Consider the following 142,982-nt stretch of genomic DNA (forward strand, 5'->3'; position numbering starts at 1 on the left):
TGAGGGTCCAGGCAAACCTCTAAGCCGCGGGAGGCATCGCCTTCTCTCAAAGGGCGCGACTCCCACAGGGCGGGGGCTGCCTGCCCGGGTCCCGGGAGACCCAGGGGACTCTCGGGCCAGCAAGGTGGGCGCTGGTCCCCAGGCCAGGCCCTCAGGAAGCCTCTGAGGAGAGTCCAAGACAGGCTTCGGGTGTGGAAAAGTGACTGCTTGCGGCTGTGGACGCAGGAGCGTGGCGGATGCTTCCTGGGGGAGGCTGCAGCCTGGGGAGGGCCTTTCCGACTCCTCACCTGGTGGCCCGACGGCCCAGACCCCGGGGTTGCTCAGCACCAACAGGAAGTGCAGAGTGAGCAAAGCAGAAAACGTGAAATGCATGATGTAGAATTGCTGCTTTCACACTAAACTGTTGTATCAAGCATGAGAGATGTGTGTTTAACGTTGGCAAAGGAATTTTAAGAGTAACAAAAAGCTTTGTGTCCTTGTTTCGGCTGTCGACAGAACCTCCATCTTCCTGTCTTTCTTTGCCCCGCTTTCTCCCTCCCCCCATCCCTCCCCCACCGCATCCACTTTCTGTTGGGAGCTGTTGGCATTTGGTGGCAGCTCTTGGTCCCGTCGGTGTTCACGTTCCGCTGGAAACACGGAGGAGGGAAGTGGGGGGAAGGTATGCAACTTTTTTCTAATTTTTGTATTGGTATCCCAAGCGTTTGTATTTTTTGAATTGCAGACACTGTGTCTTCTGGTCCTTGGGGGTTGGTTGAACTTCGTGTATTGCCTTTTGGAAAACCTGAGTTTTACCACAGTCTTAAGCAGATTTGAAATAAATTCTTTTGACACTGCCAACAGCTGAAAGACAAGGTATGGTCTGTGATTACTGCTCAGCGGCAAGGTCTGCCTCTCTCCAAAGCGGCCTAAATGCCAGCTGGATGGGGCAGAGACTGTGGGGCGGGGTGGAGGGACCCCAAGGTCAATGTGCTTCTGCGGCGTGCGCCCGGGAAATCGTGAAGTGATCACATTTGACTCTCTTCTATAAGGTACCATCTCAAGCAGTCCATGGAATTCATTTTTGCAAGAGGTAATAAGGCTGGAAATTGATAACAGTTAACATATGGTTAAAGATAAATTCACATATGAAAAATCGATCATGGGCTACAGTGGAAGGTTAGACTTGGGGGAAACGTCCTAAGTGACCTGGGAGCATGAAGGAGACTGACCGGCCCCTTCACCCAGACCGAGCCTGGTGTCTGACTGAAAACTCTGTGCCCCCTTCACTTCCCTCAAATTATGCTCCCCAAGAGCAGCCATCTCCAGCGCCCCCCCCAGCCCAGGACCTGGCCTCAGCCCTCAATCACCTGCCAGACCACCGAGTGGTTCAGCAGGGTCGGGGGCAGTCGCAGACTCTGAGAGCAGCGGGCAGGACGTCCCTTAGAGAGAGCTCTTGGCATCAACACAAAGAGAAGGAAGCAGAATCAGGCCAAGGGAGACTCAGCGAGGGCCTCACACCTCAACTGGAGTCATCCAGAGCTGGGATGACAAGTCCCTCACATCAGGACTTCCCCGGTGGCCCAGTGGCTAGGACTCTGCGCTCCCAATGCAGGGGAGCCCGGTTCAATCCCTGGTCGGGGAACTAGATCCCACAGGCATGCCGCAACTAGGAGTCTGCATGCCGCGACGAAGACCCCGTGCAGCCAAATAAATAAAAACTAAATATTTAAAAATAAGAAAAAATAATACCCTCAGGTCAATTATCGCTGCCTGTGGCCAGCACGGGAAGGGGGCGGGCAGTCCCCGAAAAGCGCTGGCCGCTGAAGGCTGTGTGCTTAGCGCTCTCGGCAGCAGAGGGACCAAGTCCTTATTCCCGACGGGGGATCTGCGAGGGACATCGCAGGGCCCACCGGTCCACCCCCGTGCCACGCATCTGTGCCTCCCTGAGGTTTGGGGAGAAGCTCTTCCAGAGTCCCAGTGAGGGGAGCTGAGCTGAGGAAGGCTCGCTGGGCCTGGCGCTGCCCAGACACTCACCATTAGCGCCCTTTCCTCCTTACCCTAGACTCCCTCCACCGTCACCCAGCACCTGATTCAAACCCTCATCTCCTGCGGGCTGGCGGGTGGGGAGGATCCGAGCCTCAGCTCCCCAGGCCCTTCGCAGTCCAGGGTTCCGGCACTTGTGTGTTTGCCACCCACACTGGGGACAGGGAGTACGAGAGACACCTGGGTGACCACCTGGGCGCAGACAGACCCCTCCCTGGCCCCTGGGTGCCGGCAGCCCCACCGGCTCTTGCTGGTCAGGCTCAATCACCCCTGCGGGGTGGTGTCTCTTCTCATGCAGGCAACAGCCTCGGTTCAGTGGGACACAGCTGTGCTCTCTGCTTCCCTCTTTGCAAAGTAGGGGCGCTAGGTCCACAAGGCCAAGAGTTTTGGGGATGGGAACCTCGAGTTCCCTAAGCGGGTCACCGGGAGCAAGGGCAGGTGGGAGTGTCGCGTGGCACCAGGACCGATCCACGCGATGTGTCCACGACCGGGGAGATGCTCTGCGACGGGGGTAGGGCGGTGAGTATGGAAGAGACCGCGAGGAAGCTCTTACCCAGCGCACCCAGGCCAGGGCTCCTCCCTCTGTGGCTGCTGCCAGACGACCCTTGTCTTCCATGAAGAACCGTTTTCCATTGTCACTTCTCTCTGCTGCTAACCTTGCTGGAAGGAGCCTCACCAACAGGGAGATAAAAGCACAGTCTTATGCGTGATCATCAGTCCTTACCGTGCACGTTGCTTGTAGCCTCTAGACCTCTGAGTGGTTCCAGAGCACCCAGTGGTCACAAAACTGCTCTGTAAGTATTTAAGAAGTGAAACAAAAACAAGGTAAGCAATTTATACTAGGAATTTGCATGCTTTTCCAGAATTGACTAGCCTGGGGCTATGGTTCTGAGTCGGGCCAAGTGCTCAGTTATCTGAGCCACTGAAGCTCATGGGCGGTGAGGTGAGGTGGAGCCACTAGGTTTCCCGGCTCCCTGCAGAGAAAGAGAGGGCGTTAAACTGGGCCGGTGCCCACTCCACTAGGTTATTTCCAGCACCTGACATTTTTCCTAGGGCTTCTGCCATATTTGGGATCTTCTACACCTTCTTAAAAAGTCCCTCTTGGGCTTCCCTGGTGGCGCAGTGGTTAAGAATCCGCCTGCCAATGCAGAGGACACGGGTTCGAGCCCCGGTCCGGGAAGATCCCACATGCCGCGGAGCAACTAGGCCCTGAGCCACAACTACTGAGCCTGCGCGTCTGGAGCCTCTGCTCTGCAACAAGAGAGGCCGCGATAGTGAGAGGCCCGCGTACCACGATGAAGAGGGGCCCCCGCTTGCCACAACTAGAGAAAGCCCTCGCACAGAAACGAAGACCCAACACGGCAAAAATAAATATACATAAATTTAAAAAAAAAGTCCCTCTTAAAAACTGCCAGAATATACACCCTAACGAACACTGCCTTTCAAAGTGAACCTGAAAAATAAAAGTTAGTGTTTTCACTTAATAAAACATTTCCAATCTTGCTTCAATTCAAAGCATATTTTGAACAATGGCAATGCCTTCAGAGTCAATGTATGAGTCGCTTAAGAAAGTCAGCCAGCAGTGAAAAGTACCCCTCTGTTTTCACCAAAACTTTATTATTTGTTAGGCTTGGATCTCAATTTTTGTCACTGAAAACAAAAAAAATTGAAGACCTTTTTTTTTTAAAGTTCCACAAGCTTTGAGAAGTTCCGGACACTTTCAACAAGGGCAATATTATTTTAAAATATATGTATGATTACCCCAGGTGATGACTTAGAAGGAGATAACATTTGCTTAACTCATCTGTTGTGTTATTTAAGAGTCATGGTCATTTTTACCACAAAAGTTGTATTTTATTTATACAAGTTCTTACAAAGTAGAGTTTATACACTTTGGCTGAAAATCGAAAATGCTTTTCCCACAAAACAACTGACAAATGATCACATTCTTAGTTCTTTCATGATATAGTAACATTAAATCATTTTTAGAAAATTAAAAAGCAATTTTAAGCTAATTATTAGCATCTACAAATCCGTAAAATTATGAAATATCTACAAGCAAATGCACAAAACACCAGTGAAAGTGAAACTCGAGTGAACCTCGATGGAGAATATTAAAACATTCTTCTCAATTAGTTTTGAAACAGCAGGGAAGGGGGCAGGGCACAACCTTTGAAAGAATGACATAGCCCGAGGACACGACATAAACCGATTAGAACCAAATGGGTCCAAGATGGCGGACGAGTCGACTTCCACTAGACCTTGAGCCCCAGTATACGCTCACTGTAACACATCAGCAAGCTAAATGACACACCCACAGGCGCCATGACAGTTCCAAGAGCGACCACAAGGGTCAAGAAGAGGGCGGTGGCCCAGTTCCTGGAAATCCCCGCCCCTTCCCCCAAACAGCTGGAATACTCTCACCACTCATTAGACTGTGCAATGACCCACCCCTATTAAAACGGACAACCCCAGACCCTGGTGCCGCTCTCGCCTTCTGAGATGGCCCACGCTGTCTGTGGAGTGTGTGTCTCTGAATAAATCCACTTCTTACCTATCTATCACTTTGTCTCTCGCTGAATTCTTTCTGCGATGAGACATCAAGAACCTGAGCTTCATGAAGTCCTGAGACCAGGTGTGTGACCTCAGCTGGAAGCCTGTGGGTTCAAGTCCCAGTCTGAGTTACACGGTTTCAGTTTTACTTCAGATCCACATTGCAGCTGTGGCCCAACATGGTTATCACCAAAAAAAAAAAAAAATCAGACACTTCAGCAGATAGAAATTTTATTATTTCAATTTGATTTTGTTCCCTAAAATAAAAGAGCAGTCTATGAAATATGAAATAAATAAGAATAACCTGGAAGTCTTGTAGGGGTCCAGTTTCAGTACACTGGCACTTTCCCATTTCTCTCTTTATTTTATAAAGTACTTCATTTAGCCACTCTGGAAGAATTTATTTTTTTGATATCAACTTGGCTCAGAATCAGTGTCCCATTTTTGAATTTTCCAACCTGTCCAATCCGTCCACTTGACAAAATACTGGGAGCCGATTTCTTCTTTTTGGATTTCCTACATTTAAAGTGAGAGGAAGGTACTACAGTTAAGCTTATACAAAAGGATTTCAGCACCACCAACCAGGCCACGGAGGTCTGGCCCTGCAACCTCCTGGCCCCTCCCATGCAAGGCTCCCGCCCCACTGCAGCACCACTAGCTTCCTGCGTCCCTGAACATGCCAACTGCCTGCTGCCCCAGGGCCTTTGCACTGGTTTCTTCCACGTTGAATACTCTGCTACCAGATCTTTCCGGATCTTCCCCACTCAGTTCTCGACTCAGATGTGGCCTCCTTAGAACGACATACCAGCCCACCCTCAGTGACGTTCTCTCACGATGCACTATTTCAACCTCCTCACAAAACCTGCCAGGACCTGACATGCCCTTACTTATCTGTTTAGATGTTTTGGTGTTTCCCTCCCTAAAATATAAGCTCCTCCAGGGCGGGGACTCTCAGTGTGATCATGGCTGTACGCCCAACACGTAGACACCTACGTGCCCGGCGCACAGTGGGCCCTTGACAGACCACACAACCAGAAGAGGTGACCACCTTCCAGTATGTGCAAGCTCACTAGGGGTCCAAGAAAAAGCTCAAGACAAAAGTAGATTTTGAAACAGTAATTTGAGGAGAGAGAAAAAGGTACTTGAACAAAAGCTAAGAAGCAAGCAGAACAGCACAAAATCAATGCTCCATTACTCAAGCCACGGCGCTCTGCCTCGTGAGGTCGCGCAAGTGCAGGCAGCGCAGCCTCTCAGGAGGGGACAGAGGTCTTGTTGGAAATGTCAGCCTCAGCTTTTCCACTAGTCACTGCACATGTCTGGTCTTTGAAAATGGGAGACTGGTTCCTAGTTCAATCCTGAGGGAGCTGTCTGATCTTGGACAATTTACTGAATCCTGTCTCCCCCCTCCAGGGCTTGACTTAGGACCAGGACAGACAGTGCACCACTGTATCAGGCTAGAAACACCACATCAATTTAAGGTATTATGTTCAGAACTAACCAATGGATTTATCCAAATCATTCCACCTGAGTACCTGATGGTATCACTCACCTGTCTTCCTGTCCTTTCCTCTTCTTTTTCTTGAAAATATCTGTGTCCTGGGCCTGATTTCACAATTAAAGAAAACATATGTATCAGTAATGGATAATGGAGATTCCAAAAAAAGGCAAGAGGTTTGTGACCAAAAGCCACAGAGGTATCATTTATTTTTAATATTTTTTTCAAGTAGCATGTTAATTATACAAAGTTTCATCCTAAAACCCTTTCAAGACTGTGAAAGGCCATTCAGAGAAAACAGACAGGAGAAATGTCAAATCTTCCACTTTAGGCGAAAGGGAGGGAGCGTAACATCTATTCCCCTTGTGGTTTTTCAGAAGCCCGTGTGTTCTATACAATGTAAAAGGCAAAAAAAAAAAAAAATGACTGCATATAGGGAAAAGGTCAAAGTAGCTCCCAGTACCTGAACAGGAGTTTGCTATTTCAAAGCAAACCTTTCAGGTGAATAAGTCAGATTATGTGGCTGGTATCACAAAATGTAGCTGACTTGAAGAGAGGGTAAGAACAGTCATCTAACTCTAGATTTGTTGCTGTCTAGACTGCTTTCCAAGCAGCAGGGTCCAGCAAATTGCAACCACCTTTCTGTTCTAGTTTAAGAAAAGGCTATCACACCTACCGTTCTCTTTACTTTTTCCTTCGCAGACTTTTTTTCTTTGATTTGCTCCTGCAAAACCTTGTAATTCACATAACTATTTTTGGGAGGCTGAAATGAGAAAGGACACCAAGCATCATTTCTGACTTTGCCTTTGCCCCCGCCCTGCCCTGCCCGGGGCGCCCCCCTTTGCTGCGCCCCATCTGCGGGTGGGAGGCCGAAGCAGCCCTCACCTTAGCGCCCAGCATAATGGCGCGTCCCTGCTCCAGGACTCTCTCCTTTCCTTTTCCATAACCTGTGATCCCAAACCGGTGCACTTCCAAACGAGCCTGCAGACACAAAGCACAGTCAGGCCCAAATGCCTTCCAGAAACTCCACAGAGGAAACACAGCCCTAGGAGTGCTGCCTGCCAGACACGATGGGCTACCTGCCCAGCACTTTTACGGAGGACCTGCAGGGGCTACACCTGGCAAGAGTGCCGTCACGGTGTGGCTTAAGCAGCTTTGTGGAGTCGCTCACAGAGGTCCATAGCCTCCCCACGCCATTCTCCCACACCGCATGCAGGCGTCGAAGCAAAGACTTATCTCCACACAAATCAGTGACAAAACGAGGGTGACCCGCAGAGCTCTGCCGTACTTTAGGATGTGCCCTAAAACAAGCTACTACCCATAAAGGCAACAACTAAAAGTACCTTCCCAAATACATCTACTCACACGTGGAAACCCTTTATCACAGCAGCTTCAAACACAGGTCCACGTTCTTTCTTTAAAAACATATTGTAGAAGAGAAAATGTCACCAATACCCACTCTTGGCAGCTGAATTACTTCCTGTCTTTTTTCTCACACATTATCTTTAAATTTTTTTTTATTATTATTTATTTATTTATGTATTATTTTGGCTGCGCCAGGTCTTAGTTGCGGCCCGTGGGACCTTCATTGCGGCACGTGGGACTCACTGCAGCACATGGACTCTTAGTTGTGAAATGCATGTGGGATCTAGTTCCCCAACCAGGGATCGAACCCGGGCTCCCTGCATTGGGAGGGTGGAGTCTTAACCACTGGACCACCAGGGAAGTCTCTCTCACACATTTTTAAAACCTAGTTACAACCACAGAACACACACATCCTTGCTTTTCCTACTTACCATTGTATCATTGACACTGTAGTCACAAAACCGACATGTTTTAAACGACTGCACAATGTTCAATCAAGTAAATGTAGTGTGATCTGCTTCACCATTTCCCCAACCATTGGACAACATGTAAACATATGCATTTTTGTTACAAAGCTGAAAAAAATAAGAATTTCAAAGCACGTACCTTTTCTAAGTTAAATTCTTGTACATCCACATCTTTCTCGAGGATACTAGTTTTGGTCTGAAAAGGAAAAGAAAACATTCTTATTAAGGTCATCTGTTCCTTATAACATCCATCACACCAAGAGCATACTCATGTTTTTAAAAGCCTTGAAACTGGCCCAGATGCCTAAATAACAAACAATAATACATGCTTGTTGCACAGAAGCCTAATTAACAGCTAATGGAAGACAAATGGAGAAAATAAATTCAAGGTTTCAAAGTTTAAGAAAAGACTGACGAGAAACTGAAAAAGAAAAGAGAGTAAGAGAGAGACCAATGTCTGTATCTCACACACCAAATGTGGGAAACTCTGTATGGTGGGGGGTTTAGAAAAGGATAACTGAGCAGAATTTTAGAGGGTAAAAAGGTCATATTTAAATAATTCTCAGGAATTCCCTGGCGGTCCAGTGGTTAGGACTTGGCGCTTTCACTGCCGTGGCCCAGGTTCAATCCCTGGTCGGGGAACTAAGATCCCACAAGCCGGGAGGGGGGGGGAAGGAAGGAAGGAAGGAAGGAAGGGAGGGAGGGAGGGAGGGAGGGAGGGAGAGAAAAAGAATTCCCTCTTTTCTTCCCTCCTATCCAGCCATTGGAATGATGGCTAACTCTCTTAAACTCTCTTGAGTTGAAAATTTCTTTCAGGAACATCAGATTTCTAGAAATGATGGAGACTGGGTTTATAATTCCCCACAGAAAATAATGATACTGGAAATGCCATCAAAATATGTGACTCTTTACATCAATATATCCCCTGGCTGTGGTTACCAATCCATAGAATTGACCAGAAGTTTGAGACTTCAAGGAAACTATTGTCAAATCTGGCCAAGGACAGCGGTCTCTACTCAACCTCAGGCCATCCCAGCCGTGCAGCATCTAGAAAAGCAGTCCTGGCCTCTGGCTCAGCGGGGCAGGGTCTGTGCGGAGAGCAACGGGCAGGAGAATAGCTTGTTAAAACCCTTCTGCTTGTAACCTGCCTTCACTGGTCAAGCTCGCTTTAGTTATTTTGTTCTTTCCTTTCCCCTCTCTTTAACTGCATACCTACCCAGCTTCTCGTAGCCCAGTTGTTTTGCAGGAATTTGGAGTCAGCTCCTGCCCCGTGCGAGCTGGCTAAGGCTGGCCGGGTCATCAGCCCTAAAACTAGGTCTGCGCAGGTGTCCGAGGAAGGGCCTTTTGAGGTCAGGGGCCAGAAAGCTCTGATCATGCTGAGCACCTCCATTCTGAACACAGACGCCTGTAACCCAGATACGCCTGCACAAAGCACCGATTACCTCACCTCTTCCCCTTCCTCCAATCACCCTTCCCCACTCCTAAGACCACCGTGCTTATCCCATAAAGACCTCAGCCCCCTCGCTGTTGCGAGGCGGATCTCAGGCTTGTTCTCCTATCTCCTCACTTGGCTGCCTCGTGAATAAACTGTAAACCTCGGCACCTTGGCGTCTGGCTTGCTGCTCGTCGGGCAAATGGACCTGGTTCGGTAACAGATCCTTCTTTATAGAGAAAAATTCTTGGCTAATTATCCTGATGCTGAGTCTATTAGCATGATCCCCACCACTACCTTAACTTTAATTTCTACTTTTAGCTTTAAAACCACTTTAGTACATTATTCACAATGCAGCACCTGCATTTAGAAATAATCAGTGGTCTCCCCTGTCTTCTTTCCCCTACCCTCACTGTGGTAGGGGCACTACTGCCTACAGGCAATACTGGGTCCTCCTCCACTTCTAGGCTCACAGGAGAACTGGGCTTTGCTGCCTACCTGAAGTTTGGCACGGCTACATGACTTGTTTTGGACAAAGTGTGAGCACAGGGAAGCATGCCCCTTCCACATGAAACCTCTAAGAGCCTTCATCGGGACTTCCCTGGTGGCGCAGTGGTTAACAATCTGCCTGCCACTGCAGGGGACACAGGTTCGAGCCCTGGTCCAGGAAGATCCCACATGCTACGGAGCAACTAAGCCCGTGCACCACAACTACTGAGCCTGCGCTCTAGAGCCTGTGAGCCACAACTACTGAAGCCCACGTGCCTAGAGCCCATGCTCCACAACAAGAGAAACCACTGTACTGAGAAGCCCACGCACCGCAACAAAGAGTAGCCCCCGCTCACCGCAACTAGAGAAAGCCCACGCGCATCAACAAAGACCCAACACAGCCAAAAAATAAAAAATAAATTAAAAAAAAAAAAAGGCTTCATCAACTCCCCTTCTCCACCAAATGGTGGAGCCCCTATCACCCTGGGTCCCTAGATTAGGATGGCGTGGATCACAGCCATCTGCCCTGACAATCCTGATGAACACGTAACATGAGAACAAGGTTAACTTTTGCCTTTAAACCACTGAGATGTAGGGACTACTTGTTATGCAACCACTGTCTCACCTGTCTTGACTGATAAAGCCTCACTGTCCTACACACGAGAGAGAGAAACATTTGGAGATTGTGAGAACTTGTCTGTTAGGTAGTGAAGAAGAAAGCAAGCTATAAGAAGCAGACTCAGACTGAGTATCAGACTCAGTGAACTTTCTCATGGGCTGACTTGCTGACCAAAAGTATTTTCTCCTGCACTGGTAAGATTTTTCTTCTATTAGTTACCCTGTCCAAACTTTGTCCAATTAGAGAAGAGTTGGGTAAATAAACATTCTCTTTTTAATTATGCCAGCAGTTCTGGGAATATTGAGAAATTTTTTCATATCTTCTTGAGCGTAAATTATTTCAATTAGATTACTTTCTTCTTAATACCTATCTGACACTGGATGTACTAAAGAGTAGGGGACATGGTACAGCTAAAGGGTGATGGACTTCAGGGCAGCCCTGGGGTAGTGCAGAGATTATGAGGGCAGTAAGAACCTGGGGCAAGGACTTCCCTGACAGTCCAGCAGTTAACACTCCATGCTTCCAACGCAGAGGGCGCAGGCTGGATCCCTGGTCGGGGAACTAAGATCCCATGTGCCATGGGGCGTGGCCAAAAATAAATAAATAAATAATAAAAAATAAAATAAACATTAAAAAACAAAAAGAACCTGGGGCAATAACTTGACAGAATGTCTTTATGTCTAGTGAAGCTTCTGGTGCAGTACACTTGTGTTCCTCAAGAGACAAACAGCCTAACTAACCTACATTCCCTCTCGCTTGTGTAGTAGTTGGGCACACAGCTTTCAAGCCAGAAAGCCTGGGGTCTGAACCCGAGCTCTAGCACTTATTTCACATCCACAGTCCTTTATCTGGAATCCTGAGACAATTCAGATGGTGATACTGTGAATATACTGAATACTGTCCAAGACAGCAACCCGTAATTAAGCACATTCACGTTTCTACAGCAATGCCTATGAATATTCACGCCCAATGGAACCAACAGAAATAACTCTTAAGCCCCACTTCAGTTCAGGTCGGGTTTTACTGCCAAATAAATTTGCGCCAAACTTAAAAAAACAACCTAGCTTGTGCTCTCCAAAGCTCTGGGGTTTTGGAACTGCAGATATGGGATGGTGGGGTACCTGCTTAAATGCAGGCAAATAGCTCAACCTCTCTAGGCATCAACCTCTTCTGCGAAATGAAGACAGGTCACGCTGTGAAGACCTAATGAGATACTGAACTAGTTAATGAATGTAAATAATCACGGTTAGTACACAGTAAGCACTCAGGAAATACTGGTAAATCTTTACTCAGCAATTCCTTACATGTTCAGAAGCAGTGTATGTGTACCTCAGTCCAGGCCACAGGATCCAGGCGTCCCTTCTGACCTACAGTACACTGTTCTATTATTTCTACTATATCTTTCTTGTCTCTTTTCTGTGGAGGCCATAAGGTTCATGAGATGGACCAGTGTTAGGGGTGGAAAAATCACATTGATCAGACACACCTCTGAAGGCCAGACAATACTTGGATCATTTTAAGCTACACGTGACCCTTTCATTTCTTAAGAGCATAGGAATTTTCTTCCTTACAGGCAGCCTTGCACTCATTAAAGAGTGAGTTCATCCACTCAATCCTCAAATCACAAGTCCAGGCCACCCCGTTTTGAACCTGGACCCCTGCAGTAATCGTCACTCGGTCCCCTCATGCCTCTGGCTACTGCTCACCTATAATCCATTTACCACGCAGGGGCCAGAGCCATCTTTTTAAAATATAAATCAGATCACTTCATGCCCTTGCTTAAATTCTTTGGTGGCTTTCCATGTGCTTTAAACTAACTCCAAAGGCCCCATGTCTCCGGGGCCTGGTGCGGGCTGGCCTCAGCCTGTCTCTCCAACAGCCCACATCTTCCCCCCTCCGTCCCCCTCCCCCTTGTCTTCTGGCTCCTGGAACCCGGAAGGCCTCTCTACAGCTCAGGGCATTTGCAAGGCAGCTTCCCTCCGCCTGCATTACTCTGCTCCCTCCTTTCCCAGCATCCTGCAACAGAGCATCAGCCTCAAGTCACCTCCTCCGACACCTCTGACCACTGGCTCTAAAGGAAGTTCTGCCTGTTACTCTCAGGACCCTGTATCTTTCCTTCAGAGGGTTTATAGCTCTTTTTAAGTATATTATTGATATTAATTTATCCAGGGTTTGCCCAACCCACCAGTAAACCATACACTCCATGAGAGCAGAGGACTGTACCTTGTTTACTGTGGGATCTCCTGGGCCTGGCAAAGAGTAAGCACCCAATTATTTGTGGAATAAATGAATGAATAAGATTTCTGGGCAGACTACATCTACAGAGCTTTACAAATGGGACATGATCAGGAAGTTCACTTGTAGGTCAGCTATCTGGAATGGGTAAAATATTAAACAAATGGTGACCAAGTTCCCAGATAAGTCCATTAAAAGGGGTTCTGGTCACCAACTCCGATGCAGGGGGAAGGGTTTCCCACACATGGGAGCAACGGTCCCACACAGTCAGGTGTTCTACAGTTCAGTGCTACTCTGACACTATCTACCAGAGACGGCACAGGTTCCGCAGGTGAAGGGGCTCAGTCCTACGATACCGTCCCCACTTCAGAGGCCAAATGCAAGCCCAGGTTGTTACCTATAGTACTTCTAACAGACCGCCTACAGACCGGAAGTTCTATGACCCCCTCTTTGGGTTCAACTAATTTGCTAGAGTGGATCATAGAACTCAAGAAACCCGTTTACTTCCTAGATCACCAGCTTATTCTAAAAGGACATAACTCAGGGACAACCAGATGGAGGAGACGCAGAGGGCAAGGCTCGTGGGAAGGGGCGAGGAACTTCCACACCCTCTCCAGGCTCCACCACTCTCCCAACCTGGAAGCTCTCCAAACCGAACCCCGTCCTTCTGGAGTCGCAGAGGTTTCATCACACAGGCATAATTGAGTAAATCATTGGCCACTGGCAACTAGCCCTTTTGCCCTCCCCAGAAGTCAGGGCATAGGTTCTCTAATCACAAGGTTGGTTCTCCTGGCAACCAGTCCCCATTCAAGGACGCTTTCCAAGTCATTTCACTAACACAACAAAAGACACCTTTACTGTTCTCATCTCTTAAGAAATTCCAAGGGTTTTAGGAGCTCTGTGCCAGAAACAGGGACAAATATTTAATATTTCTTATTATAAATCGTCATATCACACCCATGAAAATGTTTCAATACACTATGTAGTTTAACCATTGTTTATTACACAAGCCTAAATTCTGGAAAAAGAAGGTCATTTACTTGCCAGTACCTCTTCTGTTCTCGAGAATACTTCAGACAACAGAGGGCAACAGGAACTCACATGGAGACTCGACTAGTGGGGGGAGCCACATAAATGGAGAAATAAAAGGAAAACAGAAATAAAAAGAAAACTTCAAAGATGGCCAGCTGATTGCACGACTGGTCAATGGAGGCTATCATTATTTGATCACGTATTTTTGCGGACCCCATGTCTGTCTGCACTGTCCTACGGTGACTTGTAAGTCTTCAGAGAGCAGGGGCCACATGCACCTGTTCCCATGTTGCACAAACTCTCAGCAGAGCACTATGTGTCTTAATTACTCCAATGGTCTATCCTTTGCCTGGCATGCCCTATACCCAGGATATGCCACAACAACTAGCTCTATATTAATTTGCAGTTATTTATATGTTGCAATGTCAACATTCTAAAGTCTTTTTATGGGCGTATGTGTTTTTACTGTGTTCACATATACTGTCTCCTTAGCCAGACACATTCACATTTTCAGAAGATAAACTTTAAAAAGGAGAAAAGGGTCAAGATGGCGTACTAGGAGGACGCGGGGTTTGTGTCTCCGCACAACTAGGGCACCTACCAGGCACCGGTGGGGGACCACAGACACCTAAGGGGACAGGAGGAACTCCCAGCAACCGGGTAGAACGTGGGGCATGCGGGGAAGTGAAGGGGGAGGAGAAGTGGAGGCGGGACCAGACTCTGGAGGGGCGGCTGGGGGAGGGGAAGGGATCCCACGCCCGGAGTGGGAAAGGGGAGGGACGGTTGGGTGGGCAGAGGATCAAAAGGGAGCGTGGCCAGGTTTCCCCTGTCCACTTGGGCCCCGAGAAGCCAGCTGAGATCCCGGGCCTGATCCTCTGCCCACCGAGGCCCCCTCCAGCCGCGCGGGTCCTGAGGGAGTTGGTGGGGGGTAGGGGGAGCAGAAGCAAAGGCCGGACCTCCAGGACCAGCACCCCTGAGGGGAAGCTGGAGGAGGGAAGGAGTTCACATACCTTCTCCCCTCCCCCCCTCCACGGAGCGCACCCACAGTTAGGGGTTCAGCAGCGACAGGGGAGACCCTCAGGGGAGCGGAGGAACAGAAGGGAGCGCGGCCAGCGCTCTCCCCACTCACTCGGGCGCCAGGGAGCCTGTTGGGCTCCGGGTCCTAAACCCCCGCCCTCCGAGGCTCCCTCGGCAGCACAGAGCCCAAACCCCGCCCCTGCCCCCCACCCGGGGCCCCGCCTCTACACCCACTCCAAGACGCCCTCCAGCTATGCTGAGCCTAAGCGCCACCCACACACCCTCACCGAGGGCCCGACCTCCAAACCCCGGAACTGCACACTCCGGAGGCCCCCTAGGGCCACGCTGCCTCTCCCCCAGCAGAGTTCAGGTGCGAAGCCTGAGGCCCCGCCCCACCCTAAACCCCTTCCCCACCTAAGGTCCACCTCCCACCACCCCTCCCCCCCAAGCTCTGCCCCCCCATAGCCAAGGCCCTTCCCCGGCCTTTCTGTTTTTCCTCTTTGTTTTTTCTTTTTTCTCTTGTGGTTCTGTTTTACCTTGTTGTAGCTGTTTCAATTCTATTTTTATTTTTCCTAATGTATTTTTTATCTTTCTAATTTTATTTTTTATGCTTTGTTATTGTACCACTCCTTTTTTTTTTCTTTTCTTTTGCCGTGCCACACAGCTTGCAGGATCTTGGTTCCCAGGCTGGGGGTCAGGCCTGAGTTCCTGTGGTGGGAGGGCCGAGTCCAAACTGCTGGACTAATGGAGAACCTCAGACCCCAGGGAATATTAATTGGAGTAAAGCCTCCCGGAGACGGGAGGTCCTCGTCTCGGCACCAACCAAGACCCAGCTCTACCCAACTACCTGCAAACTCCAGTGCTGGACGCCTCAGGCAAAACAACCAGTAAGACAGGAACACAGCCCCACCCATCAATAAAAATGAGACAACAAAAACTATGTTACAGATGAAGGCGCAAGGTAAGAACCTACAAGACCAAATAAATGAAGAGGAAATAGGTTACCTATCTGAAAAAGAATACAGAGTAATGATAGTAAAGATGATCCAAAATCTCGGAAACAGAATGGAGAAAATACAAGAAACTTTTAACAAGGACCCAGAAGAACTAAAGAGCAAACAAACAGTGATGAACAGCAAAATAACTGAAATTTAAAATACTCTAGAAGGAATCAATAGCAGAATAACTGAGGCAGAAGAACAGTTAAGTGAGCTGGAAGATAAAATGGTGGAAATAACCGCCATGGAGCAGAACAAAGAAAAAAGAATGAAAAGAATTGAGGACAGTCTCGGAGACTCTGGGACAACGTTAAACACACCAACATTCGCATTACAGGCGTCCCAGAAGAAGAAGAGAAAGAGAAAGGGTCTGAGAAAATATCTGAAGAGATTATAGTCAAAAACTTCCCTAACATGGGAAACGAAATAGTCACCCAAGTCCAGGAAGCACAGAGGGTTGCATACAAGGATAAACCCTAGGAGAAACACACATATTAAGCAAATAAACAAAAATTAAATTCAAAGAAAAAATATTACAGCAGCAACGAAAAGCAACAAATAACATACAAGGGAATCCCCATAAGGTTATCAGCTGATTTCACAGCAGAAACTCTGCAGGCCAGAAGGGGGTGGCAGGATATATTTACAGTGATGAAAGGGAAAAACCTACAACCAAGACTACTCTACCCAGCAAGGATCTCATTCAGATTTCACAGAGAACTCAAAAGCTTTACAAACGAGCAAAAGCTATGAGAATTCAACACCAAACCGGCTTAACAGCAAATGCTAAAGGGACTTCTCTAAGCAGGAAACACAAGAGAAGAAAAAGACCCACAAAAACAAACCCAAATCAATTAAGAAAATGGTCATAGGAACATACATATCGATAATCACCTTGAATGTAAATGGATTAAATGCTCCAACCAAAAGACACAGACTGGCTGAACGGATACAAAAACAAGACCCACATATATGCTGTCTACAAGAAACCCACTTCAGACTTAGGGACACATACAGACTGAAAGTGAGGGGATGGAAAAAGATATTCCATGCAAATGGAAATCACAAGAAAGCTGGAGTAGCAATACTCATATCAGGTAAAATAGACTTTAAAATAAAGACTGTTACAAGAGATAAGGAAGGATACTACATAATGATCAAGGGATCAATGCAAGAAGAAAACATAACAATTATATATATTTATGCACCGAACATAGGAGCACCTCAATACATAAGGTAAATGCTAACAACCATAATAGGAGAAATCAACAGTAACAAAGTAATAGTGGGGAGACTTTAACACCCCACTTACACCAATAGACAGATCATCCAGACAGAAAATAAATAAGGAAACACAAGCTTTAAATGACACAAGAGACCAGATAGACTTAATTGATACTTATAGGATATTCCACCCAAAAGCAGAAGAATACACTTTCTTCTCAAGTGCACACCGAACGTTCTCCAGAATAGATCACATCTTGGGTCACAAATCAAGCCTTGGAAAATTTAAGAAAACTGAAATCATATCAACCATCTTTTCCGACGAACTCTACGAGATCAGAAATCAGTTACAGGAAAAAAACTGTAAAAAACACAAACACATGGAAGCTAAACACTGCGCTGCTAAATAACCAAGAAATCACAGAAGAAATCAAAGGAGAAATTTAAAAATACCTAGAAACAAATGACAATGAGCACACGACGATCCAAAATCTATGGGAGGCAGCAAAAGCAGTTCTAAGAGGGAAGCTTATAGCAATTCAAGCTCACGTCAAGAAACAAGAAAAATCTCAAATAAACAATCTAACCTTACATCTAAAACCCAAAGTTCGTAGAAGGAAAGAAATCATAAAGATCAGAGCAGAAATAAATGAAATAGAAATGAAGAAAATAGCAAAGATCAATGAAACTAAAAGTTGGTTCTTTGAGAAGATAAACAAAATTGATAAACCTTTAGCCAGACTCATCAAGAAAAAAAAGGAAGAGGACTCAAATCAATAAAATTAGAAATGAGAAAGGAGAGATTACAACTGACACCGCAGAACTACAAAGGATCATAAGAGACTACTACAAGCAACTCTATGCCAATAAAATGGACGATCTGGAAGAAATGGACAAATTCTTGGAAGGTACAACTTTCCAAGACTGAACCAGGAAGAATTAGAAAATATAAACAGACCAATGAACAGGTAATGAAATTGAAACTGTAATTAAAAATCTTCCAACAAACAAAAGTCAGGACCAGATGGTTTCACCGGTGAATTGTATCAAACATTTACAGAAGAGTTAACACCTATGCTTCTCAATCTCTTCCAAAAAACTGCAGAGGGAGGAACATTCCCAAACTCGTTCTACAAGGCCACCATCACCCTGATACCAAAACCAGGCAAAGATATCACAAAAAAGAAAATTACAGACCAATATTACTGACGAACATAGATGCAAGAATCCTCAACAAAGTACTAGCAAACAGAATCCAACAACACATTAAAAGGATCATACACCATGATCAAGTGGGATTTATCCCAGGGATGGAAGGATTCTTCAATATACGCAAATCAATCAGTGTGATACAGCATATAACAAACTGAAGAATAAAAACCATATGATCATCTCCATGATGCAAAAAAAGCTTTTGAAAAAATTCAACACCAATTTATGATAAAAAACTCTCCAGAAAATGGGGACAGAGGGAACCTACCTCAACATAATAAAGGCCATATACGACAAACCCACAGCAAACATCATTCTCAATGGTGAAAAACTGAAAGCATTTCCTCTAAGATCAGGAACAAGACAAGGATGTCCACTCTCGCCACTATTATTCAAGATGGTATTGGAAATCCTAGCCATGGCAATCAGAGAAGAAAAAGAAATAAAAAGAATACAAATTGGAAAAGAAGAAGTAAAACTGTCACTGTTTGAAGATGACATGATACTATACATAGAGAATCCTAAAGATGCCACCAAAAAACTACTAGAACAATCAATGAATCTCGTAAGGTTGCAGGATACAAAATTAATGTACAGAAATCTCTTGCATTCCTATACACTAACAACGAAACATGAGAAAGAGAAATTAAGGAAACAATCCCATTTATCATCACAACAAAAAGAATGAAATATCTAAGAATAAACTTACCTAAGGAGGCAAAAGACCTGTACTCAGAAAACTATAAAACAATGATGAAAGAAATCAAAGATGACACAAATAGATGGAGAGATATACCATGCCCCTGGATTGGAAGAATTGAGACTGTGAAAATGACTATACTACCCAAAGCAGTCTACAGGTTCAATGCAATCCCTATCAAATTACCAATGGCATTTTTCACAGAATCACAACAAAAAATTATACAATTTGTGTGGCAACACAAAAGACCCCCAACAGCCAAAGCAATGTTGAGAAAGAAAAACAGAGCTGGAAAAATCAAGCTCCCCAACTTCAGACTATACTACAAAGCTACAGTAATCAAGACAGTATGGTACTGGCACAAAAACAGAAATATAGATCAATGGTACAGGACAGAAGGCCCAGAGATAAACCCACACACCTATGGTCACCTAATCTATGACAAAGGGATATACAATGGAGACAAGACAGTCTCTTCAATAAATGGTGCTGGGAAAACTGAACAACTACATGTAAAAGAATGAAATTAGAACACTCCCTAACACCATACACAAAAATAAACTCAAAATGGATTAAAGACCTAAATGTAAGACTGGACACTATGAAACTCTTAGAGGAAAACATAGGAAACACACTCTTTGACATAAATCACAGCAAGATCTTTTATGACCCACCTCCTAGAGTACTGAAAATAAAAACAAAAATAAGCAAATGGGACCTAATTAAACTTAAAAGCTTTTGCACAGCAAAGGAAACCATAAACAAGATGAAAAGACAACCCATGGAATGGGAGAAAATATTTGCAAATCAAGCAACAGACAAAGGATTAATCTCCAAAATATACAAACAGCTCATGCAGCTCAATATCAAAGAACCCAATCAAAAAATGGGTGGAAGATCTAAATAAACATTTCAGCAAAGAAGACATACAGATGGTCAAGAGGCACATGAAAAGATGCTCAACATCCCTAATTATTAGAGAAATGCAAATCAAAACTACAATGAGGTATCACCTCACACCGGTCAGAAGGACCATCATCAAGAAATATACAAGCAACAAATGCTGGAGAGGGTGTGGAGAAAAGGGAACCCTCTTGCACTGTTGGGAATGTAAATTGATACAGCCACTGTGGAGAACAGTATAGAGGTTCCTTAAGAAACTAAAAATAGAACTAGCATATGACCTAGCAATCCCACTACTGAGAAACCGTAATTCAAAGAGACACATGTAGGGGCTTCCCTGGTGGCGCGGTGGTTGGGAGTCCACCTGCCGATGTGGGCGACAAGGGTTCGTGCCCCGGTCCGGGAAGATCCCACATGCCGCGGCACGGCTGGGCCCGTGAGCCATGGCCGCTGAGCCTGTGCTCCGCAATGGGAGAGGCCACAACAGTGAGAGGCCCGCGTACCGCAAAAAAAAAAAAAAAAAAAAGACACATGTACCCCCATGTTCACTGCAGCACTATTTACAACAGCCAGGACATGGAAACAACCTAAGTGTCCATCGACAGATGAATGGATAAAGAAGATGTGGTACATGTATACAATGGAATATTACTCAGCCATAAAAAGAAATGAAATTGGGTCATTTGTAGAGATGTGTCTGTGGACCTAGTGTCTGTCATACAGAGTGAAGTTAAGTCAGAAAGAGAAAAACAAATACCATATATTAATGCATATATGTGGAATCTAGAAAAATGGTACAGATGAGCCTAGTTGCAGGGCAGGAATAAAAAGGGAGACATAGAGAATGGACATGTGGACATATGGGGGGAAAGAGACGGTGGGACGAATTGGGAGATTAGGTTTGACAATAAATACACTACCACGTGTAAAATAGCTAGCTAGTGGGAACCTGCTCTAAGGCCCTGGGAGCTCAGACCGGTGCTCTGTGATGGCCTAGCGCGGTGGGATGGCTGGGGGGAGGAGGTCCAAGAGGCAGGGGATGTGTGTATGCGTATGGCTGATTCACTTGGCTGAGCAGCAGAAACTAACACAACATTGTAAAGCAATCACACTCCAATTAAAAAAAAAAAAAGAAAGAAAGAAAGAAAAGGGGAGAACCACCAAGGAAGCTAAAAATTTCATCAAGTTGAGGAAGTCCAAAATGTAAAACGAGTTGAGGTTCCTGAGAAAAGCCAACTACAATGAAAAGGGGTTCTTTGGAGCAGAAAGAAGAATAACAGCCTGCTACACATGTTCCATTATTAAGAGACAGGGAGATGCAGACTCATTCAATGCCAACTTTTTTGTCCTTTCTATTAGAAAGAAAACTCTCTATTCCAGAAAGATGAACACGAGTGAGTCTAAGAAGAAACTGAAGACCGACACCTTTGAGGAAACAAGGGAGGGTGCCTAGATGCTTTATGTCAGTTAAATTCTCCAAACACATAATTGTATTGCACAACAGTGCTTTCCAACCTTCTTCACATCATGGCACACAGAGAAAATACTAATATACGTTTGGCTCACTGCGGTACTCTGTGGTAATACCAGTCTTTTTGGAAGCTCCCTGGCTGGCCGGCTTGGGGGCTCTGGCCGCAAGGGCCAAAGGAATCCATTTCTTGGTCTGCCTGTAACAGTTCCCGTTGCCCCAGTATTTGGATACTATAAGAACTGGAAAGCTGACCTAGAATCCTAAAATAAAGGTAGATATGGTTACAGAATGCATTAATAATCTTTGAGAAAGAGATGCTGGTGAGCTTGACATAAAGTACTAACTAAATTCTAGAAAAGATGTGGTAAACACCAGTCACTAGCACGTGTTCATCAAGAATACGCAAGCCTAACTGTCTTTGTAGTGGGTTGAATCGTGGTCTCCAAAAAGAAATGTCCATGCACTAATCCCCAGGAATCTGCAAATGTGACCTTATTTGGAAAAAGCATCTTTGGAGTGTAATTAAGTTAAGGATCTCACGATAAGATCCATCCTAGATTTAGGGTGGCCCTAAATCCAATGACGGGTGTCCTTCTAAGAGAAAGGCAGGAGAGTTGAGACTCAGACACCAGGAAGAAGTCCATGTGAAGACAGAGGAAGAGCCTAGAGCTCTGCAGCCGCCAGAAGCTGGAAGAAGCAAGGAAGGACCCTCCCCCAGCAGAGGGAGCGTGGCCCAGCCAACATGATTTGGACTTCTGGCCTCCAGAACTGTGAAAGAATGCATTTCTGTACAGCAGCCCCAGGAAACTAAGACAATCCTCTTTCTTTTTATGACAGACAAAAGTGTACAGGACATGGGGAAAGCAACAGATATGTGACGTCTGGATTTTTGCAATGAATTGGACAAAAACTTGTGAAAAAAGTTTGGATAAGCACCCATGCCTCTCATAGACTGAATTCTGAGTCAGACTTACAAATTCAGCCTGAGATTGCTGCTCAGCAAAGTCACACTGCTTTCCATCAGAATGTAAGTTCCTTGAGAGAAAGCAGTTTTTGCCTCTTGTTCCCAGGGCCTAGAACAGTGGCAGGACAACATCAGGGTTTTCACTACAAAAGCCAGTTCATTACCTTTGTGTTCTCGTCTTGATCGGGCTTCTGTTTTCTTTTTCTACTTCTGCTGTGAAATTCCACCACTTCTACTGGTTCCCTGTCGTTCCTCAGGGGAGAGGGGGCTACTGCAGAACTAGAGACTACAGGTCCTGAAGGGAAACCACTAGGGGTCACGGCGGGAACACGCTGCAGCTCTTCCTGGAGTTTCTGGAAGAAGCTGGAAGCACTCTTCCTCTGGCCTCTGACAAGAGATCCAGGTTGGAGATCTGGCTCTGCAACCAAGGCCCCTGGGGTCCCCATATCTCTTTTCTTCTCTCTTTTCTTTCTGATCCTTTTCTGCTCTGCTTCATCTTCCGTCTCTCCTGTTTGTTCAAACACAAAAGGAAAAATAAACATTTTGTGTTTTAGCTATCACTAATACCAAATCACGCGAATGCACGTGTACATGTGCCACAGCTATAAACATGCAGAAATACACACAAAGACAAAAACTATTTTTCTTCCAAGAGGGTCGTATTTGCACAATTTATAGAATCCAAAGTGCACAGTCATCTTTTCCCAGGTAACTATATTTACGTCTTTGACTCTTACTAGAACAATTACTTTAGTCCTCACCTTGGTCCTGACTGTAAGTGTCATCATCGCAATACCCCAGAAACTGGTAATCCCCGTTGGCTCACACTTTGTAATAAAAATGTTAGTACATCTGCCACTGCAGCCAGTGTTTCTTTTTTCTTTTTTTGCGGTACGCGGGCCTGTCACTGTTGTGGCCTCTCCCGTTGCGGAGCACAGGCTCTGGACGCGCAGGCTCAGCGGCCATGGCTCACAGGCCCAGCCGCTCCGCGGCATGTGGGATCTTCCCAGACCGGGGCACAAACCCGTGTCCCCTGCGTCGGCAGGCGGACTCTCAACCACTGCGCCACCAGGGAAGCCCCAGTGTTTCTTTTTAACACTTTCTAGGGTTACAGGTGGGGACCACGGTCTTCCTATTTCCTTTCACGGTTATGAATTAAGATGAACCTAAGACAACTGGCTTAATTTGAATGCCTTTATTTTCAACTAAATCTCCACACCTCCCCTTTGTTTCAGCTGCTCAAACTCTGACCAGTCACCTGAAGGTTCTGACAAGAACTCTAGGCCTAACGACTCACCGACAGTATGACTATTACAGAGCTCTCCAAACATTAGCTATTTATGTTTGCTTCTATTTTCTGTCTTTTATTCAGTAAATATGTATTAAGAGTCGACTAACCTTTGGCATTAGGCATATACAAATGAGTAGATACAGCCCATGCCTTCAGAGCTCCAAGCATAATTTCCAGGCTGTGTTAACACGAACTATATTTAGGATTTTGCAGAATAGTCCTTTCCTCTAGGACTTCTCAAGGTCAGAGGCTAAGTCTTCTCTGTCTTCCGACATTCCCAAGGGCACAGAGATGCCCTGTCCACAGTTCAAGTCGATAACAAGTGCAGGGGTTGGAGCCAGAGAGTGTAGGGCTTGGAACCCAAGTTCTGAAAATTACTAACTGGGTGAACTTCAAGTTTTTTAACCTTTAGTGCTTGTTTCTACAATAACGGGATCTGCCTTGTAATAATGGTATTAATGACAACATCTATTTCATAGGATTGTTGTGAAAATTAAACGAGTATATACCTGTAAAGCATGGAGTGTATGGTAAGTTCTCAATATGATTTTAGCTATTATTTTTACTGTGTAATGAGCTTAGAATTTTGAGCAATGGCTCCAAAATAAAATAGCAACATCACGCTACAAATTTAAGAAATACGTTTGGCCTTTAAAGGCACTAATGCCTAACGATTATCTTTGGTGCATGAACAAAGGATGTCATCTTCCCTGGGGCAAATTCTTCAGAGTGTGTGTAACGGTCTCCCTACTGAAGTGCCAGGAGTTGCCAATCTTTAACGATAAGCTCTTTTATCTTCCTCTTCCCCAGTCAAGATAAAGGAAGGAGAACATAAGTCAGCCAACTTAGGGATGACAGGTCATGAAGAGCTTCCTGTGAAACCGCCCCCCGAAGTCCTTGGCAGGGGACACACTGAAGGATGAGATCCCCACATGACAAGATGGTACCAATGCCCGAGAGTCAGGCGGGTCTGGGGGGTGCGTGGGGAAAGGGGGCTTCCCGGAGGAAAGCGATTCGGGGAAAAGGGGTGCTATTTCGAGAGCCCGAGGTCCTGCGAACACCTCCCCGGTAAGTCTGAAAGCCTTGTTGCTTCCGACACGCAAGCCGGTCCCCACCGAGGGACGAGCTAGGAGGTTTAATTCATAAAAAACGCTCAACAGACTCCGGTCGCGGGGGAGGGTGATCTCCGACAGAAGCGAGTGGGGGACCCACTGTCAGAACCGGGTCGGACGAGCTGAGAGGTGCTCGACGTTCAAGAACCTTTAGCCGCGGAGGCCGGCCCAGTTCCGGGCTGCTCAAGTCCGCTCTCCACGTGGGCTCCGAAGGCCCGTACTCACCAAAGTCGTAGAGGTTCTGGAGCAGAACGTCCAGAAGGGCCTGAGAACCGGGAGGCGCGGAGGCGGCTAGCGCTGGCTCCTGCGCCATCGTGGAGCCCGTCCGGTCGTGGCGGGACAGCGAAAAGCGCGCGGGACTCCGGAGGCCCGGCGCCCGCTTCCGGGTTCCGATATGCTGCGCACGCGCGCGCTGCAGGTCCCCGCGCGGCTTCCGTCCTGGTTAAGATGGCGACGCCCGGGGTCCTGCGGAGGGGCCGCAGAGGGTGCTGCCGCCCTAGGCGAGGTCGGGCCGCCCCGCGCGGAAGAACCGCCCCCAGCAGCACCCCAACCACCGCTTAGCTAAGAATTCCAGGCCACGCCCGGGACAGCGGCCGCAGCATGGATTCTTCCAGTTCGTCTAGCTCTTGCTTCTCCGTCGGCTCCACCAGTCCCGGCGCTGTCGTGCTCCTCTACTCGGTATGCGCCCGGGGGAGCGAGGCCGGGGCGGGGCCGCGGGAGAGGACCCCCTTCTCCTGGTCCCGGCTTCCTCCGGGCCGCGACCCAGGGCCCAGAAGAGTGGGTCCGAGCCTCCTCCCCACCCCCGCAGGAGGGATTAGGTGCTTGATTTGGTTTCTAGGGCAACGGTGTATAGCTGCGTGTGGGAATGTCCGTGTGCTTTTAGAAGTTTCTCCTGGTGATGGTTCCGCTGGTTCCCTCCCGCTCGCTCCTTCCCTTCCCCTCCACCAGGCGTTGGGCCTTCAGAACGCCCCTGACACGGGAACGAGGCGGGGAGAATTGGAGTCTCTCCATCTCTTGCGAGGCGTGTCGGGCTACCTTTCGGTCGAACCCGAGGAACCTGCGGGTCTGACTCAGCTTGATGTAGCCCGTGGCTCCCCACCCCGCTCTTTTGCAGCTGTGATATTCCCGAGAAAAAAAGTATTTGGCTTGTCTGTGGGCATTGAGTTTCTAAGACTTTACGTTTTTCATCTAAGAAGATTTGGAGTTCCGGAAATTTGTATTGTGTTTCTGTCCTCTGCCCATCATTGTACTTTTTCCACAAGTCATTTTGGAAGAGAGCTAATGCCCCCCGGCCTCTCTCCAGTTCACCCCCCAACCGCCTCTTCTGATTTTAACCGGTCTTTTTGGCCGACGGAATGTTGGTCACTCAGAATTGTCATGAAGAAATTACGAGGTGGAAGCTTTGTAGCTCTCAGTATTTCACAACCCTGGGGCAATTGACTTTTTTTTTTTTTTAAACCAAATTAAGTTTTATCCACCTTAGGAGGAAATAAAAGAATGCATTTTAAAGTCATGTTACCAGTGTTCTGGCTTAAATATACTGTTAATTTATGTAGGAGGGTCATAACAGGGAAACACAAGAGCAAGATAAACAAAAAGTTCAGTTTCAGAAAAGAATGTATATACCTATGGCTACCTTCAAATTGGGAGACCAGTGGAGCATGGGGAAACTTCTGTTCCCTTGCTGTCAAGAGCTCTGGGCTTATGATGGCTGCTAATTGCCCACTTTCCCAAGGTTTATCACTTGGACCTCTCTCTTCGTTGACCTCACCGCACAGTGCAGTGGTGAAATAGTTCAACCTCAAAACGTGGGGAAAGAGGGTTGCTGTGTAGCTCTGACTTCCCATGGGTAGTTTTTTTCAGCCCTCAAGTGGTTTGTGAATTACAGCAATTTTCCACGTGTGTATTAAAGGAAAGAGTTGGTTTTTTATTGCCCCATTCACCAATGATAAGACTTTGGTCACCTTTTTCACGTGAAAAACTAAAGCAGTTAATTGCATGTAAGCCGTTACTGCTTCTGAAGCTGGACAGCCGCCCTCACTCCTCTTGTGATGGCAGTCTTTTAACTTTCATGTTAACCTGAACTTTTTCTTACTGTTTCAGACTGTCCTTATTTCATTCCTCGGCCACACTCTTATTGTGCAATACTCTAATCTAGTCTTGGAGATATTTAAGATACTGCTGATTGCAGGTACTTACAGTGTTCAGTAGTCAGTATTCTCAGTGTGTAAGATATGGAGGTTAAAGATCCAGCCCTTGCCTTTAAGGACCTCAAAGGATGTCATGAGAATAAAGGAGTAATCGCAGCTAAGTGAGATAAGCCCAGTGATTGAAGCGTACACAGTATATTGTGGGAGGGCTGAGAAGGAGCGCCTGACCTGTCTGGGGACTTGGAGAAGGCTTCTCAGAGAATGTGACACCTGAGTTGAGATTTTGAGGTATGAATGGGAGGTGAGGGAGAGGAAGACTGTCGTAGGCATCAGTGTAAGAAGACCACTCCTTGGCACGTGTGGGGGAACCAAGATAGGGAAGCGTAGAATAAAGGGGACGTGAGAAACGAAACTAAGGAAGTAGGCAGGGGATATTTCCTAAAGCAATTTTATATGTTTAAACGCCCTTCAGGATAAAATCTTCATTCTATGGGACACCATTTAAGGATGATCGGATTTGTATTTTTGAAAGTCTAAGAAGACTACTAGGTTTCTGGCATGATTATGTGGGTAACCTCTATTATTGATACTTAAGCAGAGGCTGTAGAAAGGGAATTCGTTGGAGAAAGGAATCTGATACCGGAGGAATCTGAAGCGTGGAGGTCAGTTAGGACGCTGTTGCAGTAATCCAGGGAGGTGACGAAAGCCTGCAGTGAGGCAGTGGCCGTGAGTCTGGGGAGGAGGGAGACGGGTGAGTTTGTGTGGTATTCAGGACAGTTGAATGTGGTAGCTAAGGAAGAGGCCGCAGTCTGAAGTTGACTCCCGTCTCTGCGATCTGGCAACTGGGCGGATGCCTTTCACTGATAAAGAGGAAGAGGAGGGGCTTCCCTGGTGGCGCAGTGGTTGAGAGTCCGCCTGCCGATGCAGGGGACGCGGGTTCGTGCCCCGGTCCGGGAGGATACCACGTGCCGCGGAGCGGCTGGGCCCCTGAGCCATGGCCGCTGAGCCTGCGCGTTCGGAGCCTGTGCTCCGCAACGGGAGAGGCCACAACAGTGAGAGGCCTGCGTACCGCAAAAAAAAAAAAAAAAAAAAGAATACTCAGAACTCAGCACTTCCTAATTATTTTACTAAATTTTCCTGTTATCCATGCTCTTGAAGTTATTTCCATCTGTCACGCTGTAAGGTGGAAATCCTAGAGAACGGTGGCTCCTTGCATCTCCTCCCAGCTCCACATTCAGTGAGGTCGTATTGGTAGCTTGAAATCTGCCACGGTGGGAGCGTGTATACCCCAGAAACTGGCAGATGCTATAAATCAGGGCTCTCCCATAGTTGCACATTACCGGCATGCTACTGGTGGCATCCCTAAGTGAACTTACCTTGTTTATTTGTTGTCCATCTTTCCTTCAGCTCCCTCAGGGTTCCTTGTCCACCTTGTTCATGCTGTGTTCTTAGCCTGTAGAATAGTGCCTGGTACGTTTGGGGCTGTCAGTAACTGTTGAATGAATGGATCCACCAGAGCAGTTGAAAGGGAGGTACAAGGAGAGGCCTGTTTAACTAGCAATAAGGAGAGGCCCACTCTGCAAAGTAAGATAGGGGGAAAATCCTTCACGTCATTCTTCTCACTTGGCCTCCTCATTGTATCGTGCTCCTGGGTGAGTATTTATTTTATGATGGTAAATACTTCTCCAGCATGGCGTAGGGAATGCCAGTTAATGAGCAGTAACGCTCAACCCTGGCTGCATGTAGGAATCACTTAGAGTACTTTCAAAAGTACTTTTGATAACCCAGGTACCACTCCCAGACCAAATTAATCAAGAATCTTTAGGGGGGCCCGGGCATCAATATTTTAAGTTCCCCGAGTTATTTTAATGTGAAGCCTGGGTTAAAAACCACTGGATTAGACATTGAGTTAGACCAGATTGGGAGAAGTTTGAGCTTTAGACTGTGAATATTGGAGAGCTGTCATCAACAGGGCTGAAGAAGTGGCTTCATTTAGTAATTTATTTTTTCATTCCACAAACAATGATTGAAGGACTGGGAATACAAAAATGTGTAAGATACATGACAGGAAGCTCACAATCTTGTAGGGGAGAATTGAAGTATTCTAGATGAAAATGTAATGAGGATTCCCTGAAGACTTAGCGGAGAAGATGACCGTTTTGGTCCTGCGTTAAAGGGAGAATCTGGACATGGTACACAGAGGAGGTGTACAGAAGCTGTGGTTGATGGCCGAGGGTCTTCCAGGTGAACGGTGGCGAACGGCCATTTGTAAGTGCCCTGTCTCAACAACTGGTACCACCATGCACAGGGTTACGGACAAAAGAGGCTGTGTCTGTCTTGGTTAGACAAGGCACATCCCCAACATATACCACAATAGCATGCATATAACAGATGCTCCGGTGTTTGATAGGAATGCCATTCTTAGAGGTGACTTGAACGAAGCTGCGGGAGCCGTGAGATGTCATAGCTTGTTGAGGCAACTAGGTCTTTGTATAGCTGGCTCGTGTGTTAAGAAGTGTGGGCTCGATCGTGCAGTTAACAGAACCGTGGAAGGATTGCAGATGGTCACAGCTGGTGAGGTTTTCAGAGGTCACATACGTGCTGTTCTGCCTCGCAGGTTCTTGTTCTGAGGACGCCCTCCCTCCCCTCTCCCCCTTTCCTCTTTCCTCCCCTTCTGCTCTCTCTTTCTCTCCCCCCGCACCCCCTCCACACCACAGACACCTCCCCAGCTGATTCTGATCCTTTTCTGTTCCCACACCCAGGACGGCTAAATGGGAAGTCTCTGAAATCTTTTTTGTCCCTAAAATTATATCATTTATAATGGTAATTTGTGGCATTCTACCAAGTCTGAGCCTGTGTAACTTACGCTATTACTTCATTAATGAGAACTGTGAAATTTGAGGTTCTTCAGCCTTATAAGCAGGAGTATGCGATATGTTACAGCGACTGCAGTTTTACACCAGAATTCCAAGCTCGAATATTTTCTCCTCATATATTCTCTATACTTATATATGTAGGCATAAAAATGTTCATGTTTGCGTATTTCACACGTTTTACATGCTACCCTTTTATACTTAAGCTCCTTAAAAATGTCCTTTGCTTCTATCTGTATTCTCGTTGTGCCCTAATGGTGGCCTCAGTTTTCCTGGGTTTTTTTATTACCTTAACATGTAGTCCATCAGTTATTGATCAATTGTGCTATATTCCAAACACAGCTAGATGATGGAAATACAAAGAGGACACAAACCGTCCTGCCCTCAAGGTAATTGCATTTTAGTAGGGAGACAGACATGCAAACGATTACATGTTATGGGACACATACCACAATAGACGTATGTAGAAGGTAACGAAGTCCTGATGAGGAAGGGAGAGTAATTCCATCAGGGGAACTCAAGGAGAGCTGTCCCAGCAGAGTGATGCCAAGGCAAGGGTGACAGGAACAGAAGGGCATTCCAGGCAGAGATGGACACGTGCAAAGGCCCAAAGGCATATCAACGAGGGACTGTGTTGGGGAAATCAAATCACTCACTGTTGAGTGGACCATGAGTGTGGTGGGAAGGAAAAGCCAGGTCATAGAGGTTCTCATATGACACCAGAGTGGCTTAGGTCTTGTTCTGAAGGAGGTGAGGGGTATCATGTAAATATTTTAAGCCAGAATTGTGTTTTAAAAAGGGCACATGGTGGCATGGAAGACTGATTCAAAGGGACAAAACATAGGCAAGGAGACCAGTGAGGAGGCTGTCGTGATAAAGAGCACAGGCTGGACATGTGAACGAGGAGTAGACGTGATGGATCCTTAAAGGCCGTGTTAGCAGGATGGAACGGATGGCATGTAAGGGGTGAGGGAGGAAAGGTCTAGAATGATGTAAACACAGGGATGTAGATGGTGTGGGGTTATTGATTGAGATTTCAGGAAAGTAATCAGCTTGTAGGATTGTGCAGAGGAGAGATGAGTTCAGTTTTGGGAAAGCTGGATGCGAGAGGAGGACAGGGCAAGGGATTCAGAAGCCTAAATATTTGAAACCAGTTGAGCAGGTGAGAGTACTCAGCACTGTGTGGAGTGAAGAAAGGAGGGATGGAGATGTTAACATATACTAAAGGAAGTGGGAGGAAGGAAGACGTATTTGTAATTGGGGGAGGAAAATTTCCCCCAGGTTGAGAATCTCTGGATTAGAGAAATGAGGTGGGCTTTTTGCTGTGACGGAGTCATGAATTAAAAACCACAGTAGGAACATTTCAGAATAGTTGTAGGTAATGAAAGGAGGGAGTGCTTGAGAACGGTGTCCCACGGTGTGGAGGTCTAGGAGGAACGAAGACTTGAAAGAGGCCATGGTCTAATGATTAGATTTGAAAGAAATATTAATGTCTGTTACACTTTTTATAGTAGCAATGAATGAAAAAAAGAGTCCAAACATCCAACATTAAAAGTAATATCATGGGAGAAACTTAAATGGAGGAGTGTTTATAACATTAAGTAAAAAGAAAATCAGGAGACAAATCAAAATGTACGTGTGGTGAGGGAGGGACTTTTCACAGGCACAGAAAAAAGCATTCACTGAAATGGTCTCTGGCTCATTGGGAGACAGTTGATTTTAATTTTCTTCTTTGTGCTTTTCTGTATCTCCTCAATTTTTATAATGAACATGTATCACTTTGGTAATTAAAACATTACATTAAGCAATTAGGGAATACAAAGGTGACGGTGCAGCCACTAAAATATTTTAAAACAATATTTAATATAGGGAAGTTTTCAGAATACAGTTGATAAGGCAAGATAAACTATGTTTCGTAGGGTCCATGTTTTAAATTAAAAAATATGTATTTTTATATCTATGAATGGAAAAAATAAGGGAACTGGTAAGTGTTAAGAGTAGTTATTCCCAGGGTGTAACACTGGGGGCAGTTTATCTTTGCTTGTATGTTTCCACGTTTCCAAATCTTCCATAATTAGCATGCTGAGTAGTATAGGGTAGTGGTTAGGGACAGAGTCTGTGAAGCGATAAGGCTTCAGCTTGAATCATGTCTCTGTCCTCTGAGAGCTGTGGGACCTTGGCTGAGTTATTTCACTTCTCTGTGCCCTGGTCTCCCCACTGTGAAACGTGGTAGTGATGATAACTCCCTCACAGGTTTGTTGTGAGGATTGCCCCTGCGTATAGGTAAAGTTCTTAGGACAGTGCCTGACGCTTAGGAAGCAACGACGCATGTTAGCTGTACTTATTATTACTACTATTACTTTTATCATCAGAAAAGCAAACTTTTAAGAATTCAGAAGTCGTTGGTAGCCTAATAACGAGCAGTTTTAGGGGGCTGGTTGGATAGAAGCTGAATTTCAGTCGGTTGAAAGGAGAAAAGAAAGTAACACAGCAAAATACAGACTGCACCATAGTAGCTTATATGGGAGCACTTTGGTCTTGAGTTTGCACCCATGTCGTTTTATTTGATTTGACATAATCTTGACTCTGACGTACTCTTTAATTTTTAAAACTAAGTGAGAGAGGCAGACAGAACAAGTTTATTGGTGCGATTGACGAAATCTGTAAAGTTGATCAGATTACTCTAGAGCCTAATGTCCCACCTTTGCTCTGTTTGTTAACTTTCATAAAGGGGCACTGGCTTTATAAAGATAGCAATCAGAAATATGATAATAAAATATTATAATTCAACAGCAATTCATTGATCCTAATAATAGCTACATTTCTTTTTCTTTTTGGTAATTCTATTCTTTTTCTTTTAATTTTTATTTTTGGCTGCGTTGGGTCTTTGTTGCTGCGCACGGGCTCTCTCTAGTTGTGGCGAGTGGCAGGCTCCTCTTCGTTGCGGTGCGCGTGCTTCTCATTGCGGTGGCTTCTCTTGTTGCGGAGCACGGGCTCTAGAGCGCAGCCTCAGTAGTTGTGGCGCGCGGGCTTAGTTGCTCCGTGGCATGTGAGATCTTCCCAGACCAGGGATCGAACCCGTGTCCCCTGCATTGGCAGGCAGATTCTCAACCACCGGGGAAATCCAATAGCTACATTTCTTTTTCTTGCTATGTGAAAACCTAACATCAGAACACTCTGCTCTTGTTCTATGTCATAAAATAAAAATTTTGGCTAAGATGAAACCTTACCAACGTAGTTTTACAGCATGTGCATTACTTTCTTTCATTTGCCTCATCCACAGAAGGAACTCAAAAAGTGGGATCAGTTTGAAGATGTTTTGGAGGAGAGGAGGCATGTCAGTGACCTGAAATTTGCCATGAAATGCTACACACCTCTTGTCTACAAGGGAATTACTCCTTGCAAGCCAAGTGAGATTAAATGTAGTGTTCTCAATTCTGAAGAGATTCATTATGTCATTAAACAGGTAAGTGATTCCCTCTTCAGCCATAGCCAGATTTGTTCATTGTCAGCAAGTTCTCTTCTTGATTCTATGAATTTATTTTGCTATTTTTAATGTATCTTTTTAGATTTTGCTATATTCAGCACATTCATCAAATGTTTATTGTACCCATAATGCATCTTAGCCCCTTTGCTAGACATGCTGCCTAATAGCTAGTTGAGCAGTGTTCTTGACCTCATAAGTGTATAGTCTAATAGGGAATGATGACAGTTGTGCCGGCAATTACAGTGAAATATGATACAAGACATGCTAATGGGAGGCCAGTGTACAGGGGCATTAATTAGTTATAAGAGCAACTAATTTTGTGTAGGGAGTTAGAGAAGTGATTTTATAAATGAGGCCTGAAAGATGTTTGGGGGTTTTCCAGGTGAAGTGGGTGAAGAAGAGTGTTTCTAGCAGGGCAAATAACTTTTTCCCTGTGGTTTTCAAACCTCGTGGCACATTAAAATTATTCGGGGAGGGGCTTCCCTGGTGGCACAGTGGTTAAGAATCCGCCTGCCAATGCAGGGGACACGGGTTCGAGCCCTGGTCTGGGAAGATCCCACATGCCGCGGAGCAGCTGGGCCCGTGCACTACAGCTAGTGAGCCTGCGAGCCACAACTACTGAGCCCGCGTGCCACAACTACTGAAGCCCGCGCACCTAGAGCCCGTGCTCCACAACAAGAGAAGCCACCGCAATGAGACGCCCGTGCACCGCAGCGAAGAGTAGCCCCCACTCACCGCAACTAGAGAAAGCCCGCGCACAGCAATGAAAACCCAACACAGCCAAAAATAAAAAAATAAAATAAATAAATTTTTTTAAAAAAAATTATTCTGGGAGCTTTTAAAAATCTCTGTGCCTACGTCTCACCCTCATACCAATTAAATCATAATGTCAGGAGTGAGAAACCAGGCATCCGAAGTTTTTTAAAAGCCCAGTCAATTCCAAAGTGTGGTGAGATTTGGGAACCACCAGCTTATTTTAAGGCGAAGAGCGCATGTGTGTTCGTGGTATTGAGAGGTGTTCAGTGGAACCAAGACTGAAGAGAGCAGAGGAGGGTGATGACAGGAACTGGGCTGGAGAGGAGAGCAGGCCACGTCGCGAAGGGCTTTGTGAACCGTCTGAAGGAATTGGATTTATCCTACACACAGTGCAAAGCCATGGAAGGGGTTCAGGTTGCAGTGTGGCGTGATCAGTTTATGTTTTAGAAACACCGTTGTGCTGAAGGAGACGGGAAGGCTGTGTGTGGTGCTCCTGCAGCAATCCCTTTGTAGGATCGTAGCTCCCTGGACTGGTAAGTGGTTATAGAAACAGAGAAATGGTCAGATTTAAGAAATGACCAGTTGGGTGAATGAAGTGAAGGAAAGGAAGAATCAAGGCTGATAGAGCCATTCACTGAGATAGGGACTTAGAAGAGGGCTTAGGAGAGAAGCTGTGCTCTGTTTTGCACACGTCATTTGAGGACATCCAGATAGAGGTCCTTGGCAGGCATGATCGGAGCTCCCCGACGGCGGGCTCTTCTATCGTGTCGTGCTCCTGTGCCTTGAGGTTCACAGAGAGATCCTGCTTCTTTGACTTTTCACTGGAGGTTAGTCAGGTTTGTGGCCTTGGAAAGATTCTTCATTTTGCAGCGGCACTGGGGTTGGGGGCTGCGTCACACGGCTTGCGGGATATTAGTTCCCTGACCAGGGATGGAACCCAGGCCCAGACAGTGACAGCACGGTGTCCTAGCCCCTGGACAGGGATGGAACCCGGGCCCAGACAGTGACAGCGCGGTGTCCTAGCCCCTGGACGGGGATGGAACCCGGGCCCAGACACTGACAGCGCGGTGTCCTAGCCACTGGACCAGGGATGGAACCCGGGCCCTGGACAGTGATAGCACCGTATCCTAGCCACTGGACCAGGGATGGAACCCGGGCCCAGACACTGACAGCGCGGTGTCCTAGCCACTGGACCAGGGACGGAACCCGGGCCCCAGACAGTGACAGCGCGGTGTCCTAGCCACTGGACAGGGATGGAACCCAGGCCCAGACATTGACAGCACGGAGGGAGCCCTGGCCACTGGACCAGGGATGGAACCCGGGCCCAGACATTGACAGCACGGAGGGAGCCCTAGCCACTGGACCAGGGATGGAACCCGGGCCCAGACACTGACAGCGTGGTGTCCTAGCCACTGGACCAGGGACGGAACCCGGGCCCAGACACTGACAGTGCGGAGCGCTAGCCACTGGACCACCGGGGAGCTCCCAGGAAAATTATGTGTTATCTTTATTATTTGCTGTCTCTTTTATTCTGATTCGGACATATGACCTATGCTCTTAATCGTATTGTTGTGATCTATCTTGGGGAATCTATTAACCTTGTCTGACTGAACTTATTTAATAAGTGAAGTCAAGTTCTCTCTCTTTCTTTTTTAAATTGCTGTATTTCTGGTGCCTAGCACATAGTACACATTTAATAAATATTTCTTGAATTAATGAATGGAAAAAAAATACTTTGGTCCTATCCCCAGAGATTCTGGTGTAATTGGTCTAGGTTAGGACCCAGGCATTTCTCTTTTCTTCTTCTTTTTTTTTTAAGTTTCCCCATGTAATTCTAATGCACAGCCAGGTTAAGTGTGACTGATTTAAGCCAGTGTTTTTCAGACTTGAACGTACTGCTGAGAAAAATCATATAATCGAGGTAGATTGGAATTATTATAAATTCTTGATTACGCAGCACACTTGGGCCCTCTTTGTTACCCAGTCATTGATTGTTTCCCTAGGAAACTCTCTCCCTTTCTCCAAAATGGCAGTTTCAGTTGCCCCATTCTCCTTGAACCTCCAACCCTACCTTCTCCGCTTACTCTGGACAGATGACTTTTCTTCCTACTTCACAAAGAAAATTTAAGCCATTATATAAGTGAGAGCTGTTTCAGCTCTCTGAGATCAGGCTCCTAATTTACCTGCATCTAACACCCGTGATTTTCTTCTTCCCTCCTACTAGAATGGAACAGGGATCCCCTTCTGTTCGAGTTTAATCCCTACCCTACTCCTTTGCTCCGAATTCCACCTCCCCCCTCCTCCTCGGGAACTTTGCTTGTCGTCTGTCCCCTCAGTTGTCTCAACTTCTTCCTGTTATCAGCTCTTTACCATCAGCATTTAACATGCTCACTTCTCTTCCAACTTAATTAGACTTGCTTTGACCACATTCCTTCTCTACTTACTACGCATCTCTTCCTTTCCCACTTCTGCTCTGCTCTTTGAAGAAGTTGGCTGTGTTTTCTATGCTTGTTGCCCTACTTTCTCACCCTTCATGTACCGCTCAGCTCACTGGAATCTGATTTCCAACCCCCTGTAGGAGCTCTTCCCAAGATGGTGAATGACCTCCTTCTTCCTCGTGGCAAAAATCAGCCTCATTCAAATCCTGGATAGCTTTTGGTACATGCTCTCTCCTTTCCAGGACACCACACTCTCCCACTTACCCACCACATCTTTTTGATTATTTCCCAGTTGTCTTTATGGGCTTCTCTTCCTTTGCCTGTCTCTTTAAATGCTGCAGTTCCTCAAGATTTTGTTCTAGCCCCTTCTTATCTACCCACTCACTGGGAGTTTTATTTATTGCCAGAATTTTAAGTACCTTCCTTATGCTAATATCTCCGTATTATAATATTACTATATAAAAATAATATATTATCATAAGTAATATAGATAATTAGTATCTATTGCTTCAGCCCAGATCTCTTTTGAGTTTCATACATATATTTTTACAGTTTATTGGGTATCCACTTGGAAATTCCAGAAGCACTCCGAAAGCATTCAAGATGTCTACATCAAAGTCTTGGATCCACTGCACCCCTGTACTGTGTGTATTCCCCCCTCCCACCCAGATTGTCCTGTCTCTAAGAATGCCCCCCCGACATATGCTAGTTGCTCAAACCAAAAATCTGGATGCCGTCTTCAGCTTCTTACTTTCCTCTCACACGCTCCCAGGCACTAAGAGCTGCTGATGTGCTCTGCTGAAAATGATGTACCCTCCTAAAAATAGCGCTGGTCTACCTCCGTCCATCCCTGCTGCCATTTCTCCAGCTGAGGCTGCCTTTATCTTGCAGAGTGCAGTAGCAGCCATTGAAGGGGCTTTAGCCAAGGAAGGATGTGATGACTTCTGCGTTTAAGAGACTGCTCAGGCTTGTGACATGGAGAAGAGACTGAAGAGGGACATCACTGGGGACAAGGAGTTGTAAGACCGCTGCTTCTCTCAGGTTTCCAGGGAGAGGGGTCTGTAGGGACAGCAATCAGTCGGGCAAATGAGAAGCCCAGGTGCACAGAATAAGAGGCCAGGCCATTGTCTTCTTCTCTGCTTTCCTCCAGTGCCTTCTGAACAAACCAGCCTTTTCACCTGTGTTCTTCACCTGTCCAAGTCCTTCCTGTCCCCAGGGGTCTTGGCTTTCCCACTCCCCAGCCTTCTCAACCGGCTCCAACTGGCATGAGCATTTTCTGTCTCGAGGAAGGTCCTCTCCTGGCAATGTATTCTTTCTTTTTAATGCTCCAGTTCTCTCTTTCCCTTCTGATCCTGATTCCTCAGATGTGTAGGCTGTGCGACTTCCCTGGTGGTGCAGTGGTGAAGAATCTGCCTGCCAATGCAGGGGACACAGGTTTGATCCCTGCTCAGAGAAGATCCCACATGCCGCAGAGCAACTAAGCCTGTGCGCCACAACTACTGAGCCTGCACCGTGGACCCCGCAAGCCACAACTACTGAGCCTGCGTGCCTAGAGCCCATGCTCCGCAACAAGAGAAGCCACCGCAATGAGAAGCCCGTGCACCGCAAGAAAGAGCAGCCCCCGCTCGCCACAACTAGAGAAAGCCCGCGTGCAGCAACGAAGACCCAACGCGCCAAAAATCAATCAGTCAAATAAATAAATTTTAAAAAAAACAGCTGCAACAATGTACTGAAAGTAACTACTAAGTGTATGCTCTCAGACACTAGATCTTGAGCAACAACTTATTTTAGAGAATTTGGATGTAAGCTTAAACTATATCAATTTAAATTAAGAAGAGAACATACCATTTTGAGTTATATAATAACATTGGTCCATTTGGAACTGGTCCTACTGATTTGAGCAAAAAGAATTTTGACTTTTTTTTTTTTCCAGGAATTTATCCCTGCTTTCCCTTTTCTTGTAGCTTTCCAGGGAATCCCTTCAATCTGCCGAGGTCCTGCGAGAGGAAGCCTGTGGCATCCTGGATGAAATGAACCACAAACTGCGTCTGGGAGCCATTCGGTTCTGTGCCTTTGCCCTGAGCAAAATATTTAAACAAATTTTCTCGAAAGTGTGTGTAAATGAAGAAGGTATTCAGAAAGTGAGTATTGCTTGTAGAAAAGCAATCTCTTCTTCAATCCCTCACAATTTATTCAACTCAAAGGCATCCCGCTTTGCACTAGATGAGCAGGCCCTGGTTAGCAGGTGGCATCCAGCCTGAGCAGAAAAGACTCCGCCTCTCTGCAGGGTGTTTTTTCCTTTTACCTTCAGATCTGCAGGCTTCAGACAAACTAACTTAGTCACTTAGTTACAGACTTTACAGACTAACCTAATGTCAGATGTTCATAGAGTTACAGAAGTCGTACAAAGAAGTTCTATATATTCTTCACCAAGATTCCCCTACAACATGTTCTCTTTCCTTTCCTCACACACCTTTCTGGTGTGTTTTCCCTATAAACAAGGACATTCTCTTATGGTGTAATTATCAAAATAAGCAAATTAACATTGACACAGTGCTGGTAATACAGATCTTATTCATGTTTCACCAGCTGTCCCAGCTGTGTCCTGTATAGGCAAAAGAAAGTCCTGCATCGTGTGTTACAGTCAGCTCCCATATCTCTTTAGACTCTTTTAATCTAGAACAATTACTTAGGCCTTGTTTGTGTTTCATGATATTACTTTTGAAGAAATCAGGCCAGTTATATTCTAGTGTCCCTTGATTTGGGTTTGAGATGTTTTCTCGATTAGGCTCAGGTTGTGTCCTTGTCAGTGTATCAGCCCAGAAGCATGTGGCCTCCGTTTGCCTGTTCCTGGTGATGGTCACGTTCGTCACTTGGCTACCGTGCTCTTCGCCAGGCTCTTCGCCCCTGTAGAGTTACTCTTTGTGCCCCTGTAATTAATAAGTATCTTGGGACAAGAGACTTGAAGGATGCTTCAGTACCCTGTTTTTCATCATACTTTCCTCCATGCGTTTTTACAGCCACTGATGTTTTTTGCTTGAATCAGTTATTACTCTTATGATTGCCAAATGATTTTTCTAATTCTGTCACTCCTGTCATTTAATTGTTTACTTTTTTCTGAAAGTAAGAGCTTTCCCTCTGAAGATTATTTTTATTCATTTGTTTTTAATACCTTTTTTCTCTTACTAGGAAGCTCTTACCTTCACCGGCCTTCCTCCTCATACCTTTTAATGCTTTGTTTTTATTCAGTCATTTACTTTGCTTCCAAGTATTTCTTCCTGCTGTGACTGATTTCTAGATTGCTGACTTGCGTCTGCATCTCTGTCGGAGAACGTTTGATACAGTGTTGGGAACGGGGGATGTTGCTGGCTATGTCTTGTTTGTCGGTAGGTTATGTATTTAGATTTCAGGAAAACAGACACACGTTGACACAGTGGGTATTTTTGAGACTGACAGCCCGAGGAATGGATCGGGAAGCTCGGATGCATCCCTCCCTGCTACAAGGCGCCCACTCTCCCTGACAGTGAACCTAGTGCATAAATAGAGAAATACCATTCCTTTCCTTGGTCCTAACAATTTGTAATTTTTTTAAATCTCCCTGAGAGAAGTTTTGTTTTCTCTTCCTACAAACTACCAGTCAGTCTAGCGCAGTGGCTGACAGTTGACTTTTTAATTCAGACTGACAGATCCAGTTCTAGCTCCACCGTGTATTAGAGGCATGACTATGTCACAAACGAGGAAGTTAAGGCTTAGGCCTTATGTACAAATACGTGGTATTAAACAATGCATGTAAAATGCTTAATATTGCTTCTCAACTAATACCTGTTAGTGATCATCACCATTATTATTATGATCCGTAAAATTTATTTTTGCTGTCCTTGCGTTATGGGAGATTATTTAACTAGAACTCTGAAATAAGTTTTGTGCACGTGGTCGGGAGACAGAAAAGCATTACTCGTATTCCCTCTGTGCATACGCACATTCTTCCGTTTTCTGATTTAAGATACGATTTTAATAATATGAAAGCTGAAATTATTCAAAGTGTAACATTTGTTTTAAAGCTACAGCGAGCCATCCAGGAGCATCCTGTTGTTCTGTTGCCCAGTCATCGAAGTTACATTGACTTTCTGATGCTGTCTTTTCTTTTATACAACTACGACTTACCTGTGCCGGTCATAGCAGCAGGAATGGGTATGCATTGGTTTTCTCCCTTTTTTTAATTGTAAAAATTAAGGCATTCACGGGAATGATTTTAACAGTGCCGAGGTTATTTGAGGAAAATGATGAGAATAGCTTCTCCCTCCTTTCTTTCTTTCTTTCTTTCTTTTATTTATTTATTTATTTATTTATTTATTTTTGGCTGTGCTGGGTCTTGGTTGCTGCGCGCGGGCTTTCTCTAGTTGGGGTGAGTGGGGGCTGCTCTTTGTTGCGGTGCGCAGGCTTCTCATGGCGGTGGCTTCTCTTGTTGCAGGGCACAGGCTCTAGGCACGCGAGCTTCAGTAGTTGTGGCACGCAGGCTCAGTAGTTGTGGCGCACGGGCTTAGCTGCTCCGCAGCACGTGGGATCTTCCCAGACAAGGGCTCCAACCCGTGCCCCTGCATTGGCAGGTGGATTCCCGACCACTGTGCCACCAGGGAAGTCCCTCTCCCTTCTTTCTACAAGTCCCAGTGTTTAATAGGTTGGATTCTGTCCTCTGCACGGTGCTTTACTGTGCCTACCCAGACATCAGCAAGCATATATGCACATAGGGTTTTTGGTTCAGGTTGAAAAATGAGATTATACGACCTCGATGTATTACCTGCTGTTGTTATTTTTATTTGGTAATATATCAGTGGCTATCTCTGTAGGTCAATAAATAGATCTAAATTCTTTTAACATGTTTTTCAATTGTGGTAAAATGCACAAAACATAAAATTTACCATCTTCAGCAGTTTTAAGTGCACATTCAGTAGAATTAAGTTCACATTGTTGTACTGTCATCCATCCACAGAAGTCTTTTCACCTTGCAAAACTGAAATTCTGTCCCCATTAAACACTTAACTCCTCATTCTGTTCTCCCTCCAGCCCCTGGCACCCAGCACTCTCCTTTCTATTTCTGTGAATCTGACGGCTCCAGATACCTCCTGTAGATGGAGTCAAACAGGATTTGTCCTTCTGTTGCTGGCTTATTTCACTCAGCGTAACGTCCTCAGGGTTCATCCATATTGTAGTGTCTGTCGGAATTTTCCCTTTTTTAAGGCTGAATAATAGTCCACTGTATGTATATACCGTAGTTTGTTGATGCATTGATCCATCCCTGGACACTTGGGTTGCTTCCACTTTTTGGCTTTTGTGATTAGTGCTGCAGTGAGCATAGGTGAACAAATACCTGTTTGAGTCTCTGCTTTCAGTTCTTCCAGGTATACACCCAGAAGTAGAATTGCTGGGTTAGATGGTAATTTTATTTTTAATTTTTTGAGGAACTGCCATACTGTTTTCCACACGCAGTCACTGCACCATGTTACACTCCCACCAGCAGGGCACAAGGGTTCAGTTTCTCCACATCCTCTCCAACACTTGTTATTTTCTGTTTTTTTAGGTTTTTTGTTTTTCTGTTTTTAATAATAGCCACCCTAATGGGTGTGAAGTGGCAGCTCATCGTGCGCTTGATTTGCATTTCCCTGGTGATTAGTGGTGTTGAGCATCTTTTCATGTGCTTGTTGGCCAATTCTATATCTCCTTCAGAGGAGTATTCAAGTCCTTTTGGTTGTTTGTTTTCTTTGTCGTTGAATTGAAGGAGTTCTTTATATGTTCTGGATATTAACCCCTTATCAGATATGTGATTTGTAAATATTGTCTCCCACTTCACTCTGTTGATTGTATCATTTGATGAGCAGAAGTTTTTAATTTTGGTATACAGTAGGCCCTCTGTATCCACGGGTTCCGCATCCATGGATTCAAGCAACCATTGATCAAAAACATTCAGGAAAAAAAACTCCAGAAAGTTCCAAAAAGCAATACTTGAATTTGCCATTCACAGGAAACTATTTACATAGCAGTTACATTGTATTTACAACTGTTTACATAGCACTTGTATTATAAGTAATCTGGAGATGATTTAAAGTGTATGAGGATGTGCTAGGTGATATACAAATACTCTGCCCTTTTATATAAAGGACTCGAACATCCAGGTGTTTTGGTATCCATGGAGAGTCCTGGAACTAATGCTCCACAGACTCCCCCCAACCCCAGGGACAGCTGTAGTCCAGTTTATCTGTTGTTTCTTTTATCTTCTGTGCTTTTGGTGTCATATCCAAGAAATTATTGCCAAATCCAGTGTCATGAAGTTTTTCCCCTATATTTTCTTCTAAGAGTTTTATTGTCTTGGGTCTTATATTTAGGTCCTTGATCCATTTTGAGTTAATCTTTGTATGTGGTGTGATTTTTTTTGGTAAGGTTCCAACTTCATGTCTAACATTTTTACTGCTATATAATATTCAGGAGTGTATATCATAATGTGGTAGTTTTGCTGTTACAAACAAGCTTTCAATATATTTTCATATTAGTGCTTTTATTTCTGTAGGATTGATTCCAAAAAAGTAGGATTGCTAAGGCAAATAAATTGTTCATCATCTCCTTTATAAGCTAGCCAGGAAAGCTGGGGTTCAAGCCTGCACCTTTGCTAATGGATACAGTAAACAGTAAAGTAGAAACTGCCGGGACCTTAAGCACTTTGAAAGCATTTCCATCTATATAGACGCGTGAGGAAGTTATTTGAAAATTAGGGAAAAATGGAAAGAACTGTTTTAAAACAGATGGTAGAACTCTTTCTCTCATTCTGGACTTGCTTTTCTTTTCTAATCTGTGCCACTAAAAGAAGAGTGGTATTTTCACCTGATGGTTAAAAAGGAAAGGTGAGAGCTAGTTTGGCCTGACTGTGCAGAGCAGGGAGGATATATGTTGATCTGTCACTGAGGTCAGCGGCACTGCTGACTAAGGAAGTTGGCATGGTGGCATAGTTGAGGCTGTCCCATTGCCTGCTGCTGCCCCACCTCTAGCTGGTCTGGTTGTAAATGCAGAGGTGCATGGGGAGTGGGGTGCACAAGGTAGCCTCCCAGCCAGCACCTGCCGACAGAGTCCCTTCTTTCCTTAATTCCATTAGATGCTTCTTCTTAAGATTAGGGGTGTCTTACATACATGAAATCTATCTTAATAGAATCTGAGTTGAGATATTCATAGAAAGCTTCAAGGTCTGCAAATCAACATTAACCGTTGTTTCTTTCATAGACTTCCTAGGAATGAAGATGGTTGGTGAGCTGCTGCGAATGTCGGGGGCGTTCTTCATGCGGCGGACCTTCGGTGGCGATCAGCTCTACTGGGCGGTGTTCTCTGAATATGTGAAAACTATGTTACGGGTAATGCAAATAATTACCGACTACTTGCAAGCTGTGTTTTCTTTTCACTGAAGTTTGCTCTAAGATCTTACTTAAATTCGTGACTTTTTCTTCTTTTTTGTTTTTTCTTTTGTTGCAATAGAGACTTTTTTAATATAAATTTATTTAGTTAGTTATTTTGGGCTGCGTTGGGTTTTCGTTGCTGCGCCTGGGCCTTCTTTTTAGTTGCGGCGGGCGGGGGCTGCTCTTCGTTGCGGTGCGCGGGCTTCTCGTTGCAGTGGCTTCTCTCATCGCAGAGCACGGGCTGTAGGCGTGCGGGCTTCAGTAGTTGTGGCTCACGGGCTGTAGAGCGCAGGCTCAGTAGTTACAGCACACGGGCTTAGTTGCTGCGTGGCATGTGGGATCTTCCCGGACCAGGGCTCGAACCTGTGTCCCCTGCATTGGCAGGCGGATTCTTATCCACGGCCCCACCAGGGGAGCCCTAAATTCGTAACTTCTGAATGGACTGCTTAGCTGGTTTCTCCCCCTCGAGGAATGTGCATAACCTCCGCAATCTGTTTCCTCTGTGTGACTCTCTTGTCTAAGTTTCACTGTGAGCGGTGTTTGCTCGGAGGGCTGGGGAGGGAACTCAGGAAAAGGAATCAAAAGAAGCATTTATCACTTTGAGAGTAGGCAATGGGTTTTGTGTTTGTTTTGTTGGTTTGTGTTTTCTCTTTACAGAATGGTTATGCTCCTGTTGAATTTTTCCTCGAAGGGACAAGAAGCCGCTCCGCCAAGACACTGACTCCAAAATTTGGTAGGTTCCTTACAGACTGAAGGAAAAACACAAACCCAGAGGCTTCAGGCGTGGTGTCATCGTAGCTGCTAAATAGAACTTGACACGTTTTTTGCAAGATGTTCTTTACTTCATAAGTGTAACTGTTTCTTTAAGGTCAACTGTTTATATTTATGGGCTTGGTGTATAATGTATACTTCTGGTATCTTCCTGCAGCCTTGTTTGCTTTCCCTTTCAATGTTTGAACAGTCATTTCTCCGCACGTTTACAGGTCTTCTGAATATTGTGATGGAACCGTTTTTTAAAAGAGAAGTTTTTGATACCTACCTTGTTCCGATCAGCATCAGTTACGATAGGATATTGGAAGAAACTCTGTATGCTTATGAGCTCCTAGGGGTTCCTAAGCCGAAAGAATCTACAACTGTACGTAAAGGCTAGCCAAGCTTGATCGTACTGGAATTTAAAGAAATTAAACTTCTTTAAATTTATATTTATTTATGATGTACTTTATACACCAACTGATTTCTGAATGTATTCCTGTTTTCTTTTCCCCTGTTGTGATACTCTCAGGGATTGTTGAAAGCCAGGAGGATTCTCTCTGAAAAGTTTGGAAACATTCATGTGTACTTCGGAGACCCTGTGTCACTTCGATCTCTGGCAGCTGGGAGGATGGGTCGGAGCCCATATAACTTGGTTCCAAGGTGCAAGGCCTGTGTTTTCATAACTGACATAGAAACAGGGATGAATATCTGAAAGTGTAAACTGTGATTCTTGAGTTGGCCACTTCTAGCACTGAAACTTGGTTATCTGAGATCACACCCCGGAGAAGCAGAAAGCTTCAATTAATATGTTCGCCGGACACTTAACTGCAGGCTGTATACATTAAACATGCAAAGCCAGACAGTGCTCAAACAAACAAAACAAAACACAGAACCCATTGCCTGCTCTCAAAGTAACAGATGCTTCTTTTGATTCCTTCTCCCCAGGCTCCCTCCCTAGTACCCTACTGACTTAAAAGTGTGAAGAAATAAGCCGTTGTTAACAAGTGCATGTATGGGAATTGTTGAGCACTATTGGTAGGCCAGCCAAAGTATCTACTAAGTATTGTTTTTGATCCTAGAAAGGATTGTTTAATAATAGTGAATGGGAGTGAGTCCCTGTTCTCAAGAAGGTTATAGTTTTGTGGGCAAGGAAATGTGTTAGCCTCTTTCAGCATGCAGGTACAGATACACATTTGGGTTTTCTTAATGTAGAGAAATACACCCGCAGGAGTAAAGGAGACGAATCGCCTGCCCAGCCAGGCTTCCGTGACTGCAGCATCATTCATAATTTATCTGTAGCGCCAGTGGTCCCACGGCAGCTGGCAGCCTCGCTCGCAGCTTCATCAGCTGTCAGAGGCAGATGTTAGCTTTCTGCAGCCACAAGCTTTCACTTGGTCCATCTCAAATTGGCCAGTTGTATCCATTACCAGGGAGTCCTCATTGGCTACAGCTTTCACGCTAAGCCACCTTATGTGCCTGCTGTTAGGTCCTATGCATGTATCCTTGCTCCAGCCAGCTCTGGGTAGGTTCTGGATATCATCTGACTCAACGCTGGGTGATCCACGCATGAGGACTCTGTCAGGCAAGGACCGAGACAGTGCCTAGCAGGTGCCCTGAAGCTTCTCAGAAGGGCGGTGTAGCAGTCAGGCCAACGGTACAGCCTGTCGGTACAGGCATGAGCAGTTGCCATACATATCATATCATCACCTGTTAGGTGCGTTCTACAAGAGACATGTTCAAAGTCCTGTGGATTCTCAGGAGACAGAGCAGTTCAGTCCGCGGGAAGAGGCATCGGTTTTCACAGAAGAAGTGATATAGCCCACTGACAAAGCAGCAGCAAGTGTTTTTTGTCTGTTTGCTTTGGCCTGGAACCAGGGATAATAGAACCAACCCTCTTGCCTTGAGTATTTTTAATCACCTCAGAGCATAGCCCGGAGACGAATGGACAGATCCCACTCTAGTAAAGTGAAAGTATATTTTTGCAGCGTGACCTGAGAGAGTTCAGTTGGCAGAAAGTATGAGAAACCTTCTAAAGGGTCTGTCTTCTCCCATTCCCTTCTCCACTCACATTGTCTAAGTAGCAGAACTGTAATTGGTTGTTCTGTATTCTTCCTTTTAGATATATTCCTCAGAAACAGTCGGAGGACATGCATGCCTTTGTCACTGAAGTTGCCTACAAAATGCAACTCCTGCAAATTCAAAACCTGGTTCTGAGCCCGTGGCCACTAATAGTTACTGTTCTGCTTCAGAACCGGCCATCCATGGACTTTGATGCCCTATTGGAAAAGACCTTATGGCTGAAAGGCTTAGCCCAGGCCTTCGGGGGGTTTCTCACTTGGCCTGGTATGTATGTGGGACATATGTGGTGATAATGCTTGCTTTTTTTATTTCTTAATTTGGAAAAGTTGTAGCCTAGACGTGAAAAAAAACCCATATAGGACTTTAAGCAAAGCATTGCTCAGGGAAAGCAAGCCTAATCTGTTTTTATCACTCTAGGACATTGAACGTAGCATATCAATTATTTGAGAATAATTGTTTACACGTCATTTCTCCCTAGGAGGCTCTGAGTAGACAGAGGACCAGAACACCCTCCCTTGCTTCCTAGCAGAGTGGAGAATAAATAATGACTCTCTGTGCTCCACATATTCTTCCCTCTACACCCACCTCTTTCTTTTTTTTCTTTTAAAATTTTTTATTTATTTATTTTATTTTTGGCTGCGTTGGGTCTTCGTTGCTGCACGCGGGCTTTCTCTAGTTGCGGCGAGCGGAGGCTACCCTTCGTTGTGTGTGGGCTTCTCATTCTGGTGGCTTCTCTTGTTGCGGAGCACGGGCTCTAAACTCGCGGGCTTTAGAGTGCAGGCTTGGTAGTTGTGGCGCACGGGCTTAGTCACTCCACGGCATGTGGGATCTTCCCGGACCAAGGCTCAAACCTGTGTCCCCTGCATTGGCAGGTGGATTCTCAACCACTGTGCCACCAGGGAAGCCCCTACACCCACCTCTTTCTACCACATTATATTTGCAACCCATTTGCCTCACTGGATTATAAGGATTAAAGGGCTGGTCTTGGAGAACTGTATACAATTCTCTGATAATAACAACTTTGTAGAAACCTCATTGGAGTTATGAAGACTATGCCGGGAGTTTGGGATGTATATGACAATAGTCAGCTTAAGTTGTTTTCAATCTCTGATTTAAAATTGTAGAGACTACAATTGGAAATGCAGTCTTTTTAAGACCGGATAATTATTTATAGTCAGGTATTTACTGTCCACTCATTAAACCCATACTGAGTACCTAGTGGGTGCTGGGAACTCCCAGGGGTACAAAGATGAACTAGATGCAACCCTTGTTCTGGAGGTTCTGCTGGTGTTTAGAAGACAGGGTGGGTAGTAATGTGTAAACTAGTAGAGAGGGCTCAGTGACTTAAAGACAAAGAGCTACGGACAGATTGCTGGGGCTTACTGAGACTTCTGTGTAGGAAAGGGCCCACACGCAGGGAAGATTTCATAGAAGTTACTTGAGCCCATCTTGGTGGGACGGTAGGAGCTCTTCAGGAAGACAGATGGAGAGGAGCGTTGTTAATGTAAGGATCAGGAAACATGCGATGGTGGGTGTGACAGCCCCGGGCATCCCTTGAGCTGCTGGCGGTTGGTAACATTAGAACATTGGCTCTGGGAAGGGAGTGATGTAGGTGGAGATGTGGACAGGGGCTGGATCATAGAGGCCCGCTCCCTGGGGATCTAGACTGGAGTCTGTAGGTCACAGGACGCAGACGTGCGTTTTAGGCAGGGAAGTGTGAGGGATTGGCCTTTAGCAAGCAGCCCGGTGTCACGTTTGTTTTTTTTTTTTTTATAGGGTGGTATGTTTTTGTTCTTTTATTTTGGCTGCACTGAGTCTTAGTTGCGGCATGCAGGGTCTTAGTTGCGGCTCCCGTGCTCGGTAGTTGTGGCGCACGGGCTTAGTTGCCCTGTGGCATGCGGGATCTGGTTCCCCGACCGGGAATCGGACCCAGGGCCCCTGCATTGGGAGCATGGAGTTTTACCCACTGGACCCCCAGGGAAGCCCCCTGATGTCAGTTTTAAAGATGGACCACAGTGGGGAGAAACTGGAGGCAGGGAGACAATCGAGCAGGTTGCCGTGCGTAGATAAGAACTCAGGAAGCCGAGGCAGGCAGCGGCAGAGGGCGGTGTGGCTGAGAGAGGCCGGGAGGAATTGCCAACAGGAGTGCCGGCCAGTTGAGTGTTGGTCACCGGGAGGGAAGTAAAGATGAATCCGAATCCCAGTATTGTTAACGGTCTGATGGGAAGCAAAGGACATGTGGACTGCAATACAAGGCAGAAAGTCGTGAAAGACGAATGTTTGGCCCAGAACCGTGTGAAAGCAGAGGCACCTGTCTTTCTAAGGTGTTGCTTTTTCAAGAGGGGATAAATATGTGGCCAGTTCACAGCGAAAAGTACCTGTGCAGCTGCCACGACAACTCCAGTCGTTACAAAGTGAGAGCCGCTTGGTATCCAAGTACCAGAAGTCATGTAGTTATCAAACACTATTCCTAATCTAGCACATGGTATGTATATTCGGTTCCTTTTTGCTTTTTTACCCAGATTATCCCATATATTCTTTAGCATTCTGTCTAGGCCTTTTTATGATATACATATCATTATATTGTACGTGTAAGACAAATCATCTTGTGTTATATGTATGATGTCATGTGCTGCACCCTTACCTCGAGCAAGCTGAGACAAGGCAGATTAGCCCAGAGCGGATGTGATGAGTCCGCGAGGAGAACCGCACCTCCCCCTTGCCCCTTCCGTGACACTCGAGCAGCGCCCCTGCCTGACACACCTGTCAGCCAGCTCTTTGGCTCGGGCGAACAATAAAAGTATTTCCCTTATCGAGAATGTTGTTAAATATCACCGTCTCTTTATTAGACTTGTCATTCTAACTCCTTGGCTATCTCTAGGCCAGTGTAGTGTCAGGTGATGACTTACCGGGAACTGTTACGAGCCTGCCTCTTCAGTTATCTTGGATGTAGGAAAACCAGAAAAATCTCCTCAGCGTCCCTCTGTGCTCAGAGAGACCTGAAGCTAGGAGAGTGCCTCTCTCGGCTGCCCTCGGGTTTACCTGCAAAGTTGTAAAGTGATATCCTTGCCGTCTCAGAATTGGTCTAAGCGAGGTGTGTGTATGTGTGTATGAAGCATGTCTTCTTGTCTTAGTATTCTTAAATTCCCATATATGTGAATTTCTTGTCCTGTAACTTGCAATTACAAAACCTTGGTTCCTGAGGAAGTGTTGATTTTCAGAGTGGGAATTGATGTGCATTTCAGAATGGCTGACAGGTTGGGGGTAGATAAGAAAGCATGTTACATGTCCTCAGAGAGAGTTGATTTATGAAAGAGTGCTTTTAAAATATCCTTCACATATGGTATCATTAGCCGAATTGGTGGAGCCTAAAACTCGTACCTGGCACTTGAAAATAAACGTGCCGGGTCACTAGCGTTGATTCATACTGAGCCTAAGACTCCCAGCAGTAACCATCCCATTTCTTTGCCATTTGCCTGAATGAATTGTCTGTGTATGTGTGTAGATAATGAACTTGCTGAAGAAGTGGTCCAGTCCAGCCTTCTTCTGCATTCCAACATCGTCAGCCTCGTCAAAGACCGGGTGACTCTGAAAGTGGACTCTGGAGGCCCAGAAGTGGTCGATGGGCTTGTTTTCCAGCACATCACTCTCCTCGTGTGCTCGGCTTACAGGAACCAGCTGCTCAACATTTTTGTCCGTCCTTCCTTAGTAGCTGTGGCATTGCAGATGACGCCTGGGTTCAGGAAAGGTAACTTTCGGGAAGGTGGCCTTGAGTCTTGGAAGAGACCTGGCCGTTGAGTTCCATATAGAGAGCAACGTTTGAAGCCTTCTGTTATAATGCTCTGCCGCCCACACACCAGCAAGGGATGGACCTCTTCTCAGAGCTCATTAGGTTTTTTTTCCCCTACATACCTGGCCATAGAATTTGGGAATTGCAAGGGACCTAAGAAATCATCTCATCTCAACCTCTCCTTTTATAAATAAGGAAAATGAGGCCAGAGATTCCTGATCCTTTAAGGATCTGGGACTAGAGCACAGCTCCCCATTTGCTGGTCTGATGCTCTTTTTCTGACGTCACTTCCCTCTGACAGAAGCAGACAGGGCGGGTAAACGGTCCAGCGGTGTGTGAGTGCTCAGCACACGGTAGCATTCTGGTCGCACCGAGGAGTATAATAATGAGTAAAACTGTTTTTTTCACAGAAACCTGTAGTCAAGACCGGGGTTTTCTACCCGGGCTGCACCTTAGAATTTTTGGAGGCTGAGTCCCATCCCCAAAGGTTTCTGATGCAACTGGCTGGGGTGTGGGCCAGAAATCGATGTTTTTGTTTTTGGCTTTTCAAAGCTCTGTAGATAATTATAAGGAAAAGCCAGAGTAGAGAAACACTGAGCTCAGCCACAGACCTTTAGCCTTGGAAGGAACCTCAGAGGTCTGGCGTTCATGCCCTCATTTTGTGAATGAGGAAACTGGGTCCCAGAGAGGTCAGACAGCTTAGTTCAGGACACAGAAAACTCAAAGCTTGATCTTAGTTCTGTCTGAGGCTTCTTACGTTGGGATTTGTCCACAACTGTGGGGCACATGCGTGGTCTTCTAGAGTGTTTCAGTGTGAACACCCTGAAATTGGAGGCAACCGTTTGTGTCCATATGGATGTATATTTTTCTAATGAGAAAATTCACGTCAGAAAGATGGTCTATAGGCAGACCTCCATGCCCGAGGGATAAGACAGTAGTCTCTATGATTGTGTGCCAGTGTGTCCTAGCGCTAAAGGTACAGTAGAGACATCAGCAGATATGAGCGTGGAAGGGAATGAAGGAAGCCATTCCTTTCCTTCTCTGCTAGGGAACCACGTACAGGGGAAATGAAGTGCCCTGGCTTCTGCAGAATGTGGCCTCTCGCTCGTTACCAGACTGACTGGTTAGAGGCCTGGTTGTAATTCAGTCTCAACCATTGAAACTATGCTAGCCTGTAGTTTCTCTGTAGGTAAAATTTGGATTGGTTATAGCTTCCTTTGGGGGCCTTAATTCTTGTCCCTGGTATATGAATAATATGCCTTTAAAATACTGCATTTTGGAGTATCATGGACTTCTTGGTACTCCCTGAATGTTTAAAAAGCAGAGTTGTAATTTTATGTAATGAATTTATTTCCAGAGGATGTCTACAGTTGCTTTCGCTTCCTATGCAGTGTTTTTTCAGATGAGTTCATCTTTCTTCCAGGAAATGCGCTAAAGGTAAATCCTTCCTGCCAAAGAGCAGGTGTGTTTGCGGTATGAGTTCTGGAAACGTTAGGCTTGGATTCACGGGGGTGTCTTCCCTGCCTTCAAGGCTACGTGCAGCAGAACAAAAGAGAAACATGGACACTCACAGTTCAACAAACTCTGTTTTAACTCTTGGTCAGGTTTAATCAATAATTTAGGGATTATTTGGTGAGAGGAACCAAATCTTTGAACCATTAGCGCAGCCACTGTAAATAAACCAACTCTATTTTGTTAGAAAATTTAGCAACCAGCACACATTTTCCAGCACCACTTGTTAGAATGAGTAGGGCCTTTTGCTTTGCGATTAGAGAACAGTGGTCCTGCCTGGTGGTGTAGACAGCAAGGGAAGGATCGGGCTCCCAGAGCTGGACTTCTGGCTTGCTGGGCTGGGGGCAGTGCCAGCACTGACAAGTGGGTTAAGTGTCTGTCCGTTAGGCCGAGGGCCACAGGTTTTATTCAGTAGGAAATGAGGGCAGCCGTTCTCAGCATAACATGATTCTCAGGACTTTTTGGACTTGCTACATGCACTTCTATTCAAGAGCAAGGAGCATGGCTCGTCAGTGCGAAGCGAAGGAAAATCTGTGGCCCAGGTGATGACTTCTGAGGCTCATCAGCTTTTGGTGTCTGCTGTACTCGAGGTTCAGCGTTGTGAGTGTTGGAACACCGCTGCTCTGGCTCCTGTCTGGCGGCCACAGCAGTCCGGGAAGGCCTGCAGAATTAGCTGGTGTTTCCCTTGTTCCGAGGGCACAGGGCTGCACATGCTGAGCCCAGCAGTGCATCGTTGACCTAAGCTATAAATTAGAGGGTGCGTTCTGTCTTCTCCCCTCCCCTTGCAGGACTTTGAAGAAGGCTGTTACCTGCTTTGTAAAAGTGAGGCCACACAGGTGACAACAAGGGACATCCTAGTTACAGAAAAAGGAAATACAGTGCTAGAGTTTTTAATAGGACTCTTTAAACCTTTTGTGGAATCTTACCAGGTGTGTAAATCTTTCGCAAGTTCTCTTTCATCCTCCCATAGCAAATATAACTAAGACTTTCCTACCCTGTACTTGTTTCTGGTCTGAAGAGCAAGTGTCTTCCCCAGGTGAAAGGTAGAACTTTTTTTGGTGGGGATCAGGGGGAGGTCTTAATTCTGCTCTAATATAAAGTATCGTTCTGTTAAGAGCGGCAGGTGTAAAGTTATTTACTCTTCTCCGGTATTTGGCTGCTCTGTTTCACTTTCTGTTCCTCTCATCCTCCCTCTTAAAAATCAGATAATTTGCAAATACCTCTTGAACGAAGAAGAAGGCTACTTCACTGAGAAACAGTACTTGGTGAACGTTAGAAAATTCACAGGTCAGCTTCTCCATCAAGGTGAGTCACACCTCTGTGGGTGGTAACTTCTGTTAGTTGAGCACAGAAAGTAAGCCACTAACTCTCCCTTTCCCTCTCTTTTAGGTGCCTCACAGTGTTACGATGTATTATCCTCCGATGTACAAAAAAATGCCTTAGCAGCTTTTGTGAAGCTCGGTGTGGTGGAGAAGAAGAAGGTGTAAGTAACTGTGCACGATGCCCAGGGTGAGCTCAGGGGGCAGCGACAGCTCAGAACAGTTGAGCACCAAGTCGGGAGAGAGACGTGGAAATGCAGGATCTAGGAAACATTACATCATGCTTCACTTATCCATGTCCTGATTAGCTAAGTCACTCTGAGTTACCATGCGAATTTTATTGTGGGTGTGAATAAAAACCATATCGAAGCAAAGAAAGAAAGTGCTTTAGGCCAGCATTTTAGCTTCGACCTAATATGGAAATTTATAGGTTAATTATAAGAAAAATTGGGGGGGCGGGGCATGTTGTGTGTGTGTGTGTGTGTGTGTGTGTATTCTTACATATGTATACACACAACTTTCAACTATTTAAAACTAGCCCTGAGGAAGACTGTTTAAAAGTAGTCTTACTATATAAATAACGAATGTTGTCTTTTCCTCCTGGTTTATGCAATAAGAAAGCTTGTTACTTTTCCTCCTAGAAATAATGATTATATATTTACTGTGAATGAACCTGCCGCAACAAAGTTAGAAGAAATGCTTGGTAAGTGCTGCTTAATAAAAATGTGATGGGTTTGCACATTGCATTTATCGACATATAGTAAAACAAGAAAGCATGGCACTAAATGCTTTATCAAAGTGAACAGCAGTAGAGTTTTAGTATACGCAGAGAACTATTTCTGTCATCTAGAATTTTCTCAAGGACACTAAGGAGAAAAGTAACAGAGAAGACACAGCAGGCATAAAATAGGCGGTCTTATACAACATAAAAATGATCAGCTCCTGACATAACTCATCAGGGTCCAAGATCTAGACCTTTCCATCTAGTCCTAGTGAGCATCAAGAAAATTCCTCTCGTTTTGGTCCTTGGATTCACTTGCTCCCTCTCCACCCTCAGATCTCTTCTTTCCCGTGTGAGGGTCGGGATCAATGTCCACATCATATATAGACTCTGAACTTGAAATTGGGGGCTGATAGCACATCCTTAGGAGAATAATCCAATCCAGACTCTCCTGCAGATCCTATCAGCTTATAAAGAAATAGTCCAGTCCCAAAAGGCGAGGCCATTTGTTTATGGTATACAGTAAGAGTCAAGACTTTTGATATAAACAGATTTGCAAGGTCAGAGGAGGTAGAGAACACTTCTCATAGGAATGATGGGGTGACTTTAGAAGGGGAGGGTGTTAGCTTTTGAAAAAACTAATTGCTGATTATATTGAAAAAGCACTAGCTCACTGAGTGGATATTCTTACAAGTAGTATTTTTGTACCTAATCGTAACTCAGTACACTTGTCAAACCTGTATAGAAGAGCTTTAGATAGATGTCTGCTGGGATTAGGGGAAAACCAGGGCAGGCGTATGGTTAAAGGAGAGTCATTGAAGAAAAAAGTATAGAGGGCAAAGGTATGGTTGACAGAGAGAGGGAAGGTGAAAATGCTAATTTCTTGTTGAAGAAAATACGTAGGTTGAAATCCCAGTCTTTTTTCTTTTTTTTGGCCGCGCCGCGACTTGCAAGATCTTAGCTCCTTGACCAGGGAATGAACCTGGGCCCTCGGCAGTGAAAGCGCAGAGTCCTAACCACTGGACCTCCAGGGAGTTTCCCCCCAGTCTTCTATTTATAGTATGTCTGAACTTTCAGAATACGTGACCCTGAAACTCGATTTTGAATTTGGTGAGAGGGGCATAAACTAAAACAAACCCCGAAGCCCTCATCATGAGGACGACAGGATTGAGTTCTTCCTCTCAGAAGGCAGATACGTGAGTGTGAACGTACTAGACCACGCTAGACGTGAAGTTCAGGAAACATGGCTGTGGGGCTGGCCATGCCCATCGCCTCTGAGACACCACTGCTTCTCCAGCGAAGGGCGCTGCTGTCTCCATTGGTGCTTTGTCAGTCTGTAAAACTCTGCACAAGTGGCATGTGTTTCACTTTTGCCAGTGCCTAAACAGTTGTACAAGGAAGGGCAAACTCAATATCATTTCATGAGCCGTCTCTGTCTTTCTCCCTTAGGTGGTAAGACACCAGTAGGAAAACCGGCAACTGCAAAGCTTTAATGATTGCCAAACGGTTATGGAAAAATTGGTCATATAATTACTGTCATCCAAGGACTCGTATTACAACAAAGAGGGAAGCAAAGGAAGAGACCCATCTTCTCGTCCTTCATAAGGCGTCAAGAACGGCAGGCTCGGAAGAGACCCATCTTCTCGTCCTTCATAAGGCGTCAAGAACGGCGGGCTCAGTAGAGAGGAAGAGTGACCAATTTAAGCAATCCGTGAAATCTCCACGTTGGTTAAAAAGGCATTTGTGTCCAACTCCGTGTGTGTTTTAAAATAAAACAGGCTTTCAGAAACATGTTTGGAAAAACAAAACCCAGCTCCTATTTCACTAATACTTTTTAACTTACTACATGTATTAAACTGTTACGTTGACTTCTGAATTAAAGTGCAGCATCGAGTCTAAAGGCTCTGGCTATCAAAAGAAAACTACTAGAAAGAGCATATCTGAGACTTCTCCTGGCTTTCTTTAATTAAAGTTGCCTCAAACAAGTGCACATTTGACAGAGATCTGTAATATGGTAGCTAGCTTACAGTAAATTTTGTCACCCAAGGGCCTTAATCAATAAAACTGAATTAGAGAAAGTACATGGAACAAAGAGAAGTTAGGAGAAGTATCATAAATAGGCTTAACAATTCAAGGGAAGAAAAGTTTGAAATAAGGTGGGTGAACGGCAAAAACCTTGACAGCTAGCCACTACTGGAAGTGACATTTAAGCTGAGAATTAGGGTGAGAGGAGCCAGTCCTCGAAGTGTGGGGTTGAGGTGACAGGAGGTACGGGGGTGGGTGTGCAGAAAGAATAGTGATGGAAAGGTCTCGGGATTGGTTCCAAAGGACCTGAAATGTGGCTGAAACAAGAGTCATGGGAAGTGAAATTAAAAAGAAAGGCAGGTGTATTCGTCTGCTTGGGCTGCCATGTGAAATACTACAGAGTGGGCGGCTTAAACAGCAGAAATCTGTTTTCTCACCGTCTGGAGGCTGGAAGTCCAAGACCAAGGTGCCAGCAAGGTAGGTTTCATTATGAAGCCTCTGTTCTGGGCTTGTAGGAGGCCACCGCCTTGCTGTGTGTTCACATTACCTCTTTGTGCACCTGGAGACAGAACAGTCTTCTCTGCTGTCTATTCTTAGAAGGGCACTAACCCTGTCAGATGAGGGCCGCACCCCCATTTACCCCATCTAGCCCTAATTTCTTCCCAAAGGCTCATCTCCAGATACTGTCACACTGGGGATTAGGGCTTCAATATCTGAATTTGGGGGCCACCATTGAGTCCATAGCAGCAGGGCTCAACATCTTTAGTGGCTTAGAGACTCTTGTAAAACATTTGAACAGGAATATAAGTGCCATGGGAAATGCTGAAAAGTTTCTCGACATGTGGTTGTAGGACTATCTGTATGCAAATTCCTGGAATGTGCGTTTGTTCCCCAGAGGCCAAACTGTTTCTGCTGCTCATTCAGATTGGAGAGCCATTGCTCTAGTCCGTGTGGGGCGGGCAGAGGGGCCCTCCGTGTGGCTCTGCTTGTTTCGGGAGCCAGAGAAGACTGGCGTGTGTTGAGGCTGCATAAGAGCTGAGGAGTCATTTGGGCTGTTCCTGGCTGAGGGCTGTATGGCACGCCAGCCGAATGGCACCGAGCTGCTGCCCTCCAGGGAGACCAGAGCAGTGGGGAGGCGGGGTCCTGGCCAATCCTAGCTGCGTAGGCATGCCTTAGAAAGAATCCCTGTACACCCGGTTTGGTTACTTGTTCTCTTCTCATGCCATGAATATATGTGTTGAAGACTAAGGTGACTTTTATCTACTTTGAGACCTGTTTGTAATGCATTTCAGGTTTGGGGACAAAGACCTTGGAGTTTGGGGTGCACGTGGCTATAGACTTGTCTCCTGGCCAGCTCTGGCATCAGAACCACACAAGCAAGCAGACAGGAGAGGTAGGAAAACGGGGTGCAGCCCAAAGCAAATGAGGCCTTGCAGCAGAGGGAGACAGCTGTGGGAGGTGGCAGGGGGCACTTTTCCCCTCTCAGTCTCCTCAGACCCTCCCAAGTCACCCAAGTCGACCGAAAGTCTTAGTCAAAGAACAGCACGCTTCATATGCTGTCAGAGCTTCAAAGCGTGTATCCTGTACCCTGCCGCACACGAGCTCCTGCACACACCGCAGTTACAAGCCACACTGCTGTCCCTAAGGCCTTCCCCTCCACACCCCGCCCGACCTATAAATTCTGGAGCTGCCCCTGCTTTGAAGTAAGTAAAAAGAAAGACCCTTAGCATCTGGTTTTCCAGGACAGTCTCCCATCCAAACAGTATAATGTAGCAGCTAAGAATGCAGGGTCCAAAGCCCAACTGGCTATGAAATCCAACTCTGCCGTGCAGTAGCCCTGTGTTATGTGTGATTTGCTTAAGCTCTCAGAGCCCCGGTTTCCTTATGCATAAAATGGGGATGATGCTAATACCTCTTGAGTTGTGAGAAACGTGTGTCAGTGAAATGTTTCAAAGAGTCCTTGGCAGTAAGTGTAACCTGTTATTACTGCTACTCCTGACTGGGACAAGCCCTCCTTGGCTTCTCAGAGTAAATGAGATTGGGTGCTTCTGGAGTGGTCATTATGGCCATAGGCACTCGCATCCCTGACTTAGAGCAGGTCTCAGCCCAGCTGTTCAGCCCAACAGCATTATGGGGTGGTGCATTGCTCCATCTCTCTCTCTCTCTCTCTCCTCTCTCTCTCTCTCTCCTCTCTCTCTCTCCTCTCTCTCTCTCTCTCTCTCCTCTCTCTCTCTCCCCTCTCTCTCTCCTCTCTCTCCTCTCTCTCTCTCTCTCCCCTCTCTCTCTCTCCCCTCTCTCCTCTCTCTCTCTTTCTCTCTCTCCTCTCTCTCCTCTCTCTCTCTCTCTCTCTGTGTCTCTCTCTCTCCTCTCTCTCTCTCTCTCTCTCTCTCTCTCTCGTTCTTTATTTAAAATGACCATCCTGGTGAGACCCAGTATATATATGTGCTATATACACATGTGGTTGAATATTTCTCGATGTTTTAGTTTTTCTCCTTACGTGTTTTTCTTTTCCTTTTTCACCGCTCAAATAATCAAGCTTCATTTTCCTTGTCTTGGGGGAAGTTAGCAGCAGGGTGGAAGGCAAAAACATCACCCACAAAATGTCTCCCTCTTAGGCTTTTTGGCTTTTGTTTTCACTGATTTAAACCCAAGGCAGAAAATGGGATTTTCAGGAAGAGGCAGGGCCCCAGGAAAGGAGCAGGGGGGAGAGATGCCTGCTTCCTGCCCACTGCCTCTCGCCTCCTGCACCTGGCCCTGAAGTTCTTCAGAAAGAAAGAAGGTCTTGGGGCCGGGGGAGTTGGGAGCGGTTTGTCCTGCGGGACTCCATCTACTGTTGAGTCCAGAAATCGACGCTGGGTAGGGGCGAGGGCGGCAGGCGAGGTAGGGTGGGGAGAGCCAGCATGGAGAACCCAGCCCCTGGGGTGTGCCCGAGGGCCACCTTCATAGTGACAACAAGGAAACCACATATTCTTAATAGCCTCCACGCGATAAAAGATACTCTGTAAAGGGGACAGTCAGACAAAAAGAGAGCTCAGGGAAAATAAACATGAAAACAGGAAATGAAAAACTCAGTAGAAGGTTGGAAGATGAAGACATTTCTCACAAATTAGGGCAAAAATAGATGCTGAGATTCATTTGATAATTCAACATGCATTCCTGACCTAAAAAACTTAAAACCACAACTCTTAGTTAACTGGAAGAGATGATCACTTCCTTAACATAATGATCAAAAGCCAACATCAGGCTCTGAGGGAAAAAAAACAGGAAAAACACTTCTAGTAGATACATATCTGGTATAATTTCTAACTCCTTGATATTAATATCAAGCAAAATCTATGATTTAACATAGTTTTGGATGTTCAACTTAATATAGGATATTAAGAGAACTCCATAAGATGTATAAAAATTTAAGAGGCAAAATTATCCTTATTTGGGTGATGTGATTATATACTGGAAAACTCTTAAAGATTTCATTCACAAAAGCATTACAGATGAAGTACCAAGGAATAAACTCACCAAGAAACGTGCAAGATCTACCTGAAGAAAATTTGAAAATGCTGCTGAAATATGAAAGTACACTTGCATAAATAAATAAGATTCAAAATTATAAAGATGTCAAATTTCCTTAAATTAATCTACATTCGATATGATTTCAATCAAAATGCCAACTCTTTTGGAGGATGGTAAGGAGTGTCATTAAATTATTCAAAAGGCAATTTGAATAATAAACATGTAAGAATACTTAGGAAAAAACTGAAACAGCAGAAGAATGAGACCAGTCCTACCAGTTATTAAATTATAAATCTACAATTAAAACAGGTTGATAATGGCACCGAAATCAAAATATCGGTGAAACAGAACATAGAGCCAAAAATGCACCCAGATACACATCTAGTACAACTATAATAAATTATTAAAATGGCATTTCAAGTAGGGGGGGAAAGAAGGATGATTCAAAATTACTACAGCAATTTGCTAATTATTGATAGTTGTGGGAAAATGGGATATTTACATCATTCTTTAAAACAAATTACAGACGGAGCAAAATTTCAAATACTACAATATACTAAATTGCTAGAAAAAAGCATGAATGTTTTTGGAATCAGAAAGTGAGTAAGGCCTTTCAAAGTCTGACCGAAAACATAGGAATCACACAGAAAAAACTCAGATAAGTCTGGCTTCATAACAGATTAACATATACTGTACTCCAAAAATAAATAAATAAATAGATAAATGACAAACGAGGGGGAAAATATCTGTAACACTTAGTACACATGAAAAATTAATTTCCTAAATATACTATAAACTACAAAATCATAAGACCAAGATCATCTAAGAAAAGAATGGCAAAGGACAGATGTAGGGGAGCTTAATAAAAAAAGAAATACAAGGTTGCTGAATGTCACGCATAAAAATTACAAGCAAAACTTGGTAAGTTTTTTTCACAGATGAGTAAATCTTATCACAATCGGAATACTCTGGAGGCCGCAGGCCCGGTCCTGGGTCCTGGCTTCGGGCCCAGCGCCACCATGAGGACGCTCGCTGAACTGCTGGCCGCCCTCCCGGCCACGGCCTCAGGCTACGTCGTCAGCATCGGCGGGCATGCCAAGGAGTGCTTCTTCCAGCGGGTCACCTCGGGCACCGAGATGGGCCTCATCTTGGAGGTGGCCAAGGGCAGCTTCCTGGACATCGACGTGGAGAGTACAGGGCCTGATAATACAGGAATTTATAAAGGAGACCGGGAGTCCAGTGGGGAAATACACATTTGCTGCTCACATGGATGGAACATAGTAAGTTTTGTTTTAGCAATAGGATGTCCACTATGACCCCCAAGACAAAGTGACATTCACAGTGATAGTGGGGAGGCTCCAAAAGGACAGGACATGGAAACAGAAGCTCAACAGAACAAGGTAGACGAAATGATTAATGAGCTCACAGTGGCGATGATAGCTGTAAAGCGTGAACAGGAATACGTGGAAGTTTGGGAGAGAATACACAGAGCGATCAATGACAACACAGAGAGCAGAGTGGTCCTTTGGTCCCTCTTTGAAGTTCTTGTTCTAGTTGCTATGACAGTGGGACAGATCTACTACCTGAAGAGATTTTCTGAAGTCCAGAGGGTTGTTTAAAAAGCCTTTTCCTGAAGATCCCAAATTCATAATTCACTGTTTACCAAACATCCTGGTCATAATAATGTCATTAGTTTCTCCATTTTTATTTTCTGAACTGTACATTCACAGCTTCTGTTTCTTTGTGATTAACAGATATTGGGGGAAAACGCTTTTTTGGGAAAGTTATAGTGAAAATTTGACATGTGATTGGCATGATTTCACATTTGAATTCTTCCTTCATTATACAGGTCCTTCCAGAACTCAAACGCTGTGAGTGGAATATAGGTGTATAGTCTTTACTATATCTTCTTTCCTTTTGTTTTCATCATAAAATGCAGTTTGTTCAGGATAGTACTTTACTGATAGCACTTTACTAAAAATGACTACATTCTTGGGATCCCTTTTATCCTGCAGTTCAAGTCATTAAAGATTCCTTTTGTTGAGTCCTTACCAGAAACAACAATCTGAATCTTGACATTTTCTATCCAGCCTAACCTTTTTCCCCTTTAAAGTTTTACTTTGAACCTTAGAACTCAATCACCTCCACTTAAAATTGTTGACACAAGCAGCTAATAACCATTTTTTGGTTTCTGCCTAACCTTGTGAGAAGTCTCTGTTAAAGCCAATTCTCTGGGTGGTGCAGTGAACGGTGGTTCTTTTTCTTTCTATGCCGGCACATACACTTTCTCTATTCTTGGCACGTAGGAGGTATGCATTCACATAATTGGAAAAATCTGGATTTCTGATGCCAAAGGGTTAAAAGCCTCTTGGATTTCTTTGCAGTGATATACGGCCACTATTTTATTTTTGATCGGTGGCATTTTGGCCACTAATTAGTGTACTGAACGTTACTGTCAGTACTAGGGGTTTTGTTTCTGTTTCTGTTTTTTTTTTTCTTTTTCGGCACATGTGAATTTTGTTTTGTATAAAACGAAATGATGTTCTCTTGGTCTCTGATGATGGGTTTAAAATTAAAGGAGCACCCAGTTTTGGTGTGGGGTGATCCAGGACCATGTTGTGACTGATGTATATTAGTTATTTGGGCATTTTCTTTTTGGATCTTTGCAAGGGAAAAACTACAAGTAACGAGTTTTATATAATTAATTTAAATTTGTTACAGGTTTTCACGTTCAGGATAAACAATTTTTCAACCTTGGGTGAAAATACTTGCAACAGTTTTAAGGTGACTGTGTTTTACATTGGGACAACTGTTGCATGCCAATTTGTGTGCGTGTGTGCGTGTGTGTGTGTGTGAAAACACTTCAAAATTGAGTTAAGATGTAAATTATTTGCTCCGAGGCATGTGGGATCTTCCTGGACCAGGGCTCTAACCCGTGACCCCTGCATTGGCAGGCAGATTCTTAACCACTGCACCACCAGGGAAGTCCCATTTACCTAAATTTAAAATGTACGGTTTGGCCGAGCAATTTCTAGAAATGTGTCCTAAGACACAGTCGCACAGCTAAGCAAAGATACATGCACAGAGAGCTTTTTTCAGGATTTTTGGCAATCCTGAAAAAAACCTGAAGACAGCAAAGTAATTGGAAAGCGCGCAATCCTGACAGATCCATTCATTGTGATTGAGTGCTGTTCAATCACAGAAAAATCCAGCCCGGTGAGGTACTGATGTGAGCAGTTCTGAGAAATATTGAACTGGTGGCACTCGAGTAGGAGCAAGAGGCTCAACAGTAGGTGCCGTACAGTCCAATTTCTGGGGAAAAGATGTATGAGAAACTCTTACAAGTGGCACCTATGCTGAGGGGAGTCACCGGGGGCTCGGGCAGGATGACGTGGACTTTTTACCTCCTACCCTCTGCATGATGGAAGCTTCCTTAGTAGGGATGAGTTACAGACACAGCGTTCCTCTCCTCAAATCTCTAGCACACCTGCGACGGCGCTGTGACAGTGACATTACTTCACAAGACTGTCCCAAGCACGCACGCGCTCCTGCTGCATGTCTTTGCTCACACTTGCACGCCCATCTTCCTTGCACACCTAAATCTCGTCCCCTCTTCCAGGACCTGCTCCAAGGCCAACAATTCCACGAGGCCTTTCCAAACTCCTCAGAATAACACTGCTCTCATCCTTCTCAGCATTCCCATGGCACTTAAACTGCGACACGCAGGTTTTTTGGTCTTGTTTTTTTTTTTCCCAACACGGTTTGCAATTATTCAATTATTTATTGATAAACGAATTAATTTTGCCGAATTTAATTTGCAACAGTTTTGCCTTTAATTTGCTAATTTATTTTTCCAAGTTTTTCTCTATTTTCACCAATTTTTAAGCATATTAAGTGAAAGCATGCTTAACTTTATTTTGTCCTCCCCACCCGCATTTTAGTCAATGTGAGGCATAGCATTCGTTAAATACTGTTAAATCAATTATACGTGATCGTTCCCGCAATATCCACGTATTATTTAAAAAAAAAAAAGGAGATCCTTGTCATTTATGATCCTAGTTCCTAGGTCATATAGCCCACATTATATTTTCTTCAGTTAAAGATGTGCAGATGGTATGAAACCCACTTTTTATATTTATATTTTTACTTATTTATTTTTGGCTGAGCCCCGTGGCATGCGGGATCTCAGTTCCTTGACCAGGGATCAAACCCACGCCCCCCGCATTGGAAGCGTGGAGTCTTAACCACTGGACCGCCAGGGAAGTCCCTAACACCCAGTTTTTAGAGTAAATTCACATTTTGTACATCTGAAATCTCCCGCTCTAGGGAATCCTAAAAAGTTGCCATCTGACTTAATTCACTTAATTCTGATAGTAGCATAACACTTACTTAAATAAGCTAACAGTTTTGTACCTATTACTCCTCATATAGAAAAACAAAGACTAGAAAACAACCTAGACTTTTAAAACATTTCAGTAACATGAACATAACAATATTAAATCCTCACTAAAGAAAATAAATATAACATTGTAATATCAATCGATTTTATCCAGTGTAAGAAAAATTTTCAGCTTTATTTTGGTAAAACATTTCAGATTCCCTCAGATCACAGCATACCAATAAGCAAAATGTACACATACTGATTTTATAGTACACGTCAAGTCCCGAATTCCCAATCCCAGGAAAGCAAGTTGCAAAGTACAAGTGCTGATGACAATGATAGGTAGTGTTTTAAACAAAAATAAGTGAGCTTTCAGCACTTAAGTGAAACGAGGCTTTTATCAAAAACAGACTTAATTCCACAGGGCATCTTTCTTCAACACTAATTAATTCAATCAAGTCTGATTTCAAGCTCAAGTGACAGTGTTATCTTCAAAGCAACCGAGACAAGGCAATCAACACTTAAGTGGTATAATACCGTATGTACGATATTTTGGGGCAATCTCTAACCGCATTCCATTTTCAGACCTTGTTTTGGTGTCTAACTAAACAGAACTAGAGAGAAGAGCTCTGACCCCACTTGGAGGAAATGCAGCGAAATGCTCTGTCCTGGCACAAAGGCACGTTGCAACATCGATGGTCTTTAATCAACTTCCCACACGAACTGATTCACCAACAGCTTAATTCCTCCCGCTACAACTTTAAGGAACACACAACTTTTAACAGAAGAAAGTTCTGTACTTCCAGTTTTTAAAAGCAGACAGTTCTGTGAAAAGGCTACCATTTAAATAGCATCTGAGAGCATACGCACTGAGGTTTTTAACACTTCATGCCGTAAGAGAAGTTTTCATTTCAGAAGTATCATTTCATGGACCCAGCATCAAATATTGACACAATACATGTTTCATACAATATAATTTTGGAAACTTTAAGTGGCACAAAATAATCATAAAATTTTTATCAAATTCAAGTTTCCAGTGATCTTAAAAAACAAAAAGGCAGATTATACCTGTTTTTGTTCAACTGAGATATCCAGTTACGGTTATTATCTAGCAAATGCTAAAGTTATGTGAAAAAAAGGTCAAAGAAAATCTTTAACTTTGATAATTTTCAACCTTTTAGATATGCATAGCTAAATATAAAATGAGAGGCTCGTCTGGCATATGAGTAATTAAGTCAAGGAGCTTTACAACCCTAGCCTGCTATTAGAAGCTATTTTAGGTTTTACATAATTCCCACAGTCTTAATACCACTATTTTCCTTCAGATAAAAGAAACGACCTTTTGAAGTCATCGGCATCAGAAATGACACTTAGGGACAAGAATCACAACCAGAGTTAGGGGAAAAATGGGTCTTAGCAGTTTCTCTCCAAGTATGAGGAAGGCCAGATAATCAAGATACAATGGATGCAAGTTTAGAAACCTAGGGAAGCTCAAATTTCTTTAGTTATTTTTGTTTACTAAACAATCTGAAGTAAGCATTATATTCAGTTTGAAAAACAAATAAAATTTAAAAATAAAACAAGAAAAATGCAGCCCGGAGCATTTTAGGAGTCACCAAAGGTTTTTCCCCTCCTTCCTTTGGGCACACTGTCTCACTTTTCTGTGAGATGAAAAAACACTTACCCTTAGCCATGAAAAGCTATCCACTTAGCCACGAAAAAACAAAAACAAATCTCTGCTCAAAGCAGTCATACTTAAGAACACCGTGGGGTCTGCATAGGATTTTCCCTAATTTCCCACCCACCCAGACCCTGAATTCTGAAAACTTTTCTTCCACTTGCATGAAGTCTGAGCCACTATGTGTAACCCACACCAAAAGCGCTGTCAGGTTCTTCAATGTATCTTTTTATTTTTTTTAATATGATAAAAGGGAACTTCAGACAACTCAGAAATATGTTAAAAAAAATTTGCTGATAGTTCTTAAGATTTTCAAGTAAATGCTCCCAAATCAAGTGTTATCAAGCTGCTAATTGGCAGCTAAAAATGCTGAATCATTTAAATTACTTTGGAACTGTGTTTATGATGGCTTCCTCTTGTGCTCTATAAGGATTGGAGTACTCAAGTCCACACACTAGCTACCTTCATGAAGGAATTCTTTTGACCAAAGTTTATCCTAAAACCAATTTTCTCAACTCCTCTCTTTCCCCCAAATTGTTCAAACACATGTTAAGGTGTGTAAGTATAGGGCACAGGGTGTTTTATATGGCACAGTACCCTTTAAGAAACCTAACATTTTTGTGAACAGGGAGACATTCACAACATACTTAAACTCTGTATTTACAGAAACTGTTTATTGGCGCTGCATAACCTGCACTGTGAGAACGTGTGTCGTGAGTCAAAGGATAAGCTGAAATGCTATAGTGTGACGATATATGCATTAGAGAGCTGCATAATTTAAAAGGAAAGCATATTATATATTTTAATAATTCCAATGTTTTTGTCATATGGCCTTAATTTAACATTTTTTTTCTTTCTCCTTGTGATTTTGCACTTCTATCCGAGAGGGCATCTTTTATTTTTAAGACATGTTTGAGACTATAAAGAATATGCTACTGCAACTTAATATAAATAATCCATAAGCAATATACACGGATACACATAAACAGGTCCAGGCATCAGACCACTGACGTTGTACTTTCGGGATTCACACGCATCAGTCTCGATGCATTTCTCAGGTCCTGGAGTTGTTTGGCGGGTTTCCCCACACCCTCCTCAAACCTTTTCTCCACCACGGGGAGGACAGTTTCATACAGAAAGGATGCATTCTGCCTGATAAAAGCCTTCTTCTCTGGATCCTGCTCACATCGAAGACTGTAATCCACGTGCTGAACAGCAACCAAAATGATTTCCACCAGGCTCTCCAAAAGCACCATGTGCAGCTCCGGGAAATACAGCTTCAGTGCCTCTTCCAAGAAGCCCATGGTCTGTTTGGTGAAAGCAACCACCGTGTAACTGAGGTTCACCCAGCAGTCATCCCCCGTGTACTGCTCGAAGTTACCCACTCCACAGCTCTTCATCTCCTCTTTGAGTTTCCCCAGGGCCTCTGGAGTCATCAAGTTCATCCTCCTCCACATCTCCTCGGAGTTGCGATGCTTCGTGGCTTCGATGATGATTTCTTTGTAACTGTGTAGGGCCCCTTGGATGTCTTTCACCAGGAGGGCGTGGATGATGAAGGTGAGGTCTAGTCCGATGTCGCCCAGCTGCTGACAATGCTCCTTTGCCACTTTTACACACTCAGCCGCCGTGGAGAGGCTCTCCTTACTATCAAACACCTGCTTGCTAAAAGCATCCACAAACATGCCCATGGCTGACCTCGCCCAGACCACAAAGGCAGAGTAGCAGCCGCTGTCGGTGCCCGCAAAGTCCGTCTCAAATTCCCTGGCGGTCTCCAGAAGGCTGGTAAAGAAGACGTGGCAGAGCTTATGAATGTAGAGTAAAGTGGCACCTTCAATGCGAAGCTGGCGTATTGCAGTATGCACAGCTGCTGCCCTGTTTCTCAAAAACAGCTCACAAGCCTTCGTGCACTGGCCAAGCCGGATTAGCTGAGAAACCGCCCGGCGGGTAGCCTTGGGACCACCTCTCAGGGACCGATCCGGGGAGAGTTCAAACACTAGCACCTCAGTGAGCTGGCGGACACGCTCATCCACTCTGGCCCTTAGTTCTTTCACAGGAGGTGGGCTGGGCTTATCTTCCAGGTAACGGTTCAATTTATCCAGCAGGTCGACGGCCCCTTCAAAGTCCCTCTGGGCAATACAGACATCCAGGTCTTCAGGCAATTCCTGGATCCATTCCACTGAGAGGTCCACCTTCTCTTCTTCTGCCTCGGGAACAGCTGGTTCGCCGTCGTCTTCGTCCTCAAATGGGTTGCCAGCCTTGGAAGTCACCTGGGGTGGCCCTCGAGGGGCAGCTGCCTCCTCCTGCCCCCTGCGTCTTTTTTCACTGAGGGCCCTCTTGGTTTCCTCCAGCACTTCCAGCCACTCTCGTTTGATTTTTGCGTTTTCCGCTTGAAAAATACGGCTCTCGGGAAACATGAGCAGCTTGAACATGTCCTTCATGGGCGGGTTGTCCTTGACATTGACCACGGCCAAACCATCCAGGGGATAGAGGGCGTTGTAGCGATACATCCCCCGCCGCTGTGGCAGCCAGGTGGCCACCAGCAAACAGTCGTTCATGAGAAAGCCGTGCACCCGCTGCAGCTGGGCCATGTGGTCCGCCTCGTATTCCACCAGGTCCCCGTTGTACACCAGGTACTGTCCCGGCGTCTCCAGCAGGTGCCTGCAGCCTTCCACCTTCTCAAGCAGGGTGGTGAGAGTGCGCTGCTTTCCTTCCTCGCCTGGCCCAGAACTGTCGCGGGAGGCGCCCCCGGGGCTGGGGAAAAAGCCAGCCTGGCCCCGGAGGTGGTCGCGGACCCCCGCGCCGCCTCCCCCCTCCTCCCCTCCGGAGGCGGCGGCGGCCCCCGCGGCGGCGGCAGCTGGCAGCAGCGTAAGCGGGATGCTCTCCAGGCTGCTCTTCTGCTCGGTCAGCAGGTGACTGAGCTGATACATCTCGCTCTCCAGGTAGGAGATCTCGCGGGCCGTCTCTATGAACTGCCGGTAGTTCTGGTAGACGTTGCGCTTCAGGTTCTGCGCCGTCTCCTCCGCCAGCGCCTGGATGCGCTGCCGGTGCTCCTGCAGGTCTCGGTCTCCGTCCGACTGCTGCGAGAGCTGCTTCACGTACAGCCGCGCCTCGAAGCCGCCCGACTCCAGCTGCCGCCGCAGGCGGCTCGCCCCGCTGTCTGACATCGCCATCGCCATTTCCGTCCGGACTCACGCAGTCCCTGTCACTATCGCCGTCGCCCGTGCTGCCGCTGTCTAGGCCCACCCAAGCCGGGTCCAACTCCAGGGCTGCGGAAGCAGGCTGGAAGAGAGACGAGTACGCCTGCGCCCGGGTATGAACTTCAGGCACTGCGCCTACGCAAGAGGCCGGGCGCAGGCGGTGCGCCTGCGCAACAGCGCCAGCGGCCTAGGGCGCATGCGCCGGAGAAGCTTTTGCGGAAGCGAGTGGAGGGCGGGGCAGAGAGACGTAGGTACTGCGCCAGAACCGAGCGTGACGTTGGTGTTTGACGTTACTCGCGAACCGAGAAGGCGGTAACCAGATTTCTGAAACCTGCTTCCGGCTCAAGCCCTGGGAAACGAAGTTTTGAGCCCACTGGGAGGTGCTGTCATGGTGAGTTCTTTTTTTTTTGAGCCCCAGAAGCTTTACTTCGGCGTCTGGGACAAGTTCCGTTCTCGTTGTCGAGGCAGTTTGTCTGAGTCTCGCGAGATCGGTGGGCTGACCCGTGGGCCGGTATCTCCTAGGAGGAGTTCGACCCGGCCGTCCGAGGCTCCGGTACGTGGAGTCCCCCGGCAGCCATGGATGAGGACCTGGTTTTGGCGCTGCGGCTTCAGGAGGAGTGGAACTTGCAGGTCTCGGAGCGCGATCCGGCCCAGGAGCCCCTGTCTCTGGTGGACGCGTCCTGGGAGCTGGTGGACCCCACCCCCGATTTGCAGGCCCTGTTTATGCTGTTCAACGACCGTTTCTTCTGGGGCCATCTGGAGGCGGTCGAGGTGAAGTGGAGCATGCGAATGACGCTGTGAGTCCCGAGCCGCGCCGCGGGCGGGGGGCGCCGGCGGCCTCAGCCCGGGCTCTGGAGCTGGGGGCAGGCGGCTCCTCGGTCCTGTGTCCCTTCCCTGCCCTTCTCTGTCCCGCCCAGCGTCAGGGGAGCCCTGTGGCCCACCCCGCGGCGGTTTGGCTGGTAAGGGGACGTTCCTTGGCGTTAGAACGATGAGCTGACCGTTTTCTGATGGGGCTTACGGGAGCGCTTTAGGACCCAGGCGGGAGAAGCAGCCGGAAGCTGACCCCGAGAAAGGAGGCCGGGGCCGCGGCTTGCTTTCTTCCCCGGGACGCGTGCAGTCCCTGCCGGGCTCGGCGGGTACCGCCGTTGGGCCGCGAGCTCGCGGGTCAGGGTGGGGAAGGGGCGGCGTTTCCCTACTTCTGGGTCCAGGGGATCTTCGGGGGGGGGCGGCGGGGTGCGTCTCAAAGCAGCCCTTTCCGGCACGCCGAGTCCGGGAAATGCCGGCTCCAGGTAACCTGCTGCTGCGTACGAACGGAGTTGAGAAGTTGACAGTGCGGTTCGAGACCACCGCGCTTGCTCTTGGATGGAGGCGAAGCGCCCTGAAGTAAGAGATGAAGGTACGACACGGAAGTGTGTTTCTAGTGCCATGCTGCTGCGTGTGTGGGTTTCCTCGACACTTCTGGACACAGGCTGCTGGAGACCTGGCCGTTACCGCCACCGACGACTGACCGACAGTGGCGTGTAGGGAGGAGGCAGGGAGCGGCAGAACGGGACGGCCTTCTTCGAGCTCTTACGGCCCGGCTGGCGTTCAGGGAGTCCCTGCTGCTCACGTGCCTCCCTAACTGGCGCGAAAGGCAGGGGCCGCCCCCCGAGCGGCTGCGCGTGCGCTCTCGAGAGAGAGCCCCTCCCCCCCGCCCCAGAGCCCTCTCAGTCTGGACCGTTGGAGAAGGAACCGGCGGTTGCCCTTTCCCGTCCGCTTCCCTTTCGCGTATCTTTGCTAAGCGACCGTTTTGTGGTGGTTGTTTTCCAGGTGCGCTGGGATATGCAGCTACGAAGGCAGGGGCGGAATGTGTTCCATCCGCCTCAGTGAACCCCTCTTAAAGTTGAGACCAAGAAAGGATCTGGTGGAGGTATTCTTTGCGTGAACCCGATGCTTAGCTCAGTAATTTAGAAACGCTTGTTTCTGGTTTAGACTGCTGTAAATTAATTTGTGCACGTGAAGAAGAAAAAACCCGTTTTCCCTCACTGCGAACTTTTATTGTGGGGTAAATAATAGTGATTACCTTATATTCTTATCGTGTTTCGAAAATAGAGGCTTTCAGGTAAGTCACCCAGTGTGATATTTACGGTAATCCTGTTTATGTTCACGGTGTGTTCTCATTTTTATAAATGAGATAATCAAGGTTCAGAGAGGCAAAGTGGTTGGTTTAGAAGCAGAGAAAAACTTAGGATCCAGATCTTTGTATTGAGACACACAGATTCTCCTGTGTTCAGCCACCATGGTGTCCTCCCAGGACGTGTAGCTGAGCTGGCAGAACAAAGCAGCGTGAGGGCACACTGCGTATCTAGAGCTAGTGGTCACTCCTGCTAGCAAAACGGAGCCGTGGGAGCTGTCAGAGTATGTTTAGTGGAGTCGAATAGTTGCCTGAAGATCTCCAAGATACAGCCAGTGTGAGTGGTCTTGCCGCAATTATATCACCTGCAACATACGCACTAGAGAGCATAGGTGGTAGAGAAATACCACCTATGGTATAGGTGGATGGGAAATAAGTTAAAACGTGCTTGGGAATATGTTTTTAAGGGTAATAAAAGGTAATGGGTTTTACAACAATGTGAATGTACTTAGCACTACTGAACCGTACACTTAAAATGGTTAAGGTGGTAAATTTTATGTTACTTTTTTTTTTTTTACCAGAGTTTTAAAAAGGTAAATAGCCACTAAATGTAAAATGGTACAACAGAAATAACCGAATTAATAAGAAAGAAAGGAATAAAGGAACAAAGCCCAGATCAAATAAAGAGAAAGGTGGACATAAAAACAGCAGTTATTACGTTAAATGTAAATGGACTAAACACTCCAGTTAAAAACGTGAAATGACATCCTAGATTAACAGAGACATGCTTAAGATAAAGACACACATGTTAAATATAAAAGGATGAGAAAAAGCATATCATCTAAATACTAGACAACAGAAAGCTGCTATGGATTTATTAGTATTAGTTTAAAGATTTTAAGGGAGGGAGTTTTACTAGAAAAAAGGGAGACATTTTATAATGATAAAATAATCTATTAAATAAAAACACATAATGACCCTAAAAGTAATAACATAGCTTTAAACGACATGAAGCATCAATTAGCAGAAACAAAAAGAGAAATAATCCACATAGTTGCAGGTGTTAACACAACTCCGTTGGTAATTAAATGAATAAGCAGAAAAAAAGATAGTAAAAATGAAAAAACAAAAGTTGAACAATATGATTAACCAGATCAACCTTACCAGGAGCCCTAGTTGGAACAGCCCTAACTGAAAACTGCTTAATGAATATTTGTTGCATAAATGATTAAATTAACACGTGAACAGTTTTTATCTTCTTAAGGTAATGGGCAAGAAGAAAATGGGAAATAGGTGCTAATGCTTCAAGTGAGCATCTGCTGTTGGCAGAAAGTTCTAACATCAGATCAGGAAGGTGGACAGAGGAAGAATAGGGGGACTGTGGCCTGTATTGAAAGTAGCTGCCTAAATTATAATCAGTAGGACTCAGAAAAGGAAAAGACTTAAACTGGTTGAGGAGGTCAAGAAAAGCTTCAGAGATGTGGATTTTATTACTAGTAACATCACCACGCCTACTGCGTGCCGGACTACCCTGGTTATTGTAGTGTTTGCCTTTACCAAAGCCCTGCAAGATTAGGGTATCTCCATTTTAAGGGTGAGGGGCAAGTTGTAACTTGTGCAGGGTCACGTGGATCATGAATACCAGATCCTCGCTTTAGGCTCTGGTTTCCCTGGCCCTAAAGCTCTTGTCCTGTCCCCTTAGGACTGTTATAACCACTGCAAACTAAAACATGGGTGTGAGCCTGACGGGACAGATTGGATTCTCTCACGTACACACGGTAGAGGAGACTATCTTGACAGAAGGAACGGGAGGACTGTGAACAGAAGCGAGGCCACTAAACTTACGGCATGTTTAGGAGCAGAAGTACTTGTTTTTGGCCAGATGTAGAACAGTGGTGGGAAATAGAGGTATTTGGGGACCATGTTGTGTAGAGCCTAAATGTGGAAAATGGTAGATATATAAAAATAGAAGTGTTCAGTACAATGCCATGTCCCATTTTCGAGATGTGTTTAAATTGGACCAAAAATCAGGAACCTAAGTAGTTTCTCCTTTCTGAGAATGGTTGTCGTTATTTTAGAATGTTGAGAGACATCTGAAATGTAGAATGGCCTTTGACTCTAAGTCTCAGTAGAGTGGCATTTTCTTGAAAAGATAGAGTTGATAATTTTAAAAGGGATGGTTTCATAATGACCAAGTTAAAATGTTTGATTCTCCCATTTTGCTGTTCAGCATAATTTTGTAAGACTAAAGTTCATTAATGCCAGTCTACTTCTTCTGATGGAAATTATTTTTTTCACAAAACTATGGAGGATTATGAAAAAGGTATGCTTTTGAAGACCTTTATGATTTTCACTTTTTGTATTCACTTTTTTTTAGAATAAAGTATGAAATAGCAGCCTTAAGTGCTTTTGTTAACTTTGCACCTAAACTGCTGCATCCTTGGTGTGGAATGAGCAGGTTTTACTGTTTGTTTTAAATTTTTACATGATTCAGAATCCCAAAACTATAGAAAGCTGTACACAAAGAAATCTTGATCTCCCCCATTCCTCTATTCTGAACTCTCTACCTACTAAAGGATACTGTTATTAGTTTCTTTTTTCTATCGTTGTTCTGTTTTGCCAATATTTATATCCACTCTTACGCCCTCCCCACCACATAGCATACTTCTTATACAAAATTCTGTGTATACTCTTCTGTACTTTGCCTTTTTTCATTACAATGATACAGTCTGTAGCATCCTCCAAATCATTTCATAGAGAAATTTTTCTTTCTTTTTTATGGCTGCATGAAATTCCATTATGTGGCTCTTCTTTCAGCAAGGCCCCTATGGCTAAACACTGCTCTCACTCTTTTGCTTCTGTAAGCAGTGCCACCGAGAAAGTACCTCATATGTACGGCCTTTCATTTTAGTCTGGGTATTGCTGAGTCCAACGATAAATGGATTTGTAATTTCGTTAGACGTTATCAAATTCTCCTCCCCAGGGAGAGGAGAATTTGTACCATTTTGCACTCCTACCAGTGATATATGGGAGTGCTTATTTTCCCTTAGCTTTACTAATGGTGTCAAACTTTAGGAGTTTTACCAGTCTTGATAAGCAAGAAGTGGTATACTAATGTATTAGTTTGCATTTCTGTTTTTATAAATGACGTTGAACGTTTTTCACATGTTTATGGATCATATATGTTTCATTTTCTCTGACCTGTCCGTGACATTTGCCTATTTTAAAATTGTATTGTTGGTCATTTCCCTGTGGACTTTTAGGAGTTCTTTATATTTTAGGAATTAATAGGCTGTGAGGTGGTTGCACATATATTTTTCTGAGTTTCTTTTTTCGCTTTACTTATAAAATTTTTTCTCCATACAGAATTTTTAAATTTTCATGTAGTTGGATTTGTCAGTCTTTTCTACTGGATTTTGATTAATAATTAAAAAGGCTTTCTTGGAACAAGAGTTCTTAGCCTGGGACCTACAGAGCTTTGGATATTATAGAGGCAAAGTTTTGTGAATGTGTGCTTATGTAAGTTTTCTAGAAAGATCGTTCATGACTTTGTTCAGTATCTGAACGGAGCCTGTGATCCAAAGAAGGTTAAGACCCCAGGTAGAGTAAGAAAATGCATTTTTATTTTCAAAAGCACCATAACAAATTAATTTGACTGTTCTCTGTTTCAGACCCTCTTGCATGAAATGATACATGCCTATTTATTTGTCACGAATAACGATAAAGATCGGGAAGGGCACGGCCCAGAGTTTTGTAAACATATGCATCGCATCAATCGCCTGACGGGAGCCAATATAACGGTATATAAAGCCACACACATTTATGATATTCAGCAGTTATTTATTCAGTACTTCCTGAAAATAGAGAACTGGGTAGAAACGAATACTATGTTTGAGGATTTTCCACAGCAAGTGAGAGGCCCAGAGAAGCTGCCTGGCCTGTCGAGGACCACGTAGGCGAAGGGCGGCCGCACCAGCGGTACCCTGGTGCCTCCAGCCACGAGGGCAGCACGTTGCACAGGGTTACTGCAGGCCTGCGTACCTCTCTTCTGGACTACTACAGTCCGCTCCTAATTTTGTTGCCTCGTCGTGTCCTCCTCCAGTCTGTCCCATATTCTGCCACCATTTCATATGTCATTCCCTTCTTCAGAAGTCTTTGATTCGTGTTTCTGCATGATATTGTAGGAGATGGCAGAGCCTGGGGTCAAAAAAGCAGGAAGAGTCAGGTTGCTTGCGTCCAGACGCTGGCGCCACTGATTCACTGTGGGACCCGCTGATTTCTTCTGCGCTTCAGTTTACTCACGTGAAAGGAGGGTAATGACGGCACCTACCTGTTGGGTCCTGTGAGGCTTAGAGGAAGTACGTGCAAAACGTTTTAGCACAGTTTGAGTACTCATTAAATGTTAGTTGTTTTTGTTATTACTGATTCATTTTTTCAGATAACCTTGCTCTTCCCTTTCTCTTACCTTCTGCAGCCCCCCTGCTTATGTCTTAACGTTTCTAACTGGACTTTGCACCTCCGTGCCTGTCCTCATATACCCTCTTCCTAAAATATGCCACTTCTCCTATTTTCTGTCAAAACGACCTCCATCTTTACAGTGAGATACAGCTTCTCCCTCCTGGAACCTGCTCGGCAGCTGTTTAACCTTTTACGCTATTTTATTCTGCTTTCATACCTCTCACGGGGCGGCTCTTGTCTGTCCTTACATACCTCTGCATGAGATGTGTAGTGCAGTGTCTCTACAGGCGCTTAGCAAATATGGAATTGAATGGAACCAAACAGAAATATTAATTCCTACAAAGATTAAATGCCTTGGTGTGTTTAGATATTTCCTTCCTTTAAAAGGCAACAAAGGCCAGTGTGATGGAAAGCGAGAAGTGCTGACCCTCTGTGTATTATTCTCTAGCCGTCAGTTTAATTTTCTAGAGAGCTCATTTAATTACCGGACAGAGTTCCTTCAGCATCAGGGAAGTGGCTTGCATTAACACAATCACATAAAATCCAGAGTAGCACAAGAATTATGGAGTTGCTAGTGGAAAAGACTTAGTTTCTTCATCAGAATTCACACTTTAAGCAAAGTCCTAGTATACTTCCTGTTGTTCAGTTGGAAGAGGATATGCCCTTCTATCTTGGATGTCTGTGTGTTTTCATCTAGGAGGCTTTATCAGGTGGACACCCCTTGCTTTCACGGGTTCCATCACGTTATAGCACACTCCACAGGGCATCCACATTGAGAACAATTTTATTTTAGTGACTACAGGGTTAAAAAGTTACATCCCCAGGCTATAGGAATTACAGAAGCTGGAAGCAAAACAGATGCAGTTCGCTGTGGTCTTTGCCGCTGAATTGTTAAGCGGAGTGTTGTCAACACGAGAGCGCGGGCAGGGTCTCGCAGGCCTCCTCGCTCCCAGACCCTCTCTCCTCCAGCCTCTTCTGCACCTACCATAATTGGCGTCGTTGGCGTGCTTGCCAAACAATAGAGTTTGTTTGCTTCTGATGGAGAGATGGTGATTACGAAACTATTTATCTGTAGAGTTATGGAAAGCTTAGCATTCTTTCCCACAAGGGGACTTTACTAAAGAGTTAAATGCCTTGGTTTAAACAAAACAAAACTCATATGCTGTGCTCCTTATATAAACAGTAACGTTTCACTGAGAGGACAGGAGGAGAAGGTGCTCAGTCCTTCAGGAGTATCCGTTTCAGATGGTGCCCTGCCGTCCTCAGTACTCTCGAGGTGGGGGGGGTCTATAGCCGTCCTGTCTGTCTCCTGCTTAGGCTCTAAGTAAGATTTCATCTAGAGGGTGAAACAGACGGATCCTGTTGAAGGACTGAAAAGCACATTTACAGAGAATTTTATTTGACTCGAAGCTTTTCACTCAGTCATCAAACACTGAGCACCTTCCCTGTGCCAGGCCGGTAATAGCCACTAGGGGTACAGGCTGAGAACCTTCAAGTCCTGGAGAGCTTTTCACCTATGATCAGATAAAATGATAGCCCGAAGCCTTATTATGAAGAAATGGGCGGAGCCGGGCGCATGTGCGGGGCGGGTTTGACAGATGCTGCACGAGGTTTGGGTCCAGCATTTACAGGAAACAGTCCTCAGGACCCTTTGTTTACTTACAGGGGAAGATTTCAGCTTGGCAGTGGGAACAATTCTTATTTATTACAGCATTATATAAAGTCTTGTCTTTATCCTAGTTTTTCATCGTTTAGAAATAGGGTTTCTAAAACTTTTAGCATTTATAGAAGCTTTTTGGTTTTTTTATTTTTAATTTTCTTGTCTTCTAGTCTCACCTTTTTCTATCTTTACACAGTTTATGAAGCACTAAGTTAAGTGCTGCTGTTTCCCATTAAAATGAACTTTTGAAGAGAAGCTAAATATCGTTACTGTCTTTCCCAAAACACAACTTCAGAAAGCTCTGGGAAACTGGAAAGTTGAAAAAGGGGGCGGGGGGCTGCTTATATATTGCTTGTATATTCATTCTCTTACACTTGTTAACCTGCATGCTTAACGCTGACAACTTCGTCTCGACCCAGGTGTACCATACTTTCCACGACGAGGTGGATGAGTACCGGCGACACTGGTGGCGCTGCAATGGGCCGTGTCAGTACAAGAAGCCATATTACGGCTACGTGAAACGCGCCACCAACAGGGCACCCTCTGCCCATGACTACTGGTGGGCTGAGCACCAGAAAACCTGTGGAGGCGCCTACATAAAAATCAAGGAGCCAGAGAGCTGCTCAAAAAAAGGCAAAGGAAAGACAAAACTAGGAAAGCAGCCAGTGTCAGAAGCAGAAAAGAAAGGTAACTCTGCTTATATTCTCCCAACTTTTCCACGGCTGTGGCTGTAACGTAGACAGTACTGTCCATCAGGGAACTGGCATTAGGTAAGCTTAAGGATTGTTTCTAGTGTAGACGGTTTCAAGTGTGGACTCAAGGGAAAAAAAAAATCCCGTTGTCCATGAAATGGGGGTAGAAAACTACCCTCTGCTGTACACACATGTGAGTAGAAGTAGAAGTAGTTCCCACTGCTGAAATTCCAGGGCGACCCCTTTCCCTGTCCTGACTCACTGCGTCATTAGGAGAGAAACAGAAGGCAAAGACTGTCCGAATGAAAACAGTAATTCAGATAACAATGCCCGGAATGGAAGTCCTAGCTACACCCCTTCCTATCAGTTGGAGTCTATCCAGGTGACTTCTGTTGATGTATGTATTTTCACTGGGAGAATGGGAAAAGGATGTGACATGTATTACGCTAGTACTTCATCTTCAGGATTTATCCCTTTCCTGTGCAGTTCACAGTTACTGCCTTTTTTTTTTAACTTTTTTTAGCTCTGTAATCTCACTTTTTTTTTTAAAGTCTTTATTGAATTTGTTACAATATTGTTTCTGTTTTGTTTTGGTTTTTTGACCTGGAGGCATGTGGGATGTTAGCTCCTTGACCAGGGATCGAACCTGCACCTCTTGCATTGGAAGGCGAAGTCTTAACCACTGGACTGCCAGGGAAGCCCCTAGAGTAACTGCCTTTTGAAGGGGTAACAAGGTTACTAAAGTTAATGCTTGGGAAGTTGTGGATTTGATGTGATAAGGACTCACAGACATAAGCCATATTTCTCGTATCTGAAGTGTTTATTAGTAAGTTGAGAAGCTATAGAAGAACTTATGTGGAGAGATTTTATGCCCTCAGTTTTGTGAGTTGGGAAGATAATGTGGTAGCAGATTTTTCGCTTCTGGAATGACACTTAAGAATACTAAAAGCAATTTTCAAGGTAAAAGTTACTTTGCTATTGATGTTTGTGTGATAGAACTGCTTATCTAAATATGAGAGGGTGTTTTTGTCCTTTATGTTTTCTCAGTACCGCAGCTTTCGGACTGCTGGGGATTGTCCGTCTCCCGTCAGTAGATAATTACAACATAGTTCTAATGCAGAACAGAAGTAGTATTTCTTCATTTGGAAAAGCTATCCATTAGCTTAATATTTGTTATGGTATTGATTTTGAGCCAAGGAAGAATCTTATTTGCTTGTTTTGCAGGTAAACCGAACAGAGGGGAGACACAGTTGTTAATCCCTTTCAGTGGGAAAGGGTATGTTCTAGGGGGAACCAGCAATTCGCCTTCATCTGGGAAATGTCTCACTTCACATGCTGTTAAAACCCAGGATGTTTTAAATCAGGACCATTCAGCAAATGCCTTAAGACCCAATTCGAAACCTGAGGTGACATTTGAACAGAACGGCTCAAGTGGGAAAACTTCCTCAGTCTCCGCTGCTCTCGGTTCCAGTCACCAGAGTGTTTTAAGCAACTACTTCTCTGGAGTATCGGTCTCCAGGCACAAGGCTTTCAGCAGTGTGAGTGGGTCTCCGATGAAAAGCCTCACGGTTGGTGACATCGCTAAAAACTCGGTCTCTTCTAGTTCTCAAAGGAGGGTGACATCTTCTAAGATATCCCTGAGAAATCCTCTAAAAGCAGTGGAATCGACATCTGTGACTGCACCCCAGGTTGCAGGTGGGCCTGAAGATCGATTCCCAAGTAAACGCCCCAGGCTCGAAGACAGGACTGTTTTCGACAACTTTTTTATCGCGAAAGAGCAAACACAGAGTGGTGGTAACGATCCAAAGTGTGGTTCACGCCCTATAGCTGCAACGCAGAACGCCAGCAGTTCATCTAGTCAGAGCAAAATGGTTCACTGTCCTGTTTGTCAGAGTGAAGTTTTGGAGCCTCAGATTAATGAGCACTTGGACTGGTGCCTTGCAGGTGATAGCCTCTAAGTCAAAAGCTGAAAGAAATCTCTGAAAAATGAATGGGTCTCACATGTCCCACCCGTATTACCTCATAGCACAGTGTCAGCCGCTCAGGAATTCCTGGTTAGTGCTAAGATTTGCAGATTATAACCTAGTTCACCCATATTAAATGTTCTATTTTATATATACATATATGAGATTGTAACTTAAACTATTTTATGTCTGAAGGTGCTATATTCACTCGTAGGTGTACTGTAGCCCAGAGTTGCTTCTGGGTGCATACACGTATAATTTTTAGATACTTTTGTTCTTTCTTTTAAAAGTATTTAAATCTGTTAATCTTTTTAACTTGCATATTTTCCTTAAAATAGTCAGTGAGGAATCCTGTCAGGTGTTTGGTTAAATTCCTTTATTAATATTAAAACTCATTCCCAGAACTGGTAATATTCATAGTATCGGACATATTGACCAAAAATACAACCTAGTTGTTTTCCGGTACTCAAGGCTTTTGGTTTTTCTTCAAAATTTTAACAGGAAATACATTTCCTATATTATAAAATTTTATAAAATTATAAAGATTTTTATTTCTCTGTGGCAGCAGGTTTGAGGTTAAAGTAGATAAGCAGAGTAAAATAAATTCCTTTTGGAATATTGCTGGTAACAAATAGCCACTGTAATTCTGTAGGCCAGGGTTGAGCTGTTCTCTCAGCGCTTTAGCAAAATGACTGGTTAAAACTCAGTACTAAGTAACCGGCATATATAACATAACCAAGTTGCCTAGTTTATGTACAAGTGGACCATCACCTGGAAACAGTATTATGAACCTTAAGCCAAAGTTGAAACCATTTAGGAATACCATTTGTGTATGTAAAAAATTATATTTCTTTTAAAAAACATTCTTTTCCACGTCCCAGCAAAGGGACAGAGATAGTTTGGTCAGTTTACTTTGTCTCATGGCTCTACCGCCAGTGTGTTGGCATATTTTCAGGGCCTTAGTTCACAGGTTTTCTTTTTCTTAACTTTGTTGCAACACGCCTTTACATCCGTAAGGTGCAGCTGGGTTCCCCGCTGAGTCACCACTACGCAGGTGCAGTTAGAGAGCATTTCAGTTGCCATGAAGTGTCCTTATGGGCAACTCTTGCCAGCCAACACCCACCACCCCAGAGTAACCAATGTTTTCATCTGTCACCACGGTTAGTTTAGCTTGTTTTTAAACACTATGAAGTAGTACCTTTGTTGCTATGGGTAGCAGAAGTTCAGTCTTTTCATTGCTCTGTAGTATTTGTATGAATATGCCCGAGTTTATCATTCTGATATTAATGGACATTGGAATTATCTCCAGTTTGGGGCTGGCCATTCTGAATAACGCTGCTAAGAACATTCTTACTCATTTCTGCTGAGCATATCCCCAGTCTGGAATGCAGGGTCACCAGGTGCATTTATGTTTAGCTTTAGTAGATGCTGCCAGTTTACAGTCCTGCCAGCAGTGTATGAGAGCTTGTCGCTCAGCAGTCTTAACGCTGTTGTCAGTCCTTTTCATTTTAGCCTGTCTGGTTGAGTGTTTACAAGTTTTGATATTTCTTAAGCATGAAGTTAAACAATAGTATTTAATAAACATTTATAGATAAATGACTTAAAATGTGTATTATGTTGAATATATACCGTTACACTTTCATAGAGGATCATTTTCTCTACTTCAATTTAACAAATTTTGTGCAGTTTAACACTTTTTGGGGGCGGAGGGGTGCAAAACCGTGCAAGGTTCTGGGGCTCTGAAGTAAGTAAGAGCCCGAGTCCTCAAGGAGCTTTACAGCCTAGTCGGGGAGTGAGACAAGCAGAGTGGTTTCAGCGCAGTAAGTGCTATGAAGGGCTTCTGCCGGGCTGCCCGGCGCTGCGGGAACTTAAAAGACAATCAGCAGAATAGCGCAGGGCTTCAGGGGACGGAGGGACAAGTTCTACATCCGGCTGAGTCTCCTAGGGCCAGTCAGGGTCGCCTGGGGTCGGGGTGGGGGATAGAAAGGGCCTTGCAGAGAAGGAACACGAAGGCTTGGAAACAGACTGTGGCACGTTCGACTGGGAGAACTAAGCTGTTCCAGGTGGACGGAGTATATGTAAGATGTGAGGGGTAAGATGGCAGGAGAAGGACTGCAGACAGGACAGGTGTACGCAGACCCTGAGGGCAGAAAGACCCATCCGTCCGTCACGTTCTGTGCTTTACATCCAGTTTGTATGGCCCCTGTTCATAACACATCTGCTGATTCAGGTGGGGCTGGTGCAGTGAGGGTTGGGAAGGCTTGTAAGCCAGCCAAGAACATTCGAGAAGTGTTTTGACCAGTTCTCCGGGGGCAACAGAGACAGGAGGAAGAAAGGGGGGCAGTGGCAGGGAAGGAGAGAGGATGGGTTTGAGAAATACTCAGGTTGTAAAATCAAGAGCTGGTCAGTTTTAAGGGATGATGGGAATGTTAGTTGGCAAGAAAACAAGTTAATTTTAAATTTGGGATTAAATGAGCCTTCGCGTCAATCGCTCAGAATTCTGATACTCCCCAATCATCTGTCATTTATATTAGAAAAATAGTTTTCTGTTTTGTTGGTTTGTTTTTCCCTTTTAAAGCAAGTTTCCTATCCTGATAACAGTAATTTGGGGGTCAACCTTTAAATGTTGTTGCCCTTCATGTTGGAGATGGGGTGGGAGAAGGGGAGCAGACTTGACTTCTATAAAAATTCGGTGTTTTTTAAAGTCAAGATTATACAATATCTAGCAAAGCAACTTTAGACTTAGAAAGTATAGTAGATTTTCACAGTAGACTATAAATGCGTATCCTAACTGGAAATTCTAAGGTGGGTGGGAAAATGGGACAGAAATCTCGCAGAGTATCCCGTTGTCCTAAAGCTCTGAGCTTGTAGTTTTGTTGTTTTTTTCCCCAAAGCTTAGAGGAGTTCTAAGTAAATTAGAATGTCAAAGTGAAAGAGGCGCTGCATCTTCCTGCAGATTCAGTACCCAGCTGGGATCCCGTGCCTGGGGCACACGCGGTATCTCCTCTCACTGGGCTGCTTGGTGAAAAAGCGGAGCTCTTTGCAGTTAGTCCTTATTGAGGGGCAGTGGGTTCCTGTGGTTCTTTGTCTCAATTTTTTGTCCTTGAGGCTATTGGTGCCTTCTTAGCAATTTGTTGTGTTTGTTGTTGACTAAGTAGCATATCCGCCAAATGAAGTGAGACTATCGGACAATTATTATTACCGATTGAATTGCCTGGGGAGTTGAAATGAACAGAAAAGGATGCAATGTGGAGATCAGCTCTGGTTTTCCTTTATTTTTCTAACATTCCACTAGAATGTCAGAAGTTATATAATTCCGTACACATCATCACACACCTTTTGATATGAAAAGTGAAAGACCTGATCTTCTTAAGTGACTCAGGAATCATCTCAATATTAAAATTTACACCGTTGTAGACTGTAAAGAAACAAGCCGCTGTTTGCTTTCTTCAGTTCTGGTGCTAATAAACCTACCAAAAGATTTATACCCTCTGGCTTAACTGAACACCAGATGGCGCTCTGAGTAAATTAAATTTCTCTGAAAAACCGAAGGCAAAAAGCAAAGCCAAAAGGATATAAGGGAGAAACTTCAACGGGCATAGTAATTGCTAATTCTGACTCATAAAGGGAAACGGTAGGTTAGGATCTCAAGTCCTGAGAGAGGAGGGGACACAGCATGGCCAAGAGTGTGTGCTTGTTCAAACAAACGAGGACTGATCTACAGGGCACCGTAATCTCCCTAGACTTGTTTTCATTTCACCTTCCACTCTTAACACTTAACAAACATATGGCAAAACATGGTACTCCCCAACAGAATGTCTTCCAGACACGGTAGGACCTATACTTTCTACTGCTTTCAAAATCACAGTACTCTTCCTTTGAATGTCTGGCACTTCTTATTTTGTTGTGTATCATCTAGGTTAGTCTGAAAGCTTCCTAGGACATAATGTCCTTTGCCCCTGTATCAGAGGTCTAGAAGAAAGAAGAGGGGCCTGTTGTTAAATTCTTGGCGTTTCTCAACTTCCACTGTTACCTGCTTTTGCAAAAACATCTTAATGTAACACTGACTCTTCCCCATACTTCCCTGAAGAACCCAAGTTTGTATTTTCAAGATAGGATATTCTTAAGACCCAAATCATTCCGGGTTATAAGCATGCCTTGCAAACTAAATACATGAAAATCTGCATCTGCATGAAAGGAACCTGGATTTTTTTTAACAAAAGATTCCTCACAGGATTCCTTTATGTATTTGTATACATTTAAAATAATTCCATAGGTAAGGTAAGATGCACCCAGACACCTGTTCAGTTGCATTCTTAACATCAGATACTCAGATAGCCACCTCCATAGGATCCCCGAGGGGAGGATGCAGTCTAGCTTCTTGGCATGTCTGTGAGAGCCACCGTGGTTGTTATTTGTAGACTGTACATTCTCATTGGTATAGCAGGCGTGTATGTGTCCATCCTGCTTTCCAACTCTTTGTGCCTATTTTATTTTGTACTTTGGGCTGCTTTCCTACTTTTTTTTTTTAATGACCTTCATTATATATTCAGTTGAATCTATTCTTCCTGGGGTACCTCACAATTTAATCTTTTTAATTTTGTCATTTTCAATTTCTCTACTGAGTTACATCAGCTCTTGTTTCACAGCTTCCTGAGGAGTCTTTTGGACCATTTTTGTTCTGAGATTTTGAATTTCGAATTTCAGGTGTTAATTTTTATTTCCTGCCAAGTTCTGTTGGAGGATATTTAATTCACACCGAATATTGTTGCAGTTTTCTGCCTTACGGTTGAGGGGAGAATTTTCAGCAGCTATACTTCTCGTCTTCTTTCTTCTTATAGATAGTAGTGTTTGTAGATATTTTCTTCCCTTTTCGGCTCATTTTGAAAGGTATCCTTTTCCTTAACTTGCAGAAACAGTTGGTTCGATGTAGGCAAGGATGAGGGGTTTCTGATTCAAGAGTGTTTTCTTCTGTTGGAACAGTGAAATACGGTATTTCTCAGAGATGACACTTTTCTTTGTGAGGTGGTAGGGGCTTGGAGTCTCACCTGATTCTGTAATTTTACTTTTCTAAGACCCTTACTTCCTTCTTTCATTTTATCATCAAGCCTCCAGGAGACATCTCCCCCTGTCCCAGACACGGTACATTCCTCACCCAGCCCCCTTCAATCTCATTCAGACTTCCCCTTGATGATCCCGTGGGCAGCGCTGCGACGCACTGGGGTGAGGCGTCAGTATCCCCATCACTCGTGCTGGGGGCCCTGTGTTCTTGCCCTGTGTACTGCCACAGCTAGGCCCCCTGCCCTTGTCCCTTTACCATATAGTTTCCACCTGACTCTGCCTTCATAGGAATTCTGATGCCGGCTCTAGTTTCCCATGAGCTGAACTTTTTTCTGTGTTTCACGGTTATGCTGCAGGTACAGGTTACAGGTGACTTTGTTGGGAAGATAGTGAAAGAGATTCAGATTTAGGCAGCAACTACTATTCCTTGGAAAACCAGAAGCTCAAGTACTCCCCCCCTTAAATATGAACACACAAGCAAGAACTATCAGACCTGGGAGGAAAGCTTCTAACCTGACAGACAAAAATGAAATCAAACAGAAAACAACGTTCAATACTGTGTCTGTTCAACAGAATAGGTTTTTCTATACTTTAAAAATTTAGAGAACATAAAAGAGAGCTCTTGAAAATTAAAAACGTGAGAGCAGACATGAAACCCTTGCGGGCAGAACTGAAAAAGACACGTCTCCTCGGTAAAGGACAAAGACGCAGAGGAAGCAGACGACAGCAGCTGGCTCAAACCTGAGGTGCACTGTCTGAATGACACGGGTTCAGAAAGAGCAGAGAGGGTGGAGGGGAGAAACAATTTAAGAAAATGTCCCCGAATGTACGGCACGAATTTACAGTTTGCATACCCAGCGTATTGGTGGAGAACGGGTGACTGTAAAACGGTGGAGCCCTGGGGACAAAGAATTATTCCGTGAGCGTCCACAGAGGAAAAGCAGATGACATGTAAAGAATTAGAAACAGGAACGGCTTCAGATTTCTCAGCATCCACACTGCAACTTAGAACCTGGACAGTGCCTTCAAAATTCTGAAGGATAATTATTTCCAAGCTAGATTTCTAAACTCAGGCAAGTTACCAATTAAATGTGAGGGTCAAAAAAAAAAGACAAGACATTGGTCTCAGGGAACTGAGCTCTCACATACTCTTTCACAGAACGCGTTGAAGCCCAGGCCCACCAGATTGAGGAAGTAAACCAAGACGGAGGAAGACATGGGACCCAGGAAATGGGAGACCCAAAGGAGAGTGGTGATAGGATCTCCAGAACAAGGTGGAAGGAGGTCTAGGGAAGGCAGCTGTGCGCCAGGCACAAAGGGCAACCACTCCGGGTTCCTGCAGGTTAGACGCCACAGGGGAAAACAAAAGATCAAGCAAGACATAAAGAAAAAAGTAAACTGGGAAAGTCATCATGGTTTATTCTGCGTCTCACCTTTGAATTAGCACAAATATATATATATATATTCCCCCCCCCCCGGCTGCGCCACGCGGCATGCAGGATCCTAGTTCCCCAACCAGGCATCGAACCCGTGCCCCCTGCAGTGGAAGCGCAGAGTCCTAACCACTGGATCACCAGGGAAGGACCGCCAGGGAAGTCCCAGATAGTCTAACATTAATGTGACCTAAGTTACAATGTAATTATGTAAGAAGATCGGGGAGGTGTGGCAGGGGCAGTGGAAGAGGGCTGGAGAGACACCTGTATTCTTACCTTCCATGTGGGGAAGTTAGGAGATAAATGTCGGGCAATGAAGAATCAAGAATGTAGCGACGCGGGCTTCCCTGACGGCGCAGTGGTTGAGAGTCCGCCTGCCAATGCAGGGGACACGGGTTCGTGCCCCGGTCCGTGAAGATCCCACATGCCGCGGAGCGGCTGGGCCCGTGAGCCATGGCCGCTGAGCCTGCGCGTCCGGAGCCTGTGCTCCACAACGGGAGAGGCTGCAACAGTGAGAGGCCCGCGTACCGCAAAAAAAAAAAAAACAAGAATGTAGCGACGCAACTGTATTAAGAACCGGGCACACACCCAAAGAATCACTTAGAAGAGGTGAAATCTTTTCTCAGGAGGACACAAGGGGCTGTTTTCCTTAACAACCCCTACAGAACAAGCTGACTTAGCTACGTGTGCATTTATACCTTTGACTTAGTAAACTGTAAAGGCATTTTATAGAAAAGCATAGAAACGTAACAATTTTGGCAGAAAAAGGCCTAATCTCAATGAAAGAGAGGTCTCATCCAGTAACTCCCTATCCAGTAACCCCTACACCACCTGTTCAGAGCGCAGAAATTATCCATTCGGTAAGAAGAGCTTTAGCCGCCTGCAGCTGTGTAGGCTCTCCCTGTCTTATGAACTGGTTTATATTTAAGTGTTTTCTACTTGTAAAACTCTTCCCGGCTCATGAGGCCCTGCCCTTTATACATATCATTGGTCCAATGGTCCGTCCTTGAGCACTGCCATGTTTCAGGTGAAATTTACTTGCTGGTCAACATCATGAGAAGACTCTGCCTTAAAATCAACGGCAGAATCTGGAGAACGCATTCCTGGCATTAAGATGTCTGAAAACCTATTCTTGAAGCAGTGGAGACTGGGTACTTCTGAAAGTCCATGTACAATTATATTATCAAATATATGGTATAGATACATGTAATTGCCATCCACAACCGAGATACGCTCTCATCCTTGAACCCTGTCTTGGGAATAAATGTGTGTTTCATTTAGGTCGCACACGACTCTTAAGATTGGAGCTACTGTGCTTGTTTTCAGATGAAAAGGGCTCCGAAGGTCACGCAACTAAGTGGCTGAGCCAGAACTAAACAGATTTGTCAATCCTGGCTGTGCTCTTTTACCACACTACCAAATCTAATTAAGTCTTCGTCCCTAGCTCATCTGCCCTCTCCTTTAATCCACGCAGCTATATTTCAGCACAACTGTCCAAATGCCCTAGGATAGGTTGGGATATAACAAAAACACCATACCGAAAAATATTTTAAGTAAGAGATAAATGAACTTGCATATTGACCTCGTATTGTGAGAGCTCTTCAGTTTCTTGCATACACACATAGGACACCTGTGACGGTCAGCGATAGAACCTAGTGGCCCTTCCTTTTTGCAGCAGAGGGGCGACACAGATATGCTCGACAGCGTAAAAATCCTAGTAAAAGGGCAAGAATCCAAATGTTGAGAATCCAGCCAGAGGTCATGGAGCCCGTGGACCCAGTTCAGCTACTCCCAGGATGTTGCTGAAATTGTCGGACGCCCATGTTTTACTGTTCTCTCTCTTCCCCCCGTTATCATTTATAAAAAGCAATACCAAACGCTCTGGACTGAACCAGAGACGTGTGATAGAAAAGCACATTATCTGACGGAAGGGCCCATTAAGAAAGTCAGTGTATGATAAAGGATTAAAAAAAAAAACAAGACAGGCGGAAATAAGCATAATTTTTTCAAGAACATTTATACATCTTTTTAATTAGATTAGCTTTACAAGCATCTTGAGAGCTTTTTCATAATGAAACGCCGCTTCTCAAATTACATGACTTTATAGTCTATCTGTAGATGAATCCTCAAATTCTTTGCCTGCTGTGGATAAAGGTCTGTGTTTTACGGCTGGTTAATATGGTGAATGAAAACAGCATTAGAAGCTTTATCTTTAACCAGGATTAAACACATATAGGCCACAAAAAGTTTTAAGTTTTGTTTTATATAGAGTCCTGCTTGGTGACAAGTTAACGGTCCCACTAACATGAAATGAACAGATTTTAAATGGATATTAAAGGAATGGCTATCCCGATTTCTCAATCCTTTCACAACAATCTCCAAGAACTTATATAAACTTTTCCAAAAACAAAAAACAAAAAAAAACACAAAAAACCAAAACTTAAAACCTGTCTGGTGAGCAAAACCCACAGGTAGTAGAATCTGACACTTTGCACAACTGCAGAGAAACACATCTGAATGACACAGGGGCTCCCAGATTAAAAGGCTGTTGCTGTACACCTTCACAGACAAGCCTCCCATCCACATCATACCATTTCTACTAGACCTAAAAACAACAGCGCGTTTTGAGCTGTGGCCTCAGGCAGCGCACTGCACCGCAGGCCAGGTGGCAAAGACCACTTGCGCTCGGGGAGTGTGGAGGGCAGGGGGCAGAGGCACTTACTGTCGAGACGCTCCGCTGTATTCTATGGAACTAGGAGAGGAAGCGGAACGAAACTGCACGCGGGCGAGGAAAAACAACAGTCAACTGTAATTGTCTCCTGCAAGTTCTCCGGAAGTGAGATCACAATACTGAATATTCAATCCCACCCTAAGTCCACACTGTCAGTTCACTAAACAATTTTTTTTTCATGTTTTACATGAACAATAGCAATCTTTTAATAAAAATTACTGAGCTTTCCATAGAAAAGGTCTCTAATTGAGTACAAACTATACAGATGCTAAAACTGTCATAGGTTGAAATATACAGAAATATTTCTGTACACTCACATTATTTTGGCAAAGAAGATTAAGGATAGAGATAGAAAACTGAAGTGGGCAAAGGTCTGTGTTACACCCATAATTCACGCAAAATACAGATACCACCCTTAGGGCTTTGCTGAAGAGCCTAGGAAACTGAAGTCTGAGACACCCATCCTAATTCAGGTGTTAAATAACAGAAGTCTGGGAGGCCTTGTGTGATTTTGTAGTATTCCCTCTTTTTTTTCCTGAAAAGTGAAAAAGCAAACTCATGAAACATAAAAGTATCTGTTTTTCTGCTTTGTGTTTTGTGTTTGTAAGCTAAACATCCATCTTTCGGTACTGACGAAGAGCGTCATGTCTGGGGAGTGTGTCAGCAGTGGTCTGAGGCGTCACTCACGTTAAGTCTCTACCAACACCGTTCAGTCTGAATGCGCACAGTCTCCCCTTGACGCTACCCAACAGGAACGAGGTGCTGATCTGCTGACCAGATGGGCACAGGAGTAGGAAGAAAACGTTAACAGCAAAATTGAAAGTACAATCAACTTGACGGGAAGCAAAAGGAAAAGTCTTAGGAAAGGGGACAGTATCTTCTACATCTATAGGATATATATACCTGAAAGCATAAGAAAGCCCTTTATCTTGGGAACTTGATGCTGAGGATAACCTCAAGTTCATTTAGTGCCAGTCACTTTAGTTTTTTTTAAACGTAACTTAAAAGATAAAACCTTTTTACTGTGTATTTTTTCTTATAAAGCATAAACTAAAAGTTATTGGTAGTAAACGGTGATGGTTTTACTGTTATGTTTCACTACTAACAATGTCAGGAAAACAACAGCAGCAACTTTTAAGAGTCCAAATTAGTGTAAGACAGGACACAAAACAATCGGATTTTTCAGCTGGTGATTAAAGTGCTCCTTTTCTTATTTTAAGTAAAAAGAAAATTAAAGTAATCATTAGTCACTGGCAACAATCATTATAAGAGGCCTCTTAGGGCAAAATTTAATAGTACGAAGAGGTTTACAAAAATAGATGGATGCTATTTTGGGGAATAATACTGTAATTTTTTTCTCAATTCAGTTTTGATAAATTGTACCTGATCATATAAAAATTACTTCAAATTCAAACTTGACTATATAAAAAAGGGAGAGATGAAATGAAGTCAGCTAGATGAGAGATCTGGCAAAATATAAGAATGAAAAAATTCTACCTAGGGCACTTATTTCATGTCCAGATGTAAATACCACTTTCAGCTGATAACTTATATTCCTCCCATCACAGGTTTGGAGTCAATCATGCAGTACAAAGCCACACAGTCAAAATCTTCGTTTTGATGCAACACAAAAAAGTTGTTTGTTTCCTTAAATTGCCAACTGGTGGTCTATTTTCTTTGTCCCATTTATTCGTATTCACAAGTTAACAAACAGCGTCAATAATTACTGTAGATGAAGTGGGGTATTGCTGGATCAAAGGCTCTATAAGACGTCTTTACTGATTGAATCAGAAGGTTTATTGAGTTCAACCCTCACACCTTTTTCACCTGCAAGGTAAAAAAAAAAAATTCATTCATTCAGTAAGCACCAGAGTACTGCTTCCCACTAAGTTCCTAACAGTACGCACAGCGTTTCAGCTTTGCAAACACACATCATCTGAAAATGATCACGCTTGCACTTCCAAAAGTTACCCTCGGGACTGTATTACGAGGCATGCACAGACGCTGAACTAGTAAACCCTCCAAGGGAAAAATCATTCTCTACACAGAGAGAATGATTTTTGTCTCCTTTTATTTGAAAAGCAAATCAAACTGCTGTAAGAGCACAGTGTGTTCAGCGTCACTGAAAGCACACTACTAGGCTTCTGTCACAAATAAACTTTAAAAATACACAGAAAATGCGTGAACATTCAACTTTTATAGTTTTATAAAAGGCTGATGTGGGATTATCAACGGGCTCATGAATATACAGCTAGTTAGATCAGTAATATGAACGAACTTGAGCAGGTTTGTGGAGATACAGGGTAGGGTTAAAGACAAGACAGGTCAGTGGTCCATCCGATGGAAACCTCAGACCCAACCGCTCCGGGAGATAACCCGTAACTGGGGGTGACCTATGGACGCCACTGGCAGACGTGGACTCCACATGCCTGTCTGCTTTACTGATTTCAGCATGTCAATTCATCCCCTTTGTATTAATTTTCTTCATGTCCACATTTTACATGGCAGACCTGGAGTACTCTTCAGAGCACGTACATCTAACACGGAAAGGATATTATTACCTTTCCTCTGCGGGGAGAATGAGAGGAAGCCAGCCTGTGACTGAAAAGGATTATCACAGAAAAACTCAGCTTGGACTCAAATGATTTTCCCAGACTTCTTTGTCTCAAACTTTCCTCATCTTTGGGCAATTGTGACGGTTCAAGATAACAATGAAGATGACTTAAGAGCAGCCCTCTTAAATAGGGGAATTAAGAATCAGACGGAAACAAGGAGCCAGTCTTCTGGCTCACGGAAAGCCCTGCCTGGCTGCGGGGTCTCTTCCTTCCGCTGTACCCTGGCCCCAGATGTTTACCTGTTAGATATTTTACTTTAGCTCGTGCTCTCTCATCTGCATCAAAATACCAAACAGTTATTGCGTACCTAAAAGAAAATTCAGAATAGGGTAAGAATGATCACACTGGGGAAAACAAAGCGTATTCTGTTGCAAAGGTCTACTAAAACTTGTAACGCCAAAATAATGCCTAACTTGGGGTGACATCAGGTGATAAGGGAGCGGAGCAACAACCCACTCACTTAACCAGTAGTCCCAGTGCTCAGGAGTATGGCAGAGAGCCAGGAGTCGCTAAAATTTATGTTGCAGAGTTGATGAGTTTTTATGACTTTCTTAACACCTACTTAGCCTACTTGATTATCTGTTTTGCAAGCCCACAGCAGATCAGAAACAGACAGTAAGAAGGTAAGAGTGGCTGTTACAGAAAAAGCACGCTATCAATAGCACAAGTTCTAAAAGAAAAGCAGAGAAACAGAGAAGGACTCAAGGCCAGGGGCCCTGTAGAGCAAGGGAGGGCTAAGTCTCCACCACTTCTGAGGACATCACTACACACATACCGGCAAAGAATCGTGATGGGGGTTTACAATTTTACAACCTGGAGTCATCAAGAAACTTAAATTATGCTAAGAATGTTTTAGGATTTTTATCAAAGCAATTTTACTATGTTTTGTTTCATTTTTCTGAAAATTTCATCACTCACTTGGAGTATCTCATTTCACAAATACTGAAGAATCTCTGGTTTATTAAATACCACTTAGTTACAGCTTTCGGTACCAATAACGTGGGAAATGTGCACACACCACAGGACGTGGAAGCACGCTGCACATGACCAGCGCCTGAGTAGAACGCAGCCATCGGTCAGAGTGTCCTGCGGCTTCTGGCCAGTGTTCGCTGGGGGCAAAGCGACACTGATCAAATGAGGAGCCAGCAAGCGTGGCAGAACTAAATCCTGTAACGCGGCGGAAGCAACGAGTCAAAGGCAGAGGAGAGTGGAGGCTGGGAGTCTGGGCAGCGGGGGAGGCCGAAGCCCCAGGCCACTCAGCTGCAAAGAGGCAGAGCTGAGCTCCAGGTCTGGCCTCCCGGCTTCCAGAGCTCCAGCCCCTCCCCTACCACGCAGCCTCTTCTGTCCTGTCGGCGGCCGTGGCAACAGGGAAGGTGCACAGACAAACACTTTGGTACGTCTTTCGCACCTGCCCTACACTTTCAGTTACTTAGTCATCAGAGTTCTAACACCTGCCCCAAGGCCTTCCCAGAAGACAGCTGTAGAGTAGCAGGCGTGGCTCTGCCTCCCCTGCCTCTCCCTCCAGCCATCTGTTTAGAGGCCCCTCGTCCCCACGTCCCCCTCTGCCGGGACTTCCACAGCCGCCCCCGCTCCCGGCAGAGGCCGACGCTGCCCTACTCCCCGCTCCCCTCACTCCAGGCCCAGTGGCGATTCCAATTCAACAGCCCTGTCTCCCTCCTGCAAACCCCTGGAGCACTCCCTAATCGTCTTGGCATCTATTTACCACCTAAAATGTCGGTTCTGTCTTCATCTAGAAAGGCTACAGCCACACCGTATTCGAGATTCCATAAAAAGCAAGGTCTGTGACGCGGTCTCTAGGGCAGAGACGGGCACCGGGGGGACGGGAGGCGAGGCGGGGATTCAGGACGGCGCGCCGTGTGATGTGACGGGACCCCCGGCCTCCACCCAGGGATTCTTTTGGCCGCTAGCCACACCGCTCAGCCGGCACTCGCTACGATGAATTACGGCTGAGGCAACATGGCTCAGAGAGAAGCCAGAAGGAGGGACAGGTGACAAAGTCTTCAGAGCTTGAACCTCATCAAATGCTGGCCCGTCTCTAACATCACTATCAAGAGGCAGCTCCTCTCCCAGTGTATCTAAGGGACCTAGGCAAATGCATGCCAGGGATTCACTACTGTAAGGTTCAAAGTCCCTTCTATAATGAAAAATAGGTATTTAAAAAGGAGCACTTTTTATCCCAAATATTCATTTTGATAACAATGTCTGTAACATCTTCCATTTTAATAGTCTAAACATTTTAATTGGGTCATGGTTAATGGTAAAAGAAATGTTTTTAAGGATACATTAAAAATAGGTTTAGAAAACTAAACTTTGTAGGAAGAGAGTGTAACGTAGAAAATAATGCAGAGGAGCGCGTAACAAGCCTAACAGACGCTTACTGTTAAAGCTGAAGGGTGATTTTTCTAACATTAACTCCCAAATACCTCTTCTCCACTTGTCTTTGCTCTACTCTTCTTCCTCTGTATTTCTACTCTCTGGTTATGTGTTTTTCTCTTCTGTATCATTTTTCTACGTCATCCCTCTGCCCCCCACCCCTGCCGGACCACCTTTAACAAAGTTGCCCTTTCCCTTCTCTATCTAATCTTTATTCCCCAAGTGAATACTCTCACCAGATCCGAGAACGGATCATAGTTAAGGGAAGACGGGAGCCCCGTGCTCCCCTGACTGACCCCAGACATGGAGCGGCTGTGCAAAGAGACTCACAAGCACTTGGTACCAACTGTGAATCAATCTTATAGAATTATTCAAATTAAACAGTTACGACCGAGGCCCTCTGATAAAGGCAGGTGAAGAGCAGGAAAGTACGCGTTAGAAAATGTCCATGTTCACCCCAGCCACCCCCTCCCACCCTACATGCTCTTGACCACTTCTTCCTGAAGGGGAGGAGTACTACCTTGTAGCGTATGCTGGCTGCACTTCATGAGGGTTGCGACGGTCGGACCAGAAAAACAGCAGTCTATCAAACCTGGGTTCAATGTCGGCAAACTGGGCCTTGCCTTCCGGGAAAATTCGAAGTATACCTCCACTTACCTAGGAAAAGGGCCAAATACGTAAGCGTGAGTGACCAAGAATGCTACAAAATTAAATTTAGGGGGGGAAAGACCAATTCAGGATATCCGAAGTCTTAAATCAATTATTCACAAACATATCTCGGTTAACGAGGTGGGAAGGTGAGCCGAGATTTCAAGTACATGCGCCAATCAATACAAGGAAACATTCGTTCCTTCTTTTAGAGAATTTTGTAAATACTTGATGAGACAGATGTATACGATCTGAACTCAAAAGTCTTAAACTGACACTTGAAAGCCTGAAAAAGTAGTAAGCATTTCTTATTTATGTATGGTGATGACCTGCTTAACCTACTCTTAAAAATGTATCCATATCTAGTCATGTTGACTAAATTACTACAAATGGTTTAAGTATGTCAAAGAACTAGCTCTTTGCCCTTGCCAAATCTAATGCCTCTTATTTAAGGAACTCACTAAATCAGTAGCAAGTGTCATTTACCATCAGCGCTGCGGTCATCGTTAGAAACTGTAGCTCTCCCCCCCCAGACTGGGCCTGACACGTCGATGACTCCCTGCCTATGCAACTGGACTCCCTTCACAAAGGATCGTTACTATTTACCCCAGCAAAGATCCTTCTCTGTTTGGACCAGATGGACTCACCTATTCATTCCAATACTGACTGGATGTCTATTGTTCTGGGCCCTGTCCTGGGCCCTGGGTGCAGAGTAGGAAATAATTCAGACAGATGTGGTCCTTGTGGTAATTATAATCTGGGTGGGGGGGAGTAAAGCGAGGTAAACCCGACCCAAGTGAGTAGCTCTTCACCCTTGGAAAACTCAACTCCTAACAGGTAGACTCTTAAACTGAAAGGCACATTGATACTTGATCAAGACACCATGGAGGCTGAGCCTATTCCTCGGTTCCACTACAGCCAGAGAAGCTGTTTACAGGCTCACTGTCAAGTAAGGTAGATTCAAGCTACCCGGTTCCCTTGCCTTCCTTCCTCAGGTTCCAGCGTTGTTCCGAGCGACTGCCAAAGCACTCATGCAGACATCTTTTAAAGGAGCTCTAGACTGTGACCGAGAACATGCCTCTTTTCTCTCCCCCTGCCCTCCGCCCTTTCACTGGAGTCACCGGGAATAGCACAGGCCATCTGCTGAAAATGTTCAGAAACATGTAGTTGAAGCTACCAGTCCTCTGGGAAACGTTCCCTGATCCCTGAATTAGGCGGGCTCCCACGTGTTCCCACAGCAATCTGTCCTGCACTTGGCAGCGCCAACTGTAATCGTCCGTCTACTGATCTGTACCCTCCACTCCAGCCCAAGCTCTAGGAGGGATAGTTCTATTTCTGCTCTTTCCAGCACCCAGAACAACTTCTGCCACAGTGTACATATTCAGTGCAATCTTGCAGTGAAAGTTTTCAGTTTTACATATAAAAATACTGAAGATTTTTTTCTGCTTATACGCTAATTTAAAAACAACGTATTAATGACCTTGGACAGGTCATATAAAAATTAAAAGATCAGCCTAGAAAGAACCTAGATTCTAACAAAATGTAAAACTTAAGAGTTGATCAAACATATTCCTAGTTTTCTAGATACTCACAAAATCGGAAAAAAAATTTAAATTCCAACCAAATTTATAGCAATTTGTTTTGTGCGTTGGGCTCAAGGTGAATTACCAAACTTATGTCTCTATTTCAAACTTTAAAAGCTATAACAAAAAACCATGTTTGTTGACATAATGCCTCAAAATATACTTAGCAGTAAAACTTACCTCTACTTTGAACTTGGAGTAGGACAGAGGAAATTCTTTTTTTCTTCCCAGAAAAGTAACATTTTTTACTTTTAACTACTTGTCACACTTCTATAATACTTTCTATTCTTGCATTTGTTTTGTTACTTGCTCTTTTTTTTTAATTCTAAACTTTATTCATTTTACTGAGGTATAGTTGATTTACAATATTGTGTTAGTTTTAGATGTACAGCAGAGTGATTCGGTTATACACATATGTGTGCATATCTATATTCTTTCTTAAAAATTCTTGTCGATTATAGTTTATTACAAGATATCGGATACGGCTCCCTGTGCCATATAGTAAATCCTTGTTTCCCTATTCTATATATAGCAGTGTGCATCTGTTAATCCCACACTCCCAATTTATCCCTCCCCCCTTTCCCCTTTGGTAACCATAAGTTTGTTTTCTATGTCTGAGTCTGTTTCTATTTTGTAAATAAGTTCATTTGTAATATTTTTTAGATTCTACATATAAGTGATATCATATAATATTTGTCTTTCTCTGTCTGACTTACTTCACTTAGCATGATAATCTCTAAGTTCATCCATGTTGCTGCAAATGGCATTATTTTGTTCTTTTTTGTACCTGAGTAGTGTTCCATTGTCTATATGTACTGCATCTTCTTTATCCACTCCTCTGTTGATAGACCCTTAGGTTGCTTCCATGCCTTGGCTATTGTAAGTAGTGCCGCTGTGAACACTGGGGTGCTTGTATCTTTTTGAATTAGAGCTTTCGTCTTTTCCAGATACATGCCCAGGAGTGGGATTGCTGGATCATATGGTAACTTTTTAATTTTTTAAGGAACCTCCATACTGTTCTCCATAGTGGCTGCACCAATTTACATTCCCACCAACAGTGCAAGAGGGTTCCCTTTTCTCCACACCCTCTCCAGCATTTATTATTTGTAGACTTTTTGATGATGGCCATTCTGACCGTTCTGTGAGGTGTTACCTCATTGTACTTTTGACTTGCATTTCTCTGATAATTAGTAATGTTGAGCATCTTTTCCTGTGTCTGTTGTAGTGGCTGCACCAATTTACATTCCCACCAACAGTGCAAGAGGGTTCCCTTTTCTCCACACCCTCTCCAGCATTTATTATTTGTAGACTTTTTGATGATGGCCATTCTGACCGTTCTGTGAGGTGTTACCTCATTGTACTTTTGACTTGCGTTTCTCTGATAATTAGTAATGTTGAGCGTCTTTTCCTGTGTCTGTTGGCCATCTGCATGTCTTCTTTGGAGAAATGTCTACTTAGTTCTTCTGCCATTTTCTGATTGGGTTGTTTGTTTGTTTGGTTATTGAATTGTATGAGCTGTTTGTACATTCTGGAAATTAAGCCTTTGTCGGTCACACTGTTTGCAAATATTTTCTCCCAGCGCACAGGCTGTCTTTTCTTTTTGTTTATGGTTTCCCTTGCTGTGCAAAAGCTTGTAAGTTTGATTAGGTCCCATTTGTTTATTTTTGCTTTTGTTTCTATTGCCTTGGGAGACCGACCTAAGAAAAACATTGGTACGATTTATGTCGGAGGATGTTTTGCCTGTGTTCTCTTCTTGGAGTTTTATGCTGTCGTGTCTTATATTTAAGTCTTTAAGCCATTTTGAGTCTATTTTTGCGCATGGTGTGAAGGTGTGTTCTAACTTCACTGATTTACACGTGGCTGTCCAACTTTCCCAGCACCACGTGCTGAAGAGACTGTCTTTTCTCCACTGTATATTCTTGCCTGCTCTGTCAAAGATTAACTGACCGTAGGTGTGTGGGTTTGTTTCTGGGCTCTCTATTCTGTCTCACCAATCCATATGTCTGTTTCTGTGCCAACACCACGCTCTTTTGAGTACAGTAGCTTTGGAGTATAGTCTGAAGTCTGGGAGGGCTGTGCCTCCAGCTTTGTTCTTTTTCCTCAGGATCACTTTGGCAATTCTGGTTTTTTTGTGATTCTATATGAATTTTAGGATGATCTGTTCTAGTTATGTGAAAAATGTCATGGCTAATCTGATGGGGATTTCATTAAATCTGTAGACTGCTTTGGGTTATATGGCCATATTTTAACTATATTAATTCTTCCAATCCAAAAGCATGGAATATCTTCCCTTTTCCTTGCATCACCTTTGATTTCCTTTATCAGTGTCTTATAGTTCTCAGCATATAAGTCCTCTACCTCCTTGGTTAGATTTATTCCTAGATATATTCTTTTTATGACGTGATTTTAAACAGAATTTTTTTTTACTTTCCCTTTCTGGTATTTCATTGTTAGTGTAAAGAAATGCAACAGATTTCTGTATATTAATCTTGTATCCTGCTACCTTGCTGAATTCATTTATCAGTTCTAACGGTTTCTGTGTGGAATCTTTAGGGTTTTCTACATAGAGTATCAAGGACAGAGGAAATTCTTTAAATCAGTATATGATATGGAAAGATGAGTGGATCACCGTGAGCATACTCTAAGTTTTAGGATTTGCTCTTAGAACAGGACTAAGTTTTTGTACATTTAGGACCCCGTGGTTTCCATTTACGTGTGTATGCGTGTGGTGGAAGGAGGCGTTTTAAAGGCTGATTTTTTTAAGTTACCTTGGCTACACAAGTGTGTTCACTCTCTGAAAATCCACTGGGCTATACATTACGTTCACTTTTCTACTTAAATATTTTGCTTCATCACATGTGAAGTAAAAAGAGATTTTGTACAAAAATCAACCAAAACTTAGTTTATACAACCTCCAGTGCAACAATACATGACACACTTCTAAAGTTTAAATCATTTAAGCTTAAGTGAAACTCAGGCTGATGTTAAGGGAATAAATATTTGCAACATGAGAAATTGGATACGCTGCACATTCTAACTGGTTTTACAGGATTTTTCAGTACCGATAAACTAGCTTTTCATAATCCGGGGACAAAGAAATCCTGCCTCCAATAGCCCATAGCCCAGTGCCAGACAACACCTCTGCAACAATGCAAAGCACGAAATGCAGGCGCTAAAGAGCAAATAACTCTTCATAATCGTAATACATAATCTCCCGCAAAAGTCATGATAAAACAAACACTCTCAGAAGTGTTTTTAGAAAAACTACTAGAAGGGATATTATTTTAATAAAAGATACTTTTGTTGAAGTTAAATTTTGGATATGAATGTTTCAACATCCGAAATAAAGGAATCTACTTTTTGAGCTCTATTAGGATCTGTTTCATGTTAACGAAGATCCACTCCTAATACCTGAGTGAAACATACCTAAGGAGAAATGTTTAACTGTTCCACGTTTTAAAGACAGTCTCACCTATGAGGAGTATGAATCTTAACACTACTTGTGAGGAAAAAATACCTGTAAGAAAAAAAAAAAATGCTCAATGAGGTGGCATACCTTGGCATCCCAGTCTTTATTAAGATAATATATACATGTCACACATCTTCCATCTCCATTTGGATTATCGACATGACGTACATAACCCGTTCCGTTGCCTGGATAACAAGCAACCATGGCCTGTAATAATAATAATAATAATAATAAATTTTAAAGTCCACGTATGAATAAAAAGGGAAAACAGCTTACAGCAAAGATCTCTGATTTTTGGCTACTCTGACTTACGCTTAAATTCTTTCTCTAATAAAAATCATGTTTGTAAACAGAAGAGGTAAAAATCTTCTATGTTGACATTAAGAAAAAACACAGGGTAGGCTGGTGAACAATGCAAAGTGTGGTGAATTCTGCCTCACAGTGATGGGAAAAGCTGATGTGGAAGGATCGGAAAGCCTGCAGGACCCTCTTTTGTGATCGTCACTCATGCCGATAATCAAGATCAGGCGGGCTTTGTCCTGCTCCATGGGAGATGGCCACCCTCCCTGAGCTCGCCACAGAACACCTGCGTTACCGTCCGACAGTCACACACATCCTCTGATACCATCTCGGAGTGGTACCAATTTGGATAGGCACAATTTAGAAGATCAACTCCAAACACTAACTCATTTAATGTCAGTGATTTTTTTAAAAAAGGCTAAATGACAAATTAGCATGTGACGAACCCCTCTTCAAATCAGAAAGTCACTTTTTCACTCAGATTATAACAAGATGTAGTTCAGAAGACTATTGGGTTTAAGTATGAAGGCGTAAGAGAGGCCCAAAATAAAAAGCACCAAATAACTTGCATGTCCTAGAAATGTAGTACATTATAATGAAGTGAAATTAGTAAGGGTAATGTTTTTTAAATCTCAGGAATTACGAAGAAAACAAAAACAAAGATGCTCAAGATTACCAGTTATTCTTGAAATTCTTTATTTCTCTAATTTCTCCACGTGTTAAAGTTAATGGGTAAGTATTAATGTCAATGAATTAGTATAGTCATCAAACAGTAATTAAATTACATCATTATTTAAGATAAATGGCAAATGCTAATTTTTAAAATTCCTAAGCGAACAAATAACTCTGTTCTATCTCTGAGGGACTAGAAAGCATTTTAAATCTGAATGCTTAAAAAAAAAAAAATCACATTTTCATAGACACCTTGACCTACTGCTCTTTATCAGAAGAAGAATTTTTGGTGAAGATTACTTATGTCTCTATTTTTCGTAATTCTAGACAGACTTTAAATCCCTCTTCTTGTGACCTGAGGTTGTAATAAGAGGGAGAATGACATGTTTCTTGCATTTAATAATGCTCAATAAAAGATAAACCCAATTTCCTTGTCATTAGCTGCAAAGGAAAGGCATGTGTAGCGGACCTTGAACATTAACTATAAAAAAAGGTACTAATTTAATAATGCAACTAATCCATATATGATTGAGACAATTATGGTAAATTACTTGATACATTCTTATCAACAAAGAAGAAGGAAAAAAAAAGAAAAGAAAAGAAAAATCAACCTGAACTCTTCCCTAAGGAGTTCTCATCTCAAGAAAGTTTACTCAGGCCTCCCTCCGACTATCTGGTTTGTAACCTCAGCATTTCTCGTGTAAGAACAAATGGGAAAATCTTTCTTCGATCATCCACCCCACCCCACCCCACCCCACCCCACCCCTCCATTTAACAAACACCTCTTGAGCACCTACTACGTACATGAAAGGGCCTGGGGCTAAAATGATGAACAAAGTCTCTTGCTTTCATTTATTATGGAACTCAGCATAGTGGGGTAAATAATCAACAAACAAACATATATAACGTGATGTTAGGTAGCGATGATTTTCTTCATGTCTTATGAAAAGATAACACATTATTGACTGGGGGATTTTTGCAGAAACTAACGTCTGTGGCGTTAATACATCTCCGGTCAATAATGTGTTAAGTTGAAGGATACAGAAAATGACAGAACGATACTCTGACCGCTCTGAGGATCTAACACTGAGCAGAGATGAAAGGAAGGGAGTGGCCAGTCGCGTGTCCGTGTGCGGGGTGAGCACGTCCGGCAGAGGGCCCACGGGCACAGAGGCAGCAGTGGCGTGGCAGGCGGAGGGCAGCAGCAGGACAGCTGCAGGAAAAGGAGCGAGGGCAGAGGATGGTCGGAGGGGGTCCAGCAGGCCATGGTGAGGACTCTGGATACTGCTCTAAAAGTGACAGGAGGCCAATGGAGGACACATCTGATTAAGGTGGTCTGAAGGTGGTCAGTTTAGACTCTGTATGAATAAAAAATAACAGCTGCAATACCCTCAACGTCACCCACTACCTAACATTCACTGGACGTTTACTATTTGCCAAGCGCTACTCTAAGTAATTTACGTATAATAACTTATCTGACACAACTGTATGAGGTAACTAGTACCGTCCTCCTCCTCGTCATTTACCTGTTAAGGAAACTGAGGCCCAGAAAGGTTAATTCATGTTCTTAATGACATACGACAGCTGACCCAGGTATGAATGCAGGCAGTCTGGTTTAAGAACCCGTGTAACTGACCACTGTACTAGACTGTGGTGTGTGTGTTGGGGGACTGGGGGTGGATAGTGAAAAAAGAAGACTGCTAATTGGCTACTGCAGTTTGTTTCTAGGAGAAAAAGAAAAAAGAAGCTGACCAGGGTGGCAAGGTGGGATGTATTCTGAAGGCAGAAAAGCAACATGATGTGCTCAGGGACCGGAAGCGGGGAGTAGGGAAGAGACAAGGATGACTGCAGGTTTCGTTTCAGCCTGTGTAACTGAATGAATGGAGCTAACTATTTACCAAGATGGAAACACTAGGTGAAAGAGTGGTTTTAGTAACATGCACAGGGTAGGAAAGGAGTTTCTCAGCAACAGTCACGATGAGCCAGACATCCCAGAGTAGAACAGAATTGAAGACACCAGGATTATGCCTCAAGATGGGACCTGTTTGTGTCAGTCACTTCTACTCCGCTTTCCTTAGGGTTACTGGAGGTACCTGGGGGTGGCCACTGGTGGCGGGGGGTCCAGTGAAATGAGAAGAGGCCAAACATTTGTTTGGTCTTGCCCCAGCCTTCAACTAGGGGCAGCATTTATCTGTGTCCTTTGAATTCCAAGTGAGACTTTTGGAAAAAATAAAAGATGCAATAAAAGCTTTAAACAATTGTATTAATTAAATTCTGTAATCCCTGATATAGCTCACTCACGCCCACCTAAATGTATTATCTGAGGTGCCATTACCACTTTAGCCTGGCCTGCTGTTCCCTAGATCCCTTTAGCTCTGCTCTGGTGGCAGGGACGCTACCAAATGTAGAGAAAGGAAGGAAGGAGAAGGGGATCAGTGATACACAGGGCCTGCATTTTATCTGCCAGCTTGACCTGTCAATACCAGCCGCAGGAAAGGCAGTAGTACATTAGGACAACTGTAAAAGGATAAAATGCAAACCACCAGCGTAACCCAGCGAACTAGACGGCCTATCAATAATTACAGCTAACTGCGGGTGGCTATAAAATAAGAGTGATGTGTGAAGGAGAAGGAAGCAAGGCGACCCTGACCCCAGAGCACAGACAAGCCGTTCCGTGCCTATAACTAGAGACTCTAAGAGGAAAAGGGAGAGCCAAGCATACCCAGAAAGAGCAGATCGCCACGGAAAACCTGAAACCCAAAAGAGCCACACTCCTAGAGGTTCTGGGGAAAGATAAATTTTGTAGGAAACATGCAAAGATTTGGAAGAGTCATAAATTCATTCAAGTATCTGTGTGGCCTAAAAATGACACAGTGAAACTGCACTTAGCAATTCATGTGTGTCCTGAGACTCCTCCCCACTTGGATTCTAGAAAACTTTTAAGGTATTTCTATAACGTCTCATGAAATCTGGAAGCTGTTATATTTAAAATAAGTATTCATATTTAAATAAAGTTATCCTTAGCTATGGTTTGGATTATCAAAATTTAAAGTTCCTTAAATGTAACATAGTGCTTCCAGGTTTGAAATAATATTTACACTTTACGTCTTAACTGGTAATTTTGTTTTCCTGGTATATATATTTAATTTTTTAAAAAATTTATTTATTCATTTTTGGCTGCGTTGGGTCTTCGCTGTGATGCCTGGGCTTCTCACTGCGGTGGCTTCTCTTGTTGCGGAGCACAGGCTCTAGGCACGCGGGCTTCAGTAGCTGTGGCTCGTGGGCTCTAGAGCGCAGGCTCAGTAGTTGTGGCGCTCGGGGTTAGGTGCTCCACAGCATGTGGGATCTTCCCGGACCAGGGATCGAACCTGTGTCCCCTGCACTGGCAGGCAGATTCTTAACCACTGCGCCACCAGGGAAGCCCCTTCCTGGTATATTTTACATGTATTTGTGTAAAAAAGACTCTTGATATGGCTGTTCTTGTTTTGTTTGTTTTTAATATGCAGATTCTTATTCACAATACTTTTAATAAATTCAATTTATTTTCTCTTAATCTCTTGATAAAGCAACTAATAACAACTCATTCGACACCTGATTTCACCTGCTTGAGCATGTTATTAGTCTAGAAGTCATTAGCAGTATCAAAAAATATTTATGGAATACCTACCATATCACACTACAAAAAGGGTCAGTGTGATATCTGTCTGAAAGGACTTAACTGGAAAGAAAGAAAACACCAGGCAACTGGAAAGAAAGAAAACACCAGGCACTTACAAATCAACAGATAAAACTGAGTAGTGCAAATAATAAACAGGAAAATAATTCTGAAAAAAAGGAATTATTCATGTGGGATAAAATAAAGGGACAAGGCTCTGAGCTACACCATGATCCCAGCTTATCTTTAAAGGACAGATGTGATTTGGAAAGGCGAAGGCATAAAAAGCAAACAGTATAAGCATGACAAATATAGGAAACAGCTGAGGGGACAGTGGGGTATTTTTATAACAGTCTGCTCTGTCACTTAATTACTTAAGTAGTAAAGTTAATTTGGTAAAAATAGGATGAAATTTTGAAAATTCAGCAAAGGAAGAAGGACACGAAAGGTCAGCAGCAGTGAGCCACTGTGGTCCTTGGGTGGCGATGGCCACAGCAAATGCTTTTAAGAAGGCAGCTTCCGTATTCTGGGACTTATATGAAAGATTATTGTAAGATAATGCACACTGCTATGGTCTGAATGTTTGTATCCCTTCCTAAATTCACATGTTGAAATTCTAACCCCCAAAGACTTAGGAGGTGGGACCTTTGGGAGGTGCTGAGGTCAGAAAGGGGAAGCCCTCATGAATGCAACAGTGCTCTTACAAAGGGGCTCTGGAGGTAACCCTGCCCCTTCCACCATGTGAGGACACAACCAGAAGTCGCTGGCTACGAACCAGTAAAGGGCCCTCACCAGACAGTGACCCGCATGGTCGCCTTGATTTCGGACTTTCCAGCCCCTAGGGCTGTGAGCAATACATTTCTGTGTTAATAAGCTACCCAGTCTGTGGTATTTTGTTATAGCAGCCCACAGGGAGTAAGACACACCTATGAAGGATAAAACTGTTCCAAGAGATTTACACTGTATGTACTGGTCCTAAGGATAAGGAAAGGCATTAAAGTCTACGAAGAAAAACTGAAGTATCTCTATCCCTAGAGATTTGTTGGGGATTTTGGAGCGATACTCCCTGGTCATCCTTCTGTCCTTTCTGAGGAGCAGCAGACACGACCTCACACTCCTATAAGGGTTGGGCTGGAAGACAGTGGAAGAGTCTAGACATTAGCCTGAAAAAGAAACAATGCAATTGCCTACTATATCATTCTGAGGTACATTCCTAATCTGACATCTCTTTGAGACACCAAGTTGAAATATTTCAGTTTCCCATTAGGAAAAGTCTATTTAAACATAAGCAAAACAATTAAATACTATTTTTTCCTTTTTGATATGAAAATATACACGATTGAGGACGTTCTTAAGATAAGAAACACCATAAATTTGTTTTTTACTCTAAGAATAAAAGGAAGGAAGAGGTTTGCGATACCTCTTTGGAATCTGAAGACATTTATTTCTGGCACTGGAAGGCTTGTATTCAATATGAAGTTGAACCAGGAAACTTTTTTCCTTTTTCCTTTTTGAACTGAATTGTTTTAAAACATTGATTCAAAGGTAAGAAAAGTAAAATTTTACGGCTATCAAAGTACTATATTTACCCTGAATGGGGGGAGAAGCTTTACTATCGGAAAATGTATTCTATTAAACTATATTGCCCCAGGGTCGCCAGCCCTCTGCCCTTTGTGGATGTTGACGGTTAACATTCAGTAAGCACTTACCTTGAGCCAGGCAAGGATTACCGTCTCACCGTGTCTTCACAAGTTTATGAGGTTAGGTACAATTAATGTATCCATTTTGGAGATCAGAAAACTGAACTATAATGAGAACAGAAAGCCTGCCAAAGGCCCCAGAGACCCTGAGGGGCCCAGAGGGAAAACCGGCGGCTCTGCAGCCTCCCCAGTTCCTGGCTCCAGTGGGGTCCTGTTCGGCCTGACGGCCCACCTGACATAGCGATACGCACGTGCGTAAGGCTCGGTCCTCCCACGTCCAGATGTGCTGCAGAAGGTTTCCTCCAGCCCTGCAGTTACAGCTTTTAAGTCTCTTCCTCCTTCATTCCCAAAGCACACGCACCCACCACTATTCACTACCTCTGGGGTCCACAAAATCTAGCTCGAATACGGGGAAAACAGGAGAGCTAGACTAACAGCAAGTTGGTATTTACTATAAGAATCATCTAGTTTTTAAAACTGCAGATGTCAATTACACCTGCTTAGTTAATCTCGTTTCCTAAAAGAGACAATTAAAAACATCATAAAGTTATGAATTTGCTTCACTGCATTAATTAGCATGTTAAAAATAGGGGTAAGGAGGAAGGGCAATCCACAGGCATTTAAAATTTTAAGTCTCTTGACTTATTTGCTAAACTTTAATGTTATAAATAACATATCTCACCATAAATAAACTTCGACTTTGTGTTTGGGGAGGTGAATTTTTCAAATCTATATCATGGAAAAAATAAAACTAGCACAGAGAAAAAGGATAATAGCAATAAGAACCAGGGCAGTCTCTCTTGGTACAAGCCTCTAGTCCACACAGGGCAATAAACACCATTCAGAAGATCAGTACTGGATAAAACTTACTCAACTAATTCCAGGTAGAAAGAGAAGACTGTAAAAGGAGGTACCGAGACAGTATTAGGACAGATCATGGCAGACTTCAGGGAAGAGGAGGGCACTTCAATTCACAGAGTGAATTAACCAAGGGAAGGTTTAAATGAGAAAATAAAGAACATTACTCAGATTTGCTGAAGCCCAGGGTTCATGAGAAGGGGGAAGAAAACGGAAAAGGTAAGATGGGCCAGACTCAGGAATAAGGGACCTTTATACTACAGGTAGAGGGAAGCCATCATTTGGGGGCAAGGCAGCAACATGATCAGAGGACTGTGCTTCAGAAGCATGACAAGTAGAATACAGGGTGGATTTGGGAAAGGAGGCAGGAAGAAAAACGACACTGAGGAGGCCAGTCAGATCACAGCTGCAACAGACAAAGAAAAGCAAGGAGAGCCTGACAGAGAGGAGGGGGCTGGTGAAGGGTGGGGAAAGAGGGAGCAGGACAAAGGATCAACAGCGTGGGGAGGGGTAGAGACAGAGGAAAGTGAGAGGCCTTAGTATGTGCTCTCGCCAACAGAGCAAGGGACAGGCTGGAATCAAAGACGGTTTAAGAGAGTCTGTGTCTGGTTGAGATGAACAGACCACTACTGGAAGTAGGAAATATGGGTTTGGGAAAGATGAGTTCCTTTTTGTGGACATACTGAGTTTGCCATGCTGCTAGGCCATCTGGGTGGAGATGTTCAAAAGGCAGTTGGGAAGGCGAGTCTGGAACGCCAAAAAGAGGTCATGGCTGGAGATGCGGGTTCGGCGCCATCTTCACTGGGGACAGGGGAAGCGACGCGGCTGCCACTGAGTGCCACGGAAGGAAGAGCGTGTAGGGAGAAGAGAAGGAACAGAGGACACGTTCTTATGCAATAAACTCATTTAGAGTAAGAACTCATTAAGCTTTGTTGCTGTCCTCATCACAGGAAAATGGTTAAATAACTAGCCAAAGGCTGACCAACTGCAAATGAATTTTGACTAATTATTTCACTTATTCTTTTTTGACTAACTGTACATGATTAAAGATGTATTATAAAACAGGACATATAAGGGCATTTATGTTGGTTCCTTAAAACGTTTTTAAAAGCTTTTTGTTATTATAAGCAATACTGTGATTGAGAAGAGTTCTGGAGCCCTCATCGCTGTAAACATCCTCAACAGCTCCCTAAAATCAAACTCCTGGAAGCGAAGGTATAAATCTGTAAAAACTCTTATTGCCAAAATATCCCTCAGGATCCTATACTTTGTATGAGTGCATATATATTCCCACCCATTTGCCAACCCCAGCTGTTAAGTTTCATTCTTTTAAAATAGGTAAAAACTTATATTATTAATGCTTTAATCACATCTCAATTTATGAGTCAACATTTTTCACATTTTTACTTGCTATTTAATTCTTTCGTTGACCGCTTACTCACATCCTTTATTCACTTTCCTATTGGGTTATTCATCATTTCTCTACTGATTTCTGAGAGCTCTTTATTAATCTTCTATCATATAATACAAGAACAATTTCAACATTTTTACTATGCTCCTATAGAATATTTTAATACAAGCTAGTTATAATTTGTGTAGTAAGGCAGAGTATAAACATAATAATTACTAATATAAGTTTTAAAAAGTCCAAGAGACTCTTCTCTCCATACTCACAGGAATGAAAAATGCAGAAAAAAAAAAAAGGAAACATAATAAATAGTATTGCTCCAAATTACTCCTCAAATGGCCCAACAATGATGGACTGTTTAATCCAACACCAGACACACTACTTTCCTTATTGGGCCCTAATTCTAGCCCCAAAGAAAAAAAAACTTCAATATCCATTTAAAAATCAACCTGCTTAAGAGCAATGTCCCAACAGGCAGTGTAATCTAGAGATATATAATGATGCCTTACTGCACTCCTTTTCCCTTTTAGCAAGGAATTGATAAAGTCCTACTGTACAGATCAGGAATCGGTCTGGGGAAGCAGTTTATATTTGAGCTGCCTGGCTCTGCTGTCAGAGGAGACCTATAATTTGTTAGCCTCGGCTGCAATCTCACCAGCTCTGCACAACCCTTCCTCAGGTTCCTAAGCTGGGCTCTGTTTATGGCAGTCACCTGCAGCACCCCAAGATGAAACCTGAGGAGGACAGAGCAGCCTCTCTGCACAAGGAGGTGGGGATCCCGGGCAGGCCTCAGCTGGATCTCCAGGAGCGACATGACTGCACTGCATTCTAGCCCATGCAAGGAGGTGCACAGGTAAGACACAGTCTCTTGACAGCTATGGCAAACCTGTTTTATTATTGATATAATTCTCTGGCAGAGTTTGCAATTTAGCATTCAAACAAACAAACAAACAAACAAAACCCCCAGCTGCTTAACCTTACAAACATTCACTTCGGCACCTCGCTAGGCCTGGGGATACAGAGACCAAAGTTCAACAGCTGCTTCCTGAAATTCCAGAGTCTGGAAGAGAGGTGTGATTTAAACTATTTAAATTATTTCAGCATAGAGAGTGCTTATTTGTTTTAACGGACTGGAGGGCTTGGATTAGAGGGTCCTGATATTCATCCTGGATTGTCAGTTAACATTTGCAAAGCCACTCCCGGATAGAGACAGTCATTGGTTAATGCTGAAAGCTTCTAATCAGAAACCTCAGGTAAGCCCAGGATCCTTCTCTCTCTTCAAATCCGGAGAGTTTGGTGATTAGCACAATAGATATTAGAAATGACTACAGTATTAGAAAAGAGTGGTGAGTAAGCTATGTGGTTTGGCTAGATGTCAAACAGGGACCACTGCTCCTACATGAGCACGTACATAGAAGTCTAGTGAACCAACCCAGTGGCCTATACTCTTCGGGATGGTACCCTAGGCCTTAAGGTTCCCGCTGGTTCTGCGATTAGTCCCCTCTAAGGGAATTCTGTTGTCTGATCTCATCTAGGTTAAAATGAATACTAAAACCATATTAGCACTTCTGCCTGGAATAAACCTTTCATAAAAGGTGCTTGTCAGAGTTTCTAAATGAATGGAGAGTAGAGATTCCATCCAGTTTAGAAAACAGTCTCTAAGACTATTTGTGTGTGTGTGGCAGAGCTCAGGCTGAGTTTTGTTTTCATAGTAACATGCCATCTGGAAGCTCAGTTTTGGGGGAGCAGATCAACAGTACTCACTTATCTGTAGCTGCAAACGTAAGCAGTGTCTCTCAGAAAGAGCCTAACACCTAAACAACTGAATTGGCTCAGGTGGGTCATAACAGGGAGACAGTCACACAAAGGCATCCGGGACAGCGTACTGAACAAAACAGAGCCTTATACAAGGCATCCAGACAGCAAAGATGATCAATGCGCTCATGGGAACGGGGCGGCAGAAAATACTGTATGGAGAAAGTGACAAATGAGCAGAATTTTGAAGGATAAAAACAGAACTTTTCCAGAGTAGGGGGAGATTCTGAGTAGAGGAAACACAATATTTGGAAAAGGCGGCACCCTGAGAGGGCCACAAACAGGCGAGCACCGCTGGAACGTTAAGTGGCGGGGCGGGGTGGGGCGGGGAGATGAGGCAGGATAGACGGGCAGGGGCCGGCAGAAAGGCTCTCAACGACTTGCTCAGGAGTTTGTTTTACAAGCCAGTGAAGCCAAATGTGTTCAGTAAGAATCATTTGGTCTACTTCTTAAAATATGGTTCCAAACCCCATACTTGAAATCTTGATTTAGTAAGCATGGGATGAGGCCTACGATCTCAGAATTTTAAACAAGCACTCAACAGGATTCTGATTATCAAAGGGCCAAATGTCAAATCATAGTAGCAAAAGAATCATATTTCAACTTTCCAAGCATCACTCAGGCTACTCATAGGGGATGGAGTGGAGGACCTGGGATTAGAGGTTACTGACATGCACGTGAGAGATGCGAGCCCGGATGAAGGGCCACAGGACTGGAGAGGACAGGAAAACTAAGGCAAAATTAAGACTGTGAAACAAACAGGATTTGGTGCAGTGACAGAGAAGGAAGAACATGTTAAAACAACAACAACAACAACCTTAAAAATATCCACTGTTTGTTCATTCATTCAACAACTATTTTCTGAGCATTTACTATATGTCAGACACTGTTCTAGATCTTGGGGGTACAATAATGGACAGACAGATTTAAAAAGTGACTGCCTTCAGGGAACATATTCTGTTAGGAGGAGAAAGGACAAACAAAATAATTAAGTCAACACAGAGCACAATAAATAGTACGTGAGAAGATAAGCACTGTGAAAAGAAAAAAAACAGGAATGGGGAATACAACGCTGGGCTTATAATTATTAATGGGGTGGTCAGGCAGACCTCTCTGAGAAGCTGACGTCGGAGCAAATCTGAAAGAGATGAAGAACTGAATGTTCCAGGCACAGTGTGCCTGGCCTGTCGGAGGGAAAGGAGCGTCAGTGTGCCTGGAGAGGAGAGAGCAAAGCAGGCGACAGTGGGAGATGAGGTCAGAGGTGAAGAGCTGGGGGCTGTAGACATCACTGAAAGGACTAACTAAGAGAGAGGTCGCTGGAGGGCTTTGAGCAATCTGGCTGCCATGTGGAGCAATGGCTGGAAAACTACCGCCCACTGCCTGTTTCTGTTAGTCAAGTTTTATTTGAACGCTCATTTGTTTACGTATTACCATCTATGGCTGTTTTCATGCCACGACAGGACTGAGTCGCTGCGACAAAGACTGTTTGGTCCACAAAGCCTAAAACGTTTACCATCTGGCCCTTTGCAGAAAGTCTGCAACCCCTGATGTGGAAAATAGACTGAAGGCTGGCAAGAGTGGAGGGCAGGAGGTGAGTTCGAAGGCTACTGCAGTAACAGGTGAAGTGCGCTGACGGCCTGGATCACGGTGCTAAGAAGTGGCTGGACTCTCCTTCTGTTTTGAAGGCAGCACAAGCAGAATCCCCAGAGGGACTGGTACGGGGTAGAGCATGACTCTAAGGTTCTGGCTTGAGAAGCTGGAAAACTGTAACTACCCTAAATGAACGGAGACAACAGGTGGCACGGGCTTAGGGCAGGGGCTGCGGGAGATGAGGCGGCCAATTTTGGACACGCTGAGACTTAGGGTTCACGAGACGCTGGTAGAAAGACAGTCCCTGCTCCTGAAGAACTTGCAGTCCAGAGGAATGGAAAGGAAAACTAATCATTTCAACACAACCAACAATTAAAATGACCAGACTAGGCACTGAGCATTATCCCACTGGGGGGAAGTTGGGATCAGGGAAAGCTTCTTGATAAATGCGTCTTGAAAGAAGAATACAAATTAGCTAGGCAAAGAGGAGAGGGAGAACATTCCAGGAAAAGAAAAAGTCACAAACAAAGACAAGGAACAGCACGGTGTTACGGGCTCAGGCGTGTGCTGTGTGTAAACTGCAAGCTGGGGAGCCAAAGTGTGAGCACGAGGCTGGACACGTGCAAAGCCCCTTCCTGGAAGGTGAGTGCTCCTTGATAATGAACTTGATTTTATCTGGTGGGTAACAGGGAGCCACCGAAGAGCTCTGAGCTAGGAAGTGATACAATCAGCTCTGAGTTTTCATTCACTTGAGTAGGTGATAGAGTAGCACCAAAGCATAGCTGCAAAGTAATGAGTCTGCTTTTCTTACTGGAGCTGGCAAACAGCTAGCTGTTTCCTCTTTTGGGTCACTCTATAGAGGAAAAAATGTTGGGTGTTTTTTTTTTTTTTCCTTTGGCTGCGTTGGGTCTTCGTTGCTGCGCGCGGGCTTTCTCTAGTTGCGGCGAGCAGGGGCTACTCTTCATTGTGGTGCGCGGGCTTCTCATTGCGGTGGCTTTTCTCATTGTGGAGCACGGGCTCTAGGCGCGCGGGCTTCAGTAGTTGTGGCACGTGGGCTCAGTAGTTGTGGCTCGCGGGCTCAGTAGTTGTGGCTTGTGGGCTCTAGCGCGCAGGCTCAGTAGTTGTGGTGCACGGGCTTAGTTGCTCCGCGGCATGTGGGATCTTCCCGGACCAGGGCTTGAACCTGTGTCCCCTGCATTGGCAGGCGGATTCTTAACCACCGCGCCACCAGGGGAGTCCCTGGGTTGTTTTTTCTGTTTTGTTTTGCGATTCCAAATCCTGTGTTTTTTTTTAATTGAAGTGTAGTTGATTTACAATGTTGTGCCATCTCTGCTGTACAGCAGTGACTCAGTTATACACGTATAGACATTCTTTTTTTATATTCTTTTCCATAATGGTTTATGAAAATGCTTGTTTTTTATTTTTAATTTTCTTGATGTAGAATCAATGCAACAGTAACAACAAAAGTCACATTTAAAAAAATATTCCCAAAATGAATGGGTTCAAATGCATTACTTAAAAGTTTAAACTTAGCCCTAGCCTCAATGCTTGGAGAGAAATTCAGTAGTCACTAAAATGCTTTTTTCATTTTAAGATTTAATAGACAAAGTCAGCACTCTTTCTTAGTTCATAAGAACATATAACTCATGGTCATATAACTCAAGACTCTTAAGAAATCAATAATTCCAATAATGAGCTGATTCTTTTTTTTTCCAATAATAATAGCACAACTCTCTTTGTAGGCAGAGAACCAAGCACTTCTGAAAAGCTTTTGTGGCGTGACTGACAGAGATTCAAGTCGCAGCATTTGTGAGAGGACGAGTTCACTGGGAGAGAACTCCAGTTTACAGGACTTGCATACAGTGCCTCTCATTTCAGTCCTGCAACGGCTCCATGAGTCATGCAGGAAAGCGACTATCTACATTTTACAAATAAACCTATCTGAGCCTTGTTTTAAGTGCTGAAGGGTTTAATATGCCTCTCCATACCACTGCACGGGAATGTAATCAATCTTATAAGAGCCAGATCTGGTCTTAGAAAATAATTATAGCCCGGTTCAAATAAAGTTAACCTCTACTCTACTTTTATCACTCTGAGTGAGTTTCATGCGCTTTTAACGTTCTTTGCTTTTCACATCATCCTTAAGATACTTGCTTAACTATTTATAAACTGCCATATCTAGATGCCTTTGTAATACTTATTTTATGGGTTTTCCGATCAGATTTTGGACTCCTACAGGGCATGAACCAGGCTTTACTCATCTGTGCCAAACACAAGTGCTCAACTATGTGCTGAATAAATCAATTAATGACTAAGGGGGGAGGCTGGGAATAATGTAAACAACTTTAATACATTTAAAATAGAAGTTGAGTTTTACTAAAGGTTGACAGAAGTATTATTAGGTCATAAGAAATAAATTTGAAGTTCAACAGCTTTCTACTTGCAAGGGATGACAAAAGTAACATACACACCACACACACACACACACACACACACACACACAGGCAGGGTTACTAAATTAAGCCTACAGACTGGTTTTCATTCAGTACCATGGGACTTTATTTTGGCCCTAGGCGTAGCTTATTTTTAAGAATGTTCAAGTGTACCTGGCGAGTGGTTTAGAAAAACGGTCTAAAAGGAATACAAGATTTCCATAACAACTATTAAGAACTCAAGTTCTCTAAACCCTTAGGCCTAGTGACTTCCAGGCATATTGCCAGTAACTAAGTACTGACATCCAGAATTTCCAGCCCTTGTTCCCACTGCCCTCCAGAACAAGCATCTGTGCCACTCTGCTGCTTCTCCCCTGTTCCTCAGAGCCACCTATTTCTTTGAGCTACAGTTTTCTGCTGGCCCAGGTTAATCTTCATGTCACAATGTTTACTGAATCCTGTTAATAACAGATCTATCCAGCTCATCTGATCAACATCATTATGTGTAAATCTACTGTAGGCAGAATTTTACCAACTGTTATTCAATATTATCTCTACATACGCTGCTGACGAAAGAGGAAGTTTTGTTTTGGTTCTGGAGGGTGATGGGGCCCAGTGACTCTAACCAAAGTGACTGATGGGCTATGAGATGGGCCACTGCTATAAGGATGTGATTAATGTGCAGAGAATGTTGCAAGAAGTCTTAAGGTGAGGCTCCACTTTTGTATACAATTTGAGAGAATTTTAAGTAAATTAATTATGAAGAACCAACCAGATACACCTTGAAAACATTCTCATATATTTGATTGATAAGATGGTGAAACATGAGCTGGACAAACTAACAGGTTGCTTCTCTATAAATCCCACATCTGGCCCCTGTCTGCCTGGAGATTCTATTCTGTCTTTAGCCTCTACCTAATCTACCTTTTCATCAATTTTTTTTTTTTTAGTGTAAACATCTCATATCTTAAAAGGCTTTGCAGAGGATAGTATTGCAACAATACAAACTTTTCTTCTCCCAAACACTTAACATGCAAACCAAACCACAATGGTTAAAATTACCTAACAGAATTTAAAACAAACAGCAGAAGCGTGAGAACAGTTTATATGATTCTCAAATGTTACTTCCCACTCTACAACCCTTCCCTAAACTTAACTTCAATTACATTTATTTCTACCCAAATGTAGCCACTCGGCATCCTGACCACAAACTTTGATCACTATCAATGATCTTGAATCACAAAAATAGAAGAATCTATCAGTGTAACTTTTCTGAAGGGGAAGAGTTTAGGTAAATAAATATAACAGGAAAACAACCACCATTTACTGAGGTATTACTACGTGCCAGTCACTGTGGCAAGAACTTTATACTCATTCTTTCATTTAATTCTCTCAACTCCTGGGGGGCAGAGTAAACTATAAAACGGGGATAAGACAGTTTAGAGAACAGATATCTTAAAAAACAAAAAACTCCCCAAATCTAGGAGTTTGGGTTGACCATAAACTTAAACGAGCCACTGTGTTACTAAAAAGCTACTGCGGCATTAAGCAACATTAAACAGTTCCTAGATTCTGTACTACTCAGGCCATACCTGAAGCCTGTATCCGTTTCTGGGGACACATTAGAGGAAGAATACTGACAAGCTGGAGTATTTATTAAGAAAAAAAAAAAATGGCCAAACAACGTCCAGTAAGTAACAGTGGTAGAAGTGAGCAGGTTTAGCATGGAGAAGACACATCCCCAGTGGACTGTCATCTCCAGAGTGCAGGGCCCAAGTCAGATAAAATAGCACCCCATCTTACGTAGTGCTTTCCAGTTTGCAACATGGCTTTTACACCCCCAAAAGGCCACATGAAATAACGGAAGGACACAGACACTGCCTGCACTGTATGTGCTGGGTCACTGGGGAGGTTATTTAACTTTGCTGTGCCTGATTTCTCCTGTCTGTAAAGTGAAAATAACAACAGTATACCTGACCTGCATGGCAAATAAGACAGGACACAAAAAGTGCTTAAAACACAGCCTGGGAAACAGAGAGCGCTAGCCGTGTTAGCTACTACCGACAGCTACGGGGCGTGGGAGAAGTCCCAAACCTTCAGAGCTGTCTCCTCATTTGAGAAATTAGAATTAGCACTATTTCACATGAGGATGTGAGCTAAACAAGACAACAAAGGAAAGAGTTCTGTACATCTTAATTCCTTTCTTCCTTCATGAACACCTTCATTATAATCTCTACAAGAGCCTACTATGCACCAGGCACCTTGCGGAGTATTGATATAATCTTTATTATCTCATTTAATCCTTACAACAGTTGTATAGAATGCTAATGTCCTCATCTTACAGACAAGGCCACTGAGATCTGGAATGGCTAACTTACCTGAGGCCACAGAACTAAGCAGCCAGCCAGACTGTGAACCCAGGTTTGCTGGACTCCACAGCCCAGTTTTGAGACTCCACACTATGTGGCTTTTCATGCACGTTCCCTCGTTTATGCATCTTGGCAGCTAGCAACATGCCTAATAAAATGTTTCTTTAATCAAATAAACGCACGCTAGCTGTGCTCCCCTTGGCACAACTGTTCTGAGGAAAGAGGAGTGCAGAGCAGCAGAGGCAGAAACCCCCCTTCCCTGCTGCATCTGCCGCTGAGTGGCGGAGCTCATGGACCACGTTGTCTAGCCAGCTTTCTCTGGCTCTGAAACGAGGAACCTGGACTACATAACCTTCCAATCTAGCTCGAAGACTATACGTTCCATCTGGCAGTACTTCAGATATAGCAGAAATTGAAAGGAGAAACTCTAGAATTTTAAAACTGGAAGAGACCATAAAGGTCTGGCCCAAACTCTTCAGTTAAGAGACCCCTCTAACTAGAGATCCAAAGGACAAAAATCTGGGTCTCCCAATTTCTAATCCTACACTGCTTCCTTTATAATGACACAGAGCAGACATTTCAAACCGACAGGATTAGAAGAAATATAACTGGCGTCACAACGCATGTAATAACGGATGCCAAAATTAAACAGTACTTGGTAACTTTTATTGGTCTACAAACTCAAACTTTATTAGTCAGCCCAGAACTCTCACTGCTTAAAATAAACATCTCAAATGAGGACACATTAAGATATCGGCTCAGTTTTGTGAATATCCAATTCTAATAAATAAACGGGGTGACCTCAATAAATTACTCTGATGACAAAAGCCTTGCAGAAGCACTATTAGCTTTATTTTGTTTTGTTTTCTTGAAAAAAAACATTTACAGAAATACTGGGTAAGATTCTGAAACTACTGTTATAAAGGCTCAACCAAGATTAACAAAAAAATTTTCATAATCTCTAGAGACACACTAAAATGCAACAATTCAACTAGAATTTTACATGTTCAAGGATGGTATAAAAAGTCTTAGAAAAAAAGCAAGTGTTCTGTGGCTAAATATAAAAAGCCACTTGTGAGATTAAAATATAAAGCACAGGGAATTCCCTGGCGGTCCAGTGGTTAGGACTCTGCGCTTTCACTGCCGAGGGCCTGGGTTCAATCCCTGATTGGGGAACTAAGATTCCACAAGCTGCGCGGCATAGCCCAAATAAATAAATAAATAAATGGCACAAAACATTTAAAAGGAGAAAAATGAGAATTTAATTTTTAAAATAACAAAGAATTTCCACTATAACATTTAAGGTAAATGTTATTTAAGTCACATTAACAAATGTTTATTAAAAGCATATTATATAGAACAAATGGTAACCTAGGTCTGATTCACTATGCTCTAAACCGCTGTAACTCCCCAACTATAATAGACAAACTGTGAAAAATACAATGAAAAAAAACAAATAAAATGTTACGGCGGGTACTTCCCCTGCTGGTGCAGTGGTTAAGAATCTGCCTGCCAATGCAGGGGACACGGGTTCGGTCCCTGGTCTGGGAAGATCCCACATGCCGCGGAGCAGCTGGGCCCGTGAGCCATGGCCGCTGAGCCTGCGCTCTGGAACCTGCAAGCCACAAATGCCGAGCCCGCGCGCCTGGAGCCTGTGCTCCGCAATGGGAGAGGCTGCCGCAATGAGAAGCCCACGCACCGCAGCGAAGAGTAGCCCCCGCTCGCCACAACTAGAGAAATCTCTGCACAGCAACGAAGACCCAAAGCAGCCAAAAATAAGATAAATAAAATAAAAATAAATAAATAAAAGGCCCTTAAAAAAATGTTATGGTGGTATACAAATGTTATGGTGGTACAGAGGAGATAAAGCAACTTATAGTACAATGGTTAAGTAAGTATATTAAGACTTGCAGCTGGCCAGCCTGGATTATAACTTCAGCTCTGCTACTTACTAGCTACATGTGGGGATACCTACAGTACAGCTGTCCCTCAGTATCCACGGGGATTTGTTCCTTGGATACCAAAATCCATGGATGCTCAAGTTCCTTATATAAAATAGCACAGTATGTGCTAATAACCTACACACATTCTCCATATATTTAAAATCATCTCTAGATTACTTATAATACCTAATACAATGTAAATGCTATGTGAATATAGCTGACCCTTGAACAGGGGTTAGGGGTACTGACCTGCCACGCAGCCAAACACCTGAGTATAACTTATAGTTGGCCCTCTGTATCTGAGGTTCCTTCAGATCTGTAGTTCCGCATCCACAGATTCAACCAACTGCCAATAGTATAGTACTGCAGTATTTGCTAATGAAAAAAAACGTGCATATAAGTGGACCTGTGTTGTTCAACTTGTGTTGTTTGAGGGTCAACTGTAGCTGCCAGCATTGCAGCAAATTTAAGTTTTGCTTTTTGGAACTTCCTGAATATTTTTCCAATATTTCTGATCCACAGTTGGTTGAATCCATGTATGCGGAATCCACGGATAAGGAGGGTGGACTGTATGTATCTCAAAGGGCTACTGTGAGGATTAAAAAGAGAATGCATATAAAGGGCTAGCATTGCACGTGGTACCCAGTAAGCATCCAATTAATGTTAGCTATTATCATCATTCCTGGTACACTCCTCACACAGTCACAGGGGGACTGCATCCCTGCCCGTGTGTGGACATCTGCTTTGGTTTGCGCAGCATCCATTCCCCCTTTTCTCGTTCCAGCAGCCTCATTTCCTAGGGCAATGCTGATCTGTCATCCTCAGTGCCTATGTCTGGGTGAGGCTCACTCTTTACCCTCCAGGTTCAGCACATGGTTCAAGCCTGGCCAGAGATTGGTTCACAAATAAGCACAGAGCCCAAGCCAATTTCTGTCAGAGCCCCTGGTAAACAGAAGCTCTCTTTCTATGTACAGCTGACCCTTGAACAATGCCGGGGTTAGGGACAACACCCCTCCGAGCAATCAAAAATCCAAGTATAAATTATAGTCTGTCCTTTGTATACACAGTTCCTTCATATCTGTGGTTCAGCATCTGGGGATTCAACCAACAGCAGATCATGCTGTATTTACTTTGAAAAAAATCCTTTTTTTCAAAGTAAATAGTGGACCCCCCTGCAGTTCAAACCCCTGCTGTTCAAGGGTCAACTGTGTATCTCCAGGATGTAAAGCTGAAACTACTGGCGAGAGAAGAGGATGAAGAGAGCTTACAAGAGAATAACTAATAGAGAAAACAAGGGCTGAGAGATCAAGTTTTGATGATACTGCTTGCGCCCTTGGTTCCAACTGTGTGCCAGAAGGTCAATTACTAGACCTATAGTTCTGGGAAGCAATTCATTTCTTTTTTGGCTTGCTTAAGCCCATTTGAGGAAGTTTTCATTTTCTTTTGTCATTTACACCTGAGAAGACCTAATACACCTGGTATCAATCACCTCCCAGAATGTAGTAGAAGGGCGTGGATTTGGTTCTACCACTTACTAGCTGTGTGACCATGGACAATTTGTGTAAGCCTACTTGATGAGAGGGTAAATGTGATAATGCATATAAACTGCTCAGTCTTCTGCCTAACAGTGAGTAAACACTCAATTAGTAGAAGCTATTATTATACCACTGACTCCCAAATTGACCTTCATACTTGACCTCTCTTGAGTAGCATGTCTATATTACCAGTGGGCTAGCCATCTCCACCTAGATAGTCCCCTATCCAGCCTCAAATTTGACATTTCCAAATCAGATCTTACCCTGCCTCCACACTTCCCATCTACAACAAAACAAAGCCCCCACAGGAGATCAATTCCTCACTGATTAATAATGTACTCTAAGCAGTCTCTAAAGCCAGAATTCTAGGAGTCATTCTAGACTGAGCCTTCTTCCCTGTTAGCCAGTCAATCACTAAGTCCTGATAAATCTCTACAGCCTGACAAAAAAGAATTTTCCTCTTCCTGGTAGATAAGAACAAGGGCAGAACTCCTCCAAATCCAGGATGTGTGACCTCATAGGCTTTCAAGAAGACCTCCAATCCTTCTACCCCTCCTTCTCATATTCCTCCTTGTGGCTTCATTTCTTTCTTTATCCAGGAGAGAGTTTTTGTTAGCCCTCTCATTTTTCCCCTAACCCCACCCTGCAAACTAACAAATTTACACCCAAGCTACTCAGCACTGCTGGAAAAAGTTATTACCATGCAGACTAACACCTAAACAACTGAAAGTGGTCTCTGACCTCAGCCGGAACTTCAGATTTGCTTGGCAATTTCATCCTAGTCAATTTATTTGTACTCCTCAAAACGATTATTCCAAACCTCCATCACTCACCTCTTCCAGCCATTATTTCAGCTCCAACTCTTTAATTCAATAGATGGAGATGTTTCCTACTTCTCTGAGGTAATTAAGGCAATCAGGTAGAAACTTCTTCAACTTCTTACTCTCAGAACTCTTAATGTATCTAATCTATAGGCCTCATCACCTCATTTCCCTCAATCAGAACGGCTGGCGTGTACAAGATTACACAACACAGTGATGGAATAAACAAAAGGGGCATTCTTTCTCCTATGGAGGGATAATCCTGCCTATACAGTGCTTCTGAAATTTTAACACACTTTATAATCACCTGGGAATCTTACTGAAAATCCATATTCTGATTCAGGAGGTCTGCAGTGGGATGTGAGGTTCTGCACTTCTTCCAGCAAACCAATGCTGCGGGTTTGCAGCAAGGTTTGGAAAAGCGGGGTCTAGATTCCATCCTGTCTCATCTCCTCAGAGACCTTTCACTCTAAGTCAACACGTTTATCTGCCATATCTTCACATCTGTTTCTCTCTCAGCTGTTCCCTCCCCCAGCATGTAACACACCTGCCTTTTCTACTTTAAAATAAGCCCTTTCTCAGTTACCATCCAATCTTCTCAGCCGCTTTGCTCCACAGGTAAGTTTCTATGAAGAACAGTTATGCCAATGGTTCCCAGACTTTCTTGGTTCACACAGTAATTAGTGCCACAGTAATTTTTTCATGGCACTCCTAGCCCAAAAGAAATACCTGATTGTTCACTTTATTAAGTCATATGGGCCAAACCACTTGGCAAGTATTTAAATCCTAATAATTTAGCGTCTGTTGGGCACTGCATAACTTTTCAAACCTTGGAATCAGCCTCATTTCTGTTTCACACTGATTTTTAGGAAGTACTTGCTTTTTTTTTTTTGCGGTACGCGGGCCTCTCACTGTTGTGGCCTCTCCCGTTGTGGAGCGCAGGCTCTGGACGCGCAGGCTCAGCGGCCATGGCTGACGGGCTCAGCCGCTCCGCGGCATGTGGGATCTTCCCGGACCGGGGCACGAACCCGTGTCCCCTGCATCGGCAGGCGGACTCTCAACAACTGCGCCACCAGGGAAGCCCAGTACTTGCTTTTCTAAAAAAATCAGAGTAAGCACTGAAAACCCAGCTCCACAAAGGTATGACATCACCAAAAGGAATACAGTGACCTAATGGTGTGGTGTCCAAAAGATGTTGCTGTATTTCCCTTGAAATTTTAAAAATATTCATGGCACCCCTGTGAGTTTGCTACAGTGCCCTGGGCTGCCTTAACGCACAATTTGATAACTGTGGGTGGTCTACGTAGTTCTCAGAATAGCAGCGTTCGCTGCTCGGAAGGTTGTTGGAAATGCAGAATCTTGGAATTCACCCCAGGCTTACTGATTCAGAATCTCTACTTTAACAAGATCTTCAAATGACTCCTAGATACCATTAAAGTTTGGGCAAAGTCCCAAACTATGCCCGCCCCACCTTTTTTTTTTTTTGCGGGTACGCGGGCCTCTTACTGCTGTGGCCTCCCCCACTGCGGAGCACAAGCTCCGGACGCGCAGGCTCAGCGGCCATGGCTCACGGGCCCAGCCGCTCCGCGGCATGCGGGATCTTCCCGGACCGGGGCACGAACCCGCGTCCCCTGCATCGGCAGGCGGCCTCTCAACCACTGCGCCACCAGGGAAGCCCCGCCCCACCTCTTTAATAAAAGCAATATATGTCTCAAGTTCTAATCCTAATTAACCCTCTCTGCTGTGGCTGATACTATTGATCTTCTTGCACCTCTATTCTCCTTGGTTACAACACCACTGTCCTTTGGTTTCCTTCTTTTTCTTTCAATATGCTTTCCTCCCATGCCCTTTCTCCACCAATGAAGTTTTCCTTCCCACAGGGCTTCTGTAATCAGCACTGCCGTTGCTATGCAAAATTCCTTCTCCAGGCGACGGCACTCAATCCTGCGGCTTCAGCTATGACCTATATGCTGACCATCAGAGTCCAGACGGCTCTCTGCAGCCTCAGACCTATAAAACCAATTTCCACTTGTACATACACGGGCATATTAAACTCAACGATTCCACAACAACTTATTTGCCTGTCATCCCTGGTCTTCAAGTTGCTGTTCTTCATATATTCTTTCCTTTACCAAGTGGCAACCTTGGTCAATTTCCCTAGAGAAGCTTAGAAATCATCCTCGACTTACCCTTCTCCACTTCCCTTGCCCTATACAATCAATCAGATCAAATATCCCTTGCTATGTATGCCTGGATCTCTACAGCGCTAGTACTTCTATCTTAAAAGAGGTCCTTATCTTTTCCTCGGATTCCTAGTAACAGCCTCCTGACCCCTCTCTCTGCCTCCAGGACTGCCATGCCCTGCTCCAAACCATTCTCTGTACTCCAGCCAAGTTAACTTTCTAAAATCAAAATCTGATGTCCCTGCCTTCCTCTAATCCTTCAATGGCTCCAAACGCCTAGCAGTGCTTTTCAAAGTTTTCCAGCAAACAGTAGAAGGGTCTGCAGATACACATCTAAGCAGCTCACTATAAACACGACATTTCTTGCAAGGCTCAGTTCTATCTTAAATAGTCATTTCCATTTTACATTCTATTCCATGGTTAGCCACTGATGTTACGGCAGGTTCGAGTAGTTGCAACAGAGACCACGTAGCCCACAAAGCCTAAAATAACTACTATCTGGCCCTTTGGGAAAAAGTCTGCTGACCCCTGCATTACACCATGAGTACTGTTAAGGCTAGGATTGTGTTTTACTTGTCTTTACGTCCCCAGCACATGCCTAGAGAAAGTACTAAAAAATATTAACTTAAGGAATTAGAATGCTGCTAGGAAGAGCTCCAAGGGCTCATAAGGGAGCTCCAGGGGGCTCACGTGTCCACCAGGTTGATACAGAATGCCCCCAAGCCCTAAGGAAGATATACAGCATCCAACAGAGATTTTCTTCAGTAAAGGGACAAATCAACATCACGTGCTTCCTGGTAAGAGGCACTGAGGAGGACACAGCAACGCCTGAGCGATATTCCTGACAAAGTCAAATAACCCGAATCTAATGGTTAAACAATGTCAGGCAAACCCAAACTCAAGGACATTCTACAAAATAATTGGCCTGTACGCTTCAAAAATGTAGGTGTCATAAAACACAGGAGATCTGAGGAACTGGTTCAGATTAATGGAAACTTAAGAGACATGATAACTGAATGCAATGTATGACCCAAGATTTTCATTTGTTATAAAAGACATTATTGGAATAACTTGCCATATCAGGATAAGATCTGTATATTAGATAACAGAATTATCAGTGTTAATTTTCTGATTTTGATTATTTTTGTGTGATTATATAAAACAATGTACTAAGGTAGCTAGTGGTAACGGGTGTCATGCTTGTAATTTATTTTCAAATATTTCAGAACACATATTGAGAGACAGGAAAAAAATGAAGCAAATGCACTAAAATGTTAACATTTGGGAAATCTGGATGCAGGGCATTCAGGAATTCTTTGTAAAAATATTGCAACTTCTCTGGAAGTTGTAAATTTAAAAAAAATGTTTAAGAAAAAAATAAAATAGAGATGTTCCTTCATCACTCAGTGAGATCGGAAAGGCTGAGATGAGATAGGAGAAATAGAATACTACTATACAGAGGTCAAAACAGGTTCTGAAGAAACTGCAACTAAGCCCATCAGACCTAAAGCTATTTTCCCAAAGAACTTCCATGTACCACTGCATCACTCACACATGCGTCCAGAATGGCTAAGAAAGTGTTAGGAACTACCATTCAGGGCAACTGGTATGAGAATTAATATTTCTGGAACCTTGGAATTGCATCATATTTGCTTCTCCAAATGGTGAGAAGTAAAACACTTAAAACCAAAATACTTTAGATAAGAATAGGAAAGCGGGGTGCTAGGAAAACTGTTCCACCTGGCAGTCAGTATTTTAAAAAGGGAATGATTTCAAGAAATACTATGAGAAGCGGTAATTTAGAAGGAAGAGAGGGAGGGAGGAAATTTAAAAAGAATACACAGAGTGCTTACTCTAAAACCTTAACCAACAAAAGAACCATGAGATGCCCTAATAAAGTATGGCGTGTCCAAAGAACAGGAGGTAGTTTCATTTGCTAGAATAAACAACGTATGACAAGGGAAATAAAGCTAACTCGAGGCAGATCTCAAATACTATGCTAAGGAATTCAGACTCATTTTTCAAGCTACAGAATGCCTGAAGTCATATAAGCAAGCATTGACAATAATCTGAGCTGCCATTTAGGACAGCAGTCAGCAAACCCTGACCTGTGGGCGAAAGCTAGCTCACCTCCTGTTTTTGTAAATAAAGTTTTATTGGAACACAGCCGTGCTCCTTCATTTACACATTGCTATGGCTGCTTTCCCGTTACAACAGCAGAGTTCAGTAACTACAACAAAGAATGTTGGACCCCCAAAGCCTAAAACATTTAGCCCTTTGGGAAAAATCTACAAACCACCCCCCCCCAACACTTTAGGAAGATGAATGTAAAGTTGAATGTAAAGGATAGACTAGGGAGAACAAGGAATACTGGAAGCAGGGAGATGACATTCATGGCTATCAGGAGAAAGCACACAAAAAAAGATAGTGGGAACTGAAAGCCAAAGATGGGTGTTTGAGCCTCAGTGTTGGTGAGAATGGAACCCTTGCTGAGAGAGAAAGCAGAGACAGACTGAAAGACAGCATGACTCAACCCAATGCTAAGGTACCATGGCTGGGAGGATGTCAAGAGCAAGGATTAAAAAATAGAACACACAGTAAAGAGCAAGTTTCAGAGGGAAGATGATAGAGGATTAATTTGATATCAGATATGAAAACTCTAAAATACCAGTAAGAAATAGAGAAAGCGCACCTTAACAGGGAGAGAAGAAAATGCAACTTGGGAAACAGAACTAAGAATCAACAGTTTGGGACTTCCCCGGTGGCCCAGTGGATAAGACTCCACCTGCCGATGCAGGGGACACGGGTTCAATCCCTGGTCCGGGAAGATCCCACATGCCGTGGAGCAACTAAGCCCGTGCGCCACAACTACTGAGCCTGCGCGCTAGAGCCCGCAAGCCACAACTACTGAGCTCGCGTGCCACAATTACTGAAGCCCGCGCGCCTAGAGCCCGTGCTCCGCAACAAGAGAAGCCACTGCAATGAGAAGCCCGTGCACCGCAACAAAGAGTAGCCCTTGCTCGCCGCAACAAAAGAAAGCGCGCGCGCACCAACGAAGACCCAACGCAGCCTAAAATAAATACATAAATAAATAAAATACACATTAAAAAAAAAGAATCAACAGTTCAGTGATGGTATCTGAAGATACAGAACTGGATGAGATCAAGTGGATGACACAAGCTAGAAATGACAGCAGGAGCAGAGGATCCCATTCACTCAGCAACTAGTGTGCCAGACCCTATACTGGGCATTCTGTTATCTCTAACCCTCCCAATAATCCGGAAAAAAGGAACTGCCTCTATTTTACAGATCAGACACCTGAGCTTGGAAAGGATTCAGGTTAAAATCTGAGGTCATTCAGCTAACATGCAGCAGGGCTAGAACTGAAACCAGGTCTGCTTGATCTCAAAGCCAGTGGCCCATCTCCATATTACGGGTAAAGAGAAGAATGCTGATGCCAAAGGGAGGGAAATACCTACACTTAGAAGAAAGGAAGCCAACAGAGAAGGAATGGTTTGAGAGATTACAGAAAGCCAGGGCAGTGCAGTATCACGTTAGCTGAGGAAGGAGAAAGGAAAAGGGAGGGGTGAATAACAACAAGTGGGAATTCTGCTAGTTTACTACATGCCAGCTACAATGCTTGTCATACATTAGCCAATTTAGTCCTCTCCACAATCATGACATAAGTACTCTTTTTATCCCGTGAAACAAATGTGAACACAAGGCAGGTAACTTGCTAGCGTCACACAACTAGCCAATGGCAGAGCTAGGCTTAGGATCCAGGCATTCTGACTCTGAATCCTACACTCTTCACCAATACAACATACTACCTCCAATCACGTGCTACAGAGTGACAGGAGAAAAAAGGCAGCAGAAAGAAAAGGACAGGTCCTCTTATAACAGGGGAATAATACCTTTCAAAAGATTAGCTTCAAAACAGCACTTGAACGCACACATCATGTTGTAAGTAGGTTAAGGAATAAATAAGTGATGACCAAGTGAAGGCAGATGGTATCGCCTACTTGTATAGAAGCCTTGGGGAAGAAAGATGAGAGAGCATTAATTTATGGGATTCATATAATCAAGAAAATGTAACCAGCTGTTTTCATTAATAAAAGATTTCTTCCTTGCCAACTTATTGGTTGTTAAGAGGTATTTAGAATAGTTAATAAATGTCCTTTGGGTATCTGAGATATCAGATGTCACATTTTTCATATCCCTATCGATTAAGAATATACCTTATGCCAGTTTTCTCAGACCCAAATATGAACTAGGATCTCTATTAAGTTTTAAGAAGTTGTCTGGCCTTCTCCTGGGATTCAAAATCTGATTGAGAAGATCTACAGTGGGCCCCTGACATTAACGTGATTCTAATGCAAAGCTTACACACTTAAAGGAACTACAACACGCTGTGCATATACAGCCTATTTGAAAATCGTTACAGGTTAATATGAACTTTACTACTTGACCAATACCTTTTATGATCTATGTGAAAAAACGAACCTGTTCAAAGAATTGTACACTATATTTGTATACTATCAAAAGACTGTTCCTTTAAGTGAACAGTTTGTATTTTTCTTGAGTGTATGACTTTGTCTATGTTGACATTAAACAACATTCCAATAGTGCATTTCTGAAATTATTTCAGTAAGGAAAGAGGAAGACTCTTGATAAATATCTGGCTTATCCCCAATGTTTTAAAATTAAGAAATTTCTATAATGCATTGAACAAGATCAAGTAGGAAACATAAAAGTAAATAAACTCTCCTAAAACATGCAGAGATAGAAACATACTTCACATGTCTTACCTAGGAGGTCAAGCTCTGGAGTCAGCCTATCCTGGTTTGTGCCCCGGCTCCGTAAGTCCCTAATTGTGTGATCTGGAGCAAGTTTTTTTTAAAAAAATCTGTGCCTCAGTTTCCTCAACTGTAAAATGAGGAAGATAATAGTATCTACCCCTCATATGGTTGTTGTGAGAACTAAACAAGATAATCTGGGTAGAAGGAGTACTTATAATAGTGGTTGGTACATAATAAGCATTGAGTAAATGTTAGCAATATAAGTATATAAAATTCTTCAACCCAGCAATTCTACTTCAAGAAATTTTTCTCATAAAAACCTTACTAAAATGCACAAGATTCACCTTCAAGAATATCTGATGCAGAATTATTTGTCAGAGCAAAAAATGAGAAATAACCCAAACTTCCAACACAAGGAGCTGAATAATTTATGGTACACTCTTTCACTGAGCACAATGCTTCTGAGATTCATTCACATTGTTGAATAAAAGAGTAGTTCATTTTATTGCTGAAGAGTATCCCACTGTATGATGTACCATATTTTATTTATCTAGTCACCGGATGATGGACATTTGGGTTGTTTCCTATTTTTGAGGAAATGAGTAATACTCAAGTCCTTATCTGGACATGCTTTTATTCCTCTTAGTAGATACTTAGGAGTAGAATCCTTAAGATACTTAGGGTCATATGATGAGTCTATATGTATTTAACTTTCTGGGCAGTGGCTGACCTGTTTCCCAAAGTAACCGTACGACTCTGCATCCCCACAAGTGATGAAGGAATGTATCAGCGTGTAAGGATTCCAGTTGTTCCACATCCTTGCCCAAAAGGTGGTATTGTCAGTATGCTAAATTTTAGCCATTTTAGCGTATATACGGTGGTTTTTCATTGTGCTTTTAATTTTCATTTCCCTAATAACCAACGATGTTGAGAATCTTTTCACGTACATGGTCATTCACATATCTTCTTTTGTGAAATATCTGTTCAAATATTTTGCCCTTTTTTCTGTTGGGTTGTTTCCTTTCTTATTATTGAGTTATAAGAAAGCTTTCTATATTCCAGATAAAAAGTCTTTTGTCAGATATGTTTTGCAAATATTTTCTCCTAAAAGGGTTTTTTAATGGTGTTTTTCAATAAGCAAAATGCTTTAATGTTTAAAGTCCAATTTGTCATTTTTTTTTTCCCTTCATCGTTCATCCTTTTTTTTTTGGTCCTAAGAAATCTTTGCCTATCTTAAGATCATAAAAATTTTCTCTTCTTTTTTTTAAAAAATGTTTATGGTTTTAGGTCTTATATTTAGGTCAGTGATCCACTCTGAATTAATTTCTTCTGTATGAAGTGAGGTAAGGGTCATGTTTACTTTTTCCATATAGATATCCACCTATTCCAAAACCATTTATTTAAAAATAAAATAAAAAACTATCCTGCAATGAATTAGCTTAGTCTTTGTAAACAAACAAACAAAAACAAAAAAGCAATTGATGTTTTGAACGTGGGTCTATTTCTGGATTCTTATTCCTGCCCATTGACCTCTACGTCTATATCTATTACTTCTTTTTTTTTTTTTTTTTTTTTTACAGTACACGGGCCTCTCACTGTTGCGGCCTCTCCCGTTGCGGAGCACAGGCTCCGGACGCGCAGGCTCAGCGGCCATGGCTCACGGGCCCAGTTGCTCTGCGGCATGTGGGATCTTCCCGGACCAGGGCACGAACCTGCGTCCCCTGCATCAGCAGGCGGACTCTTCTTCAACCACTGCGCCACCAGGGAAGCCCTCTATTACTTCCTTGACATTATTTAGGAATGTGTTTTTCAATTTCTGCATATATGGGATTTGCAAGATTTCTTCCTATTATTTACTTCTAATTTAATTCCACTGTGGTCTGAGAACGGCCTCTAAATGATTTCAGTCCTTTAAGTCCATTGAGACCTGTTTTATGGCTCAGCATAGGGTCTATTCCCCATGTGTGCTTCCAAAAAGTGTATTTTATTCTGTTATTTCGAGGAGCGTTCAACAGATGTCAATTAGGTCAAGTTGGTTGACAGTGTTCAAATCTTTCATACACCCTTGTTGATTTTCTGCCTGCTTCGTTCTAACAATTACTGGAACGAAGTACTGAAATCTCTACCTGTAATTTTTAATTTGTCTATTGCCCCTTCCTATTCTGTCAGTTTTGGCTTCATGGATTTTGAAGCATTGGATTATTTTTATTATCAGAAAACATATAAAGTCACAAACAAAGGAGCAATCTCTCTTCCCATATGTAAGATCTTTACAGTCAACATATACATGCAATTCCCAAGCTGAAAAGATAGCAAGCACGAAAATTACCACGTATATAATCTATATTATTAAAAGTATTGTATAATTCAAAGAAATTACTCTTCCATATCTCGATAGCATATATTTCTGTAAGAAAAATACAGATATGGATACATGTAGTTTAACTTTGCTTTCCTCTCAATTCTTTATTTTCAAATAAGCTTTATTTTCTTTGTAAACAACTAAAATAATTTTGTCCAGTGTCAACATAAAAAAGCTACTTCCTATAATATGTAAGTAGAGTAGTTCACATCTTACTGGTTTCAATTGTTAAAAATGACCAATTTTAGGAAAAATGTGGAACCTACAAGCAATTTCTTACATCAAGGACAGCGTGAGCTTCTTAAAATGCATTTTTCACTAGAATCACAACTATTATTATTATGAATTGAATTCAACAGTGCAGACACCAAAGGAATGCTATGAAATAGTAACAGCCACAAGATGATACACTAAGAGTAAAAAAGACATAAAGCATGACTGAACAGTAGCTAACCCCAAACACCCCCCCCATTATTTTAGGGAAGGAAGAATTAACCTCTCAGATTTTGTTTTAAAAGCCTATTAACTTATAGCCTACATGGCAAATAAGGTAAATACTAATATCAACAAATCACCAAACAATCTAATCTATGTTTATATCAATAAAAACTATAAAATAAGTATAAACTCATTTGTGTGAGATTTGATCTGATCATTTTACAGGTACTAGCTCATCTATATAACACAACTAGCTCTTAAAAGTAATTAACGTCCAAAGGTTTCAATTTTTTAAATGCACCTTAAATAATTCAATTCATGATTATAAATAAAATATTTATTGCCATTTGACTTGATTCCGCTAAAGGGGAGAACATGGAGGGAGAAAGAGCCTTTGATCAGGGTGTCCCTCGGACTGAGTTATTTCACTACCCATGATGTAACACAACTTCTGAAATTCAGTTCAAGGTGCCCTTATCAACTGACCAGTTTCTTTTTTCACAGTGCCAAGGCTATGTACCAACTGCCTAAGCAACAACAGATTCCTCTTAATTAAAAATAAGGTTGTGGTATTGCGTTAAAAGCAAGTTAAGAATTCTTCATCTGAAACTGAACTTAACCAACACAACAAACGGGGGCAAAGGTGGAGAGTTAAGGACTGCCAGGGCCGAGGCCTAGTGATTTGAAAGGGCACTGATGAGAGCCAGAATCACCTTTTTGAAAAGCTTCTTACAATAATCAATTATTCAACATATCTTCTGTTAACCAGGTCAACGTCACCCCCATTTCAGAGCCGAGGAGAGTGGGAGGAGCGCTGAGCGTTGTGCTCAGAGCTCGGAGAGGCCGACCACACGCATCCGAAGTACTGCCAGCAGGTCCTACTCCCACTCCTGGCTTCTGTCAACAATGGCCCCTGACTCCAGACACTCCTGAGATAAAGAAACACCTGCAAGAGTCTTTACATCAAAGAACAACCTCACAGTTATTACGCGACACCAAAGCACAGATCCTGAGATGCGCAAGATGGACAAATTATTCTTACACGTATTAAAAATGTTTTCTACCAAAACTACCAAGAGATCCTTCATGTCTAACAGTTACAGCAACTATTTTTAATAAAAACAAAACCAACCAATATGAATTCTAGTTTCATTTTTGTTTTAAAGGCACTCCCCCCCCGCTCCCCCCCCAGCCCTGATGCTCTCTTATTACCAAGGTTTTCATTTTTAAAAAAGTTCAGATGAATCTTACTGAAATGTCAGTTACAAGTTAAAAACAAAAAAAAAAGCAAAATACACACGCACGCATGAGCGTGTACAGCGGGAGCAAGAAACAAGACGGTGCAACGGGAAAGGGGAGAAGAGAAAGAATCAGCATCCAGAGTTATCTATTGGTGATAAAGGATCTCCGTCTTTTATGGCAAAACTGCACATCTAGAATTCTAAAGCAAGGATAACCTAGCAGACGTACTTGCAGAGGTGTGCCCTCTGGGAAGGCATTCTCCCTAAGGTCATGGTTTCCATCCTGGTACACAACAGTTAACTTTGTTTTGTTACATAGCCAGCTTGTACAAGGCAGACATCTTTCAGAAGTCTGCACACCTACACCACTAGATTTGTTATAATATATATCCTTTATCTGGGTCTCCATAACTTAAATTGACTACTATCATGGGGGGAAAAAATTCAAAGCAGAGTTCTGTGGACATGGGGCAAGAGCAGCAACTGAATAAATGTAGAAACCTCACTCAACCATAACCAGACACGAAAAGGAAAGGGGGTGACAACGAAAAGCTTAAAATGTTTTTAGTTTTGTTCTGTTCCTTAGAACTCTTCTCATAACAGGGGTTCTTACTGTACAGTCTATGGATGGGCTTTTAGTATAAGCAAAACATGCATGTATGTTCATTTTTAGGGCGAGAGGGTGCATGGCTACAATCAGATTCCTAAAGGGGTCCAGATGCAAAACAAAGTTATGAACCACAAGTGTATATAATTACCTTGAAACAAAAAGTGTAAGCTATGGGAGAGGAGTGCTATTTTATTATCATATGTGATTTTTAGCCAAAATTTTCTTCATTGAAGAAATTTGATTCCAAATACTCTGGACTGTAACAACCCAAAACTGCGCCCATTCTTTCCACATAAATTATCTGTGGTAAATATTAAATCTCAAGCTACTTTCCTCCAACTAAAAAACTGTTCTCAGGGAATGAAAACACATTTTAAATACCAAAATCAAGCAAAGTTGGAAAGTGAAATTCTTTTTAAACATAAAAATGTAAATGTAAATACAACTCCTTCAATGTGATCTAAAATTTTGACTAAATTACCAAATACTAAAACCAAATCAAAACTATGATAATTTTGCTCTTGGAAAATTTTAACTTTGCACGTCAATCCCATGGTATAGAAAACGCTGAGCTTTGTGTCAGCTTGCTAGGCACAAGCTTCTCTCCTGGGTCACAGAGAAGAGTATGTAAGAGGTCACTTTCAACATCGTGTCTATTATGCACCTTTGTTTTGAAGTGACACATGTTCCCTGGGGATTCTCACTGGTGGGGATGAGGGAGGTAAGACATACACGCACTCTGCCCTCGAAATTCATGGATGTGCAGGCTTCTACCACAATGCGTAACCTACCAACCGACCGTGGGCCAAGGCAATGGCTAAAACTTCATTTCACTTTCAGACCTTTCTCCCAGTACTTGGAGTTAAAAATAGTTTAGGCCATGTTGGCCTGGGTTATTTTTATCTGGAAAATAGGGACTGGAAATAGCATAGTAAGCACAGAAAGGAGAGTTGACCACAATAGGATGAAAATGCTCACAGACTTTCAAAAAGTCTTATTGTAGTTTTAGAAAATGGATAGAAAGAGGGGAAGCAGAGGTGAGGTACACGGCAGGTTGGTTGAGGGTAATTCACTAAGTGTTAGCATATGAATAATAAATAACCAGAACAACAAAAGGTGCTTTGCGTTAAGACCAAAGAGTATATAATACAGCTCCCCTGCTCTTATAACTTTCTGGAGAAGATACTTCAGGAATAAAAGATATACAAAATTTTTGAGAAAAGAGAGATCAATGGAGGTTCAGAGTTCAGGGAGATATGGGGGATGGGACTTAAAAGCTAGATGCTAAGAGACGCATAACATCTGAATCCTGGGAGCCTAAACCAGTCAAAGAACTCACAGACGTGTTGGGAGGAGTGAGAAGCAAAGCAAAAAAGGCAGAAAATAGTCTGGCTGAAATAGTGGCTGTATTTCAAAGAGGGGTAGCAAATAAGGGTGGATAGGTGGGGTGGGCCTAAGTAGCTGGGGAGCATTAAGTGCCTAGGAATCAAATTGTATCCTTTAAATAAACCTCAGAAGACTTTTGAGTAAGATTTTTATAAGGGTTAGTAAACTTATATTAGATAGATGTAGGTGGTACATGGAGAATGAATTAAATAATAATATTGTATAATAGTCCAGGTATAAAGTGATTAAAAATCTCAATTAGGGGGCTTCCCTGGTGGCGCAGTGGTTGAGAGTCCGCCTACCGATGCAGGGGACGCGGGTTCGTGCCCCGGTTCGGGAAGATCCCACATGCCGCGGAGTGGCTGGGCCCGTGAGCTCATGGCCGCTGAGTCTGCGCGTCCGGAGCCTGTGCTCCGCAACGGGAGAGGCCACAACAGTGAGAGGCCCGTGTACCGCAAAAAAAAAAATCTCAATTAGGGTGGTACAGCGAAAATCCAAATATAATACTGAGTGCCCGATGCAAGAAGCTGAGTATATCAACATGAGTAAGACAGGGGTCTTATCCTAATGTGGCTCACAATTAGTGAAGGAAACCCACCACTGTCGAAAGTGTTCCATCAGTGATAAGAAGGGCCACAGCAACTGACAGGACAGAGGTATAATTCTGCCTAGAAGAACTGGGGCAAGAAGTAGGCTGGGAAAACCTCCCTACTACCTTTCCACACAGAAATGCAGAGGTAGAAATGCAGGGAGAGAGAAGATGAATGCAGTTCAAGGAACCTGCAAGTAGGCTCCAGTGGCTGCAGCAGAAAGTACACGATGGGAAGTGAAACATTCCTTAAAAAAAGTATCTGTATGGCACACCAAGACTTGAAGGGGAAACATATTTTTCAAGCAGCAGAATGATATGATCTGTGTTTTAGAAAGATAACACGAGAGGCAATGGATAGACTGGACTGGAAAGGAAAGATACAAAAAGAAAAAAAGTAGGCTCTTCTAATGACCTAGGACAGAGACAAAGATGAGTTTCTTAGGAAAGTGTAAATGGGAATGAGGAACAAGACACAGGAAATAATTTTTAAGTGAGTAAAATTTACATATGGATAAAGGAAAGAATGTTACTCTAAAACATCATGCTTTTTCAGACTTGAAGACTTTCACTGGACTTATTCCACTGAAATGAACTCACCCATCGGAAGTCTGTCTAAATAACTGCTTCTTCAAGGACACCTTTCCGGGCTTCCCTGGTGGTGCAGTGGTTGAGAGTCCGCCTGCCGATGCAGGGGACGCAGGTTCGTGCCCTGGTCCGGGAAGATCCCACATGCCGCAGAGCAACTGGGCCCGTGAGCCATGGCCGCTGAGCCTGCGCGTCCGGAGCCTGTGCTCCGCAACGGGAGAGGCCACAACAGTGACAGGCCCGTGTACCGCAAAAAAAAAAAAAAAAGGACACCTTTCCTGGCTTGCAGACCAACCTAGGTCTCCTCTAACATGCTCCCATGGGCTCCAGTACATCTCATGAACATCCATCACACATGGAACTGCAGGTTCAGTGTTATCTTCCCCTCAGACAATAAAACTTGGCAAGGGCAGAGAGAATTACCTTGACCTGGGGCATCGTGGTACTCTCAGTGCCTAGCACTGATCCGGGCATATATCAGACACCGCAAATAGCTGTTGAAAAAATAAATGGGTTTTGCAAACAGGTTCAGTTTTAAACCTGTTCTCCCATCAGAGAGCCCCACCAACCCTGATCCCCTCCAAGAGGAGACTTCAGTCTTAACCACGCTGGGTTTGCAGTACTTGTAGAACATCCAAGCGGAGCCGTCCATCAGTCCTTTCCAGATGCCGGGGTCAGAGACGGTCAAGGCGTCTTGAACAAAGCCCAACAGCTGAAGCCACGGCTGCTCCCCTTCTCCTCCTCCTGCTATTTTACAGTTACAGCTAAAATTAAATGAACACTGATAATCTGCTGGGCATTTCTCATGTATCTCACCTATCTCTAAACAAACCTTATTGAATTAGGTGCCATTATTAACTCCTAATATACTGATGAGAAAGCGATACTTTAACTGTTAGAAAATTTGCCTAAAATCAGAGAGCAATTAGTAGCAAAACAAGAGCTTGAACACCGGCAAACTAGCTCAAGAACTTGTGCTTCCTCCAGCACATAAGATCACCCAGGGAGAAAAAGATATAGACCAGAGCAAAAGGAGAAGACAAACCACAGACCATTAAAACTATCACTTCAGGGCTTCCCTGGTGGCGCAGTGGTTGAGAATCCGCCTGCCAATGCAGGGCACACGGGTTCGAGCCCTGGTCCAGGAAGATCCCACATGCTGCGGAGCAACTAGAGCCCGCGAGCCACAGCTACTGAACCCGCGTACCACAACTACTGAGCCTGCGCGCCTAGAGCCCGCAAGCCACAGCTACCGAGCCCGCGTGCCACAACTCCTGAAGCCTCCGCGCCTAGAGCCCGTGCTCCGCAACAAGAGAAGCTGCTGCAACGAGAAGGCAGCGCACCACAACGAAGAGCAGCCCCCGCTCGCCACAACTAGAGAAAGCTGGCGTGCAGCAACGAAGACACAGCGCAGCCAAAAATAAATAAAATAAAAATAAATAAATTAAAAAAAAAACCAGTATCACTTCAGGGGCAAACACTATAAAGGAAGAAGCAATTTAAGAAATGGTATTCACACCCCTGTGTAATTACTTCCCCTTGAGTGTGAAGTGACCCTAGTGGCTTTATCTAACCAAAAAAATACAGCACAGGTGATGGGATGTCACATCTGTGGTTAAGTTACAAAAGTCTGGGACTTCAGTCTCGATAGAGGATTCTTTACTGCCTTTCTGATTTGCATACTTTGATGAAGCAAGCTGCTGCGTTGGAGAGGCCCACATGGCAAGGAACTGAGGTCCTCAGTCCAACAACCCACGTGAAACTGAACGCTGCTGATAGCCACTGAGTGAGCCTAGAAGCAGATCCTTCCCCATTTGAGCCTCTGGAGGAGACCACCGACCCTGGCTGATGCCTTGACTGCAGCCTTGTGAGAGGCAGCGAAGCAGAAGATGCCGCTAGGCTGTGTCCAGGTTCCCGATCTACAGAAACTGAAATAATAAATGGGTGTTATTTTAAGTCACTACGTTTTGGTACAACTTGTTACATTGTTACATAGCAACAGATAACTAATATAAGCTGAGAAGAAAAGTCTAGAAATATAGATGCTTCAAGTTCCCCCTACATGTGTCTTCTCACAGTGCTGAGCAGAAAGCTAAGAACTGAGCTTCAAGAAAAAAACACAGTTAGAAGCTAAGAAAATAAGGAAAATTCTGAAAAATATACTGAGAAAACAACACTTGAAAGGCTCAGATCCAGGCTAGTAAATGAGTGATCAAAGATTCTAGAGGTGGGGTGGTCAATAGTGCTACTGAAGCAGCACGAAGACCTGGCCTATGGGGGGAAATCACGCAATTTTCTAATTAAAAAGTAACTTTCAAGGCTGTATTTCGGAGAAGTAATGCTAACAGAAGTCAGTGGAAGACATGATAGAAGGTAAAAAATGCCTAGAGATAGAATAAAGGACAATTACTGACAAAACTATGGACTCAGAACCTCTAGTTACCATCTACAGATGAGAGTACCAATATTAATGAGAAAAAATTCAGATGCGGTCAATCTTTTCATACCCCAAACTCCTGATTAGACTCTTTCAATTAACTGGCCAGATCTGACATTTCCCATGTATACAAAAATCAGGCTGAAGCTGATGTTGTTTGCATTAAGTTGAGATTATAAGGTTCCTCAATTCTATAGCTCAAGTTTGACCTTTCAGGTTTTAATTTTTTTAAATCATTTCATACAGAGTATTTTAATGACTTTTGTGACCCTCCCTTACCCTAATGTCAAAAGCAAGGTTTCCTATGCTTAAAAGGCCTGGGCACTATATTATAATTTTAACCCTATCACTTCCCATCTGATAGGTGGTACTTTTATTTCTAATTCCAGGGTCAGGCTCCGCATCAAGTGGATGAGAGCTGTATTTCTCTGCTATCTTTTCAGATCCCTAAAGTCTCATACACTTCCCCCTTCTTTTCCTACTAAGCTATCACAGAGTTGTTTGCATCTATATGTCAGGAATTATTTTTGATATTTTATGGTCATTCTACCTCTTCTCAATTTTCTACAATAGCTTTAACTTCCAACAGCATGTTTAAACAAAGATGTTCTATTTCTAATTTTATTTTGAAATTTAATCTAAATCTATGCTTGTCTCTCATGTTGAACCATTCAATTTTCTCCAGTGTTTCCCTAAATTTCAGAATCTGTGTAATTCTTTTTACATGGATTTGTATCTACAAGCCATCTTAAGTGAGCAGTTCATGTAAGAGAGCACAGACCTACTTGTTGACAGCACCAGAAGTTCAGCAAGATGTCCTGCAGTAACTCCCGCAGGCAGCCCCAGGGGCAGAGCTGATGAGAGCATACTGTGCAAAGAAGCCATAAAGCCTCTGGAGAAGAAAGGATGGCGCTGCGAGGTCAACAGCAGTAGCAGCAAGCACAGCCAATTTGAAGGAATGTGGACAAGCAGAGCATGGAACTTTTCTCTTCTGGATTGAGCTGCGAAATAAGTGTCAACAATCTGCTCTAAATGGAAACTGAAAGAGCGGGGCCAGAGGAGAAAAGCAGGAGGGCTGGAGCAAGATGAAATAATAATTATCTCCTTCCAGTTGCTCAAGCCAAAAACCAAGAGACATTCTCAACTCCTTCCTTTCTCGCATTCCTCCGACTAATCCATCAGCGAATCTCACTGACTCTACTTTCAAAATACATATCCAGAATCCAACTAGTTCTCCACAGGTCTGCAGCTACTGCTCTAATGTGAGCCACCACCTCCCAGGGCAAAGGCTGCTGGAAGAATTTCCTACCTGGTGCCCCTGCTTCCACCCTTGCTCCCACACAGCAGCCACAGAGATCTCCTAGAACAAGCTCTCCAGGGGCCTCCTGTGTCACCTAGGATACAACCCAGGGCTCCTGCCGCGGCTCACAGGTGAAATCCTACATGAACTGACCTCACATCCCCACCCCTGCTTTACTGGCCCCATCGCCTACCACTCTCGCCCGGTCCCTCCCCTCTGCTCCGCTAGAGACGCAGTGACCTCCTCCTTGCTGTGTTCTGAACACACCAAGCACATCCCACGTCAGGGCCGCTGTGTGTGCTATTTAATACCTCTACTTGGAATGTTCTTCTCCCACGTACCTCTATAACCCAGGCCCTCACTTCATTCAAGCCTCTACGTAAACATTGTTATTACTTTACCAATCCTGTGTAAAAGAAAACCCCCCTGGTCACTCTGTCCTTACCTTGTTTATTTTTTTGTCTTAATATTTATTTACCACCTAATGTGTCATGCACTTAATCATACATCTCTTTGTTAACTGTCTCTCCCCACCCCTCACCTGCCTCAAGTGGAATTTAGGCTCCATGAGAATGGGGGCATTTTTGTTCTCGTTGTTCAGGTATTCCTAGCTCCTAGGACAGTACCTGTGCATGCCAAGGACTCACTTCATGTCATTTGTTGAATCAACGAACGAATGAAAAGACTATCAAAACAAGACTCAGGGAACACGGTAAGGAGAAGCCAAGAGTGCATGCATTTTGCTTTGATGAAGAAACGGGGTTCGGGGCACTGAATAAAGAAAACGAGAAATCCAAACCCAAGAAAACTTTCCGGTGATTTCAGCGAGCAAACAGACAGAGGGCACAGATACTATCCAAGCTCTTCAGAAATAAAACTGTGACTTGGTTCTGGAAAAATAGGATAATGAAGCACAAAACATTCCCATAAAGATGGCAGAACAATTCAGAGTCTGGGCTAAGAAATACAGGTGTGAAATAAACCATTTTAAGGGAAGACTTTGGTTAATCACCTGTCCGTTTTTCTGGTTGTTTCTTTGTTTTGTTCTTTAGAATAGGAAGTTTTGAGCTGGAAGAGAAAGAGTCAAAGACAAGCCATGAATATGGTTCAAATAATCATCTGAATGCCATCCTGTGGTCACAAACAATGTTTCAGGTGCAGAAACAAGGAAGGGCACAGTGGAAAAGGAGGTAGAGTGCAAAAGGCAGCACTAAAATGCATCTATGAAACACTGATCAAGCATGTGTGCAAATGAAAGGGAGACTGAAACATTTGGTGTTGCTTTAAAAGCCTAAAGAGAAAAATTAAATAAAAACAACTAAGCTGATAACATCAATCCAAAAGCATACTGGGAAGGCACAGGCTTCAGAGAACATGCTAGAAGATGAACAAAGACAGACTTCATGCCTGATGGGGGAAAGGGGGGAAAGGAAAACAGAGAATAAACATTTAAATCAGAAACACAGAGCAGAAAGACAGTTCCCACTAAGGAAATAAGAGAGAGTGGGCCTGCTTCAGGGAAAATGGCTTCAACAACAGAGGAAAAAAGGAGGTAAATAAAGACCATCTAGGGAAATTACGGAGGAATTATCGAAAGGAGGAAAATTTAAACTAGAATGTCAGATAAGCCAAACTGTAGAGTGACAGGAGTAAAAGGGAGAAGAAAAGGAAGTCATAAATGTTCAAGTGTAGCCTCAAAAATGGCATAAAAGACACCAAAATTAGTTAAGTGGGAACACGTGATTTTTACACGAGCTGCAGCATTAACGTGCAGATATAAGAATGAAGTAAATCACTACCCAGCTCTCTGACCTTGAACAAGGCACTTAACCTCTCTGGGACTTATTTCCTCTGTTAAAAAAAAAAGTGTGTGTGTGTGTGTGTGTGTGTGTGTATGTGTGTGTGTGTGTGTGTGTAGTCAAAAATGGGTGATCATTCTAAAGTCTTTTTTCCTCTAGCTTATTAAAGAGGAAAAGCACAGGACTCTTTTAAAGAAAGAAATCAGAAAAGTAGAAAATTTTCTAAATGAGAAGAGTAAGTTAAGGACACTTTTGCATAGTGCTTTACAATTTAAAAAGTGCCTTTACATGCAAGATTATATACATTCGTCACAGCAAGCCTGAGAGACAGAAAAGACAGGCATCATTTAACACCATTTTCCAAATGGAATAACTGAGGCTCAGAAAGCTTAAGCAACCGGCTCAAGGACACGGAAACAGTGGCAGATCCAGAATCCAAGCCAGGTTTCGCAGCAGGACAAAGCCCACTATCCTTCTACGTTCAGATGCTCTCCTCCTGTGTGACTAAGGTTTTGCAGGAAATTTTTGTGGCTTATTAGGCGGTAGATAAGGGAAGAGCTATAAACATTTTTGAAAAACCAACAACCTGTTAATTTAAACTAAAATTCCTTTAGAATTAAAGAAGTTACCATATATGTAAGCTACACGTACACTAATTCACTGTACAAAATGTTTTCCTACAAAGTTGAACTTGGTTGTCACAACCTATTAAGACTACTCTTTCAGTCCACTTGCTTGTCTTTTAAAACAGTAAAGCACTATACAAAACTGCTACTATGGAAGCTGTAATATTTTCAGCCTTTCTGAATACAGAATAATTGACTTTGATCTCGAACTCTGACGTAGCTATTAAAACATTAAACAAGCTGCTTCAATTAGTACATCCTGGGAGCCAAGAGTATAGAGAAAGTGGCCGAAGTAGATTGAGAAGGCAGTTTCATTTGGTTTTGTTTGTAACATCTAAGAGGACTGACACCACATCTCTATGGCAGTGATAATAAAGGATCAGGTCTTTCCTTATCCTACCCTTTGCTCTAAAAGCCATAATCAGCTAGAGCTGCCCAATTAACTGCGGGACTGGTGAAAAATCTCAGGAATAGAATCTGCTGCTTATTGGTCTTATTTTATCGCTCCTTCTCTTTATGTACATTTTAACTGAACAGAGTAAGTTTTAGACAAAATTCCAAAAACATGTATATGATTCTACTAGTTTTATTGTAACAGGCAAACATTTTCCTTCAGAGTGGTTAAGAAACTCCAACTGAGGGCTTCCCTGGTGGCGCGGTGGTTAAGAATCCGCCTGCCAATGCAGGGGACACGCGTTCGAGCCCCGGTCCGGGAAGATCCCACATGCCAGAGCGACCAAGCCCGTACGCCACAACTACTGAGCCTACGCTCTAGAGCCCGCGAGCCACAACTACTGAGCCCACGTGCCACAACTACTGAAGCCCGTGCGCCTAGAGCCTGTGCTCTGCAACAAGAGAAGCCACCGCAGTGAGAAGCCCGCGCACCGCAACGAAGAGTAGCCCCCGCTCCCCTGCACACAGCAACGAAGAACCAACGCAGCCAAAAATAAATAAATAAAACAAATAAATTTTAAAAAAAGAAACTCCAACTGAACAGCTGCACATTTTCCCAGGATCTGCACTCCTCTGCATTCTTCTTCCTCTACCCCAAGTAAAGGCACCTATGATTTCTTACAGCCCACACAAAGCTACTCCTCACAAATCAGCAGCCCGTGACTCCTTCCTCTTGGACATCGCTGCAAGTCTTCTTGATGGAAGAAAGGGTGTGAGAAAGGATAAAGGATCAAAGGGCAGTTTAAGGGCAAAAAGGGGGAAAATCCCAAAGAAGGACCAGAGAAAGTGGGAACTGGAGCTCAGTGGCCACGATCATGTTCCTGTTTTTTTCCTGTATTTCTTCATCTTTCCCTTGTAGTTCCTCTTTTAAAGTAGCTGGACAAACAGTGGCCAGATAAACGTGCTGGCAGCAGAAATTTGGGAGAAATCCAAGAATATACTGAACGAGCCACAGCCAATTATAAATTATATATCATCTGATTATCAGGCCCTGACATGCACAAAGACCAAACAGAACAGACAGTGTAAATGAAGAACATCAAATCTCGGTCTGAAAGCCTGAATTTAAGTCCTGGCACGCTGCAGGATTTCCGACAAGCGCCCTTTCCTGAGGCTCACTTTCCTCATCTCTAAACAGGGATAATACACCAACAACCTAAATATTTTACAGAGTTGCTGTGAAAATCCATGTGAGAAAAATACCCACACATTTGAGGCAAGTACCTTTTAAAATCACTACAATGTCATAAAGGATAATAAAACCCTTAACTGAAGACCCTCTCTGCAATCACATAGAGTACCCATATTCTGCCTCTCTCAGGAGTATAAGCATGATCCAGGCAGATAAATTTCACTGGCTTTTCAGTCACTACCTGACACAAACATTGTGATAAAAGAAGTTTCTATAGTCCAAAGATAAACTACCATTATTCACATACAAGGCTAATGCTCACTGTTAACAAAATATGTGTATCAAACCTTAGTCCCAGTAGTTTGCTAAGTAATCTACATCTTCTCATTTAATATCCTACCCATGTCCAGTGTA

General features: G+C 43.7%; 5 protein-coding genes and 1 pseudogene across 24 annotated transcripts in view; 3 read left to right on the forward strand and 3 right to left on the reverse strand.

Annotated features, from left to right (window-relative positions):
* Positions 1-2,820: 2,820 nt before the first annotated feature.
* On the reverse strand, positions 2,821-25,015 carry FSAF1 (40S small subunit processome assembly factor 1). 3 transcript variants are annotated; one of them, XR_016388016.1, is made up of 9 exons: positions 24,827-25,015; positions 22,363-22,706; positions 13,728-13,790; positions 8,042-8,098; positions 6,956-7,051; positions 6,747-6,833; positions 6,125-6,177; positions 4,880-5,091; positions 2,821-4,742 (listed from the first exon to the last, which is right to left on the reverse strand). XR_016388016.1 is itself a non-coding variant. In XM_089897396.1 (8 exons), the coding sequence occupies exons 1-8, from the start codon at positions 24,912-24,914 to the stop codon at positions 4,953-4,955; spliced, it is 927 nt and encodes a 308-aa protein (XP_089753522.1). In that variant the 5' UTR covers positions 24,915-24,993; the 3' UTR covers positions 4,790-4,952. The 3 variants fall into 3 exon arrangements, 2 of the variants coding, with proteins under 2 accessions (XP_089753522.1, XP_022408936.1); XM_089897396.1 differs by lacking the exon at positions 2,821-4,742 and having other exon boundaries at positions 4,790-5,091; positions 24,827-24,993; XM_022553228.2 differs by lacking the exons at positions 2,821-4,742; positions 13,728-13,790 and having other exon boundaries at positions 4,790-5,091; positions 24,827-24,990.
* Positions 25,007-55,706, forward strand: GNPAT (glyceronephosphate O-acyltransferase). Of its 7 annotated transcripts, none has more exons than XR_016388011.1 (17): positions 25,009-25,279; positions 32,908-33,090; positions 38,270-38,446; positions 40,367-40,496; positions 43,572-43,699; positions 44,399-44,474; positions 44,725-44,876; positions 45,024-45,154; positions 46,614-46,837; positions 50,079-50,321; positions 51,721-51,800; positions 52,664-52,804; positions 53,081-53,180; positions 53,265-53,358; positions 53,836-53,897; positions 54,993-55,111; positions 55,365-55,706. XR_016388011.1 is itself a non-coding variant. In XM_022553220.3 (16 exons), exons 1-16 carry the CDS (start codon positions 25,202-25,204, stop codon positions 55,406-55,408), a joined length of 2,043 nt encoding a protein of 680 aa, XP_022408928.1. In that variant the 5' UTR covers positions 25,010-25,201; the 3' UTR covers positions 55,409-55,706. The 7 variants fall into 7 exon arrangements, 2 of the variants coding, with proteins under 2 accessions (XP_022408931.1, XP_022408928.1); XR_016388014.1 differs by lacking the exons at positions 25,009-25,279; positions 32,908-33,090 and adding exons at positions 37,092-37,324; positions 37,670-38,107; XR_016388012.1 differs by lacking the exon at positions 52,664-52,804 and having other exon boundaries at positions 25,008-25,279.
* Positions 55,707-58,660: 2,954 nt separating this feature from the next.
* On the forward strand, positions 58,661-63,105 carry LOC149747206 (transmembrane emp24 domain-containing protein 2 pseudogene; annotated as a pseudogene).
* Positions 63,106-64,003: 898 nt separating this feature from the next.
* Positions 64,004-70,361, reverse strand: EXOC8 (exocyst complex component 8). The gene has a single exon (XM_022553113.3). The coding sequence runs from the start codon at positions 68,683-68,685 to the stop codon at positions 66,508-66,510; it is 2,178 nt and encodes a 725-aa protein (XP_022408821.1). The 5' UTR covers positions 68,686-70,361; the 3' UTR covers positions 64,004-66,507.
* SPRTN (SprT-like N-terminal domain) lies at positions 68,431-81,199 on the forward strand. 2 transcript variants are annotated; one of them, XM_022553115.3, is made up of 6 exons: positions 68,436-69,097; positions 69,229-69,503; positions 70,516-70,615; positions 74,491-74,619; positions 77,357-77,624; positions 78,854-81,199. In XM_022553115.3, the coding sequence occupies exons 1-6, from the start codon at positions 69,095-69,097 to the stop codon at positions 79,585-79,587; spliced, it is 1,509 nt and encodes a 502-aa protein (XP_022408823.1). In that variant the 5' UTR covers positions 68,436-69,094; the 3' UTR covers positions 79,588-81,199. The 2 variants fall into 2 exon arrangements, with proteins under 2 accessions (XP_089753523.1, XP_022408823.1); XM_089897397.1 differs by lacking the exon at positions 74,491-74,619 and having other exon boundaries at positions 68,431-69,097.
* A 7,132-nt stretch (positions 81,200-88,331) lies between these two features.
* Positions 88,332-142,982, reverse strand: part of EGLN1 (egl-9 family hypoxia inducible factor 1) — a 57,758-nt gene continuing 3,107 nt past the window's right edge. Inside the window, exons 2-5 of one of the 11 annotated variants that reach the window (XM_022553237.3) lie at positions 99,615-99,734; positions 94,348-94,484; positions 91,673-91,740; positions 88,332-90,645 (exon numbers count right to left, since the gene is read on the reverse strand). In XM_022553237.3, coding sequence (XP_022408945.1) covers positions 90,581-90,645; positions 91,673-91,740; positions 94,348-94,484; positions 99,615-99,734 — 390 coding nt within the window. In that variant the 3' untranslated portion in view covers positions 88,332-90,580. Of the gene's footprint in view, positions 90,646-91,672; positions 91,741-94,347; positions 94,485-99,614; positions 99,735-100,499; positions 101,789-112,388; positions 121,723-126,821; positions 126,843-128,586; positions 136,750-139,570; positions 139,627-142,982 lie in introns of those variants that run through there. The other 10 variants (XM_089897402.1, XM_089897398.1, XM_089897399.1 and 7 more) reach the window with 10 other exon arrangements.

The sequence above is a fragment of the Delphinapterus leucas genome, chromosome 16 (assembly GCF_059928025.1).
Source record: "Delphinapterus leucas isolate spDelLeu-1000000601 "Yukka" chromosome 16, BTC_Dleu_Yukka2, whole genome shotgun sequence".
Taxonomy (NCBI): Eukaryota; Metazoa; Chordata; class Mammalia; order Artiodactyla; family Monodontidae; genus Delphinapterus; species Delphinapterus leucas.

Excerpts from the sequence above, each read along its gene's own strand:
- EXOC8 (XM_022553113.3), bottom strand. The coding sequence starts at position 68,685 with ATGGCGATGGCGATGTCAGACAGCGGGGCGAGCCGCCTGCGGCGGCAG.
- FSAF1 (XM_089897396.1), bottom strand. The coding sequence starts at position 24,914 with ATGGCGCAGGAGCCAGCGCTAGCCGCCTCCGCGCCTCCCGGTTCTCAG. Across the intron at positions 13,791-22,362 it reads ATCAAGACGAGAACACAAAG|TCGAGTCTCCATGTGAGTTC; the intron begins GTAATGAACTGG and ends TCCCCCCACTAG. Across the intron at positions 5,092-6,124 it reads AGGAAAGGACAGGAAGACAG|GAAATCCAAAAAGAAGAAAT; the intron begins GTGAGTGATACC and ends CTTTAAATGTAG.
- GNPAT (XM_022553220.3), top strand. The coding sequence starts at position 25,202 with ATGGATTCTTCCAGTTCGTCTAGCTCTTGCTTCTCCGTCGGCTCCACC. Across the intron at positions 46,838-50,078 it reads GGGGTTTCTCACTTGGCCTG|ATAATGAACTTGCTGAAGAA; the intron begins GTATGTATGTGG and ends GTATGTGTGTAG. Across the intron at positions 50,322-51,720 it reads GACGCCTGGGTTCAGGAAAG|AGGATGTCTACAGTTGCTTT; the intron begins GTAACTTTCGGG and ends ATTTATTTCCAG.
- SPRTN (XM_022553115.3), top strand. Across the intron at positions 70,616-74,490 it reads CAAGAAAGGATCTGGTGGAG|ACCCTCTTGCATGAAATGAT; the intron begins GTATTCTTTGCG and ends TCTCTGTTTCAG. Across the intron at positions 74,620-77,356 it reads TGACGGGAGCCAATATAACG|GTGTACCATACTTTCCACGA; the intron begins GTATATAAAGCC and ends GTCTCGACCCAG.